General features: G+C 41.1%; 5 protein-coding genes across 6 annotated transcripts; 2 read left to right on the top strand and 3 right to left on the bottom strand.

The window, feature by feature from the left end:
• Nucleotides 1–1,007: 1,007 nt before the first annotated feature.
• C3H6orf163 (chromosome 3 C6orf163 homolog) lies at nt 1,008–11,173 on the bottom strand. The gene is made up of 5 exons (XM_009504114.2): nt 9,726–11,173; nt 7,502–7,596; nt 6,817–6,924; nt 4,432–4,634; nt 1,008–3,089 (listed from the first exon to the last, which is right to left on the bottom strand). The coding sequence occupies exons 1-5, from the start codon at nt 9,871–9,873 to the stop codon at nt 2,591–2,593; spliced, it is 1,053 nt and encodes a 350-aa protein (XP_009502409.2). The 5' UTR covers nt 9,874–11,173; the 3' UTR covers nt 1,008–2,590.
• A 1,834-nt stretch (nt 11,174–13,007) lies between these two features.
• On the bottom strand, nt 13,008–16,218 carry SMIM8 (small integral membrane protein 8). Of its 2 annotated transcripts, none has more exons than XM_064447670.1 (3): nt 16,112–16,218; nt 14,275–14,416; nt 13,008–13,348 (listed from the first exon to the last, which is right to left on the bottom strand). In XM_064447670.1, the coding sequence occupies exons 2-3, from the start codon at nt 14,392–14,394 to the stop codon at nt 13,190–13,192; spliced, it is 279 nt and encodes a 92-aa protein (XP_064303740.1). In that variant the 5' UTR covers nt 14,395–14,416; nt 16,112–16,218; the 3' UTR covers nt 13,008–13,189. The 2 variants fall into 2 exon arrangements, with proteins under 2 accessions (XP_064303740.1, XP_064303741.1); XM_064447671.1 differs by lacking the exon at nt 16,112–16,218 and adding an exon at nt 15,639–16,065.
• A 15,303-nt stretch (nt 16,219–31,521) lies between these two features.
• Nucleotides 31,522–37,770, top strand: GJB7 (gap junction protein beta 7). Its single transcript, XM_009505417.2, has 2 exons — nt 31,522–32,229; nt 37,571–37,770. The coding sequence occupies exons 1-2, from the start codon at nt 31,522–31,524 to the stop codon at nt 37,691–37,693; spliced, it is 831 nt and encodes a 276-aa protein (XP_009503712.2). The 3' UTR covers nt 37,694–37,770.
• Nucleotides 37,771–37,874: 104 nt separating this feature from the next.
• On the bottom strand, nt 37,875–93,134 carry ZNF292 (zinc finger protein 292). The gene is made up of 8 exons (XM_064447672.1): nt 92,947–93,134; nt 63,274–63,428; nt 62,659–62,737; nt 61,161–61,296; nt 51,839–52,041; nt 48,903–49,039; nt 47,726–47,867; nt 37,875–45,991 (listed from the first exon to the last, which is right to left on the bottom strand). Exons 1-8 carry the CDS (start codon nt 93,106–93,108, stop codon nt 38,804–38,806), a joined length of 8,202 nt encoding a protein of 2,733 aa, XP_064303742.1. The 5' UTR covers nt 93,109–93,134; the 3' UTR covers nt 37,875–38,803.
• Nucleotides 93,135–118,092: 24,958 nt separating this feature from the next.
• CGA (glycoprotein hormones, alpha polypeptide) lies at nt 118,093–121,127 on the top strand. Its single transcript, XM_009510983.2, has 3 exons — nt 118,093–118,192; nt 119,152–119,336; nt 120,811–121,127. Exons 1-3 carry the CDS (start codon nt 118,093–118,095, stop codon nt 120,886–120,888), a joined length of 363 nt encoding a protein of 120 aa, XP_009509278.1. The 3' UTR covers nt 120,889–121,127.
• The last annotated feature ends 23,052 nt before the right edge of the window (nt 121,128–144,179 follow it).

The following is a 144,179-nucleotide window of genomic DNA, read 5'->3' on the forward strand; positions in this document are numbered from 1 at the left end:
TACCCAGGACTAAGGTCCGCTATAGAGAACACTTACCCCTGTAGACAGCCACAGTCTGTATCAGTCACTGCCACTGTATTCCAGATAAAAAGTGGGCTAATCCTGTAAGACAGGGTGACTTCTTTTTTTCTGAAACACATGCTGACAGTAAGGCATTGCAGAGGTATATGATGATTACATTATACCCTTTGCAGTAGAGAAGAACAAAAAACCTCTACTTATCTATCACCGCAAGAAAACTTGAACGGTTTGCTCAAGAGGAGTCGAAGCACTACTTCATCACCTTGGTTTTCTGACACGCAAGATGCAGCATTGCCCCTCAGGTTGCCTCATGCACAGACACATGCATGCAAACAACATGTCTGGTAGCTGATCCAGACTTACGACCTTACCAGCAGCCAACTCTCAGACATCACAACCTCTCCAGTAACTGGCTTTGAACACCTGGTACCTCAAGTAGCGAAACCTGAGACACACTGGTCTCTCCAGTATCTTAGCTTTATGGCCACTCTGTCACTTGGCTCCCAGGCCTCTTACCCTGTTTGTCATCTATCCTGTCTTGATGTTTGCTAATGTTTACACACTGACATATGTACCACACAATATGCACTCCAGTCCCTCCAATTGCTGACACCCTGAGCCCACGGCCTGTCATCTGTGGTCCAACTCCAGCTGCCAGCAGGTACACCTCCATCCATACACATGCACAGAGAGAAAGCCCTGAACCCAAGAAAAGTTAGAAATGGAGTTCAATGAGAAGACAGGACAGACTGCACTGGCCAGGTACAGGGCATGGTCAGCTATGACCAGCCCCTGTTTACAGGTAACCAGCCTCTTTTATCCCCTTTATCCCTCTCTTGTCCCATGCTTTTTCTTCTCCAAACCACTCTGATCCTCCTTTCCCCACCTTTGGTTCTTCCCCTAAACATCCCATAATAAGCCTTTGTACAATCCCAAGATGCTCTTCCCTGCATCCCATAAGGAATACCATACCTCCAGGCTGTATCCACCCTCAGTCTGCAAGGTGCTCCAGAAAGCCTCACTGGTTGAGTCATGATGATGGGTCTCACTCAGAGTCAGTGGGGCTGACGCCCTCCTGGGATGCCCCAGGAGGGGCTGGATTGGAGGCTTGTTCCTTGCACTGGGTTGTTGGGATTCCCCGAGCTGCTGCTGCACCTCTGTGCTCTATGGTGTGCGCTGAGGTGAGCCTTTAGTCAGCTAACCCAACCAAAAGCATTCACCAGCTTTAGGTATTTCATGAAGCAGCTGCTAGTACTTTACTTCCAGGGTTTTACTCATGTAGTTTCAAAACACTTTTATGTTTAAAGCACATGTAAATATTTTCTTTAAAAATGGTTTATAGAGCTTATGGAGTATTTCAAACTGCTGAAGAACTTTTAAGATGTAAACACAAGTGTTATCTTGGGCTCTGTGCAGTTTATGCATCTGATTAGACAACAGTGAACATGAAGTTTGGCTTCTTTTCATTGGGAGCGTAAGAGGGGAAATGAACAGGGAGAATCAGCTCTCCACAGAAAGAGCTTCCACAATTCAGTAAGGTAAGGTTTTACAGGCATTTAGGCCAGAAATAGTGCCAGAGCATGCCAAATATCTGTTCGAAGTATATTTTATATGAATTAAACTGTTCCATGAGAAACCAGTGACTTTACTTGTCTTCACTTCTTAGTTTGGTAGAGTGATGGATATTCTGTTCTTTTGTTTTCTGGAGTTGTTTTTGAGCATGTGGAAAAGAAGGCTGCAGATTCCTCTCTCAAAAGTTCTCTTAAACAAGATGCCAATGGAGAGTTTCCTTCCCCAGATTATGCTTTCCATCACCTACAGTAAAGACCAGCTCCTTTACATTCCTCAGCTCACACTCAAGGTGCTATACAGTGTTTTCAGATTAATGGGTAACAAATGAGATAGACACAAAGCTTTAGTGAATATTAAGCGAATGCTGTCAGGAGTCTTATTACACAGTGAAGACAAATGAAATGTTTAGGCAGGCTGAATTTCAGACCCAATCAATGTATTGAGGCTGGCCTGAAGCCACACAGGCCTCAAGCATGTGTGAATAGATAAACTTGAGTACTCCCACAGGAAAGTTATTTTGCCTGCCCACTGGCACACACTTCTCGCCCAAAAGCTGTCTCTCAAGCCAGGTGAGTTTTCAAATCACGTAACCACTCACTCGCAAGTACTCTACATAGACATACACACTGTTACACAAAATAACCGCCCTGTAAATCTCAGAACCCAGGCTGCAGGCGTTTGAAGCTTGTGTGTCTTACTCCACACCTGAGAATTCAGGGGCAGAGCCAACAGCCCTCCCAGTCCAAGCACTGATGCTTAACTAAGCGATAGATTTTCTCATCAGATTTTTCCCTTCTCAAGAAGAACTCAGAGGGAAGCTCCTCAAGTACTGCATGTTCCAACCTCTGCCCTAGCATTTATGAAACAAAACTTAATGCATAATTTCTAAGCATGGCTCAGCAGTTCATTATTTAATATAGTGGTGGTTATTTTTCTCTGTATCCTTCTAACCACACTCATAAAATTCAGTGAACAGAGATGAATTTATTTTTCAGCATCACCTATTTGTAGTTCTGTTTACCCGTGGCTGTGAATCTAATCTAATGCTAGTTCTCTTGCATTCTTTGTCACTGCCCTCTGCTTCTTCCAGGGCGTCCTTCTGCTCAAATGCTTTTCTGAATGGCAGAATAAAATCTGCTTGTCCGGGGGACAGGTTAGGAAATGTGGCATCAATATACTTTTGAAAAGCTTGCCTCGTTGCTTGTATTTCAGTTTCCAGGCTGTCCTTCCAATCTGTCATCTTCTCCAGTTTTTGTGTGAGAGTCTTCACCTGTTCTTCTGCTGCTTTCAGTGTAACCATCACTTTTTCCAGCTTGTCAAGATGTAGGGTCTCTGCTTCTTTGAGCAGTTTCTCAGTCTCAATCTGATTCTCTTTTCGTGTGATACTCAGGGCAATATTTACCTCATGACGCTTTTCTTTGTTCAGTTGCTCTATACTCTTATGATGTAGTTCCTCAGCTAACCTACTTTCTTCTTTGAGTTGCTCTAAGTGCTTTCTATTTAAGAAAGAAAAAGAAGAAAAGATTTGTAGGGAATACCTGTTATTGAAGATTATTTAAAAACAATTTAAGTCTATGCAGGTTGTTGTAAAACCTCTCTTATTCAACTATAAATATAGCTGAAATCAGAACTTGGTAAAAGAAGGCCACTGATGACACAAAGGCAGCTGCAGAAGATTATATTTCTGCATGTGTCGCATCCAGTGATAATTTAATGATGCTTGCTTCCAAATGAAAAATACAAAGGATTACTATTTCACTCTCCCTCAGGTCTCTCTGACATACCACTTAAGTACACACTGATTTTCAAATAGACTTTGAACAATTCTGCCCTCAAGCAAAAATGCTGCCTTGAAGTGAGATCTAAGAACTGATTTCTAGAATACAGATTCATCTGTAATGTTGTTTAGGTGGTACTGAGAACATCTTTGTGCTAGCACATCGGTAATAGAACATAAAATTTATATTATGTAGTCAAACCATTATAGGTGCTATACACCAGAGTTGGCTCAGGGACATGTAATGGTGCATCAGGCATCCATTAAGGTTACTGAGCCAAATATTTCAGTGTAGAGAAAAGAATTTCTTCTCTCTGTTATTGCTCTGTCCACTTTGCTGGAGATACTGTCACAGAACTCTACTGACATGAGAAGTTAAAGAGACCAGCTAAGTTTATGCGGAATGTGGTTTATCTTTGTCAGAAGGGGCATGTTTTAACAGTGAAAATTAAGGTATTAAATGATGGAACAAAACTTAAGTGTGACTCTGTTCAGGAAAAAAAAGCATCTTACAAAGGAATGCTCCTGAACTGATCTTTTCATTGTGAGAGGATTGTATTATTTTGTTGTTTGTGCTGTCAGAAAATGAAATGTATTTTACTCCTAAGAGAGAGGGCTGTGTTATTATTTTGACATCAAAGCTGTTTAATTCACAACACTTAATCTATATGGGTAGAATCTCCTGCGCCCTGCCCATCTCCATATGAACACATCTCTTCCAGTTTTGTGTAGATGTCATGAATGGCACAATACGCCCCTGAGATCTTTATTTCTGATGACACTAAACCAACCATCAAAAGTGAACCTTCTGGATCCTTGGTTGGCTTTGTGATACTTACTTTTAGGAACAAAATATGTTTTATTCTACATCGGGCATCAGCAAGAGAGAGTGAGCCTGCAACTCTTGCTGGTTACCTGACATTTCCAAATACATTTTTTTTTCTAAAGTGTCTCTCAATCTTTTCTACAAGACCCGCATCTGAGCAATGCTGATGCAATTCCGGTCATTTTCTTTAGCACAGCATGTTTGCCAGCCAAGTCAGGAGAAACAGTAAGAGCACCTGTGCTGCCCAGCTGCTTCCTTCAGGGCTGCCTCCCTCTCCTGTTTCCTGGCTTTGGCCACCGCTTGCATCTTCTCCTGAGCACACTCCATGAGGGCACGCTGAAGTCTGTGAGCCATGCGCTCCTCTGCAGCTTCAACCTCTCTCTTCCGCTCGTCCTCCATGTACTGCTGCACCTCTGCCTTTGCCTTCCTCACCTCTTCCTTAAGCAAAGTTGAAAGTACATGTAAGTAGTGACAACAGCTTACTGCTCAGTTTTCTTTAAACAATCCCCAGCAAAGCCCAGCAGGAAAACATTACGGGGCAATTACAGTGACGTTGTAGCATCATTCCACATCATGCGTATTTTTCTACATAAGGCACAAAAAGTTCTCCAGTGTGTTTTCTTCACAAGCTCACATGGCCAGTGGCATGGTTTTAGAGTGAGAGCCTGGTCTTTGGTACGCTTGTCAGCAAGATATTGCTTGGGCTGATACATAAAGGTATGACAACACTAATCTTAGGTTGTCTGGATGGACATGCACACATCTGGAATGTCAGACAACTCAATATATACCAATATACCTCTGTTGCCGTTATAGGCCTTGCCACACCTGACTGCCCAGTAAAGCAATCCAACCTGCCTAACTCACTGCCCAGTCATCTACGCTGCTTTGCCACCAGTCACGGTTCTTTCAAAGACCCCTGACAAGTGCATCCTCTGTGGAAGTGGCAAGACACTATTGAGAAAGCTCTGGTTGCTTAGATCTTGGTGTATTTTCTAATACAGGATGAGCAGAGTTACGTGAGGTCTACCATAAATCTCTTGCACACCCATGCACAAGCTCTGTATTCTGTGTATTCCCATGGACACTGGTTGCTTGTCTACTGCTGGCAGGTGGAGTGACAAATAACAGGACCTGCCTACAAGAAGTCTAACTGAAACTATTTGACCATTAGTGGTGGTGGAACAGCTACATCAGCACTGCTGCAAAAAGCCATTCCTGAGGCTATCAGCTGAAAGCAGTTGTCTTTGACCTATCCTACATGTAAAAACCCACTTCACTCACTCATTCTTGGCTGCCACTGTTTGCTTAGAGAGATGCTGAGTAATTTTTCTGCCACCACCTCTCCAAGCTAGCTGCCAGTGAGCAGTTAGCTCACTGTTAACACATCTCTTAAAACGAACTGCAAGAAATACAAAGCACCAAATCTAAAATGTCTTGCAATTAATATAGGTATATCTGCTGCTTCTTTTGTTTCAGCTATAGAAGTCTGTTTCTGTTCCCTAGTCCTTAGTCACTGGAGCCCCTGTTATCAGGACAAATGGTACATGTTCAAATCCTGAGCACTCAGGTCTATGAAAGATATGTAATAGGCTTATGGCAAGTAATTGAGTGGTTAAACACGAGGAACTGAGCTTCTGCCAACTATTGTCAGCAGATGCTATGACTGCAAAAGACAGGGCTCCCTTGGAAAACAGCTCCATAAAATGGAATGAACTCTGCTGGAAGCTTACGACCACTGTAAACCTCCCTGCTTTTCTTCTTGAGATGCCAAGCACAGTGATTTGACTGCCTGCAGTATAAACAGATAGCTATTTAGAAACTTGTATAAAACAAAATTCCAAAGCGAAACACTCCAGCTAGTCTCTGTGTGCCCTTCATCTGCCAGTGGGAGGCTGCAAAACTAAGGATGACAGGTGTTAGACGGACTGCATAAAGCCTGACTGAGGAGTGCTCAGATGCTCTAGCAGTAAAAAGCCCTGTGAAGCAGTGCAGGAAGCAGAAGGGCTCAGATCCAGAAAGCAGTTGCCTTTCTTTCTCTTTGTATATCTCTGAGGTTTTTCTCAGATATCCAAACAGCCATATAAAGCACGTGCTAAGCATATATAGAAACACAAAGCTACAGCTGGTGTGCTTCATTTAGGAATATACATATGCTGGCAGTTTTCCTTCTCCTCCATCCTACTTAGGGTCCAGGTTCAGCAAATCAGTTAAACACCTTTCTAGCTTCTATGAAGATAAAACTTCAGGACAGGTTTAAAGTTAAGCCTGTATTTAACTGCCCTTAACAAAGGCACTTAATCAGGTTCAGTGGCTGGCTGAATCAAGGCCTGACAAGGAATTTGCAACAAAGTCCACAAACTTCATTCAATAAAAAAAATAAAATGTGAAATGTGATGAAAGTGAATTAAAAATCCAGCTAGCTCAAGCTCACATCTCATCTAGCACAAAGACAAAGCCAGTCATCTTTCAGGCCATGTACTTCTGGCACGGGAGTTCAAATCTCAGATGAATGAGGGTCCTTTTTTTTTTTTAATGTAGAATGACATTCTTGGTTGTCAAGCACATGGTTCTGTCATGCTGGCCATTTCCACAGTAATGAAAGCAAACAGGTTCATACCCTTAACTCCTTTCCAAGTTTTTGTTTAAGGTCTTGTACAAATGCACTGTGGTTAACGGCCGCTTCTTTGAGAGCTTTATCCACTGCATCTTCCTTGTGCATTTCAGCCTTTAAAACAAGTTATTATTTAAGTATAATTGCTCACATTCTATTAACATCCTATTAAGATGAAGCAGAGGTTACATAATCAATAGTTCTGTATTTTCTATTTAAGAAATCAGAGCAAGGTAAATTTAAAGCTAGATAGCAAAATACATTTTGGCCCATTTGCAATTTTATTGCAGTGATTCCTGTTAAAATGTGACCACACAATAGCATTGAGCCACCACAGTTGTAACCACTATACACACAGATATATATAACATAAAGGGCAGTTTCAGCATCTTGCATCGCGCTGTGGGGAACAGCTTTAAGAACCAATAACTTCTGTGTGCTTTGGAGGCCATTTTCAGGCCAGATGTAAAATTTGTTACTAATTCAAAGTATACTTTGTTGTGATCAGAAACTGGAGAAATACGTGCACACAGAAATCTGTGAACAAAGGAGGAGCTGAAATTAATGACAGCTCTGTAGCAGTGACCTCAAAATTCTTTATTAACTGTCTTAACGCTACAGCAATCATTCCAAAGAATAATAATTTAAATGAGAAGAGTGCAATATATATTTATATATTATATATAAATACCTGAGACCAAAGTTCAGCTTTCATTTTTCCTATGCGCTCTTGTATCTCTGCCTCCTTCTTTTCATGTTGTTCTCGTTGAATGTCTGCTCCAATCTCTGCATGATAAAAACAAGCAGGTCATACACAGCAACCAACCAGAGTGCAGAAACCTGCGCCTCTCTCCTGACCCCTTCTGCTTGGCTCCGCAGCTGAATTAAAAATCAAGAGGCTAAAAAACACACACCCTCATTTTGCATACAGGAAAACACAATTATTATTGCTTGTGCAGTTCCATAAGTGTAATAGGAAGGTGCTGAACCCAACTCTCACCTTCTAGGCAAGGCTGCACAACATGAGAGCATCGCGGGTGTCCCTCCTGACTCCTTGTCCTGACGGCCATCCACATGGCAAAATCAATAGGTCAGTCCTCAGCATTCTTGGGAATGATTCACCCATTTCTGTCTGCGACCGAACCTCATGGCAACTCAGGGCATAGCTTTGCTCCCTTTAGATGCTATGAGTGAGGCTGTGCCCTCTGTGGTTCCCTGTGCCCTCAGAGTCCTCCAAGGCTTTCAGTGAGGTCTCTTGCCCTAGGATGCCCTCGGATACCTTCCTGCCACTCTTGGGGCACACAATAAATATTCTGAGCGTGATATGGCAGAATATTTCAGGTGTTTGGAACAGAGCACGCACATACAAAGCAATCTCTCTGTCTCTAGGGCTGCAGTGTCTGTCCAGGGCCCAAGCAGCGCCAGTGCTGCAGGAGCACAGCTAATCCCCTCTAGAAAGGGGGAGGGAAGCAGCATGGAGGTGAGCCATGCTGCCTCACAGGGCCTAAGCCAGGGATGTTCCCTTCAGCAGCATGGATGGAGAATAAGACAGACTTTAGTATCACCATCTCCTCCTGTGGGCATGCTGTGAAAGCAAACAGGTAGCCCTGCTAACTCATTTGAAAGGCTGGTCCTCAGCACCAAGGATTGCCCCCAGGAGAAGCCGCTGCAGAGGGAGGTGGATAAAGATGCCTTTCTGCAACCCAAAACTCCCCCCACAAGAGCAGGATTTCAGATCGTTCCCCTCTGCCTTTCCTACTCAGTGCCAAGCCTGGGCATTGCTTTGGATCCTATTCTCTGTGCTTGACCAGGGCCAAAGAGCCACATTTCCCTGGGTTATTTTAAAGGAATATGAAGAAGGAATAGAGCCATAGGAGATCTAGCTTTCACACAGCCACTGGAGGATTAAGTCTCCCTCTTTTCACTCCAGTCTGCTTCCCCACTCCACATGGGTGGGCAGAGTCCTCTCATGGAGCTAACACAAAGTACAAGGAAAACAGTAGCAAGATGGGACAAAGGGGTCAACTGATCTAAATCAGCAAAATAGAAGTCCAACAGTGCACAGATCTTAGCAAGAAGCATGTTGTGCTCTGACTGCACAGCTTCTCCCACTCCATTCTATTAAGCAGTAAAGAGAAAATAATTTAAAAAGAGACTGTCTCTGGCCCTCTGGACGGGTTTTACACTGTGCGTGTTGACGCAGGGCTGAAGCCTCGTGTTCTGAGACATGCACGGCACTCACCCTGCTGCCGGGGCTCTCAGTACACTGATAATCTCTTCATATTGTTTAAAATAGAAACCAAGCACACTCCTCTTCACAACACACGTTAATTAAAATGCACGTGATTTCTACAAAACTTTACACTGCTGATCAGAAATCTCTATGACAATTAGGCGTAGCATATAAAGATATTTCAGATTCTTGCTAGATCCTCAAACATATGAATGCTACCATATGCTTTCCTTCATCGTTGAGGTTATGATTGCAGTATGCCAGAAAAAAAAAACCTCAGGAGGCTCTACAGAGCCTCAGCCAGACCTTAGAGCCAGAATCAGGTATAAAGGATAAAACATCCAGGCTGTGTCCTGTTGAAGGAGGAGAGGATGATCTTTACAAATGTTAAGTCATGCATAGCTCTTCCCAAACTACTTCAGCCTTAGAAAACATTTGCTAATAGTCTTACAGCCAATTCTCTTTTGCACTTCATGATGCCCAAGTCTCAATGCCTTCATGCACCACAGGACGGCTGACCCTGCCCACCCTCTGAACATGCAGGATTTATTAATATTCAGAAGGTAAGTGCAGCTCTTTCTCACCAAGATGTGAAATGCCTTCAGGACTGTCAAGAACAGATGGATATAACAGTTTTCCTAAATCTCAGATTGCAAGGAAAGGATTTCGGAAACAAACTTACCCAGTATGTCACGATGAGTGTAATACCGTGTTCTGAAAGGCTTATACTCCCGAATCCGATCAAAAGTAGCGGTGGAAGGTGGTGGTGGTATTATTTTTGAACATACAGCACAACAAACAAAGGAGTCCAGATTGGGACTTCTAATCATTGTGGTATTCTAGTATTTCTCTGTAATACAGTTACTAAAATGGCAGAGCTCTGTCCCTGATAGATCCCTTGCTTGCAGGCATGAACGCTTGCCGTTGCTACAGAAAACATGCAAGCCAATGCAGAGAGAAAACCCATCGATCATTACTTTTTACCAAGTAAGCTGAAACGCTTGCCTTCAGATAAGGATTCACACATGCTGACAGCTCAGTAACATGCCGTGGGCAGACTATGAGGGAGGGTTGTATGATGTGACCCCTTCCAGCCGTAACACAGCTCCCTCCATAGCAACTGTCACTAGGCAGGGCTAGCTTTGCTCACAAAGAACTAACTTTCCCTGATAACAGCTAAGCAGTGTCACAGCAGGATTTGGCTTTTTAATGCATTTTTTTGTTGTTGAATGTCCACATTTCCTATTCAAACCACATTGTCTAAGGAGATTTTAGCAGTACAATAGCTACTGTTTCAGGTACTTGAATCATAGCATTTTGTTGCTGTTCTTGGTGAAGATGTGAAAGCCGGCACAGACAATAAGGAATTGCCAAAAACCTGAAAGAGCTTCTGCCTGGGAAATCATTTTGACTCACAGTTCCTGTCAAGCCAGCTCTCACCCACTGTAGATAATTATTACTCTATTGAGGATGAAATTGAGGAAAGCAGAACAAATGAAACTATATTGGTGCTGTTTGCTTATCCTCCAGATGCATAGGGGGAGCAGTGCTTTCAGAGCTGAGCGAACAAATTTTGTTTGTGTGGGATTTTTTTTTTCCCTTTAATTCCTCTACACGCATAGATTTTATGATATAAACCAGGTACTTGAAACAGCAAATGCCATCGTTGATACTATTCATAACACATTAATTTACTACATTCTTCTGTGCATTTGCAGCTGCTGTACAGGTAACTCTTAATGCTACAAAAATCATATATGAATATGGAGAAGCTCTTCAATAATAAGGACAAGTCTAAATACTCACTCTTCCTTCAGCCTGGGCAGTTCTACGTTAACCTGCTTAACAGGACTTTACTCCACCCAACACATAAGAAGCCCCAACTCAGGACAGCTTTTCTGTGAAGTGCCACTGGCGCACACATGGCCTAGACCCTCCCCAAGTCAGTCCCACACCCTTCTTTTGCACCACCTGCCCCCTCCTTTTCCCTCAGTAACTTCCAGATCCATATTCACTTCACAAAACAGAATTCCAAATTTTGAGAACCCAAATCCTGCATATTTCCCAAATATGTGAAAATGAGAGACTGGGCTTTCTCACTTTGAATCTTCTGCAGGTATAAGGATCACAGCTTGTATTGTAAAAGCCTGCAGAAAAACAGGATGAAATGCTTACTGTAGCACTGTTTTTGGAATACTTTAGTTAAATTCATGCAAACATACAAGACTCATGCATTTTTATGAACTGAAGAGAGCTGAAATCCTGTGTGATCCTCTTTGAAAGAACAGATTAATTCTAAAGATCCATCACATCCTACCAAACAAAACATATTCACGTGATAGTTCTGAATATTTGATCGATTCACCTGGAAATTCCTTCAGCAATCAGAAGGCAAGTAGTTTCCTCACTGGCAAGCTTTTGGATTTGCCCAAGACCTTGCTGTTGCAAGGCAGCTAGGTCACAGAGGGGAACATGCTTTTAAAGGCTATAAAAATGCTTTTTCTTTAAAGCTTTAGCAAAGGCAGAGCTCACTTCCCTTCTCAGGAAGGAGGTAGCCAAACCAAGGCCCAGCTGAACTTAGGATACAGGTAACTATAAAGCATGGATAGGAGGAAAACCACAGGTTCAAAGGGAAGGATTTAGAGGGAGATACAGAGAATTCCCATAGGGCAACTGCTGTCCCTCAAGGCAGTCTTGCACCTTTTTTATCTTTGGTAACAAAATCTTTCAATAACAAAACCCAAAGCAATTCCCAGTGTGGCAAAGCTGATGTCCCTGCATGTTCTTTCTTCTTTGGCCTGACGGAAACCACCTTGGTCAGGAGAGGGTTAACAAGGAGGTCTCTTAGCTTCTTGGGAGCCCTTGATGGGGCTGTAAATACAAGGTCCTGAATGGAAAAATGCAACCAGAACAATAATAAGGGTCCGTGGTGGAAAAGGGCATGGCCTGGTATGTGCTCTCCCACCACGTGTTCTGGAGTTTGGTTAATAGGATACCAGCTAGGAAATGTCAGGCATGCAGAAGGAGCTGAGGGGCTCACAGGAGAAGGCCTCAGTGCTGAAACAGGGAAGTACCAACCGGTACAGTTTCCTCGAGGCAATGGCTCACAGGGACAGCCTCACGAAACACCTCAGCACCCACCCGCCCTCCAGCCATGCTCCCAGTAGCACCAGTCAGCATGCTGCCGCTGCCGAGGGTCACCTACAGCCCACGCGCGGGGCTGCTCAGCAAGATCAGGCTTATTTAGGTTGATACACAGTCATCTCTGCATCTGTAAGAACCTGTTGATTTTAGACTTTCCATTCCTTAATTTGAGTTCAGTAACCTATAATAAAATTAATGTTATATAATGTGCTTTGCAATACAGAGAAAGTTAATTTTTGAATGCAGCTTAAATGAACTAGTCCTGCTGACGAGTCATGAACACCCCACAAGTGCTGGCTAACCTGGAGTGGTACATGTTAATTGTCGAGCTGATCCGCTGCCTGATGACAAGCAGGAGAGGTAATGGCTGAGTTCCTCCTGCCTTTCTCTTGGCAGAAGCACTCATTTCACTTTTTCTCCTCTATCTAGCTAGGGTTTTGTTTTTTCATTTGTAAGGAAGAGTGTATTAGCATCCAAGGATTATTTTGGCCAGTATTTTATAAATTCCTTTGTTAAATAAAACCCTTCAATGACTGCTTTATCAGATCTTTCTTGCCTTAAAATTATTTTACTTGCACCAATGTTAATTATCAACTTCCAACAGACCAAGAGATCAGCCTTCTTTTCACACACAATACATTATGCCTTCTGTTTAAAAAACAAAAGACAAACCCCTGTTTTCACTTAATCAAAGCAAAGAGGGAAGTGAGCTGAACTATCATGTAAATTTCTAAGGCCTTCACCTGTCCTGACTGCACAACTGAGTTAACTGCATGTCTTCTGACATTCTGTGGAGATCACAGACAATTCTAAAAATCACTTTTATGTTCACATATACCTTAATTGCAATTTATTTGTACAGGCACAGCATTTTACAAAGGAACTTAAATTACATTAAAAGGCAAGAGAGATATTTATCCATTATTTCAATGGACAGAGAAAAAAACAGTAGTTGCCTTGAAAAATTTTGTGACTGATTTGCTGATTTCCTTCCTTACGCTGTCAGTCCCACTTGGATGTTTTCCTCCTCATGTACCTGGACCCCTCACTGTCGATGGCTTCATAAAGGTCCTTTTTATTCTCTACCGTTGCATGCAAATAACCAAGGTAGGCCACACAGAGGGTAACTGCTACAAGTCCAAATGCCATCACAGGTTTGTTCTGACAAAAAAAAAAAAAATTAGTACATTTTTAGCCAAACCATTTTTCATTCATCACAAGCATTCTTCAATCTTAGCTTAGAAAGCGAACAGTAAACTGCTGAGACATCTGCAAAAATCATCACTGTTGCCTTGCAGACTGACCCAAATAACTTTAATAAGCTGCAAGAAGGGACACCTGACTTTCTGATAGCAAAAGGAATGCCCTGTGAAAATGACGACTCTTGTGGCATTGCCCAGTGCTCTGTCTTTTGCTGGTCACAAATGCTGCTTGAGCATGAATGAACAGGCCAAACCGAATTACTAAAGGTAATTATTACAAACTTCTAATGCAGTTCATCTGCATATACTATGGAGACAATGTACCCTGCTCCTGCCGCCAAGCAACCTCGATTATATTCCTCTAAAACAGATCATGTATTACCAGCACAATATCTACTGTTATTATATGCACAAAATTTAATCCAGCCTTGTGGGGTTCTGCTAGTGTAAATAAAACCTATCATCAACTTAATTACAAAAGAAAAATCTAAAATACTGAAAAGCTACCAAAAATCTCCTCCTTTCATATCAAAAAGCTTGCATTTTATGACTGGTTTCCTTTTAAATATTAAAGAGGACTCCTATTACTTAACCTGTCAAATTACATGGGTGATATGCCTGTAAACAGTCTTTCTGAAAGCAACTTGGCACAGTATGAAAGAGTCAGACAATCTAACAGTGAAGTAAAAGCTGGAACAAATAATGCAATGTGCTGGGCTCTTAATAATCAGAGTGGGAAAAAAAGTAAAAATATTTTTAGTTACATTAGTGAGTGGTTTGCATAACAAGAGGTGGTTATATAATGCACACAGAACTGCAATGATTATTTTAAAGCAACCGTGTCTCTCCAAGAGTATTTAGCTTCTCTCAGAATGAACCTCTTACAGGTTTAATAAAAAGCTCTGGGTTCACAGCTCGGAAGAGCATAGTTGTTTGAACATTCCTCAGTCCTGGTTTTCTCTCTTTGGCTGTTTCATTTTCATTTGGAGGTTTGGTAGAAGACATTTTAATTAATGATGAATGCTTCCTAAAAACAGAATGAAAAATTATTAAATAAAAAATTATTACAAACCTGAAAGAACTACATTCACTGAGTATGAGTTCACACCCCACTTTTCTTCTTACAGCATGAATTTCTGTGTATATATTAAACAACCTAATATTCCCAGCCTAAGCACACTGACTTTCAATCTTGTCAGTTTTCTGCATCCTAAAATTAACTTGTGGAGATGCATGTCTTTATACAGCAAATGTAAGTCCCCTGATAATGGGATTGGGGTTTCTTTACTTGCCTTTGGCTAATGCTTCAGATACCATCTTTTTAGTCTGCAGGTATCAGGGCACATTCTGTTGTTGTTGGTTTTTTTTTTAAATAACCTTATGTGTGACAGGACAGCCTGCACCCTGTTGTAGTATGGTCTCTATTCCCACCCACCCCAGAGGCCCTTGAGTCTCATTTTCACATACAAGGGGCAGCTCACCTGCAAGATGCCACCTGAGCAAAGGTGAACAAAACATGCCCTTGGTTAACCCTGCATACTGGGGGGCACAGGAGACATGGTGCTAAGGACACCCCTGTCCCCTAATTTACATGGGTGGAACACAGCTGGTGACTCTGGGTCAGGACTCACAAATCATAGAATAGAATCATTAAGGCTGGAAAAGACCTCTAAGATCATGAAATCCCACCATCAACCCAACACCACCAGGCCTCCTGAACCATGCCCTGAAGTGCCACATCTACATGTTTTTTTAACACCTCCAGGGATGGTGACTCCACCACCTCCCTGGGCAGCCTGTTCCAATGCGTGACCACTCTTTCAGTAAAGAAATTTTTCCTAATACCCAGTCTAAACCTCCCCTGGCACAACTTGAGGCCACTTCCTCTCATCCTATCACTCATTACTTGGGAGAAGAGACCAACACCCACCTCACTACAACCTCCTTTCAGGTAATTGTAGAGAGCAATAAGGTCTCCCCTCAGCCTCCTCTTCTCCAGGCTAAACAACCCCAGTTCCCTCAGCTGCTCCTCTTAAGACTTGTTCTCCAGATCCTTCACCAGCTTCATTGCCCTTCTTTGGACACACTCCAGCACCTCAATGTCTGTCTTATAGTGAGGGGCCCAAAACTGAACACAATATTTGAGGTGCGGCCTCACCAGTGCTGAGTACAGGGGCACGATCACTTCCCTGCTCCTGCTGGCCACACTATTTCTGATAAGCCAGGATGCTGTTGGCCTTCTTGCCTACCTAGGCACACTGCTCGCTCATGTTAAGCCGGCTGTCGACAAACACCCTCAGGTCCTCTCCGCCGGGCAGCTTTCCACCCCAACCCAGCAGTCGCCCCGGGCCCCCTCCCGCAAGGCCCCAGACGCAGCAGCGACACCAGGGCAGCGTGGAGGTCGGCCAAAGGCAGGCACAGGGCGGGCACAGCGCCGGCCCGTACGCCGCGCCCAGCCGTCAGCAGCTCAGCCCGACTCTCCCGCACCGGCCCCCGGCCAGCACCAAACTTCCCCCCAGGGCGGCGAGGCCGCTCCTGACGCCGCCACCGGCGTTAGGCTGGGGACGAAGGGAGCAGTTTCCCAGAGGAGAAGCCCGGCGGGGACGCATGGGGCACAACGAGCGAAGCCAGACCGTCGCTGTACTCCAGCGACGCCTCAGGGGGCGGTGGCGACGGTTAGTGACGGTTGGCACCGCACGTCCCCTCACCCGCCCCTACTCACCCCGCGCCGCGAGCGCGCTCTCCCGCGCCGAGGAGGCGGGGCCGGCCCGCACCTACGCACTTGCGCCCCCTCCCGGGCGGAGGCCGCCGGCGCGGCCTAGGAGGCGGCCGGGCCGGGCCCCGCCCCGCCCGCCCCCCAGGCGGGGCGGCGGGAGTAAGGCAGCCTTCTCGGCGGGGGCGGTGGGTCTCCTTCCGCACGCACGGCTCCGGGGATTAGCGGGGAGGCGAGGGAGGGAGCGGGGTCGGTCGGAGGAGACGCATTTCACTGCTGAGCCGCTCCTCAGAGCCCGGGCGAGCGCCCTCCCCGCCACACCCCGGCCCGGGAGCAGGCGTTGGATGGCTGTTGGACCCTGGTAACGGCCGGCCCGCGGTAACCCTCTGCAAACTCCTCGAGAGCTGCACAGGGTTCGTCCGGACGGTGTAAATCTTGGTACTCAGGCTAGCAGCAATTATATTTTCATGCGGGAAACACAAAAAAGAGAAGCTGTGAGACTGCCCCGTCTCCTGATCCCCAGTGCCAGGATCGGGAAGGGGTGTTTCATGCAGAGATGTGTCTCTGGAAGTGCAGTTGTTTGAGCAGAAAAATAACACTGCGATTTAAGCATCTGGTATTTAGATCTGAATTCGATTTCAGGCATCTGGAAGCTCCGGGTTACATAAATGCCGAGTGCTTTGCTTTCTATTATTTGTAAACAATAAAATTAACAAGATTACCTGGAGTCTAGAGGAAATGAAGCCTATGGGATCTCATCTGCCTGCTTGTGCCTCCCTTTCTGTCTCTACTGACTTCAATGCCATTGCACAATTTAAGCCACCTTAGAAAGAAGGGTAGAAACTTCAAACTTTGGAAAAACCAATACCTGGAGCGTGGGGAGAGACACAGGTTAGTGTTCCCCTTGGTAACAGGCAGGCAGAACTGAGATGTGGTGGATAATATTACAGAGATTTAGCTGTATCCAGCTGGTGGATTAGTACATTGTAGTTCTGGACTCACCAGCCCCAGCTCACGCTTTTCTGCATAGAATCATAGCATGGTTTGGGTTGGAAGGGACCTTTAGAGGTCATCTAGTCCAACCCCCCTGCAGTGAGCAGGGACATCTTCAACTAGATCAGATTGCTCAGAGCCCCATCCAACCTGACCTTGAATGTTCCTAGGGATGGCGCCTCCACAACCTTTCTCAAAACCTGTTCCAGCTCTTCACCACCCTTGTTGTAAAAAATTTCTTCCTTATATCTAGTCTAAATATACCCTCCTTTAGTTTATAACCATCACCCCTTGTCCTGTCACAACCAGCCTTGCTAAAGTGGTCATCCCCATCTTTCCTATAGTCCCCCTTTAAGTACTGAAAGGCTGCAATAAGGTCTCCCCACAGCCTTCTCTTCTCCAGGCTGAACAACCCCAACTCTCTCAGCCTGTGCTCACAGGAGAGGGGCTCCAGCCCTCGCATCATTTTTGTGGCCCTCCTCTAGACCCGCTCCAACAGGTCCATGTCCTTCTTGGGCTCAGGGCTCCAGAGCTGGACACAGGACTCCAGGTGGGGCAGAATCACCTCCATCGACCTGCTGGCCATGCTGCTTTTGATGCAGCCCAGGATACGGTTGGCCTTCTGGGCTGCAAGTGCACATTGTTGGCTCATGTCCAGCTTTTCCTTCACCAGTACCCCCGAGTCCTTCCCTGCAGGGCTGCTCTCAATCCCTTCATCCCCCAGCCTGTACTGTTACTGGGGGTTGCCCCAACCCTGGTGCAGGACCTTGCACTTGGCCTTGTTGAACCTCATGAGGTTCTCATAGTCCCACCTCTCCAGCTTGTCCAAGTCCCTTTGGATGACATCCTGTCCTTCTGGTGTGTCAACTGCACTTCTCAGCTTGGTGTCGTCTGCAAACTTGCTGAGAGTGCACTTGATCCCACTGTCTGTGTCATTGATGAGGATATCAAACAGTACTGGTCCCATATGGACCCCCAAGGGACACCACTCGTCACCGGTTTCCATCTGGACATCGAGCCATTGACCACTACCCTCTGGATGCGACCATTCAACCAATTTCTCATCAGTCCACCCATCAAATCTGTATCTCCCCAATTTAGAGAGAAGGATGCTGTGGGGGACTGTGTGAATGGCCTTACAGAAGTCCAGGTAGATGACATCTGTTGCTTTTCCCCTGTCCACTGATGTATCTGGAGGGTGTGTGAGAGGACTTTGGTGGAGCACCTTGTTATTGCAGTCATGGAGGTTGGGGGGGACAAACATAAATGTAGAGGTATCCAGGCTCTGAGAGACATTTGCTTCAGGTGTTCTTTTTCAGTAATCAATCTGCATTTTATTTTGAAAGACGGCAGAGTAATAGGATATTGCAGGTTAATTTATCCCTTCTAAATCCAGCTGGAGTATCTAAAGCATTTCTCTGCTGTGTATAAATATCATGAGGTGAGAAAAATAGTAGGGAAATAAGTTTTGGTGTGGAGGGAGAATTGAGCAGTATGTCTGGATTTTGTGTCAACATTTAATTCACAACATACCATCTGCTGATCTGGTAGCTATTGTTTTGGCAGCATATGCCACACAGCTGATTTTCTTTGGAAACCATTGAGTAGAAATTAAGTCACTTCTGAGCGAAGTTTCCTGCTCTTGTTTTGATGTTTGTGTAATTGAAAGAAGCCGATATAAGGGTTTTGCACGAGCCTTGGTTTCTGGGGAGGTAACTTGGTTTTCCTGAGGGAAGGGGGAGTTTTTACAGTACTGCAGGAGATGTTCTGCATACAGCTCCCAAGTAACTGACACGTATATGGGAACACAAAACATTTACCTCGCTGCACTGAGAAGTGCACTCGCTTATGGGCACGTACACCTCTTCTCAGCAGTGACTGTCATTAACTGACCCCATCCACGCAGATAGATCTCCTGACCCAAGGTCAGCCAGGGTCATAACAGTATTTTCCAGGTCGTGGTAGGGTGGGTTTATGCCAGAACACATTTGCCTGATAATGGTGGCAAGGACTGTTAGACTGCGGCTGGTTCTCTAGTACTTCCCTTCTTTCTTCTAAAGCACAGGTAAGTCCCAGACATCATTGATGGGGGAAGAAATTGCACCCAGTACAAAAAGCACCATCAGCTAGAGTGAAAATTTTCACTATACAAAGAGTTGTGGGATAAGGCTTTATGCGCAGAAAGAGAAGTGGCAGAGAGGGGCTTAGCAGCAAGACTAGATTTTGATGTGAGTGCTGGTACTTGGCATGTGCTGAGCTGGTGCTGACTAACCAGATTAACTCTGCAGTGAGGAAAAGCTTGGACTGCTTGCTGCTCCTAGGTTTGCTTTATGACTGTGGGAAAGCATCTTGTTTTATCTTTAATGTGAATATTATGTTGCTATCATCTGACCCAACAGGATGTTGAAATGCTCAGTCCATCAAGGCTTATGAAGTTGTCTGGCATCTTTTTAAAGAAGAGACTCTGTGAAGGGTAGAACTGTAAACATTTGTGGTATTTCTGAGTCACTTATCCTCTTAATATCTGTGTATCTCTCCTGAAAAGTAACCACACAAACCCCCCTTCCTTTTCCAAAGCAAAGGCTGTTATTGAGATTTATTTTCCCTTTAAATGAATTCCTTTGGGATTCTGTATTGGGTATTGTGCTGTATGCCGCGGCCGTTCAGAATTTAATAGCAGTTTCTGTGTTTCTTGAGACTTGCATCCTCTTATCGTTTGAGCTGCAGAAGAGCCTCTGCAGGGAACAGAGCAAATCTGATGTCTCTGTCCCACAGACATTGTTAGGATGCGATAGCCAGCCTAATGCAGTCCGGGGAGCAACAGCATGCCTCCGCATCTTTGCTGATTCACCTCACAGCTCCTGCTTATTTCAAGTACCACACAGGAACCGAGCTTCACATTGTCTTCAAAATAGAGATAGGATGCTTCGAGATAAACTTACCCCTACTTTAGAGACACACAGTTACAGACAGAAAAATTCTTTTTGCATCAACATTGGGACTTCAGCATTGGTATGACTTGTAGTGAGAGAGGCAACTTCCATCATGTGTTTGTTAGGGTTTTCATATGTGAATGTCTAGTGCGTATTTGCATTCCTGTTTTGCCTGATTTTTACAATGTTTTATACACTGTGAGTTTCACAATATTTTAATTGGACACTTGGGACTTTTTTTTTTTGTCCTGAACAAGTCTGGAGAAGAAAGGAAAGCAAAAATTAGTAATCACAAGTACTTCCTCTGTCTTACTCGCAGCTAACGGTGAGGGGAACAATTATTGCGCATGTGAAACAGAATTGCCATATTAAGGACATAAATGCAGAAAAAGAAACAAACAGATCTCCAGCTAGACAGAGGTGGCATTGAGAGCTTTCTGTGTGGTTGTTGCTCAGCTCATGTCAGTCTCAAGAGCCCTTATGCTGCTTTTCAGCTGCTATCAGTCGTTTGTATTGTTTCCATTGAAAGAAAGCAGAGTTTTCAGACAGCAGCATGCAGTGGTTGGGACCCTACCACTGGCAATCCAAACCAGTTTTAGGGCAATATGCATTTTAAAAACAAAAATCTGTTAGAATGAATCTTCTGTGTTTCATAACATTATGTGTAGGTCTTGTGTAACGCTTGTTAACCAGCTGTGTCTCTCAGAGACAAACAAATCACCCAGCTGTGCCTTCCAGCAAAGATTAAAGCAATTGTTATTCTTCAAATACTGATCAAGCTTATAAATCTTTTTAACTGAATTCAACGTGGAAGGGAAAAGGTGCTTTGTTAGGTTTTACTTTCATTAATGAGTGTGCATTTCCAGCTGGGAACAGATTCATATCAAAACCCAAAGCATACCCTCTGGAAAGAAAAAGCTAGTTTCTACTGAAAAGGAAGAGCAGAGAAACAAGTGCAGCACTGAATTTGCTCACTGCAACAGTACACAGCCAGATACCTGAGAGTGGGGTTTAAAGACAAACTTGAGTTAATTTAAGGCTGCACCTCCTAAATGGAAGGGGCAAGGGGAGACCTGTTTTCACCTGTGGTCACTGTGGCCTTCCTTGCATGAGGACTCAGGACTGCTCAGCCTTGGAGTACGCTGATTTTACTCCTTGGTCCAGCTGAAAACTAACATCGCAAAAAAACCCCAAAATTTATTTTTTCACTTGGATGGGTGAGACAGTCTGATGTAAACAGGGCAACACAGCTGGGAAGGCGGTTGGCAGTGGGGGCATGGACCAGGACTAACCTCTGCCTGCAGCACAGGGGTTCCCAATCAGCTTGAGCTGTGACGCATTAATAACCTTCGGCTAGTGCCCTCTCTGATCTAGATACCTTTCAGATCTCAGGCAGGGAGCACAGCTCCTAGGAAGACTCTGGAGGGTAAGAAATTTCGCAGGTTTAAGAGAGTAAAGTCTGTAATAAGGGACTCTGACACTTTATAATCTGGAGGTCTTCCAATTTTCTGCACTTCACAGTTGTCTTCTAGTATATAAATACCACCACGTAACAAAAGATGAGAGTGGCAGTGCACAACGATTATATACTAGATACAATGGGGATATAACTGTGGGTGTCATAAAGATGCTTAAACTTAGCTTTGACATTTCAGTGATGGGATTGTAACCCTGCAGTTCCAATTACTAAAAAAATGGACTGCTGGGACTTTTTTCAGTTTTCTTTTCTGTAGCTGTAGGACAGTTACAATTGCTCAGATTACTCTAATGCCATAATAAAGCTTAGATTTAAAGGTAAATTTTAGCTTTCTCAATACTACATGTAACTACAATATTCCTACAGTGATTTTGGCCTTTGAATTACTGATGTGAACTGAACCTTATTCAACTGGCCATTACTTTTGTTGGGCATTCAGCAGCGGTAGCAGGAGGAAGGCGCTCGCCTGGCAGGCAGCTCTCTCCAGCAGGCAGCTGGGAGGCTCTGCATTACCTGCAGCCCTGCTCCAACCTGTGGCACCTTCCGTCACCCTCTGGAGGCATTAGCTTCTCTGGGGACAGTACCAAGGCCTTGATTCAGGCACATGTGTTATGCTATGTGATACCCTCCTCTCTGGAGAACTATTGAACATTCCTGTGTAATTCCCAGATAAAAGCCACAGTAAGTTTAAGCTAAATAAATTATACTGTGAAGAATTCATTTAACTGGCAAGGAGTTCAGGCTTTCTGCTTTTTTTGTAATGTTACTCAGCGCATAGCCACAACCCAGGTAAAAATGACCATCAAAGCATTGATGCTTGGTATGATGCATTAGGCAGGACAGAAACACTTATTCCATTGCTTAGTTATTAAAAATAAAGTTATGGGCTTTCTCATGGGAAGTAGCTCAGCTGACTAGTACAATGCAGGAATTGGTTAGCAATTACAGTAACCAAAATACATTTTATTAATAAAAACCAGACTTCAGTTACTTGAGAAAATCACTGTAATTTAAAATTTTAATGGAAACACCTGTCTGAACATTCGTGTATTGCTCAGAGCAACACGTGCCTAAAAGAATATTTGTCTTTAGCGGACAATTCATTTGCCCAAGAGAACCCAAAATACAAACCTGACATAAAATGTCAAAGAGCACTCAGGGTGGGAGTCAAGGCTCTTAGGTCAGTTGTATGATTTCAGAAGGTTACTGTGTGTGATTCTATACAGAGGTTTCAAGTTTTTCACATGGACAAAGTTCTGAAAAAAATTAATAAGCTGCACTAATTGCTAAGAGTTAAGAAGTATTTCATGAAGGCCTTTCTTGCTATTTTGATATGACAGTAAAGTTAATATTGGAGAGAGCGTAAGTTGGATGAGACAAAAGCTAGCAATGAAGCAGCATCTGAAATGGGGAGCTAGCTGGATCCTCCAGGTCATTCCTGCAGGAACAGCATGTGAAAGGCAGGCTATTTGCAGAGAGTCTTCTGCACGTGTTCCTGCAAGACTGATGTACTCAAGTGACTTCGTTGCTTGCGAGTGCACAGGCTACACGTGGGTCGCAGACTGCCACTGCTCATCGCCCGCTGCTTTGGATGCCCCAGCGCGCGCGTCTTCAGGTTGTGCTGCTGCTAATGTGAAAGCAAAAAGTGTGCAGCATTAGGGCTGGTGCCGATGAGTGCTGAGAAGATGCAGATAAAGTCTGCGATTTTAAACAAATGCCGTAGTTTCCTTGTACCTTTCTGAAGATAGGAGACACGTTATGGTTCTCCTTTGAACAGCGGGCCAGGAGAGGTGATCAGGTTTCACTTGTTTAGTTTATATTACCTAGGAGACGAGCAGTTTCCATCCAAGGCTTAAAGCAATACTCCCTTTCTCGGAAAAGAGTTGTTGATTGTTAATGCCACTAGAAACCTGGGATCCAGCTGTAATTGTTCACTGGGACGCAGGTAAGTTAGAGTTTCTTGTTATAAAATATAGTTTTACCAAATCAAACAGGCTTGATAATAGTGAGGGTGTCCCATCAGCCAGCATAAAGTACAGATATAATCCTCTTTTCATTGCACTGTTGCAGTACTTTGTAACTACTAAAGAGTTACAAACTGTAGCGTAGCCACTGGCATTCGCTCTTTCGATTGGAAATCTTTTGACTTTGTCAATTCATTTTTTTATGAGTTGACTACAGCTTTACAGCAGTAGTGTTACAACAGTCGCAAGAATGAAGCAGTAATACTAATGTTGAAGATAATTTGCTGCAGAGGGAGTTTTTGTTTATAGCAGGAGAGCATAGGAGATATGGGTTATCTATCTGGCACGAAAGTGATGAGAAATGCGGCAGTAGTTATGTAGGCAAAATATAGACATCACGACTTCAAAACAAAAAGTCATTTTGGCTACTTCTGAGTTTATTTTTTTTGTTTTAATTACACAGTTTACCAAAGTAACAAAGAAAACAGTGAACTGTGTCTGCCTTTTCTCAAAATCCATTCATTGCTGTGGAGGAGAGACCACAGCAATTAGCAGCTGGCAAAGCATCAGACTCAGCAGCTGCTGGGTTATTAAGTGGTGTTTGCGGTTTCCCTAAATACAATTTTGCCACCACTGGCTATAAAAAAGAATGCCAAGTGTGCTTAAAGTTACGAAGCCTGCTGAAGATGTGTTTTGTAAGTGATATTTTCAGAGAAATGAATGTTGGGCAGCCAAGGTCCTGAAGCCCAGAGAGGAAGGAGATTTGTCCCAAGCCACTCAGGAAAGCAATATGAAAGTCTCATGTAAAAGCCAAACTGACCAGCTCTGGTCTGCTACTACGTGACCAGATGAGCCGAGCCCTCTTCCATCCAGTCTTTTCCTTCCTGTAGCCAGTGGCAAATAAATATCGAGGCTGATGTTTTTACACACCATTTGTCCATTTTAAGCAGTATTTAATTGTTTATGGAATTCTACTTTTAGTACCGCTTATCACAGTACCCAGAGGTTTATCTCCCAACATACAAAAGGGCATATTTCTTGCTCTGAGGAGTTAGAAGTTAATAAAAGGCATGAAGTAGTGAGAGGGTAGAATCAGTAAGCTAAAGAGGATGAAAGCAAGGGACTGTGCTACGAGAAACCACAGCTCTTTTCTTAGCTCTGTCTCTGATGTACTGGGTGATGCTGGATAAACCATGTCAACTCTCTGGTGGATGGCACATTTTCTCTGTCTAGATTATTGATGTTTTGAGGAGGGGGCTCAATTTTTTATTACATGTTAATGAAGTTCAATCTAAAGTGTTTGTAGATTATTTTTTTGATGATCTGTGAGAGGAGAACAAGCTATTGCTAGTACATTTACCTCTGCCATTCAGGGGCCTCCACTTCCACTGGAAGTGTCTGAAGGATGAAAGAAGTGGGAAACCTCTGGCTCCAGTCAGCCTAAGAACCACGGACTCTGCTGCACTACTGCTAGCAGCGGTTGTGGCAGAAGCGAACAGCTTGGCCAGTGTGCAGACCAGGAGGGCTGTGTTTGCTCATGGGTTGTCAAACGTTACCTGGCTTGTTTCTGAAGAGCCTTAAAAAGCAATGAGTATCAATATGATGTTAATGTTACAGCTTTACTTATTTGATGATAAGAGACAGGTTGTCTGAACAAGAAAAGGCTAATGTTTATGATTTCTCTGTTTTCTCTTGTTGGCTTTGTCACAAGGACCTGGAAATCACCTTACATTGGCACTCTCACTGCTGAACAAGAAACAAAGGCATTACAAGGTTAGTGACTTGTAGCAACAGTTTTTCAGGTCCTATCACAGATGTGCAACAGCTGGAATAGCTGGCGCACGTGCAGCTTGGTGGGGTGGCTTTGAAGAGAGTTATGCTGTACCTTGGTGTTCCAAGGAGATTTGCTGCTCCCTCTTCTTCTGTAGCAAAGCACTGGAATAGATACACCACAATGGGGTGGGGTGGCTAGTGGGGCTTCCATCAGTTTAAGAGGGGACTGAACAAACATCTGTCAGGAGCACTGTATGCACAACGAAGCCTTCTTAGGGCCAGAGAATGAAGAAATCAGTGTTTCTCAACCTGTGGACCTTACACCTCTGGTAGTCGGTAAGGAAGCAGTGGGTAGTCCATGAAACAAGCACAAAGGCTCAGCAACCGTAAAATGGATGCACACTTCCTTATACCAGCAAACAAAGAAAATAAGGGGGAAATGCAGTTACTAAATTAACGTCTGAAGTTAAGCTTCATTATTTGTTTGGCTTTTTATGGAAAACATTATGCCAATGCTTTTTTTTTTTCTTTTCCTCATAACACTTTCATGATCCTTGGTGTTTTTTTTAAAAAAAGTACTGTAATGATGTTTTGATTAAATTGTAAAAAAAAATTGAGATGAACTCTCAAGATTGTTACCAGCTCTGCTTTTTTGTGATTCTCTACTTCTGCTCTCTGCTTTATCTTTGCTGCTATTTACAGTTTTCTTTCTTTCAGTCCAAAAAAAAAAAGTAAAAACAAAGTAAGCTGGAGGTGCAGCAAAATACTCCCATTAGTAATGTTTATATCAGAAAAAGAAAGTCTTTTCCCATCTCTCAGCCTGCGAGGAAAGTTCAGCTTGCTTGTACAGAATTCACAGATCTACCATTCCCAGGCTCGTGTTCCTTATGTTATTTCTCAACGTTCCACCTCCATTTCCCGTAATACTGCACCTTCTTCCTGTAATTTCCCTGCCCTCTGAGCTCTGACCTGCCTGCCCTCTTTGTGCCCCTAACGCTTTGGATGCTTTCCCCAGTTTCTCTCTACTTAGTTTGTTATTGCATTTTCTTACTCCCCCACTCCCCCCCCGCCCCATTTTCCTTTGCACAAAGATAGCTTTTCTGCTTTTAAAGTAATTAAATTAGCAGAGCTGATTGAAATCTAGGTGAACTAGTTCTCTGAGCAGCTATGCTTTTCGAGGGATGCATTACTCAATGCACATTAGCCAACCTTCTGTAGACCTCATTGAATGACAAAAATGATTTTTTGATGAATGTATTCAACAACAATAGCATTATTCAAACATTTCACTCAATAAATTACATTTAGCACACTCAGAAGTTAATGATGCATTCAGGTTGCTCTGTGTGCTCAGCAGAGCATGTGTGCAGCCTTAGGGGGGATCCAAGCCACTGGTATGTTTGAGGAAAGCAGGGGGTGTGGGGGTCTTCTGGTCACTTGTGTCTCTAGTGAACAAGACAAGGTGCGAGTGTGTTGCGGGGGGCAATGTTTAAGTCACATTTAGGTATAAACGATGTATGTGAGGAGGAAGAGAGATTACCTGCTCCATTGCCTGGCTGGTAGCAGAGGCAGCCCAGGGACATGTTTTCATGCTCATCCCTGGTACTTCAGCTAGAAGAAAGTACAACAGATGAACGTAACTTTAAGCTTCAGCTTTTGTCCAAGTTGGGGTGTGCGTGTGTGTATGTATGGAGCACAGGGTTCAAGTAAATCTAACCTCAAATTCCTACTCTTCACTTCTTGCTCCATTCACCTTTTCTCTTGAGCGCTTGGAGCCAATAATTTTTCTTTTACTGTTTAAGATTCTCTGGTGTCTTCTTTGTAATTTCCAATAGAGGCTAAGTCTTTTTGTGGGCTTTATTTCCACGGTGCCAAATAGATCCTCTTTTGACCCTTTTGTTGTTTTTTTAAAACCTTTGAGTCATTTCATTGTCAGCCTCAATGCTGGACATCACCTTGATGCAAATTGATGTAATCTACATTTTCCGTAATCTACTCAATTTCTTCAGCTAGTTCCCTTCTTGACTCTTTTTATTCATTTTGCACAAAATGAACCTCCTCTGAATGCTAAGGTTGAAATCACTCTTTGGCTACAAGGATCTGGATCCCATTTTTGCCCCTCTCATCCTTACATTAGCCAGAATATAATTTTGCTAAAGCGTCGTGCCCTGACATTACTCTTGGCATCTGTTTCCACACGTACTGCCACTTCTAGAAGTGTCACAAAACTTCATACCACTGTCATCTTTTTCCTGCTGCTCAATTGTGTGCTTACTTGAAGATTTCTCTTCTTTTTGTTGTCTGAATCCTCACCTTTCTCTGAACTTCATACAGCCCATATAATGTCTTTGTCTTCTCTAGCCTCAGCTAACTTAACCTCTCCCCAGTCTGTGCCTGTGCTGTTCCATGAAATCTATTATCTCTTGTTCACCTGCAGAGTAACTCCTTAGCTTTGAAGTCCATTTTATTTTTCTGATCCACATGTTCTTTGCAGCACTTCAGTGAATTAATTGTGTGTTCGAAGTATAAAAAAGCATCAGTTAAGGTTTACGATCTTCTATAGCAACAGTGCAAAAAGCAAACATAACCTTTTAAAGGCACATTTGCAGCTCCTTTGAACAGAGGAGTTGTGCTGGTTACAACTTGAACAGTATGTACTGGGGCTGAGCCCATCAGCAATGGTGGTAGCACCTCTGGGATAATGTATTTAAGAAGGGGTTGGGGGGGGAGAAATGCTGCATAACAGCAGCCAGAGAGAGGAGTGAGAATATGTGAGAGAAACAACCCTGCAGACACCAAGGTCAGTGAAGGAGGGGAGGAGGTGCTCCAGGCGCCGGAGCACAGATTCCCCTGCAGCTCATGGAGGTCCATGGTGGAGCAGATATCCACCTGGAACCCATGGAGGACCCCATGCCAGAGCAGGTGGATGTCCAAAGGAGGCTGGGACCCTGTGGGAAGCCTGTGCTGGAGGAGTTCTGCTGGCAGGACCTGTGGACCCATGGGGGAAACCATGCTGGAGCAGTCTGTTCCTAAAGGACTGCATCCTGTGGGAGTAACCCATGCTGGAGCAGTTTGTGAAGAACTTCAGCCTGTAGAAAGGACCCGTATTGGAGAAGTTCATGGAACACTGTCTCCCATGGGAGGGACCCAACAGTGGAGCAGGGGACAAGCGTGAGGAGTCCTCCCCCTAAGGAGGAAGGAGCAGCAAAGACGTGTGATGAACAGACCGTAACCCCCATTCCCTGTGCTGCTGGAGGGGAGAAGGGAGAGAAAATTGGGAGTAAAGTTAAGCCCAGGAAGAAGGGAGGGGTGGGGGAAGGTGTTTTAAGATTTGGTTTCGATTCTCATTACCTTACTCTGATTTGACTGTTACTAAATTAAGCTAATTTCCCCAAGTTGAGTCAATTTGCCCGTAACGGTAATTGGTGCGTGATCTCTCCCTGTCCTTATCTTGACCTACAAGTCTTTCTTTATATTTCTCTCCCCTGCCCAGCTGAGGAGGGGAGTGATAGAGTGGCTTTGGTGGGCACTCGACATCCAGCCAGGGTCAACCACCACACAATACCATGAAAGAGGCTCTGTGGCCTTTTAGGCTTGTGGTTGAATGTTGTCCTATACAACCACTTCTCAACATCGAGTGGAGGCTGCAAGTGGAAAAACATAACCAATGCTCTGCAGACTTCTGGCTGCAGAAACGCCGCTGGCCACAAGACCTGCCCTGCAGTCCTTTAATACATTTCAGTTTATCATCAACAGAGCACACAGACCAGGAGCCATCTTTAGTTCTGTGAAAAGGCCTCCTGCCTCACTGCCAGACTTCTGGGTACCAGAACGTGTTGCTGTCTTTCAAAATACCTTTCAGAAATGTCATTCATCCTATTTTCTGGCTGGCTAGAATTTGATCATCTCTCTGCTGGAGATTTTAGTCAAATCCTTAATCCTCCATTTTCTCTGGGCAGGACTTTCTTTTCCCCTTCACATCCTTCTCCTCAGGGTGGGATTGGCAAAAGCAGATGTAAAGTTGCTCTTTACTAATCCCTCTTGCTGCTCAGGTAAGGAAGTAGCAGCTCAGCTTTGGGAAAAGACGCCTCAAGGTAAATTGCTCAGTCTGTATTTAGGTATCTCCACGGCCTGATTTCCACCAGTGTTGGTTCCCACTGATTTTTGTGCCTTTCTGGTGACCCAGTGTATCTTTAATTTCTGTCCCGACTTGTTCAGCTGGATGCTTAGAGTTGGTGTAACTCCAGTCATGGATTGATAGGTGACATTAGGCTTTTTACATTAGAAAGGGGTAGTCCAGTTCTTATGATCATTAGCAAAAGCCCACTCTCAGCCATACTCGTTTTCCATGGAATAACAAAATTCAGACTCCCCTTCTATAGTGCTTGTGCACATCTTAAATTCCTAGTAAAGGCCCCTTGAGGTTTTCCTTCAAATCTGCTCCAGAGGAGAGATCATCCACAAGATGTGTTCACACATGTTAATATTCATGCTTGCTCACATGAATATTTTGTTTTGTTGCCTGTGATTTATTACATTATAGTATCTTCATGCTTTGCTATTCATAGAATCATAGAATGTCCTGAGTTGGAAGGGGCCCACAAGGATCATCAAGTCCAACTCTCGTCCCTGTACAGGACAACCCCAAATTTACACCATATTAAGCTCCTTTGAGACTGGTGTATTTACTGTGTATTACTTATCTAGAAAGCATTAAAGCCCTAGTGCTGTCCAGAGGAGCTCAATTTAAATTTCTGCTTAAGCTCTAATTGCAGACATGGAGGACAGAAACAGCTCTTTAATGACCAAGTCACCACCCTGCCAAACATATTTAAAAGCACATATGTCTGATAGGATATAAGCCAACTGATATTCCTGTTATTCTTTTTTACCTGCAGCATAAAGGTGTAGCTTGGTAACCATTCTTTGTGAGAACATCTTTTTTCAACATTCTTCCCAGTATTAATCAGCAATATATTCATTTCCTCAGCTCCTCAGGTAAGTCACCAGCTCACCAGCTCTAATGGTAGCAATGTAGGAATACCCAAATAGGCAAATAGCCTTGTCTTCCAGCAGAAACCTGGCCACAGGCAGATGTGATGATGGGCTGCAGAATCAAGGGACAGCAAAAGTAGTACGAGTTTTTCACCTGTGTTGAGCTTTGTGATGCTGTGACCCGATTACTATTTGTATTCAAACTTGCCAGTTGATGAACTTGCTCATACATCGGCACTAACTGCAGCCATGGCAGAGGTGGCAGAATTTGTATGTGCCACTGCAGCCACAGAGAGGCACATCTCTCCTGCCAGGCAGAGCTTGCAGGAACAGTCAACGGGATGAGGACATTAAAACACACAGATCTGGAAACTTCTCAGCTTTCCCTCCTCGTGTCTCCCAGCCATTCTGTGTCCTGGGAATACATCTGCTTTTTGCTCTTACAAAACAAAGGAGCTTGCTATCCTCGAAGACCCATGCAGACCTCAGAGTTTGGGCCAGGTGGGAAGGTGACTGTACGCTCTTGGTGGTTATCTCAGGTCTTCTTTTGACTTTGAGGAGAGTCTGGCTGCCAATGGCTCCTTAGGCAGCTCTTCCAAAAGGAGTGTTCCAGAGTTAGGACAGGGGAAGACTTGTGTGGAAAAGAAACTACGAAATAAAAACATTTTTGGAGTAAAGTTTAGCACATTTCTTAAATGATAAGAAATACAACAAGGAAAATCCAGTGAAGCAGGACAGGGTTTAAAATATTACACTAGTTTACTGAGAAGTTAAACCACAGACAAAAAGAAAACAATTTGCATTTTGGTCATCAACTTATTATGGGACACATATACATACATTTGAAAGTGAAATCTGATTTGACTGTGCTTAGTATTTTCATAACTGACAGGGCTAAGTTGAGCGTGCCTCAGTGGCAGAGCACTAGGCTGAACTTGTCAGCGAAAGCTCTACCTGAGGCTCAGGAGGTCCTTGGGAAGAACAGGCACATTTGCTTGCACAGGACAGTTTAACAGAATGATTAGGCTTCAGCCTAGTTGACAAAATCTATTTTAACAGCAAATGAATTTTATGTAATAGCCTCAGAAGGTACAAATTATCAGAACTGAAAGCACTTTGTTGTTGTTGTTTTCCTTTTAAAATGCTTAAGAATTTTTAATTGCTTCAGCTACTGGTTATATTTCACCTTGAATGAATGTTTTGTTTTTCTTCACCCAGGTGGAAGCATCTCTCTGCTCTCGTGTTTTTTTGATACAGGATTTCCTTCCTTCCTGGAGGAAAAAAATGAACTGGGGATTCCTATGCAATCTACTGAGCGGAGTGAATAAATATTCAACAGGAATTGGAAGAATTTGGGTAGCGGTTGTGTTCATGTTCCGCTTACTGGTTTACATTGTGGCTGCAGAAAGCATCTGGAAGTATGAGCACGATGAATTTGAATGCAATATCAAGCAGCCTGGTTGTGAAAATGTCTGCTTTGACCATTTCTTCCCTGTCTCCCACATCAGACTTTGGGCTTTGCAATTAATCATGGTCTCCACCCCTTCACTCTTGGTTGTTTTTCATGTTGCTTACCGAGACAACAGAGAGAAACACCACAACCAGAAGCCTTATAAAAGTCCAGGAGAGATAGATGGTGGATTGCTGTGCACTTACCTTACCAGCCTTATTTTAAAAACAGGATTTGAAATAGTTTTTCTTGTTCTGTTTTATAAATTGTACAATGGTTTCAAAGTACCACGTCTTGTGAAATGTGACATAAGACCATGTCCCAATACCGTAGACTGCTATATTTCCAAACCCACAGAGAAGATGATTTTCCTCTATTTTCTGGTGGCAACTTCATGTCTGTGCATTGTATTAAATCTAAGTGAATTGAGTTACCTCATTTTCAAATACTCCATAAAACGTTATCTGAAGAGGTACATCAAGAAACATCAAGGCTCAGAAAATTATTGCCACAAACCAGAAATCATCGATCACAACAGACTGGCAGCTGCAGGATGGTTCCACAACAGCTCCCCGTCCGCATGTCTGAATATACAAGACAAATATGGAAAAAAAAGCTCCCTGTTGACGTGAAAGAAGGTCAGAGACCACCTTCCCATTATGCAAGCTGTCATTGACGAACTGCTTTTCAAATCAGTGCTTTACAGAACTGATAGTTACGTAGGAAATATTCTTCCTCTATTAGTTCCCCCTTACTTGAGTGGATAAATTCAGCTGCATTATGTATAAGAATCGCCTAGATCTGTTCATGCTGAAACAAGAGATGTAGAAGCCTGAAAATTCCATGAAGTTGTAATACAAACACAGATGCTTATGATAAATCATGCTGAAACAATTGCTTAGTTGTGTTTTGAATATTGCACAGAACTACTTTGGTACAAGCAAAAAGAGGCTTTGTACATGCAGACTTGGAAGAACCTGGGATTAAGGTGCTGAATGGGAGGGGGATGTACAGCATTTGCCAAGCGGGTGGATCCGATAGCTGTTGAAACAGCAATCGGAAAGCGCTGGCATACAGTGGCTGCTGGCGTCTTGAGGAGAGCTGGATGGTCACAAGCCCATTCCACCAGACTACAGTAAAACATCTCGAAGAAAAAGAAAATAAGAGCTAGGCACATCTAGTTTAGCCCATGGTGATAAAGACAGACCTGGTTATTTAACTATTTGTGGAGCTCCTCTTTCTGGAGGCATTTTAAGCCCTTAACGGTTTTTAGGATATTTATCATCACAACGCATCCCATAAGAAAAGGTGCTCGCTCAAACTTGTGCAGGCAGCATATACCAGAGTACAGCGCTAACTCCTGGTCACTGCACTGAGCAGCTCCAGTCATTAGACTTTTCCTAGGATCAGAATAGAGGAATGTAGACCACACAATATGGCAAAACAGTAGCCAGCAGTCCCAGTATTCCAGGACCTGGAAGGTGGTCCCTTTAGTAAGGGTGAAAATACTGCTATTCCTTCAGTAGATTTCCCTGCCATAAAAGAACATGTCAAATCTAAAAATACAAAAAGCCTCCAGTAGAAACAAAGTAAAAAGGAACTACCCACCCCCAAATTTCAGAGTATCTCTTAAACCACCACACATCTCTGCTCCATTACATGCGACATTTAGTCTAACAGGGAAGGGACAGAAACTAGCCAAGACGTGTCTCCTGTTGAACCTAGACTTCCGAGATGATAGGAATTAACTACCTAAAAAGACTTATCTCTGCGTAGTGTTGTTGCCTTTCTGTTGCTGGGATGAAAGGCCTTCGACACACATCAATACTGAGCCTGCTCAAAACACCCTTCAGAGAAAAACACCGCCTGCAGTGAGTGGAGCTGCCTGAACGTTGAACTGACTTTATTGTTCACGCCAGGGTAAAGAGGAGGAACCAGTAGCAAAAACATGTGAGCTGTTTTTTCACTCCAAAGAAAACCCCAGCTTTGGTTATGCAGTATTACTTGTACGAGCACTGGGGTAGCAGTTACAGAACTCACTTTAAGAACAAATAAACTATGTGTTTTTAGCTGTGAGTTTCAAGCTTTTTTGCTAAAATAAACGTGCTTTTATAAAAAAAGGTGAGAATACGTTTGCTGCTGTTGAACTTACCAGTGATGGCAGTCTCTCAGACACTAGCTTGCCAGCTTGTGGCCAGTTAAAGTTCTACATCTCAAGAGACGCATGTATCCGGAGACAACAGGCTTTACACAATTCAGAACATTTTCTGTTAAATCTCTACGTACTCAGGACGTGGCTCATGAGAGAAACGCACTTAGAAACTTTTTTGCAGCTACTGGACAAAACCCTGGAGTGCGTGAAGGAAACCGCTGCCCGTCAGCCCTGTGTAACTGTGCCTGCCACAGCCTGCGTAACCGGGAACAAAAGCCAGCATCATCTTCGCCCTTTTTAAACCCTAATGCATCATTTTTTTAAGACAACAACGCCATCAAAATAATAATAAAAAAAGCTTCTAAAATGCCTTTTTAAATTATTGAGGACAGATTTTAAGACAGCACATTAACAAAACAAGTATTTGTTAATTTTTTTTAAAAGCAAGGTTTATTTGAGAGAAGACGAAGAGAAGCAAACAGTTTAGCCAACACAGGTTTCTGATTAAATTTGTGCATTAGCTGCTGTCTAATAGAAAAATTATGTTAAGTCAGGGCTTGAAGGGTTTTAGAGCAACCCCTAAAGCTCTGTGGCTGGTCAGAGCTTCCCACTTAGACCAAAAATTTTCCTGCAAAACAAGAACTTTAATTCTTTGGAATGTATATTCAAGATTTTATTTCTAATTCCTATCTTCAACAGACATGAAATGATAAATAAATTCCAAAATCAACAGGTTTCAAGTCTCAGAGGACACTTCAGTTTTGACAAAGCCTTATGTAAGAAATATTCTGAACAATTGCTATGGACAACTCCGTGTAACCCCCAACTCACTCTCAGCAAACAGCCAGGTGGCTTTTACACCATGTGCTGCAAAATTAGAGTGTTTGGCAAAGTCGTTAATGAAAAGGAAATGAGCATCACACACAGCAGCTGTCAGATTTTGCTTAACCTGAGAGAACAAACTCATCCACCTTCTGAACCCCTGCTCTTGGCCAGCGTGCAGTCCTTTTACTGGCTCCTTCACTTCCACAGCCTTTCCCCCACCTTTGTGCTCCAGTTTAAGTTTCACTCACCATCCATCCCTCCCTCCCTGAAGTCATTTGCTCTTACATTTTTGGTTCAAATGAATTTGTAGGCTTGGTCCCTAAAGGTTTAAGGGCTTTTTTTGTGTATTCAACTTCCAATTCACACAGACAAAATTAAAAAAAAAAAAAACCCAAACCAAATCCAAGTGCTATGCTTTTATTCTTTTTAAAATGTTTTTACGTACAGCCTCCTCAATCACATAGCAATTGGTAGGAAACTGACCTGAGCCCACATTGTAATGGAAAAATAACACGATCACTCCATGCACATCCATACAAAAATACTTACCTCATTCATATTTCAAAACATCTCTGCAAACATTAAAAGAGCCAAACCTTAGATAGATCCTCATTTTCTTTAAAACCCAAGTAATGTCCTTGACAGTGACAAAGTTTTGGGGGAAAAAAAGTCACAGAAAAAAGCAGGGCACAAGCAGGAGCTGCTGCCCCAACTCCTGCTTCAGTGAGCTCCTCTAGCCCCGGTGGCTCAACCTCAGGGTAGCGTGACCGTGCAGGCCTGCGGGAGCCCCAACCGTACTACTACTTTGGCACAGAAACTAATTGCAAGAATATAGCCAGCTGCTTTTCCTCACCTGAGCCAATGGCTACTTCCAGTGTTAATTTTAAAAGCATCGCTCCATCACTATCTAACAGGTGTAGACAGGACGTACCAGAACACCCCAGGACCAACAATCCCCCCCATCCCGTTGAGAACCACCCCAAAACGTGAGGACAAACCCACTACTCTTATTTACACTGAATTAGGGCTCATACAATATAAGACTTCTTTATAAACATAGTTAACCGCAAGAGAGGCTGACTGCTGGTTTAAAGCTGTCTTTCAGTCACAAAACTGTCTGTACTCTGCATCCAAGCTCCTCCATTTGATTGCTTCCCCATCAACAACTGCTGCTTTAGTCAGCATGTTCTTCATGGTGACAAGGGGTTTAAAAGAAAGATTCTTTGCTCAAATGCCCCACAGTTCATGGGTGACATGTCTGGAAGACAGAGGAGGAAGGAGAAAAAGAGAGGGGAGAAGTCAGAGAGGGACTGGGCAGCAGGGCAGGGGCCGGCAGCACCCATGGGTGTCGGGGCACCTCGCAGGCTGAGGCGGTGCTGGCGGAGCCGGACTCAGCCACCCTGGAGCCCCATCCCGCCCGGCAGCCCAAGGGCAGGGGCACGGCTCCAGGCGAGCCGTCAGTTCAGGCAAGCTGCCACAGCTATAGCAGGAGGTATTACACATCACTCAAGGTAAAATACCTAAATGCAAATACCAAATCTACTTCCTCAGGAACTTTTGTAGCGCCCTCTGCAGCCCATGACATCTGAAGTCAGACCCTGCCTTCAGTCCCCCGCTTTAAGTTTACAATACTTTTTAAAAAGGGAAAAAAGAACACCATAGTTGCTCACCTGTTGGACAGGCTGCCAGTACCCGCGTAAAACGGCATGTGCCATGGAGGGCACTGACTAGACTGGTAACAGCACCCACTTAATTGGATTAACTGGGATAAGAATTAAAATATTAAAGATTTCATTCTCAGAAATTCAGACCCTACATTCAGATCCAAACCAGAAATTATCTCCTGGATATTTACGACATTGGGATTCAGCGCCACCCCACCCCACCCGTTTTTTTTTTTTTATATGGCATTCTAGCATAGCTCTGCATACCTAAATAGTTGTACTCAGTTCTTAGTCTAAAATCTGCAAATGATGCAGTACCTATCACCAGAAATCTCAATGTTGAAACTATTTAACTTGCACAACACAAAAAGGTATCTTCTACGATCGCCGTGGCTCACATCCAACAGCGACTCCATCTAGTGAGACCATGCGGCCTCTGGTAGGTAGAACATGGCATCGTGTGCTTATAACGATTACAATCATCTCTCCTGGACTTAAAATGCAAGGATCTGTTTTGGTTTTATCATTCTCAGACCGCACCTTTGATTTACTAACTTGGCAGAATAATCAGTTTAGTCACTCGGGAGGGATCAAAAGCAAGAGGAGCGAACAGGCTCTGTTCAAATGGAAGCACGGGCTTTCTGAGAAGATATGTGATTTAGCACCAGGCAGCATCCCAAGGGCTATGCCCACGCTGAAATGCGGTTGCCTTTTTCATACATAATCCTCACTCTCACAAGTCACTTCATTTGGTTGTAGGAATGTGCCCTCTGCATTGACATTCAGGTAAGCTGTCAAAGATTCCAGGTGAATAGCTTAAGAGCAATCAAGTGTAGCATTTAATGCAAAGCTTTACATGGCAAGACAAGTTCATAGGAGGAAAAAAAAAAAACAACGCAAGCCAATCTCTCCCAAGATAAAGACTATTTTATATTACTGAAGGTAGGTCACATCCAGTAACGAGAATAGTCCCAGAAAAATATTTGGTACCACACAATCCAGCTGGCTCGTCCCATCCAAGTTAAGCACAATCACACATGAAAACCAACATCCGAGATTCCTGGGTACCGACAGCTCCCACCAACACATTCAGGCTTTTGGTTACTCAACAAACTGGACACCTGTTGTTTCGGTTAGCAGCATACAGAGAAATCGCTCCGATCCCGGGCACTACCAGCGGCACCGCTTCTGGGAAGGAGAGAGGTGGCGAGGGTGCTGCCAGGCACGGCCAGCCAGAGGCAGAAGAGCGCGGAGGGAGCCCATGCCATCAATAGAGCACAAGCACCGAGTTTGTCTGTAAGATCACAATCTCACTTCCCTTTCAGAAAGTGCCTTGTTTATTCAGTTTTTAACGGTATGGCATAAGGACTCACGTATTTTATAGATAGATACCAAATTGGTATTATCAAAATAAACCATCTGTTTTATAAACCCACTATTTACAAAAACGGTTTCTGAAGTTTTTTTGTTTTGTTTTTTTAACAAAAATTAAACTATACACCAGTCTAAGTTACAGAAACAAAAATAACCTTTATAAGATCACATGTATAAAACAAGAAATGAAATGTGATTTTATTTAAGGCAATACTGGGCTACTTCACAAATCACCACCTCAAATATATACACTGCTCCACACTACTAATTTTCTATCACATTCACAACGGATTCTTTAATACCAAATATTGTTTTAAATCTCCAATGTAGCAAACTATTTTTATTCACATTTCCATTTTTATTATGGAATCATAAATGCTTTGTATCCAATTAAAAGCAATGAAAAATGTAGCTATAAGAAAACTATTATATTTATGAGTTAACTACATATGAGTATCATCCATAGATACTGGATGTTAAAATTTACAAAAATGAGAGCGTGTCAGTACGTTTAACCTATGAAATGTGATCTTATCCAGCTCCTCTCCTGTAAATAAATGCTTTACGCAAAATAAACTGGATATGGCAGACTTAGCTAGTTTTAGTTCAAAAGTTCTTAATTTAAAATGAATAAAGGACAGTTTTAAAAACTTGCTCACTTAGTTACAAATTAAAATTCCGAATATAAATGTGTCATTTAATAGTTTAGACTTACAGACTGCTGGTGGCAGCAAATGATTTACAATAATAAATATATACAAAAAAAAAAACCGTATCTACAAATAAAGAGTACTGTTATACATGAGCAGTGACCTGGTGAAAGATACCAATCACAGACAACTCACAAAGATTTAGGTCATGGAAAGGACAATCTGATAGAAAGTTGAGGTTTTGATCGAGTATTTACAAAACTGAAGCAATTACTCTGTTCTTCAAGTCCCATAGGGATAAAAACAAATAAGAAATTTACATGACTCAGGTCATGTTTTTTGCTAGATTAAATCACCTCAAAATAAAAGAGCTCCACAGTTACTAGCATGCTTGATGGCTTCCTATTCAAAATACATTTTATTACAGGTCACGGTTAAACACACCAGGTCTTCAGTATTTTGACTCCACTTCCTCGGTACCCATAACAATTACTTTTGCAGCTGTAACCTCTGGATCATCCTCCCAACGTTCTTCGAGCTTTCTCAAACTGACTATAGGTTTCATTTCCTGAAGTTGCTTCAACACACGCTCAGTGCAGTCTTTAAAAGCCTTGTCTAAAACTATCTTTACATTATCACCACACGGAAGCCGTGATGGGTTGGCAAACGGTACAAGGGTTTCAGTTTCAGAACCTGACCAAGTGACATTATTACTTGCTACAGAGGTCTTCTCGTTGGATTTTCGCGAGTTTGAATAGGATCCTTTTTTGGTTCCGCTGCTATGGTAGTCTCGTTCGGTGTTTTTCTTTTGCTTCACAGCAGACTCTTCAAGGAACTTGAGGAATGACACTTCAAAACCCATTGGCTTAAATGAGCTCCAGTCGAAAGCTGCAGGTTGCTCTTCGGCCGTTTGAATGGCGACAGCAGTCTCTTCCTCCTTGTGCGTGCTATTCACGTCAACAGGCAGTACTTCCTCAGCTTTTTCGGCTCTCCTCCTCTTATTCTGAGACACATTTTTTTCTTTGTTTGTTCTTTTTAAGTTGTTTGATTTTTGCTTGTCTGAGGGGCAGGAGCTGCTCTCCTGCAAGTCACTATTTACACTGGAAGAGATTTTTGCTTGATTTTCAGCACTTGAACAATCCTCGTTAATCAGTTTAGTAATGAATAGTTCTGTCAGTTCATCCACCTCATCCTTCTCACCTTTTTCAGTTTCCTTTTGTGGTAGCGTAGGTGTGCTTGAATCATTATTGCTCGCTATCAAACTCGGTTCAGGCTCTTTCACATCACTTTTTTTATCAGTCTCCTCTTGCTCACAAGAGGCTTCCTTTACTTCTGAGACAGAGTGCTTTTTAGACACAATAAGAAGATTTCTGTGTTGGGAGGTAAATGCTTTGGACAGCTTGTGACATTTATAATGCCTGATTATGTTACTTTCGCTCGTAACGACGGATGAACATCCCTTTATCATACACGGATACTGAGTTATGAACCTGCTCGTGCATTCTGATAAGGCGTCGTTTCTAGCCTTTATTGAATACACGTGCTTGCCGCGTTTCAGTGAATAAGCCTTATTTTCTTGAACTTGCATTCCTTTGGAGTTTTTGTTTTCCAAGGTCACGTTTTTCTTTCGTTTTGTTTTCACTGACAGCCTGTTACCTTCTTTTCCCGATCTGTTTTTTAGTCCTCTCTGTTTGGACTTCAATGGTTTCTCCTGATTTGCTTTGCTTGAAATGTTTTCCTGACCTGGTGTCAGTCTCCTGGGTCTTATTAGATGATCTTTATGCTTGTCATTATGTTTGTTAAAAATATGCCTCAAGAGGTTAGACCTAGTAGCATAAATACGGTCACAGCCTTCACAGTCACACTTGAATACGCCATCATCTTCTACTTTGTTTGGCCTTATCTTAATACCGTGATCTGCCTCAAGATGTACAATGTAGTTAAGATACGCTGTAAACGAAGACTTACATTGAGACTGATCACAAGAAAACCTTCCCGCCTCTGGAGACGGTTTCATGTTTCCAATTTGCTCTGGGGTCATGTCATGAAGCTTCATATAATGTTGTATCAAGCTGGTAACTTCCTGGAAGATGCGAGAACAGTCACTCACCTCACACCTGAACTCTCTGACGACGGCTTTGGTTTCGACCTCATCGCGTTCCTCTTTGCCTGGATCATTCTCCTCCTCCACTTCACCAGAGAAGGCAGGGAGGTCAGATTTGTGCACAGCTTGGTAATGAAGGATTAGGTTTTGCTGTATTGTAAAAGCCGCGAAGCAGCCCTGATGGACGCAGCGGTATGGTCTGTAAGGGCTGTATCTAGTGGGAAACTCCAGAGATTTTGTTACAGGCTTCCTACGTTTTCTCTCCTCTTTTTCCTTCCTGTACCTCCTAGCCTTGCGGACTTTGGGTTGTGGCTGTGTACCACTAAGAGAGGCTGAATTATGTTGCTCCGGTGGAACAGAAACCACTTGGGGAGGTTTTTCCAGTCTTTCAGGAATATTATTTTCTGGTAGAAGTTTTTCCAAGACTTTTACAGGCTCTACAACTTCCTTTATCTGAGTTTCTTTGACCAATGGAGCTGCAGTTTTGTTTTCTATTATTAGTGTCTGCAAAGGTTTTACTTCAACAGGTCGCAGGGCTGTGTTTATAGTTTCGTTTTGAGATCTTCTGCCATAAGGCCTTTTAATTTTTAATTTTACCATCTCTTCTGTCGTAAAATGATGTACAAGCTGGCAGTGTGCTCGGAGATTAGAGTTCCTCGTGAATGTTTTTGGACAGGTAGCTACAACACATTTGAACGGGGCATACTTCAGTTGATGTTTCTTAATTTCTAGTATCATTTCTGCAGTGTACTGGTGAATCTTGCCATAGTGTTTAAATAATGCGTCTTTTGTCATAGCACTGTAATTGCAGCCTGGATCCTGACATACAAAAGGCTTATTAACTTTATCACTAAACTGAATGTTACTTGCCTCTGAAGATATCTGGACGAGGGGCTTATTTTCAGTCAATACAACAGGAACCGCTGGTGCTAGCGTATCTGCTGGAGGACACTGGGAAACAGTCTCAGAGACCTGAACGGGTGAATCATTTTCTAGTTTCAGTTTTTGCAAGCCCTCCAAAATTTCCAATATTTGAGTATCATCCTTTTGAGATGTCTCAGACTGAGCAGAGCTACTCTTTGCAGCAGTGACATTCCCTGCGTGCACAGCAAGCTGTGTGGGAGTGGGTAGTTTTACACTAAGTGCAGAATTTCCCAAAGAAGCCTGTGCATTATTTACTTGTGAGTTCTGCCCTGAAGCAGCGACAGGATCCTGAATTTCAGTTTTCACCTCAAGTATCTGTGAATTCATAGCAGTTTTAATTATTTCCAGGGTTTTTTCAAAGTTCTGCATAACATTGTCTTCTGAAATCTGTTCCTCTGAATTTGCTTGCACACAAGAATTTACAGCCATCATTTGGGAATCCCCATTTTCAGTTTTTACTGTTAGAGGGGGTAATGTTGTATGGGTCTCCAGATTTGTTTTGAAGTTCTCTTTGATACTGGCCATGAATAACTGATTGTCAACATTGTTGAGTTTCTGCGTGAGATTTTCCACCACCACTTGAGAGCCACAATTTGCCAGCAAGTTGGACTGAAAACTTTCTCCCTGTATTTGCACATTTCCTTCAGTGCTTTTGGTTGGAAGTCCCATCGTTGTTGTATTGTTTACTGCTACTTTTTGTGACGTACTGGGCGCAAGCACGGGCGTAGTTGCTTTTCTCTTCCTCTTTGAAGCACTGGTTCCCTTCTTATTCACGTTGTTTGATTCTGAATTCTTGGGGCTACTTATAACTGAAACTCGTGAACTGTTCCCTGCAAAGTTTTGCGCTGCTGCAACAGTATTAGAAAACGAGCTAGGACATAAGCCATTTTCAATAGTCTTTAACATTAAGTCCTCTGTTGCAAAACCAGGCAAACTCTTGCATTCATTTATTGGAGGAATTTTGGCATTGAGGTCCCTGTTTTGGTCTGTTAGCAAGGTACTGGGGTTACAGACTGTCTGCAGCAGAGGGGATGCAGCTGAGTTGGGGAGAACAGCTGCATTTATCTGAGTCGTACCAGTGACACAACTTGTTGTAACTACGTGTGGAAGTACTTCTGTGTTATCAAAGGTACTTGGGATTCCTGCAGTTTCCAAGGCTTGTTTTATAATTTGATTTCCTTCCTCATTCCCACTGGTATTAAAGTTAGTCACACTGGCTCGTGGAAACATACTCTGCAGTAAGACTGTGGAACGATTTTCAGCTGCAAGTAACTGGAGGAATGACGGATCTTTAAAACATGTCTCTGGATTGAAGGCAGACTCCTGGGGTTGCTGCAAGTTTAATGAATTTGAGGAAATAATCATACTAGCAAGCAAAGACTGTCCATTAGCCTGCAGAGCTTCTGGAGAAATTTCTGATCCTTCAAGAGGCTTACAGTAAGACCTCTTAGATAAGTGACCACCAAGTGATCTAGGGTTAGTGAAAACTCTGAAACACCGGCTACAGATAAATTTGCCATCCCTAATTATTGCTGGCCACTTTGCTCGCTTGTTATGTTTTGGCTTCCTTTCTTTCCCATTTGGGCACCGGCCACGATCTTTTTTCACCTTCTCTGAAGCTGGATGTTGAGAACTAGTTTCACTGAAGTTATTGTCATTACTCAGTCGTGAGGGAAATATTTGATCCACAGTTTCCTCTTTTGGGAAAGCAGAACTAGTGTTTCCTTCTAGTTGCGATGAAAAGTTATTTGTGTTATTTTCCAGTTGTGAAAAGACTGAATTTGGGGGATTCTCTGCTGATGAAGGAAAGAGAGACATTGGACCGTTTTCTGCAGGCAAAGGGAGAAAAGGATCTGAACCGCCATCAATGTTGAGAGGCATAACTGTTTTTGCCAGATCGTCTAGCTGGGAAGGTAAGGTTGCACCAGACAAATTTTCCATATGTGAACATAAAACACTCTCAGGCTCACTTTTAATACGAGTAGACAAACTTGGATTTATGACACTTTCCGCTATAGGCAACATAGGATTGGCCAAATTCTCTAGGTGGGCTGGGAAAAGTGTACTTGAGACATGTTGCACTTGACTGGAACAGCTGGGATTCAAATTAGGTTTGTTCTGTGCAGTAAAAGCAGCACCACTGGGATTTCCCACTTGTGATGGCATAAGATATACAATCTTCCCATCGTTGGGCACATTTTGCACATTGCTGGATTTTCTCGGCTTCTTATTTTTACGCTGCATTTTAAAAGCAGCATATTGGTCAGGGTGTGCTGCCTTCATATGTTTGCCAATGCTCTGTGACGAGTTGTATGTTCGAGTACACCCCTCAACCTGACAATTAAATTTCTGAATTGGGGCTGCTGGTGACACAGCCGGAACTAAAGAGCTATTTATGTTAGGCTGTGAAGGAATAAACGTAATACTTTCTAAAGTTTTTAAAGGCAGGTTATATAGATTAGCTGCAGCCTTAATACTGTCTTCAATTTCAAGTTTGGAAATGGATACACTGTTTCGATATCCTGCCTGATTCTGCACACTGAATGGATTTACAGCACTCACTTGTCTTTCTAAGCTTTTTGATTCAAGGGCTTCTGTTTTTAGTGTGTCTGAGGTCACAGAAATATTTTGACTATTCTGAGTCTGACTGAGACAGTCTTCTTCCTTTCTCTCTTGGAAAACTGGAAGACAAGAGTCAACTGATGAGCACAACTGCTGGGCACCAGGTTTAGTGGTATCTACTTTGCTGGCAGTAGCAGCCAATTTACCTCTTTTTACAAAGTTCTCTCGGATCTTCTGGTTAACAGCAGGCAAGTTAACACTGCTTTCTGGAATTGCCACTTCTATCTTCACTGAACCTGTAGGAGACTGCTCCGAACCAGCGTTAGGCAAGGAATCGCTTTGCTGCAATATACTCGCTGATGCATTTACACTTTCATTCCCTACTGGTTCTGCTTTGATTTGATTCCAGATGACATTTTCTCCTTCGGTAAAACTACTTTGGTTGTCAGCTGGAGGAGACGTCAATTCCTCTTTAACAGCAACTTCATCGGTATTTTCATTAGCTTTAGAAGGTTGACTAAGATCAGGCTGAGTAGTCTGGCTTTCAGGCTGTTGCGCATTTTCAGGCTCATTGGTGTGATCCTCAACATGCTTTTCCAGTTCGTTCTGAGAACGGTATACCTTTCCGCACCCTGTAACCTTGCAGGTATAGGTATTATAGTGTTGTGCTTCGTGATCATAGAGTAAATAGGCTTCGGAAAAAATTCTGCCACATTTAGGAAACATACACTTTGCTCTGAAGACTTGATGCTCTTTCCGATGCGTCAGCAGCTCAGCGTAACTGTTAAAACCAGCCTTACATTTCATCTGTATGCAGATATAAGGCTTGCTGCCACAGTGCATTTGTAAATGATCATTCAGGTGAGTAACACTTACGAAATGTCGTCTACAGTACTGGCAAATCACTTTTTTGCTTTGCATTTCAAGAAAACGTTTAGCTTCTTCATTATCTTTATGCCCCTTTGCGTGTGCTATTAGATTTTTAAAATATTTAAAGCCTTTTTTACAAAACGTTACAGGGCAGGTGAATTCATTAACAGGTAGCGGCTTTTGAACTGGCACCACCTCTGGTACGTAAGGTTTATCTTTGTCATCGTTTTCATCATCTGAGCCATCGTTATCATTAAACACAATGAAGTCTGTTGAATAGAGACTGTTCTTCTTAATGGGTCGCTGCTCCTGTTTGGATACAGAATCAGTTTTCTGATTCTCATTGGCAGTTGCTATTTTAGGAGGTCTTCCCAGTCTTCTCAGTGGTTTCATAGCAGCCAATCTCTCTTTGCTGGATTTTTTAACATGCAGAGTTACATGGGGAACAAAGTTTTCTTTAGAATTAAAATTTTGGGCACAAATAGGGCAACTGTAAATTCCATCTTTATAATGTTTTTGTGCATGCCTAACTATTCTATGACCTAGGAATTCTTTGTCACATAAAACACAATACTGCATATAAGCTTGCCAGTTCCTAAATCTAGCTGATATGAACCCCCTCTCTCTAAGCTTTTTAATTTCTCTCTTTTTCTGCTTTTCATCTCTGATACCCTTAAGAAGGCTTGTAGCTTCATCAAAAGTGCCAGCAAGCCCATTCACAGAAGTTTCTTTAGTCTCTTCTTGGCAATCCTCAACCTTCTCATAAACTTCACTATCGTTTAGTTCATCTATTGATGACACGATGGACGCCTCCTCCCCCATCAGTGCCAGACACTGACGCTTCAGAGTTTTCCAGTCCCAGAATTCTGGATCAAAAGGCCACTGAGTTTTCAGTACAAGTAAGAGCTCACAGCGCAAAGAATTTGGTATTGGAAGATTCTCTTCATCGTACTTCTGGTCAGGCTGATTATATAGCATTTCAACAGCATAATACGCATCCACAGTGGGTTCAAGAAGAAATTCACTCAGCTGACAAGCACGTTTAACCTCCAAATCATCTGGAAGCAAGCAGGAGATAGTTTTGCAAATAGATATCTTGACGTCTGTATTTTCACTGGATTCCAAGCGCAACGCTTTCACACACAGTTCAATGCAGGTTGCAAGTCCAGCACCATCGATCTGTAAAGCAAGACTAATTTTAGTAAGTCAGCTTATCACAACCCTTTCTGTATTTGTAAATAAGAGATACCATTATTCAACTCTAAGTGTCAGAAAAAAATTGCACCTGGAGTTTGTAATAATACTGTTTATGTTAAGAAGCACAGTGGTTTGTCTTTAGATGCTGTTCCTTCAGTTGCATAATTTGTTTTCATGCTACTAAAAAGATGTTCACATACAACTAAACCACAAATTAATTGTATGTTCTGTCTAGTTTGAGGACTTTAGGACTGTATTTAGAGGTATTAGGTTTATATTATAGCAATATTGAGCCTTTTCCACAAAATAAAGCCTGTCAGTTATTTGAGATGAGCTTCTATGGAACACGAAGTTAACACTGGGTAGCATTCAAATGGTAAAAAGTGCTACAGTAAGAGAAGCATGTGATCTTGAAAAAGATCTATAATTTGGAAATCACTTAAGGTACAAAGGTTTCTTTTTATTTTTAAAGATTATGCGACTTAAAAGCCAAGTGACCTCACTCAACACACGACTTCATTCCAACTGAAAGTAGTTACATATAGTTAAACGTTCCATCATTTTTTAAGTTCCAAAGGTCATGTGGTCTTTTCACATTTATATCCTCAGGCATCATAAGTTACATTTATGTTCACTTTACAGTCCCTTCATGCTGCCAAGGATGCACAGAGAGGCTGTGGTATACGTGAGAATAAAGTCCAGTGAATTTATGAATGCACAAGTCTACTACCCACATGGTCTCCCAACTTCTGCCATCAATTAAATGATCCACAGCTCACTAGAGAAAAATCAGTATTGCATGGAGCAGACAGAGCTCTTAATATCACAAGCCTCTGTGAAAGTTATTTTCCTCCCCTCTGTAACACCACTTTAGTTCAGATCTTTGGAAAAATAATCTTTAAGATCAGAAGCCCACGAGACTAGCCATACCAGAACACTGCAAAAGGAAAAAAGGAATTTTTATTCTTGGAATTAATATACTGAATTACAGAACTCTCCCAAGTAAAATCTTTTGGAAGAGCTCAATTTAGTGATAAACATTAAATAGTGCAACTACTAATGAGAGGAAACTAGGAAAATTAGATGACAAGGTTAGCTGAGACAGATGAACAGAGTTTTTAAAGAATGTTGGATCTAAGTCCAAAAAAGGCAAGTATTTAATTTTTCGAAACAAATGGCATTCTTAGGTGGCAATTCAAAAGGGTTTTTTTGTGGTGGTTTTTCTTTTTTATTATTTTTTTAACTTCCTGTAATTTCCTTATGTATTAATATACAGCTTTCATTTCTTCTCCTCATAAGCTTTTCCTTTACATTTTCTTTAATATTTGAAATATGGAAAACAATGAGGAGGAATGTTAGGACCTGCTAACAGAAAATAACTAATTTAGAGGAGGACATGGACAACTGAAGAGGCTACAACCTCATCTTTGGTTTTTCCTTCATCTCAGTTGTGGCATCCAGCTCTTCTGTTTATCTCCCCCCCCCCCCCCCTTTTTTTTTTTCTCCAAAGGAACAAAGAAGTTGTAATGATTCAAAATGAACCAATGTATAGTTTACCTGCAGAAGGAAGTTGCTACTGCCGTCCCTAAAACCAATGAGGATTACCCCAAAGCTAATGCTACACAAAGAGACAGGACGCCTAAGCAGCTTTCATAAATTTTCCTGATTACAGTTCCATTAGAAGTGCCAAAAATATTCTTTCAGGAGTATCCTTACCTCTGAATTAATTACTTTAATCAGGAAGAAAATGTGATAAACAGTCTTAGTTAACACAGAAAGTTGACGACATCTCTCTAGATACACTTGAATAGAAGGCTCTACCCTTTGCTGCAGTTTACTCCAGAAAAGAGTCAGTTCCCTAGAGAACAAGAGAACAATATTTCAGGGCCAGCAACGCAACCACTAATCTGATCACATGAAATGCAAGGTTCAGAACAGTTTCTATGTTGTCTTTGGGAAAGGAAAATCTGAATTTATTCACACTTTATCTTACAGAGAAAAGCTTTTATTAATACACCCACATTATTAGTATGTAATTTTCAAAATTATTACAGTGACTCAATTCCAGAAGGACAGATCAGAATAAAACCACAATTCATGTTACACAATTTACAGACTCATCATGTGGCCTTGAAAAAAAGTCTTGCAAACTAGTTTATTCTTCACTCCAAAGACTGGAATTTTACACTTCTGAATTCTTAGTAATTACTGACAGCAACAGGAAGATGGCTTTTCTCTGCGGTAGATACATTTTTCTTGAGCTGCTCTGCTTTAAGAGCCAAATCTAACTGTGATTTAGTGAGAAATTAGCCCCCGAAGCCAAACAGTATTACTGTATCTATATTAACTCACTAATTTATTCCTCCTTAGGTGCAAATAGCCAAGAGTATTTAGAACCTCGTGGAATAGTGTAACCCCCAAAACTTTAGCAGAATCTGTTAAGGCAAAATCCTGGTTATAGTAGTAAAGAGCTCCTTTTTTTCTAGAAGTTTGTTAGAGAAAGAAATACTGTGTTATGAAATAAGGACAGATGGGAATGGTACTTATGCATTAAATGTTGACATAATGCTGACTAGCTGCCTGCAGATATTAAATTCCTTATTTCTACAGTGTAAGAATATTGTCAAGAAAAATTATTAACCAGCTACTGGTATTTGTAAGTGCCTCATTATACATGCAGCCTTCAAATTCCCATAATGGAAGCTAATCTTGTCAAATACTTTTTTTTTCCTCCTCCTTTTCTGTTTTAGCTTTCCGAGAGCCTTATCTCCTTCCTGTTTAGCCAAAAGATTTTATCAGATAAAGAAAAAGTTAACTTACGGTTTATGCATCAGCTCTATCTTCCCAAAACTAATTTTTGTTCCACTAGACAGAAAACAATATTCCAACTCACCAGGCACAGTACATTTCTCCTTGCTGCAGCTGGCGAGATAAAAAAGCTGCACATAAAATTAGAGCACTTTTCTCATCTCCATCAGATTCTAGGTTACAGATCATTTCTAGAGCATCTTTGCAATCTACTTCTGCAATCTAGAAGGGAGGAAAGGAAACAAGACCAAGACTAAGTGGTTTCATTTTCAGACATGCAGTCATCTGATCCTTTGCAAAAAGAGAGTAATTTAGAACTCAGCGAATATTTAACTCTATCAGATAGAGAGAAGCTTGAAAGCAAATCAGTGCCAAAGTGTCAAAACTGCTTACGCCCCCCAGAAAAACTGTTTTAAAGTAAATATAAACTTGTTTCTCAGACATAAGACTTATTTGTATCTGCTGTCCCAGTCACCTAAAAATTTTAACATGCAACATAATTATTTATATATAGTACATACATACGATAATTGTAATAAGCAGATTTATAACTTTAAATTGCAGCCTAACATAAAAAGATTACCTGAAATTCTAACCCAGTTTACTAGACACTAATGTTACTACTGCTTTAATACAATAGCTGAGCAGTTAATGAATCTGAAGTTTAACATGAACATTCCAGTATCTTTTAAAAAATCAAAGATGAAAAGAAAAGGGAAGCTGTACAGTAACATGCAGGCCAACTGAATGCTTTTATGGAAACACATTACAGTCTCTGAAATGTAACTTATTTGTTCAAGCAACAATGGAAGTACTTAGTTTTGTAGCAAAACACAGGAAAAACCACAGTAGTACTAGACAATTGTATCACTACTGAATCAGTGCGCTTGTTATAACAACTACTGTCTAATTTGATTCTCAGCAGACTGGTTTGATTACATCAATTAGTGCATCTGGCAGTACATGCTGGTATTTATTCTTTGACATTGGCAATTGAAGAATAACTTGACCATTGCAACAGCGCTGCTGGAAGTCTCTCCTGAGAAATCACAAGACCACCCAAAGCAAGAAACAGAAGGACCCACCCAAACACCCGGTTGGTCTGGTACTTTGGCTAAGGTGGCAGCACAGCTTGGCTGGGCACAGTGGTATCCAGCTATTGGTCCAGCAATCAAATTACAATTTTGAAGAGTACAGCAACTAATTTTTTCCTCTAAATTGACACCTTGTAAATATACTATTAATCCTTCACTGAACATCATTTGAGGTTTAATAACCTCAAAGTCGTCTTCTAAAGAAAACTGCATTTCTTAAGACCTCAGAGAGGATTAACCTAACTGTAATACCAATTTAGACTGAAGGTCTGCCTCACTCAGTGCCCCATCTCAGACAGGGACCATCAGTTAAAAGCTTAGGGAAGAATATGGGAAACTGAACTTAAAATAAAGTTAATTTTTTCTGAAATGTTTTTCCAGCCTCTCAGAGTTCCTAAGGGACCCAGCTTCCAGCAATGGTCTATACAGGTCCAGCCATCAAGTCTGTCAGTCTAGCATTTCACACACTGCAGATTTGAATACTTCATATTGTTGAAGCTATTAGACTTATCCAAGCTGAAAATGAGCTCAAATACTACTTTTCTGCCTATTCTGAATGGATATAAAATTTTCCATACCACTGAAGAGTGAGCTGTACTTCTTCACAGTTTACCTTTCTTCCCCCCTCCATTTTCTTACTGTTCTCACACTAAGAAATGACTGTCAGTTCAGAAGTCCACCTTGACATGCTAATAGCAGATCTGCCTTCTCTTGATTATACATGAACTTTCATGAATGGTTAGTAATACTGCAAATTGTGCTGCAGCTGAAGCTGCAAAGCTAAGCAACCCAGGCAATCCAACGTCTGGAAATCTTTGAACTAGTTTCTCTGGTGATAACCCAGTTTGAACTTATCTGCGTGTTATGGCATCCTAAGAAACAAATTCCTTTTGTCCACGGGATTCAGGGTTCATTCACTGACGAAGCCCATTCTGCTTTGGGAGTGCAGCGGGGCTGAGTAATGAAGGAAGCGTGTTTGCAGGGTCACAAATTCCAAGTTCCATCAAGGGTCTTCAGCAAACAAACACGAGATTGCACAGCCCTGTCGCAGCTCCTCCTCAGCCTGTTCTGGCATCGCCTACAGCAGCCAGAGCTGGGACGGTAAGACCAATCTAATCCTACTGAGCGTCAGAAGAACGTGCCCAGTGAGAAACTGTCACCTTAGAATTTAGTCTATATCTAGGGTAGGAAACTTTTCCAACTCTACTCACTGCATAGTTTTCATCCCTTTAAGGTCAATTTCAACATCCTCAATACTTATTATTAAAATAAAAAGATGAGAGAGACAAAAAGACAGCAGAGAGATGCAGACAGTCAAGAAAACTGACAATCGCAGTTGGCTCAGATAAAACTTTGGGGTAGGGTGGGAAATGAAGATGTCATCTGAAAGAATGTGGAAGAGCAAAGCTGTCATCTCTTCTTTGAAATATAAAATCCGTCTTATTTAAATGCAAAAGTCAAACCAGATCAAATATCTGATTTCACCTTCAATTTCATCCAGGAATTTGGGTCAAAAAAAGGTTACATTCATTCTCTGAACTGAAAGTAGCATTTAAAGGGCCCCATTCCATATCCCAAGTAGTACACAAAAAGATATAGTCAAAATAGTACGAGCGGGAAAATCATTACCTTCACCTTACTAGCAAGATCTGAGGCGCAGTTTTAAAATACTTCAAGCAAACTCGAAGTTGTGGCAGAGCCAGAAAATACCTACTAGTGACCTAATACCACACTTCCATAAATGTTTTAATCAAGTAATTACTAGTCAGTTTAAAAGTGACTTAAATGAAAGAACAAGATACCAAAAATATTTTAGGTCATATTTTAAAGGAAAAAAAACCTCTTCTACAGACAAATAGCCTATGATTAGTGGTGTTATTATCATTAAAGAGGTAAGTCTAAAAAAAGTTCTTAATTTTTTACTTACTTCTTCCATTAGCTTTTCATTTGGTGATCCTGAACAAAGACAGACCAGGTAGGTTTGCTTGAAATTGCCTTTTGCACTGATTTCTGGATGGTCAGAGCACAGTTTTGCCAGGGCAGTAGCTTGCGTCAATTGCTTTGTTTTCATTAGGTGCTTAATACGCATATCCAGCAAGATGGGGCCTTCAAACACTAAAAATTCATTCACTTCAAAGAAAAACAAGCCAAAATATTACACATACATTTCACAGCAGGTTACAGAGTTAACAGACAGCATTTACTCGTTCATGGCTAACCCCTCAAATATATATAAATCAAAAAAAGGTACAAAATGTATGAAACCTAGACAAGAAAAAGCATCCTTGAGAACTGTACTTGTTTATTAGAAGGATTCCCTGCTACAGACGACCTTTTATCTACCTGCAGGTTTTAATTCATTCTAATTTCTTGGCAAAATAGCTGCACACAAAACAGATTTAGAAAGCAAGCAAATATTAAAATATTTAGATACCATTTAATTATAACTCTACAGTAAGATGAATGACACAAAACCACTTCTCTCACATCCTTCTTTATGTGTTTGTGCTATGCTTTTGCTAATAGTTGCCTTTTAAAGACCTTCCTATGGAAGGATGAAAGTGACATGTGTAGAAGCATCTGAGGTTCTTCGTATTAGTGTTGAATATTTTGTATTACACATCCATACAATGCAGTCAAACTCCTTTAAAAGCCTTTCAGCCAAATAAGTTTCCTACAAAAAAAGAGGCTTGTCTTGTGTACACTTGACTGTATAGTTTAAAACTCAGACACAGGAATGCCTACGTTTTATTCAACTATATTCCGTAGACACGCTGCTACCAGAGTTAAACTCTTCTGTCTATGCTAACAGCCCAACTCTAGGTGCTTCAGTGGAAGGTGTGAGAATCCTACAGAAAAGGGGAGCACAGGGTAATCTTCCTACTCTTATGTATACATCTCAGGTCTCATCCAGATCTTCAAGATCAAAATTACTTCAGCTTTGAAGCACGAGGTTTAGTACTACCTCCAAAATATTTATAGTTATTAAAACTAGATAGACAGAGACAAGCAATTTTGTTTAATTCTTTTGACACAAACCCCTCCCTTAGACAACTGTTTTCACAAGTTAGTCACATACTGCATGAAAAGTCTTTTTGATTTTCAATTACCCACATCTTAATTTTATGACACATTCCCTCATCTTTTAAAAGCAGAATTCTCTACTGGTTTTTGTTTCCATTCTTTCCTGAAAAACAGCAGATTCATTATATTCTTTCAATGTTAGGGTATAATCTTTCTCTAAATGAGATTTTTTGATCAACCCTCCCTGAAACCTTCTGGGCATTTGCAGCACTCACTTTCTGACACATCTTGGTAGAAACATTCATTATATTCCTCATAATTTACTTGCTTTGAATTTCACTTGAATCATGTTTCCTGTTCACCTAATTTATATTTCCTTGAATGTCAAAGTCCTGTTTGGTCTTGATGAAATAATTAATTTCAGCATCTGCAAAATTAACTACCTCTCTAGTATTTGGAGTGTTAGTACACCAAACATGAGGTTTACTGAAAAGAAAAAAGATCATCCTGCTTTATTCTTTGCTTCTCCCCATCCTAGTTAGTTTTTGATTCATGACTCTCTCATTTTATCTCACAATTTCTCCTTCTTTTAGCCACTTACACAGGATATTACTAAAAGCCCATCTTGCAATCAAAATGAGGTCAACCGTTTTCTTTTTTGCTGTTTTAGTGCACAGAATTTTATGGCAGAAAATACTGCCTTTTGCAGAAATCAGGCCTGTTAGACCCCATCATTATCTTCCATGCATTTTCAGATTTATGGTTGAATTATCATTTCAATCAAGTTGTTATTTGTTCACGATCTTTGTGCACTATTACAAATGATCAGCGATGGCTCACTGATGTGTAAGAACATTCAGCCAAATATGAGTTCTTTCTTTCTCTTTCCATGTCAACAAAGATATGACTAGATTTTTATTCATGTAGGAACAAAGGAAAACTGGAGTGCACTAACATACAAATGGCAGATGGTACCTATTTTTGTGTTTATTAGAGGACATTTGCCTTTTAAGCAGCAGAATAAATGTTCCTTTAATGTCATTACCAATGCCTTATAAAAACGTTCATACTCTTGTCAACCCACAAATGACCCAGTGATTAATTATGTTCAACAGTGCTAGCCTTGCTCTTCCTCCTACCAGCTACCAGTAATCCTTTCACCCACAGAGCTTACCCCAGCTAGTCGGAGTAACACTGGAACATTTTGCCTTATTTCTGTAACAAGATACAGGAAGACCTTAGACTTCAAGCTATATTGGTAACCCAAGACATTTCACTGTGGTTTATTATTATAATTACTGCATTCAATATTTCAGAGGCTGTGTTCTATCTGCTAGTCCTCAGTAATCCCCTTCCTTTAGTGTTTACTGCTTCAGACAGCCTACCCTGCATAAGCATCAGAACATTTTCTGTTATCTTGTCAACAAGATATACGAAGACCTCAGGGCTAAAGCTACATATTAGCTCTTACGGCTTTTTTTCTAATCCAAGTGATTATAATTATTACAGTTAACATTTGAAAGCTCGTTCAAAACACAAGTTTTAATTACATTTATTTTGTAACTGAACTATGTACGACATTGAGACAAAAAGTGGTGCCAAGGTTGCAGGAGCAAGTCTATGGTGGGGAAGTGTCTTAAGGATAAGATTTGGGTGTTGGGTTTGTTTTTTTTTGGGGGGGGTTTTTTTTTTTTACATTTTATAAGCATATTTTATAGTGCAAGGTCGATTTCAGAGGTTATTGTAGACAAACTGTTAGTTTACCATAACAAATATAACTTCATTAAAAATGGTTTGATGCACAAGTCAGTTAACCTCTATGCGCACAAAACCTGAAGTATTTAATGAGAATGATATAGTTCATCAATAGAATGATTCTTGGGAGAATTACTAAGTGTCATTTTTGTGCAATGTTCCACCATTCATTAAAATTAACAAACTTATCCTTGTGCAAGGCATGTGCAGAATTCATGTAAAATTACAGAACTAACATGAGAGAAAAGAAGACAAGTAGGTGACATCTGACAGACGGTACTATGATCTACTAACTCTGGCAAATAAACTTGGAGATACTGAAATCTAGCCTTCTAGACAGTTTCCCTGTTATTCCCTTAAATCCCATAGCTGGCATCTCAGGTCATACTACCAAATGATTCTACGTCAAGTCCGCAAGAACTACTATGAACTTCTATTACAGGTAATGCTTATACCATACTCAAATTAAGAAAAAGAAAAGATAATCCATAGATTAGTAGCACACAAGAGCATGAATAAGCCGCGAGCACAGTTCTGTAGTAGTAAGTTCTCTACAGTGGACAGTCCACATGTATGTCATGTTTTAGCTGACTGGAGGACTTGTAGAGCTCAAAGCATAGAATTTTTGCCTTACTGAAAGCTCTCATAAGCCTACTAAACTCTACCCTTCGCCAATTCTTGGGTAGGTATAGATTAATCTACCACAGACCTTTTTTTCTTCTCAGCCTTGCTTCTGGCTGAGGAAGATGAAGGCAGGAGGTGAATGTACATGTGGACTATCCATCTCAAAGAACTCCAGTTACTAGTCAGTAACCTCTTCAGTCATCTTCAAGTGTTAGTCCACATGTGCGTTCACACTGTGGGTGACTCTGAACTGAACTCAATGCTTTCATATTTACCTGGAGCTGGGTTTCAGAATCCTTCATGCAAACAACATCTCAGCACAATTCTGCTGAATGCAACACCAATCCTGGATGCTTCTATGATGGCATATTGTCTGGTGAAAGGGTAAAAGAAGTTCCAGGTGGCTGCTTCAGATATACCCAGGACGCAAATACTTTTTTTCTCTCTTTTTTTTTTTTTTTTTTTAAAAAAGTGACGCTGCTGGTATCATTTGACTTCTGGTGGCAGATGCTCTGATCACTGAGAATAGTTCCAAGCTGGCTGTTTAAATCTATCCTGCCTGTTATCCACCTTGGTAACCTCTGAATAGCGATGGTTGTATCCTTGAACCTCTCTTCAGTGGGACATACTTCAGAAGTTTGCCTACCACATGTTTAAACTTCTTGACATCCCGGTTTAAAATCTCTAAGGATAACCAGAATCAGATTTTAAAAAGCAGCAGCAGCAGCCTGGCTTTTTGTTGGGTTATCTCAGATCCTTTTCCTCTAGACAGTTCCTCCACCCACCCTCAGTGTCAGCTGAGGAAATACCAATGACAGCTTTGAAGGATTTCGCCATCACTACAAGAAAACAACAATCTTGAAGATGGAAAAATAAGTTCATGCTGAAGAACACAAGCCACACTGACAGAAACTGAAGGTGGAAGTGCAGTAGTAGAGTGTTTTGCCATTGCTTAGGCTACCACATAACCCAAACCATTCAGGCATACTTCAGCTTTCAGTCTTTGGTACACCAAACAATAAGGCCAACCAGATTAGCCACACAACTTCAAGAAACATGAATTCAGATCATCTTCAATTCAAGATCAAATCAGTCCTGATTTCAAATTAAGCTATCTGGTAGCTCAGGAGGAGGCCAATAAGACAAAAGACCCACTATCAAGTGAAGAATTAAGACTATCTTATTAAGGTTTCCATCCCTAACCAATTAATGAAGCAGGGAAACACTGAAAATTCCTCTCTCCAAACACAATTGCTTCTTATTCACCATATGTAATCTCAAGAAAAAAGTACCCATGCAGCTGAAACCTGAAGTAGTATCAGGTCCAGTCAACACACAAATGTAATGCAATGTCTAATAGCAATACAAAAACAGTTGCTGAGTGTTAAAGCAGGTGAATCATTTACTTTCAGACTAGTCAGTGATCACAGCTAATACTGCCATCTTGAATTTAATGATGTGGATAAGACTATTTTATTTTCACATCTAGGATATCTTTCCAAATTTCTTTCTTTCTTTGGTACTGAGACTAGTTGTTCCCACTATTTGAGGTTGACTGAAACTGGCTGAACAGTGCTTCACAGCAGAGAGTGTTACCAACGTGCTCATAAGGGATCTCTGAAATATTATTTGAGAGATTGGTACTTTGCTATCCTCATGACCTGATGGGATCATGTAACTTTGGATGATCTGTTATGGCTAAAGTGTCCATGGTACTACATAGCCAAAAGTAAAAGTTTGACAGACATTCTTTAAAGACACAGAGGACAGGTTTAGGTGGGAAAAGAGTAAAATTCACAGAAACAAGCAAGTAGTTTCCAGCTCCTGAGCTCACTTTTAAGAGATAATACTATTGAGAAACCAGAATTTGAATCAAGAAGTTGCAGGCCTAGTCGCATAATTGTGGGTCCTCTTGGGTAAAGACATAGGCAAGGGACAGAAGCAAGAAATAATAAGGTATGTGGAACTGGGGGAATGATCCCGACTTTTTGGCACCAAACTGCTCTGAGGGAGTGAAAGATTGCCTGGGCATTCTTCAAATTGACTATAGATTGATTCATGACAATACCAAACAGATTCAGGACACTCAGTAGGAGTTTATCTCAGGAAATCCTTCAGATGGCGGCCATGAGTAGTGCTACCAACTCCAGGTGTCCACTTAGTGGGCCCACAAATGACATCCAAAGACCCTGCTGACAATTCAGTTTCTGCAAATAAATTCTTTTTGGAGTCATCAGTCAATAATAAGAAAAAAAATATTCCTCAGCTCATTAGGAATCCAAATTCCCATTTCCAGGCTAGTCCTCCACATAAAACAGACTAGCACTGTGGCCAGAACCGCAGCTCCAAATGACAATGATGTTCCACTTGCAGAGGGAGAGAGATAAATTTTCTTCAGAAACAACTCAAATGGGGTATCAGGATTACAAGAGTCCCCAAGAGGAGATTCTCTTGTTTGGTGACCTCTATTCCACAGAATCTGGTAACTTAAGAAAGGTTTCCCAACACTTGTGGTCAGAGATGGGCTAAAATTCCAGGGCAATGCCAATGTTTGCCACCCAAGCAGGAGACAAATCAAGTGGCTGGAAAAGGTTTCCAGTGTTAAAAGATTTTCATATGTTCACACACACACAAATCTGTATCTACTCTATGTATATAGTTCCTGCAGTACCGTTCAAGACTGATTTTACTATTTTATAGTATGTATTTTATGAACAACTTGTAGTAATGCAGTAATACCCATCAGCATCAAAGCAACCAGTGACAGGCATGCTGTTCTTGTCAGCACTTTGAACAACTGGGTATCCATCGTCTACTTGCTTTGAGCTCCTTAGTGCATGAATCCTTACAGACATACATTCATCAGAAAACTGAACTGTACCCAAGGCCGTCAGGAGTAAAGCAATTATTTAATGACATGGCACTCAGAGAACAGTCTCCCTAACATCTTAGGAAGTGAGTACTTCCTGCTCATATTTAGATGGAACTCATGCAACAGTCCATTCCCAAAGCTAGGAGAGCAAGCGAGTAGTCCAGTTCAGACAAGCTTGCATTTGCTTGGCTGTAATCAGAACAAGCCAGCTGCGCTGTGCGGTCAGAGAAAATGAACTTGTCTCTCACATTATGTCCTGAGTTTGTACAACTTGAAAACAGAAAAATTCAAAAGGATCTGACTCTGAGATGAAACAGGCACCTAGTTGTGCTTCTACAGGAGATGCAAAAAGGCAAACCAACCTTCAGTAGTCAATAACAGAGGCCTTCAAGAAGAGATAATCACTGACCTAAAATTCAGCAGATATCTGGTTACATCAAAGATTCTGAATAGGTTATAATTATCCTGAATAGGTCATAAGTGAGACTACCAAGACCGAAATAAAAGAAAATAAACATGAACAATCAATTGAAACTAATACAACCACAGAAACTTAAGATGATGATATTAGGAAAAACATCTCCAGTCTCAACTAGTTGTTTCACCACCAACAGATAAATGTTTACACTAACCATTACTCAAAGGCTGAGTTGATCAAATCTGCCAAATTATAACATCCCAGTGTAACAAGAAGACTACTTAAATACTTGGGAACTTCTGAAATAGCAAATAGTAAAGGCTACATTAAGAACAAACCCAAAATCCTGTAAGCAAATTTTACAGATATTCCACAGACTGTTATACTGGAGTTACGGCTGAAGACTGCTGACAGACAGTTGTCCGCTGGAAGAGTAAGCAGTAGCCAGCTTTCTGGGCAATGGAGTTTTGGTATTACTAAAATATCCCTCAAATTACTAAAATATCCTTCAAATTAGCAAGAAGATGACACAAAGCAATGCAGTATTACAGAGGATGACAACAGCTAGAGAACAGTTTGTCAAGTGGGTTAACAAAAATATTGATACATAGTATGACAATTTGCCACTAATACAAGTAGTAACTGTAAAAGAAGTCAGCCAGTTAAGTCCAAGGCTGAAGCATCTTTGAGTAAACAGCACTCAGGAGTAAACAGAATCCTGAAACATCCATAAAAAAATTCGCAGGAAGACTCTGATAAAACGAATAGTCATCAAAAACAGATTCATAATGGAGTTAGTAAAAAAACTCAAATATAAGGCAAGTAAAATATTAATTAAACCTCTCTCAAAGTACCTTACTGTTAAGAGGACTAAAAAGGTGGTTAATACGAAGCTACTAAAAGAGTGCTCTGGGGGACTCTGAGAACTGCATACCAATACAAAATCTGTATTAGAAGCATAATAAATTATTAAAAGAAGTGGCAAAATGTAAATCTTGTGGAAGAGTAAGCACAACTTTTGTAAAAAAATAATAAATCACATTATACATTTACTGGACTTATCTGAGGGAGTTGTGATAATATGAATAAAAGCGATCCAACTAATTTTCTAAAGCATTACAAGAAATCCCTCAAAACCCCTAAAGATACCCACCTATTTTGGTAATAAAAAGAAGATCCTTACACAGATAAATTATCAGTTAAAAGAAAAAAAGGAAAAAAAAAAAAAGAAAACAAACTCTCAATGGGTTCCCTGAGGATCTGTACCAGGACCTCTGCTGTCCAGCATTTTTATAAATATTTGGAAAAGATGGGTAGAGAACAAGGCAACAAAGCATGCTGATAAAAACAGGGTAGTAAAAACATGCCAACAGTAAAAGAGTGAATAGGACTGCACTCCATGTGGCATAACAGACAAAATTAAAACATTGCTAAAAACCCCAAAGTGATTTTCATTGGAAAAAATGCAATCCTAACTGTACATACAGAAAAACAGGCTGTGAATTAGGTGAAAATCCTGACACTGAAACAGGTACTACTCCTCAAGAGAGAAATCTGGACTAAACCAAGCAGTTTTAAGAAAACACTGGTTCAATGCTCAATCGAGAAGCTAGTCTAATGTTAGGAAATATTACGAAACAAATGCAGAATGAAGCAGAAAATCAGTTCATCTATATGTTGACTGCTGAATAAACCTTTGGTCCCCCCATATGAGGAATGGGACAGTAAAGCTAAAAGACAGTATGGAACAGACACTACAGAAGAGAGATGGGATATGACAGCAGTCTAACGAATCATGTCTTATGATGCATTCATTAAAAGACATGAGAATAGTTTACTTTTTAATAAATACAGGATATCACAGGAAATAAGCACGCATCCAGCTAACAGGAGACAAACAATAAAAGAAACTACTTGATGTGAGAACTGTGTAACTCTGCCACAGATACTTAGGTGTGACAGTTCATACAGATTGTAAAACCAATTAGGCAAAGTATAAAAAAAACAGCTGAGACTTATTAACACAAGGATACTGGTTCTGAATTGCAAATCATTAACAACAGAAAGGACACATCAGGAAAATATCATTGTAAGCCTCTGTTGATCATATACTCTTCCCTATGCAAATGCTGTTAGCCATTCTCAGAACTCTGGTCTAAATGAATCTTTGCTAATGGCCCTCTTTGCATTTCATAACTGAGTAAATGCCATTCTCATTAAAAAAGTATTTTTTTTTCTTTTTCATTTTATGTCAAATAACTTTTGTATACCAGTACTGAACTTACCGCACTGTAAAATAGCCTGTATGTAATCTCCCTTCACATAGCTAATAAAGAAAACGGCAAGAGATGTCCAGGTACGATCACGTTTTATACAAAATACCAACATTAAATTCTTTGTATATTGCTAGGAACATACTGTCTTAATAATTCAGACAATGCCACAAGACAGCTTATAAACTATATTCAGTGAAAGACTTCCATACATCAGAATAATATTTCAATGTATTATAAAAATGAGGCATATTTTATCCCAATAATAATTTTAAAATTTTACCTTTATCTGGATCTAACTGTTCCTGGGAAAGAATACCACACAACACTGGATTCTTCCACACTCCCTTCTCTTGTGTAAGTGTCGTTAAAATATGCAGTTCCCGGCTGCCATTTTCCATCAAGTTTTTATGAGCCACCTGAAGAATATATTTTACAAAACAAAATATTGTTTAAAAAGATATTACAAGTATGTGCCTTTTATACTCCTTTACATCTTATATCACAAAAAACCTCTTACCAGATAAAGAGTTAAAAGCGTAAGAAAACAATCTTAATATTCATCCTATATAGGTTTTACTTCTACCTCTGTTCCCTAAGATTTAGGCTGAGAAACCAAAATGACTGAGTGCCCCAAACTCACCTTGATATTTCACATGGCTACTACTTAAATTTCTAAAACTAAATTTTGAAATAGGCCTCCCTTTTAAAAATGGATGAGCAAATTCTCTGGTCCACATATTGGTCTGGCACCAGCTGCCTAAACTTACTCTTTTCAGACTCTTCAGCAGCCCAATTTTTATGCACTGGAGACACTGAAATATTTTTGTAAAGGCGACATACTTAAGCTGCAAGACTTCACTGCACGGTTCTACGCAAATATGATAAAGGCAGGGTGGAGTCTTAATAATCAATCAAAATAGCTTCTACTGCATTTAGATACTACGATAAATTCTGGAAGCAGACGTATGCCTAGGAGCAAACTAAATACCTGCAAAAATCGGTGGCTTAAGTAGCAATGCACAACTAACACTGGTCCTTTAAAATATAAAACCAAAGGGCTCCTCTTTCTTCACTTTTCTTTTACTTTTCCACCTGCTCTGAAGGCTGTGAAACCTCCCGGCACCAAGCACGCATCTTCAGAATTGATTTACATCAGGCAGTTGCTAGTCAAAATTCACTCTAAAAATCAGCCTTGCATCTTCCTATGTTATTTAGGCTGAGAATCCTGAGGTAACCATATCTGGTCTTTTTCACAAATATTCTTTCCTTCTCCCTAACCCCCACTTTTTTTTAAACTGTAGGCAGGACCCTCTACTACATATTTCTGATAAATACTGAGGAGCTGAACTTGTTTCAACATCCTCCTTTTAAAGCAGAGCTCTAATCAGCTAGTGCCCTGTGGGGTATCTAACAATCCTGCAGTATTGATATAGTTCTCATTCATACGTCTCAAATGTACAACCATAAATAGTAAAGAATGACTTATATGTTATTTCATTTCTAACAGTGTTAACAGACAAGTATCTTTTAAGACGTGAGCTTTCTTTCAAGTTTCTGAAAACATTTTTTTTTCCTCCACAGCTTCTACATGAACTATGACAGACACATTATATGACCGCGAGCAATTACTGCAGAGTACATAGCATTTCCAGCTGAAGGCCTTGATCTTTACCAGCCACCAGAAAACAAGTCTCCAGACATGCTATACACTTAATATCCCTAGGTTTCCAAACCCTTCTTAAAAGATATTAAGTCTTCATTTCATGACTCAAACTTACCTGTACAAAAGCCTGAAATTCTTCCCACTTATTTTCAGGTAAATCAAGAGGCAGACACAGTAGAAGTTCAATACAGCTTCTAGAAATCAAATGGGAACATTATTTCAGGCAAATTTTGGCCTTCAAAACATATTATCAAAAATTCTTTATTCTAGTATCCAAATAGTTATTTCTTTGAAATGACAAATTCACAAACCAGTTTGCTTTCTTTGAATATATAAAGAAAAGTCGGTCACGGACATTGCTCTTACAGTTTCTGCAAGAGCAAACTCTCTAAAAGACACTGATTTTTTTAAAAATTGGATTTATCCTTGAAGTCCAACCCTGTAACAGCCTGTATAAACTGATGCACTTTCAGATTGCACACAGATCGATAGTAGCAAAGTGCTTCAAGCCAGGGATGTTGGCTTGTACTAGATCAGGAGTCCTCAAGACTGCCCCATTTCCAACAACCAAAGATACTCTCTCTCACATACAGCATTTACCATGAGGAAGGAAGGGGATTGCCAACCTATTCAGAATTTCTATAGATTGTGACCTGGATTAGGAAAGCATTTAGGCAGTGAAAAGTTAATACCATGCAGGTTGGTTTTAGTAACTGCAAAACATACTCACAGTGCTAAACGTTCAAGCACAAAGGCTACATTTTCACACTCAGAGGTAAGATAAGGTCGTGCTTTAACATAACTTCGGATAGCCACTGTATACACCTCTAACAGGGGCAGAGGGTCTTCTGAGGTTTTCCACTTTTCTGCATATTCCAGCAAAGTCTGTTTAGGAAAAGGAAAAAAAACAAACCCAAAATTGAGGAACAAATGTAAGTTTTTAGTTTCATATTCCTCACTAGTAGACTACCTTTCTTAATGGTTACAACTACCTCCTTAATATGAATTACATGTTCTCAAAGCATGCCTTTTTCCTTAAAATTTATAGTTTCATTACAACTGGAACTTAAACTCCATATACAATCATTCTCTGATCATATATATATGTTATGAGTGACACTTCCCCCTATGTTATCACCATACGATTCATTTTACATTCATAGTTTCCAAATATAGAAGAAGCCTGAAGAGCGTATCTGGGAACACACGTAACTTTTTTTTTTTCAGAAATTCATAATTAAAGGACTAAAAACTACTTTTTAGACATTCACTTCTACAGTTCAGCTTCTAAAGCAAGTAAATTTGAAAGTATTAACCTTTATTTTAACTTCTCTACTTTCAGGAACAGTTTTACATTTCCTCCCTCTTGCCACCTTGCCAATACAGGTATCTTCAGGATATTGCTTTTTAGATGGTCCTGGATGTATATGATATGCAATGTCATATTTTCAAAATATTGTATCTTTCAAAAGAAAATACGAACTATGCATTTTAAATACACCATTTACAAAACAAAAACTCATTAGTCAGAAAGTTGTTCTCCTATTTGCCCCATGAATACCTAGAAACAGTGATTTTGAAATAAAACTCATGAGGATGACGGAATAACCACCACCACCCAAAGTAAAAAAGGCTTCTGTTCATTTCAGTTTGGGCCAGCGGACTCACACACACAAAGGTGGAATAGCTAGGAAGGTTCTCTACCAGCATCCAAACCATGTCCCCTTGGATCTCTGGTCTCAAGCCTGAGGCAGCTTAACGGACTGCAAACCAAACTGCTGCAGGTTTCAGCCTGCCATACTAAGATGATGAGTTCTGCTGTTTAGTTCTTTGGGTTATAACAGGCAGAAGCTCAGAGTAACAGATAGCAGTTTTGGTTGTCTGACACCCTGCTCAAAGGCATTAGAATAAGTTGTTCAAAGTAATGTCCAATGGAGCTGTGAATAACCTGAAGGACAGAGACCCCACAGTCTTTGCGGGCAACTTGTTTCTGTGTTTGACTGCCATTTATTGTGATTTCTGCTCCATCCCATTTCCCTCCCCCTCCCAGTACCTAGTACAGTACCTAGTACCACAGGTATTGAATAAAGGGGTTAATCTCCCTCAACCTGCTGGCCACACTCCTGCTAGCACAGCTGAGGGTGTAGCTGGCGCTCTGCTGCAAGGGCACACTGCTGGCTGTTCAGAAGGACAACTGGGCTGCTCCCCAGCCTCTACTGGTCCATGGGGCTACTCCCTCCCGCACAAAGGGCTCTGTGCTCACCTTAGCTGAACTACGTGTCGGCACATTCCCCCAGGCTGTTGAGGTCCCTCTCAACAGCCTCCCTGACCTCCCCTGTACTGACTGCTCCCATCAATTCGGTATAATCTGCAAATGTGCTGAGGATGCACTGTCCCCTCATCCAGTTCACCAATAAAGAAGTTAGAGAGTACTTGCTCCAGTGTCAAGCCTTGACAGGATGTCGCAAGTAGCCAGCTGCCATCTGCACATTGTACTACTAAGCACAAGCACAGTTCAGCCACCTTATTATATTGCCTGGATAAGCAGACTATTTAATGAATTTGTTTATAAGGATACTATGGGAGACAAGTCCAAGGCCTTGTTCACATCAGGCAGAAAAACATCTGTTGCTATGCCCTCATCTGAAGAACCAGCTATTTCATCACAGAAGGAAATCAGGTTTGTCAGTGTGAAAGCATTTTACATAGCTCATCCTGTCAAGACCATTTAGCAAACATCACAGTTCCCCTTTTTATTAACATCAGCTGTTAATTTTGACAATATTGGTTCAGAGCCCTCTGAGCAATAAGATTTGGCTACAGAATCCACCACATACCTCAACTAAAAAGAGGAAAACGTGGTTCTCAACTTATTTTAACATGCAAATACTAAAATTTTGTTTAACTTTTAACATGCAAATGTAAAAATCTTAATGAACTTGTTACGTCTGGGATATAACGCGGCTCAAATTACAAAATCAGATTTTGACGAAGCTGTCTCTGGCTTTATAATGCATTAGAAAATAAGAAAAAACGAACATTAATTCTTCAGGAAGGGCAAGTCAGTCACATTAAAAGACAAGACAAAACAAAACCAGGTTTATTCCTGTCTTCAGCTCTAAGTTTAGCGTAAGTTAAATTCAGCATTGCCCTATGTTAGATACCTGTACTGATTTAGCCAGAGGTACCATTAAGAATGTACTTAAATTCTCATATTTGGCAGCATCCAAAATAAACCCTCTCAATAAAGAAACGTCAACTATATTAAACTGAATCAGAAAACTGTTTAATGTGGTTATTCACAGTCACAATACCTCTGCCAGGTTATAGCACAGACCAAAGGTATCCCAGTCAAGGACATAACAGGTAAGAAATACGCAGTTTTTGGCAAACTGTTGCATTAAAACCTGTTTTGGTTTTAGAGGCAGGTTTGATACACAGTCATCTTAAAAGTAGTTACATATTCTACCTTTCTGCTGCAGCAGCAGATGCTTCTGCAGCATCTAGTGCTCCCTACTGGAACCTTGAACCTGACTGGAATATTGTCTGTTTTACTGTAACACCCAATATGATGCCCTCCTAACGGCAGCAAAAAAGCACCACAAGTCATTCATGGCAGAGAAATCAACGAAGAGCAAAATACAGCAGAGGCATGAAAGAAGCAATAAAGGAGGACTGGATAAACAAGCTAACTATGTTAGCAAACATCTATTTCAGTACCATTTGTCAATTTTGATCAATGCACTAGAATAATCAGATCAGAACAAAGGAGTTGGCTTCAAAGAATCTTGAAAGAAACTCTAGTAAAGAGTCTCCCCCTGCCCGAATACTCACATAACCAGATGTACTATGATTTCAGTTATTGGTTTTTCATAGATGCCATGTTTAAAACTGCAAAGCTGAAGAAAAAGCAGCATTTACATCTTTCACTCTTTGGGTCTTGAAGCAATATTTTGGGTGGAACAGGCAGTGATTCCTTCTCTTCATCCAGCCAATACAAGTATTCACATTAAAAGAACAAATGGGACAAGCTTCACATTTACATGAATGCCATAGACTTGCAGAAGAAACCCCTTTCTACTTGATGTTGTTTCTTGCCACAGCACATTGCACAGTATAGAACTATAGAAAATTTAAGATCAAAAGCATGCTTGTATAATCCTTTTTCCTTAAGGAATAAACTTTTCCTTCTTTTACGTGCTTGGGTGTGAATTTTTTTTGCAGTGGAGAAAACAACACACAACTGCTTTTATTAAAATTAATATTACCGCATAACCAACTTTACACTTGCTTTAAAATTCTCCCTGCAAAGGGGAGATGTGAAAACAAGTTGCCGGTAATATGAAGAGGGACGAGCATGGTAATAAAACATTTAACATAGCTTACTGTTCATATGGTTCTTCAAATATGCTGGGAAAATTCTGTGTGTGAGCTCAGAATGCTACCTAGCTCAAACAGGGAGTCAGCTTTGTAATCAGAGTTAAAGCTAATGTTGTCATCACAAATTACCTTCCTTTCCTAGGCTGAAACAACATATTTCTCCTTTTAGATTAAGTATTTTTTAAAAAAACACCCCACACACAAACAAGTGGTAGCTAACATATCAGACCAAGGCAGTAACAGGTTGCATAAACTGCCATTCAGTTTTACCCAGCTGATTGTCCAAACTTGCTAGAGCTGGCCTGGCCATCATAAATCTGCCACACAGCTTCAGCCAGTAATATAAGTTTATATTTAAGAAGTTGATATACGAAGTCATGAATCCTGTGTAATACCTAAAACACTAGGTTTACCTGTTAAACGTTTGATCTAAATCTAATTTTGAATGTGTGGCCCACCTACCTTTACTAATGCCCTCTTCAGATATCTACAAAAAGATTAATGCAAGGTTTGACAAGTGAAGGATATTTCAAAGTTGACTACCAAGCCAGGAAAACATAACCTGAAAGTCTGAAAGTGTTGAGTTGAGCAGGTGAGGGAAGAAAAAGGCAAGTGAAGAAAAAGAAGGAAGTGGGGAGATGTAACTAAGCAATTGGACATCTGAGAAGTGTGACTTAAAAATTATCAAGGGGACAGTCACCACACATTGCAAAGACAGACAGCAACACCTAGAACCTAAAAAAGAAACTGTCTCTGTAGAAAGAGACCAATTAATAAAGCAAGCTATGACAAGTGACCATGGAGACCTATAACAACCAGATCAGAAGATCTCAAGTTTCATGGGGCAGGGAAGGAGAGACTTTATAGGTAGTCAGCATGCTAACAACCCTCTAGCTAGGCAGTATCGCCACCTGGTCTGCACAAGAGAGGACACTGAAGATCACAGGCCCATTATGACTGAACCCAGCTGGAAGTCTCCCAGACAATTAAAAGCTTTACAGAAATATGATGTAGTCGTCAATATCAGAAAATCAGATGGGGAAGAACTACAAAAAGCACTTGCAGAACCTATGAAAGACCAACCAACACTACTCCACCACCATGCTCAGATTAATACGGATAAATTGAAGCAAGTAAAATTTAGTTTTGAAAAGATGAAGTTTAGTAGCAGTTAACCAAAACCAAAATAGAAGTAGATACAATCAACACATTGGCAAATTCTCAGAATCCACCACCTAACAAAAAACATTTGGTACCTTGGTGAACTGTTACTACCAACGTTGTCCTTTAAAACTGGCATGTACAGATGCAAACACACCATGTACATCAAGCAGAGAAGTTTGCACTGTAACATAGTGGCACTATTTTCAGCATTAAATAGTGCTATTTTTATCTCATATATACAGATCTGCCACTTCCAAGCCTTTACATGAACTATATTAAGCACTTACACCCGCCACGCCCTTCAAAAGTATTCGTGAGTATTACAGATTTCCTTGTCTGGATGTCCCCAGACTATACAACACTGCCACTGTACAAAGAAAATCAAATTCATTCTGCTTTGCTTAATGAATCACTGTTGTGCTCTGCTTACAACCATAAAAAGAAAGAATTTTACCCCTAGCCCTGGGCCTCATTAAGTTATTTATCTCCCTAGTCAGAACATGCTTGTTAATCAAGCCAAGTACTGTATTCAGAGCACAGCAGCAAAGTTTTGCTCCTATGTGAGACTGAAACAGGCATTTTACTTCAGCAGCAGCTTGTGCAGTCAAGAATGCTCAAAAAAACCAAAGAGAATAATTTCAATTTGTACAATAAAAATCAGTAAGTATTATATCTGTGATTTAAACTGTGGAAAATACTTCGCCATAGGTAATATTTAAACAGCACATTTTATCTTTTTCAATCTTTATCAGAACACTTATATGAATGTTGTGGTAGCAATGCACCCACCAGAGGATGCTTTTCTACCTTCAAAAATTATACTGAGCAACCTTCTTTGCCAAAACTGGCCCTGCAATATCAAAGCTGTGTTAAAAATATGTTTCATACTAAAAGAAGGCGTTATTTACTGTTAACCAGAGTTTCACATGTACAGTCTACACCTACATGTTTCTTCAGCTCTTAAGACCAGATTCTTACCCCTTAGGTATCAGGATAAGGACAAGTTAACTTGAATACATTAGAGAGTACCTGGGACTGCAATTTCCATTCCCTGCTAAGCCCAAGGAACTAAGAGGCAGGGGAAGTGACAGGCAGTGGTCACACAGGTAAGCTGCAGCTCTGAAGTCACTCCACTACCTAGCAAAACCTCTATTTCACTGACTTTCCTCAAGCACATCCACATAGGGTATGAGTCCAAGCAACAAACACAATACAATCAAGTTATCTGAAGATGAGCCTTTAGCAGCTGCACACAAGAAGTGGCTGCAAGAATGTCCTCCATGCAGTCAACTTCCACAGCAGCAGAGGTAGCTAAGTGATGAATGACTGAGTTCCACACCAATAGCCAGGTTCAGAAGTAATAGCACTTCTCACTGAGATCACTCAGCCGCTTCATGTTCCCGTGGAGCGCATTCCCACAAAGGCAGGGCTCCCCTTCAGTTGGCACAACCCCACTACCCTCCAGTACCTGTGAATGAATGACTGATTGAGAAGAGCAGCTGTTTTCACAGGAACCATCAAAGGGTCTGGCTCAAGAAAACAGGGCAGGCTTTATTCAAAGGTGGCAAAAAAATGGCTACAATTCTGTTAGCACCAACAGAAATTTCAAAAGAAAGTGAAGGCTACAGTCAAGAAAGAGCATAACCTAAGAAAATCAGTGAAACAGGTCTTCCATATCAACCATACACAAGATATAAGAACCTTTTTCTTGGCTTAAGATTCTTCCCTGTGAAGAAGGCAGGTATGCTTTAATGACCAGAGCCATTCACAGCTTGTACGATTAGATGGATCATGAGCAAATGAAAATGAACTGGGGATCCTGAGTTTGGTATCATCATATAGAGGAAGATGCAGAGAGACACTGTACCTCCTAATGAGCCTGAGACCGCAACTACTTGAGTCAAATCAGGTTCCACTGACTACTCTGGACTGGTTTAGAGTTGGATGCTTAGGATTGAAGAGACTGAAGGTAAGAAGACATATACCATAACTTGATCCAGAACAAAGACATCCTAAAGACAAGATCAGGAGGAAAGAAGCTGAAATTGCTTAAACTCTGCTAAGTGCCTTGGAATGTCAACAACCCCACAATATGGACTGCAGTATGGTAGATTAACTCTATCACAGTAACGTGTTTAATACACTATGCCAGGAATAATGTGTAGCCATACTGGATCTGTATGGAGATTGGAAGGGATCGTTCAGAATAGAAACATTTTGAACAGCAGGCTACCTGCAAACTGAAGGCAGTCAGCCACGAGACTCATACAAAGAGCACCTATATCAAACAGGTATTCAAGAACAGCTTACGTACAGTGTCACCAGGCAGCATGCTGCAACTATGAGTGTGCGGTCAAGGTCCGTTAGATTCCACCCCTGGGTAGAAAGCCCATCTACACATGGCTTGTTAGTGGATAATACCAAGAACTGAATATCAACAAAGATTGCTAGTAGTGATGATGGAGGATGTAGCAGTCTGAGCAAAGGAACTAAGGTGTTGCAGCAATGCCTCTGGAACACCTTGTCTTGCCAAATCTCCTAGGAAAAACAAGACTAGGTGAAGTCTCCTTCACATACCCAAATACTCAACTGGATGGGGCAGGGGCATAACCTCTATCAACACTTGAGGGATAAAGAGTTTCTCTGTCTTAAAAAAATATACATGTAATTCACAGATGTGCAAATACATATAGAAGCTATTGTATTAAGACAAATTTCCTTTCAGTTACATTTTTCTTGCTTTGGGAGTATGATAATTTTGTTGTTCACAAAGCAAACCTTTTTTTTTGTTACCTGAAAAAACAAACAGGAAAAATAAGCTGCATAGCTGAAGGGTGTAAGTAAATTTAAGAAATTAACACTGTTTCAGAGAGAGCAGCCTTAAGTGGGCTATCTCTGAAGTACTTCTGTAGCAACTCAAAAAGATTTACTTGAGTCTATGGTTCCTCAGTGAGAAAACTACTACTTTTCTAAATTCCACATTATCAATTACTCTAAAAACCAGACAACCACATTGGCTAACATACATGGTGAACATTTTTGGCTAGCATACCATGTGAGTAAAGTTCAAAACTCAGCTTCATGGCATCTGAAAAAGTTATACAGCAAAATGTGTAGTCTACAGTGTATAAGAAGTTTAAGTTCAGCAGCACTGGAATAAGCCAGACCAAACAGGGAATAATTTATATAATCTGAAAAAGGAGATGATTTGAGATATTTATTGATGGTGGGTATAGAAAGAATAAAGCATTTACAATAGCATGAGAGGATTTACGAGTTATAGCCTCTCTCATGGACTGCTATCAAATCTGGTATGTTCTGGAGTCATGCGACATAGTATGCATGGGAATTATCACACCGTTACACGAATGCAAACAGAACATTGCTTCATATTAGAGTAGCTACGCCAATGTTCCTTCTTTCTCAGATAAGACTGTTTTGTTTCCCCTCAGTGAGACAGAAAGCAAGGTAATTTAAATCCCCCCCCCCCCAAAAAAGAGGCAAGACACTGCATTTATTTTGTGTAAACCCATAGACACCAACCGCAGAATATGATGGTTAACGCCGATACTCTTCAACAACAAACCCATCAAATCCATATATTATCTAAATAGCTAAGGTAAATAATATTACATAATTATAAAAATAGTTATCGAGGAGGGTGTGACACTCCAGGGTGTTCAGCAACACATTATATTTACATTGTCTTTATTCCCATCCAAACACAGTTAAATACTGAGTATCAGTGAAGCACCTAAGCTAGGCTCACAACCTTTCACTTCAAACTGCCTGGAATCAAAACTCATCTGTAGTTTTTAAATTAAAAAAACCCTGACATTTTTCCATCTGTCAATGTGACCAGCTCCAGTTCAGTACAGGAATAGCTCTTCCAGGTTTAATAAGTACTAGCACCAACAAAGTTAAAGGACTTTTGATTATTTACATCATACTGCTGGTAACTGCACGAACGTAAGGTAGACAGTTTAAAATGTGAATATTTAGTATTCAACTTGTGATCTCATAACATTTCACACTTGAACAAAAAATTTTGCTTGATTCTCTAAATCAAAAGCCACCCAGACTTTTGGTATCCTGAAAAATTTCAAACTTAATGTAAAATCTATAATCATAGCACTTATATTTTATTATAAAACACTCTGTGATTTAAGAATTAGCAGATTGTGAAAATATTTATTTTCTTCCTGCTTGTATTTTCTTGAGAATCTAGACTTGAAATAAAGGCTTATGATTATGTAAAAAACATACTATCTCAGAAAGAGGAACTTATCAGAACACCGGTATCAGTTAGTAGAACAGAGCTAATTTTGTGCTGAAGATGACACCAACATCCTCCTGTGTATGCATGTGCACAAAAACTTATGCAAAGCCAGGTCCCAATACACTGATCCAGGCCAGAAAATTGACCCTGGCGCCTGATACACAGGCCTACAGCCCACAGAAGTCTTGGCTTTCATTTAAAAGAAAACCATTTCCAGATCTTAGATATTTTTTTTCCCCCCTGATGTTAGCTGATAGGATGGTAGATATTCAACTCTTCAAGTGGCATACAACCTGCCCTTCCCCACAAAACACCATTTCTGATCAAGATCAGGCAGTACTGTGAATTCAGTGACTTCATTGCCCCTCTCTTGTTATGAGGTGTCCTGGCGATTTCAAAACAGAAAACCTGAGAAGTAGCTAGAAGGAACAGCCCAGTACATAGATCGTTTAAATCAGTAATTCTAGTTTCTTGCATAGGCAAACATCACAGTCTTTATTTCTTACAATCTCCAACACTCGGGGGGAAAAAAACCCCAAACCTAAAACCACTGCCGGCTCCCACAACAGACCAAGATACACAGGGCACAGATGACACTGACTCTCTGCCCTGTCTTTCTGTCTCCTCCCATTCAAGGGTACGGCAACATCTTCATTCTCTTATTGTTCCATATGCAACTCCATGGTGGAAAGAATAGCTTTACACAGATTTACACAAACCGAGAACAGCTTTTGCAATTTCTCTCTGCAGTGCAAGTTTTTACTATGCTTTAAAGAAAAAGGACTGAAAGTAAAGTGAACATTGTTTTATCCAGTACTTCCAGTAAGGAAAATGGCTTATACCACTCCTATTGGTACAGTAGTCCAAAATACTGAATTACACCTTCATCAATAAAAAAAATCTAAATTAAACTCCCATAAAGAGTGTAGTTAATATTTTTTTCAGCATTACTGGCACTACTGGCAGTTTAAAGAAGTTGTGATTATGTGCTTACTAGTAGCTTCACTTGTACTCTGCACAGCCATTTTCCTAATGTTTGTTCTTTATAATCTTTTAACATTTATGCAGTAAGGACTATTAGGACCTTGAGAAAATCCACGTCCAGGACTAATCCTTAATCAGCAAGAAACAAGCTTTATTTCGTATCAGCTCCCCAAACACGTTCACTGTGTAGACTGAAGTGCTTGTGCCAGCACAAAGCAAAGAAAGCAGAACTATTTATTTTCAGGAAAATGTTGTCTTAAGACTCAAACTACTGCATGAAATCAGTAGAACAACATGAGCAGGTTTATGTGACTTTTTCTTTGAACAACACTAATAGTAACTAACAAGTAGTAACTTTCACAATAATTGCCTTGCAGGACATTTGCACTGCTTCTATGTTCCCTAATTTTATCTTCTATATGATAATACTTGTAAAGCATGCAACACAGATCCATTTTGTCTAATGCACTTTTTTTGAAATGAGCAATTAGAATTTCCTCTAAAACAACATGAAAATTAAGAACTGGACACAGATGTTTCAGATACATTCAATTCATACTTTATAAACCAAATATGACTAATAGTTAAACTACCAAGAACTTCACTGATCATAAAGCTAAAATTCTCCCTTTGCTTTCTTAAGTGTCTTCTGAGTTAACTTTCTAATTCACTTCAATATCCTTCTGCAACCTCAGTCTGTTACTAACCAGCACAGCTGAAGACAACTGACAGTTGCTTGGTCTCTTGCAGCAACTGCACCCTATCTGGAGCAACTCACTCGGGCATCATTTACAAAGCAGCAAGGCTAGATACAAGCCCCAAAGAATTACTCTCCTTGCACTAGACAGGCCCCTTTTCTGGTTTTGTACAGTCTGTACCTGCATTATGTCTCAATTTTCAAATACTGTTACTTTCAAACAGTCCTGATAGATTTTATGTATTGTCTCATTAAGTTGAGAATAATGAAAATTTATCTGTGGTATTTTTTTCCTCCCTAGAAGATCATAGCCTAGGGAAGAGAAATTAAAAAGCACAGGAAGAGATCTATCCATGATTTTTTTTCCTGTATTTAAATGCCTAAAGTTTGTCTGTTTAAGAATGAGTTTTCTAGACTGCTATGGGAAAAAGTCTCAAATAATTATTCTTGCCAAAGAGGCAGTTAATGTTTTTTGAACTAACAACATCTTTATTTTTCTTTTTCTAAAAAAGTACATTAAAAGATGTTTCTTGTCAAAATCCTATGTAATTTTTCAGACACTGGGAAAAGCAGATAATTCTCTTAATTTAGCTTGGAATGCCAGACACATACATGTCAGAAATAACTTAAAAGGTCAGTCGGTATCCCGAAAGACAGTTGTGGTTTGGTTTTTTTCCTTTTTTTTTTTTAATTTGAAGAATTAAATCACCTTACTGTGGCAATACTATTATCTGACAATAAGACAAGGAGAGTGAGATATGCAGATTGAGATAATTTGAATAGGTGTTCTTTGGAAACAGCTGTCTTTCATTATTGCCTTGTTACAAACTCAGATTCATTGCCAGACATTGCCTTTCAAAAACATACAACAAAAGCGAAAGGGAGTAGAATTTGTAGTACCACAGTTTCCTCCACATAAGTATCCTCAAGTGCTACTCTTCACCTGTGCAGTTTTCTTTTTCCACGCAAACTGGAGAAACAAGGCCATATATGTTTATTTCCTTCAGGTCATGAAACATATTGCCTGCGGTCAACTAATGAATGGTGCAAAAGAGAGTGGTAACTTTAATACTCTGACCTTTAAAAGCTCCATGTTACTCTCTGCTTGCAATTATTTCAGCTCTCACTTCCTCAAATTTCTTGTGTACTATTCCAGATGAGCAAGAACTACCTTTCAAATATAAACAACTGTATTTTAAGAATGGAATGCTCAATAATAAACGAAGATACTTCCTGCTTGTCAATGTCCAAGTTACTAAAGCATGCAACGATGAGCCAAGCAACCCTAGCTAAGCCAGACACAGCAGCCCTAAGGATATGAAAATGCTTATTGCGCCTGTTGAGAGAGTCTTCCTATGCTAACTGATGGCTGCTGAGTGTGAACACTGACAATGCAGCCATACTGACCTGTGAAGAAAACAGATGCCTCCGAACTTTGTAGTACCAGCACAATCCTCTGTTTTGTAATATGAAATTGAAATGTAGTCCTGAAGTAAGCTATAAGACTCTTACCAAAACTACAACTGAAATTAAAATGGAAATGTCAGCCACTGTACCTCACCATCCAGTACCCTACACCTTTCCTGTTCTTGGATTAATGTCTTTCTGCTTTTGACACTTCAAAAAGTAATTTCACTGAAGCTCAGACAAGTGAGATTTACTCTATCTCTTGTAAAAAATATATTTTCCCGTTCATGAGTCTGTATTTCATTTGCTGCCTTTATTATTTATCTCCATACCTTGCAGATAATCACTAACTGAACATAAAGATTTAGAAGTCTGACTAGCAGGCCAAGACCATTTCTCTGCTGTATTCCTTTTCCAACAATGGAGCTGTCTACTATTCAGTTACAAATATAGCCCAATTACTAAGATTAAAGACACACAACCCCCAATACTAACTCCAAGGGTCTGTAATCTTAAGTCAGTTTTCACGTCCAAAACTGAAACCTGCTTCTCCCGAAACAGTATTTTCCATGCACGTGCTTCACATTGTTGACCTTTTAGGTACAGGAGTCATGAGTTGCAAGAAATTTCTTATGTTTAACTATTACTAAATAGAAAACAGAACAACATTTGAAGTTGCTGTTAACTTTCCTTTCCCAGAGGACTTAAAACCACTATGAAATATTTGTTAAACCAGTAAAGTTCTTGCAGTATCCATAATTCTGCAAGAGGTATTGTCCATCAGTACCTTACATCTACACAGTAAATATGCTCATTGAAAGCTCTTGCATTTGGGGCCAGTATCTTAAAGGAGAAACATTGAGGCATCTCAGATGTGCAGCACTCCAAAACAGAAGCATGCATAGCAACTGTGCACAAGCACAGTTCTTCTTGACACATGCACACTAAGGGTGTGTACAGATCCTGATACTAGGGACACCAAAGTATTTTGAGATCTCAGTATAATTTTGGCAACTAGGCCATCAGATACAGAAGTTTCAGAAAACCATTTCATGAATACACAGGTTTATACAGTAGCTTTGAGATACCCGAGATAAACACATTTCTTTAAAAAATGAATACATTGGTACTTTTTAATACTGATAGATTCACTAGTGAGATATATACAGGAGATAAATATATACAAAAAGTATTTCACAGATCAGTGGGTTAGACTATCTGAAACTCTGACACGAAAATAAAGCTATTATACATAAACCCATTCCTCCGATCAGGGACAGAACAATATGGTGAGAAATAGAACACCTTCATCAAAGGAGTCAAAAAACATTGAATTTCCACTGTTCAAGACACTGCTTTCCAGGAATAAAGGTAACAGGATGAAATGCTCTCTCTTCTTTTTAGGACTGGCAAGAAGGAATTTCTCAGCTGGCACACACAGGTCACAAGCCCCTGAACAGCAACAGAGCATGGGTACTAGGGAATAATCAAGTGCTACAAATTTCAAGACAGCTTAGCTCATGGCAAAGCCCCTGAATCCTAAGAGATGAAACATCAAGAACATTATGACTTGACTTGATCTGTATCCTCAATCAAGTAACTCGGTATATAGTCATGATGTTGATGACGCCTTCTCACTTAACAGCAGGGGAATAAAAAGGGGTTGTTTTTTTTCTGGGAAACACAGCTAATATGCTGATTCTTGGGCTGGAGCTAGACACTCATCTCATTCAGATGAAGTTCATTTTTGATGGTTGTGTTTTTCAGAGTACAATTCTGTAAGCCTGAAGCATAATCGCACTGGCTGCTACAACCATTAAAGAAATGAGCATGTGATGAAAAAAGCATCGTTCAAATTCCTGGAAAGGTGATAACAGTCTACTTTGAAGGTACAATTTATGATAGTTTACAGACTTAGCTGGACTTCTGGCCTCAACTCTTCTGTGCAACTCCAGCCCTGTGCCAGTATCATTACAGAATCAAATGAAAAGTTAGTCATGGAACTGAACTGGTAAAATAAAAACATACCTGTAAGTAAGCCAACAGATCTCTCCTTTTGATGTGGAGCATTAGTCCTGGTTTGCAATGCTGAAATCATCCCTGCCCCAGGAACCCACTGTAAATTACAAGTTGACTAGGATGATAGTAGGCATGACTGACGAGCAGAACAAGAGGCACTGGGCAGTCATGTCATGCCCTCAAAGCCCCACAGCATCTAAAAAGGAGTTGGTTCAAGACGCATTTCCAGGCCAACATTGCCTGTGATGCCTCTCTTCTGTACCATGAGGAAAACGGACTGACTGGTTGGGAATAGCATTATAACGTTTGCTTTTTAATGAAGTAGTAGGGATATTATAAATATATTAGATCTCCTAGTTTAGACATCTCTGAAATCAAGAGGCTTTGGTACCAATGCATCAGTACCAGATGATCTCTTTGTGAAGTCCCACAGCAAAGTTACATCCTAAAGGGACACGAAAACAATCTTTACAGGTGTTGAAATACCACTATCCTCAGCCTCAATGATCTGCAGCTCCTAGAAATGAAGACTGCCTCTTTTTTTTGTGTGTGTGTGATTTGCTTTCTCTTCTTGTTGTTCAGTGTTTTACCAGAAGATGGAGAACAAGCCTTTCATCACATCAAAAGCAGGAGTCTTTTGATAACTGCTGTAACTTTTTAAAAAATAAGTTGTTAGGTTAAGGTTCCCATGAAAGGCACTTTAATTGGAGGAGGTTAGAGGCAGCTAAGGAGCAGCTGGGATGCAACCAGTGTTTATGCCCACATTGTATGAAGACAGATTAAAGATGTTAACTGAATAGAATATTCAAATAAAAACTTGAATAGTTCTTGAACTAGTTCTGCATTTTAAAAAGTCCTTACTAATACAATACCTAATTTAAACCAAGTCTATCTCAGATTTCTGATGAAACTTCACTATTTACAGCATTAGAAATACTGTGACATTTTTTTAAAGCATTTAAGAGTAAGCTAAATGTTTACACACAGTATAAACACCATTATACCTCCTGCCCATTTTAAAAAGCACAGGGGAAAAAGAAAAGATGAATATCTATTCCTTTCTCTGTGGTATGACAACCCTCTGATTGAGGCATTTCTTCCTATCACCATAATTATAATCCATCTTTATTTCCCTTTCACCTTTGCCTCCAACAGTGAACCTCAAACATAAATGACCTGGGGGTTTGTTTGGTTGGTTTTTTTAGCCTGGATGCTCTACAGGCAAACGGATTTTTAGACTAGAACAAAACTTATATTGAAAAGCATGGATTTTTCAAATCTGTTCACAAAAAGCAGACAGAGGAGCACCATCTGAAATACTGCTGCCCTCACAGATATGCCAAAATAAAGAATCAGGTCATATCAATATAAGTCAACAAAATCAGTTTCTATTTATTTAGACCTGTGCATGGAGAGCTCATTTTACAGCAAGTCAACACAGCACTGTACTTCTAATTAATTTCTAAAGCAATTTAATTATGTAAATTAAAACTGGTACAAGCTAACTGACTCAGTATTTCTTTACCAAGGCTCAGCACTGTTACCCTGATTTTTAGCTACGTAAGTGCTGTGAGAGTATTAGCTCTTACATGCTTGTTGTTATAATGCAACACAAATCCAGAATTGAACAGCAAAACTTCAGCAAGTACAGAATGTGAAATTGCATTTACAAAACTAAGGATGAAGTAATCAAATATTATCTTTTCTAGAGTACAAGTACTAGTTAAATTATGGTTATGATCAAAGAACATCAATCCCAGTTCTTACTCAGACTTTAAAACGTTTCACGATTTTAACTTGTTGATATGCTATTTTTACTTGGAATGGGCTCTCTCAATTGTTTCACAAAGAAGTTGTTAAGCAAAGTGTAGCTCTAGAAAGCCACAATGCCTTTGGCTGAAGAGTCAGCTGATGTTGCTTTAATTCTAACAGAGATATTGACTTATGCCCAGAAGAGAGGACCGAAGCCAGATTCTTAATTCCATCACTTACTACAAGATTGTATTCAAGCAATTGTTTTCATTCTTAATTTCTGCAGGCATGGTGCAGAGCTATCCAATTTTTTCTTCCCCATTACTACTCCTCTTCTCCACTGATAGGCTGCAGCTCCAATCTTCTTCACTGTTTTTTCCTTTTCCTTAAAACAGAACTCCAGCTGTTTTTACACTTTACACCCCCATCCTAACACCATTGGTTTCTCTATCCTGCAGTTGAAAGCAAAGTCAAGTGAAGATTAGTCAGTAGTGAATTAGCGAGTCCAAGAAATACAAAGTCAAGACAGACTCATTCAGAGATGGAGTTCAAAACCTTAATTTGAGTTTGCAATTAAGTGCTGGTCACAAAAAGCTCACAATGACTATAGTACTTCAGTGCAATGGACTGCTTAAGGAGTGGATCCATGCAGCAGAAAAGCTGCTGCTGAGGACTCAAGACCCTAGTGTATCCACCACAGATGATCTGATTTCAGACTAGCTTTCAGCTGGTTCCATTAACTGGATACCTATTAGTGGCTGAAGCAGATTGCCTGCCATTGCTTCTGAAGTGCAGCTTGTGGTTTAGCTTCACCCAAAATACACTCAATTTCCATGCTGTAAAGGTACTCCACAATGTAAAACCAAGTGTGGTAAGATCACTTTCAAAGTTAGCTTCTTGTCTGACCAGAGTGGTACTGTATAGGCACCCACTATTTTGGTTCACGTGTATCTTCTGTGGATACGTTATGTTATCTGAAAACTGTTCTTTCAACCACTCACTTTCTGATTCATCTACTGAAGAGAGATATTCAGAGCAATAAAAGTCGTTTTGTTATAGTGTATGAGCATGTACGTCTTTATACTCTTGCTTCTATTACAGTGTTTCTCCTTCCAAGGGAAAAAAAGATCCCATGCTCTGTTCTATATTTAGACTGAAGTACCACCTACACGATGGCATTGATTTTTATTATTGGTATCTTCAGTACTCAGGTACATGTGTGTGCAACTCTCTAGTACAGATAACCATCACTTATTAAGAACTGATGCATTTAGGTGTTACCTAAACAAAAAACCACTAGCTCAAATACTTTCAAGTACTAGTTTCCTGAACAACTTTAAAGGTAATCTGCAAAACAGTGCTGCAAAATTCTACTCAACTACAAGCCTCATATTTTTTTAAACAAGCATTCTCCTCTCACCATCCTCTTCATTTTTATTCAGTCTGAGTTTTCGTAACAACTATGTAAATCCAAAATGCCATCAATCAAACCAGAACACAAAGAATAAACTGAATTATAACTGCACAATTTTCTTGCGGCAAAACGGCAAAAATATTAAGATACAGATCTAAGTTTTATGCTCAAGCCTCACCAGAAAGGGAGAAGGAGGTGCACAGAAACAGCAAGAAATCAGGTCTTATACATTTATCTTGCAGTAACTCATGCATATATTCATACTGAAGGAAAGCTATCCTCCTGCAGATTTTCCGAGACAAGAGTAAATAAGTTCAGAGAAATACACACACGGAAAAGGTAATTGTTAACACACTGATACTAACTTCCAATTAATTTTTATTTCATAGAAAGAATTAGAATACTTTTGAAATCCACTGAAAGTGATCAACTACCCTGCATTGAAAGATTCGTTTTCTCAGTTTTTTCAATCCCTACACATTCATACATCTATACGGTAGTGTATATATTTTTGCTATATGTAGTTTATTAGGCAAAATAAGTTTCTTGATTATCATTCCATGAAAATTACAAAACATAAAAGTTGAGGACAGATAGAAATTTAGTAAGAATTAGCTACTTTTTTACTCTTGCCAAAAAAGATTCTCCCCAAATAACCACATCTACTTAGGTCTCCTTCAAGGATATTTTATAGTTATGTTTTTTAAATAAATCCCACTGCAGCTTTAGTTACCATGAACATGTAATAACTAAACAGATTTCAATGCTTCTGAAAATGCAAGAGTACAGTGATTATTTGAACTCTCCCCTCCCTTCTCTACATTTACATCACCTAAGGTGTTAATGACCTTGATGGTTCTTCACAACTACGTGCCTGTAACTCTCACTCTCATGGTTGTATATCTCTGGTAAAAAGAGTCAAGACTAACTGCAGGAAGAATCCATGTAACGACCATCGACAACATAAACTCACCCTGAAGATTAACTTTTTGAAGATTTAAGTATTGTTACAATTCAATTTGTAAGGACATTAGTGTCCCAAGCCTTCAGCACACAAGCATAAGAAGTTGACCATGCCTCTTATCCAACTATTTCTACTTCATTAGGCAGATAAAGTAACAACAACAGAAAAATCCAGGTTTGTCTTCTAGTGCATGTAACTTTGACCAGTGGGGAAGTACCACTGCCTCACATTTACAGATAGAAAACCAAAACAGATGTAAGTATGCTGTCGAAAAATACATTTCTAAAGCAGAGTCTACATTGGAGGAAGGTTTGAAAAGAAGCAACTTAGCAGATGCAGAATCAGAAATAGAAGAAAAGCTTGTGGGGCTCTGCTACAGCTCTTAGCACAGCAATTGTGTCATCCACCATCACCATGAAAATATCACAAAAAAAACCACAGCAAGGAAGAGACACAGCTGACTCTGGGAAGTTAATTACCAAACATAGACCCTCCTGTTAACTGACAGAGAGATGCTTCTCTCCCCAGATGTAAGTCAAAAGGCACAAGCAATTTGTATGTTTTTCACCTGGGCATGCTGAACATACTGCATGAGCTCAGATTGCTAATTATTAAATTGAAAGAGGCAAAACAAAAGAGAAATTATCTTGTTGCTATTCCTCCCATTATTTGTTAGTCACTGTTTAGCTTAAGATTCAAAACCCAGCTAGTTTTAGAAAATGAACTAGAAAAACCTAGAGAATCAATGGACAGTCTCTGCTTACATACATAAACTGATGTCAAACAAGTAAATTATTTAAAATACCAGGAAATATCTTCATTAAGCACCATGCTTTGTCATACACAGTAGTAGAAATTATCCTTCTTTAGGCTTGCCTTTAATCTTTCAACATTTTGCGTTCAATATACTCCTTCTGATCTTGTCAGTAGTATCTGATTTCTCTCTTGCATCCTTACATAAGGAGCGAACTTGTCATCCCAACCTTCATATTTTAGTCTGCTTAGTTAAAAACAATATTCAGCAGTTGGCTATTAAACAGGCATTTCAGGAATGTGGTGGGATGTTCATTACAGTAAACTTTTATCCACTGCCAGGAAATCTAAATCACCTATTCTTTTAATTACGAGACAGGCATATGGGCAGATTAAAAATAGGAATATAGCCAGAAATAACTGTGTCTAATCTGAAAATACATGCATTTCCTGCAATATAGGTGACTTGAACCTGCTCTCTCAGTCAAGTGAAATGACATTACAAGTATTTCTGTAGTTCACCTACGTTATATTTTCATATTAGTTGTCTTTATCAGCTGAACTCAACTTCTCCCACAGCTACTTAAAATCTTTTTAATTCTGATGAGAACTTAATTGATGATCATCTTCCTCAGCAGAAAGGTTACTTAATTGCCATTTTAAGCTTGTCTATTCAGCGCAGTCAAATTGGCATCCCAAAAGATGCCTCCATTCATTTCTTGTGAAAGAACATGGCAACATCTACCCAGTTCACTCAGAGTCTAATAACTGTGTCCTTATACCAGTGTCAAGGTACTGCCACTGTGTCCATGTGTGAGGAAGGAGACGAGCCAAGACTGTACTTCCTCCTGAGTATGTTAGCAATCCTGAGCAGAACTTGGAGGTCCTGCCATCACACTGATGTTGTTCATGAATTCTGGCTGGGTATCCAAAAGAAGGGTCCAACTGCCATGCGAGTTTCAACTAGAACATTATGCAAGTTCCAGGTCTGTAGAATCGGGATATTTAAGTTTTACCATCCTCACTATTATGGATTTGTAATCAGAAGTTACTCTTTATCCCAGCTATTTTCTTCATAAGACCTACCCTCCAATGATTAAAGTAAAAATCAAGTTCAGATTGTCTTTTGTGATTCTGAACATTTAATCTCTTCTTGTCCTCATCTTTGTGTTCATTCTGTTATAAAACAGTGTATTATCACAAGCTTCTGAGGCAAGTAAGAATCACAAGACTGAGGAACCCCTTACTCATAATTTGATTTAATGCCTGATCACTGAATACATCAAAACTGTATTCAGTGTACTAGATACATAAATATCAAACAGGATTTATCTATTCACCAGAATAAATTTTCTCCATCATTTTGAATAACAGAAGACAGAAGGAGTTCTACCGAATTCTGGACTTTATGATATACAGAAGACTGAGAAAGCAACACCACACTTGCTATCAGATCAAATTAAAACTCTTAAGATAACTACTATATTCAACACAAAAGACAACAGAGTTGCAAAATAAAGACTGGTCTTTACCCTAAAGAAATCCTAAAGAATTTTACCCCAGAGAGCTAAGTTTCTCAAAGCAACAAATGCTTCTGTCCAGCAGTTAAGAGACAATGCACGCTACGAAAGTCAGTATCTGAAGCTGCATGGAGCGTTGGCAGAAGTTGTCCATGTTACATGAGTCCCTGTAAGGACAAAGAATTGTGTGACTAGCTCAGAATTATTAACAAAATAGCCAAGTAAGAACTACAGTAGTTAGCACAGGATTTTCCTGATTCTCTGATGAAAGATTAATTTACTTTAGCTTCTTACAGGGAATGATGAAGCCAGAAATATCACACACCGGAGGACTGTACAACAGTTGCGGAAGAGAAGATGGAGAAGAAATTTGATCAAATTATTCTTACCAAAAACTGCAGGCACATGTTTTGCAAGTTTAGTCCAATTTCCTATTGGATCAGGCCTATTTTTAGAGAATTTCATAAAGCTCCATTGCCTTTTGGTGTTACATATACCTTCTTTCTGAATGTCTCTGTTCTGCCAAGTACAGGTGCTATCAGATTAACTCTTCCCAAATGAAAGCAGTGCATTAGAGATGAAAGATCCCAGAAATAATACCGTGGAGTTCTCTTTAATGCATATTTGGAAAGATAAATAGAAAAAAATAATACTCCACACCTTCAAAAAACCACCTGCACACTTAAAATGTGAGACGTTCAGTTCTTAACATATGCGAAAGCACAGACCTAATAAAATGGGGAATACTATTTCAAAAGATAGTTTCAAGTTGTAATTTACCTGCTATTTAAACTTAAATTTCCAAGCTGTTGTACATCATCATCTTAAAGAAGCTGATGGCATAAGAATGTTATGCTAGTTTCCTTCATGAAAACTAAAGAATTATATACACTTTACTGTAACTGCTCAAGGATTTACTCAGAGGCCTTTAAAAACAACACTAACAAAAATTTTTTTATATAAATCAATGCCTGGAGCATGATTTCTTGAAGATATGCTCCATACATATATGAATTTGAAACAGTTTATTTGGCTTGTGTGTCAGTTTAGGTGATACATCACACTGAAGAAACAACATGTTGATGTCTCCTAATGGTTTCAGTTTGTTCCCTAAATTAGGGAAGTCTTATGTAGAAACCACCTACAATACATAATATGTCTGCATAAAGCCCAGAGTAAAAAGAAAAAAAAATATTATGACATTTAAATGGCAGAGTAAACTGAAAAGGCCAGATGAAATTCCCTGATTCTTAATCACAATGGAAGCAAAGATACTCTAGAAGAGCACTCTGGTTTTTGCTGCCTTCCCTCAAGATCTATGGTTTATGAGGTATTCATCCTCTAACAAAATAATAAAAAAAAATATTGAGAGATAGAAAATGGACTGAACATTCAAATAGATATCTACCATCCTTATCAAGAAACTGAGACACAATGTGGATATTTTGATAAAATGAGATGCCTTACTGAACATTAATATTAACATATGTATTTCTGCACAGTCCTGCAAATTAAGGAACATGTTTTCCATAGTCAATATTTCAAGGTTTTTAAACAGTGAACCTTCAATAATCGTGGTTTTAGAAAACACCCTAGACATTGATACACACTCTTCAGAAGTGGGGAAAAATTTTGGACTTGTGTAAATGCAGGAATATATGTGCCAGTACAGAAAGTACCTAATACATTTAGTTATACTAGCACAGATGTGCAGCTATTGTTTACGGCCAACTACTATGGGTAAATTGAAGTCTACAGTAAGGTCTTCAGAATTTTTTTTTGAATGGCAGAAAGATTATATAAAGCAGAATGCCTCATAGTCTTTGAATGGGCAATAAGAATCAGTGGAGGAAAACTAACTCTAACCACACTTCATACCCTGTAAGTATTAATTTTTGTCTAAAAGTATTTCTTAGAGAAATGGTAGTTTGCTGATAGGAAGCGGTTTCTTAATAACTTCAGTAAAAGCATCAACTAACTTTGACCTAGCAAAAGTTGTGCACCAGAGTAACTAGTTATCTATTTGCCGAACTGAAAGCTTTTTTTCTTTCCCACAGTAACTAAGTAGAACGTTTGATTTTAGTATCATATGCAGCACCTTAAAAGTGAGCTTTTGCCACCTTCTTAACCACCTTAATTTGTTATGCTTTTTGATAACTGTCATTCTTCTTTGGACTACTTGAACTTGGAAGGATAGACAGTATGTTTTACAGGAAAACTACTTAAATCTTAAGTCTTATATGGGTTGTCACCTTCTTCCGAATTCTTACTAGATTGTTACCGTCCCTTCAGGTAAGTACTTCAAAACCACACAGATTCCAAGGATATAGTAAAAAAGCAAAAAGGAAAGGGGGGGGGGGGGGGGGGAAGAGGAAACATTTAAAATCAAGGACTGCAAGAACTCTGTTCTGAACAGTGAAAACTGGAGAAAGACTGAAAATAGACTTGAAAATCTTAGAGGTACTTTCAACAGAAAAGGAATACACTGCTTGCCACGTGTATATGGGATAGGATAAATCACAGTAGTCTTAAATTGCAACAGGAGATCAGAGATCAAGTTAAGACTGGGAGAAAAAACCCCAAACAAAACAAAACCCAACATTTGAAGGCAAACATAGCTGAATGAAAAGGTTATTATCCAAGGAATTTTCTTGCAACATTCCTTACTGGAAATTTCTGAGAACAGGTTAAACAAGCATTTGTAGCTATGGCTTACCAATAATTAATCCTGCTTCAGAATCATGCTCTAGCTGACAGATGTCTTCCAGATACATGTTCTGTATGGGGAAAATACTGGCAAACCCAGATAGCTCAAAGAGAATTTTTCAAAACTAAACCACAATGTTGTTATGACTATTCTTTCCAAACCATCTACCTGTATTTAAGAAGTTTTTAATACAGAAGAAAGAATTTATTCAAAAATCAAGAACACAAATGATTCCTTTTACACTGATGGCAATCTACAAAAATTAAAATACTTTATTTGTATTACAGCAGATCTTTAACTCAAAACTCCCTGTAGTTTAAGTTAACGAATCAGGGGGTATCATTTCCACCCCATCCCAACCCAGGCAATAAGGTAATATGACTGTTTGACATGGCAGTTCTTATAGTAATGGAGGAGCACAAAAACGCCTAGGACAGCTCAAAGTTTGCATAGGATGACACAGTGGTGAGAGTTGTTTTTCTCCACACACTTGGGAATCTGTACTGTGCTTGTGATGTACTACAGTTTAGCAGATTCCTCCTGATTTCTGGCAGCTATACATCCCTCCCTGAATAGCGGATCATCTGGAGGTCACAGGTACAAAAACAAAATGGAAAAGTATACGATAGAACGGAAATCTTATACTCGTGGTAACATACATGGAAAAAAACTACCAACTGTGAGACCAGGAAGAAATGCAGTGTGGTAGAGGCAAACATGCAAAGATGGAAACATCAGAAGAGAAGCTTTTAAGGGTTAGCTCAGTGTAGAAATCACTCACTGGACTCAAAAGGAAAACACTTTTTACTTAAAGAAGCAGAAGCTGTAGAATTTGTGCATACTCACAAGAAGAGAGAGAGACCTGGTCACAGAGGAAATCATTAGACTGAAAGCTCAAAAAAAGCAACTGTATAAACATTCAGATTATAACTTTATTACACAAAGATCAGTATTAGCTGTTGAGCCAAACAAAATCAAGCATGGATGCCTACCTACACACTCAATGAAGAGTTCAATTAATGTTGTCTGGAGTAAGAGACCAGAGACCAGGTGTGATACTAAGAAAAAGAGGAAATGTCTTCTACTTGTATTAAAAGGGGACCTGACATCTTGCTGATGGTATTTTTCACTGTCATTAGATACCAATCTTACAGTCACATCAGGAAGAAGGACACCACAACTGCAGGTGCTTGATGAAACAGCAAATACGCCCTTCAAAGACTGTTGAGGTTTTTATATACAGAAAGACTCTTGGCAAGGGATCATACTCTAACTCCTACAGGAAAAAATGAGGAAGCCTACTGAAACACTTCTTTGTCATTGGATTAAGACAGACTGGGTTTAGATAAATCCAGCAGTTGCAGCTAAAAGGTTTAAGAAAGGCTTTATTTCAAATTCTATGGACAGAACCAAAGATTGTTTCTGTCATCTTGAGTCTGAAGGAGGCAGAGAATACAGAGACTAAAGGGGAAGACATGACAACAGTAAAGAGGGTGACAGCACCAGAAACTTGTGAAGTCTGTGAGGTGTAAAGACTGAAAGCCAACTGCAGTAAGGTGTAAGAGAAGAATATAAGACTAACCTCTAACGGAAACAAATCATTAGTGAAAACTTTATAACTTTATTGTATATTGATTACAAGTATGTACTTAAAAAAACCAACTTTTTAATGTAGAGCAATGTTTATTTGCTTTTAGGAGGGATATCTTATACTTGGATTAGTACAGTATATATTCCCCAACATTACCAAGATCTACTCTTAGTGTGTCAGTACAAAGAAAAAGAACAAAAAAAAAAGGTAGGACCTTAAGGTATTAAGGTAGGACTAATATGCACATGTTCCCAACTAACACTTCACTAGTACCTCAACACACAATAAACATTAGTTTAAAACAGTAGGAACAAATGCTTTGCAGTCACATCAGTTAAAAACAAGCTTTTTTAAAAAGACGTTATGGTTGGGGTTTTTTAAGTAGCTAAGAACCATTGCCCCCTCGCATTTTCCCATCAGCATTACACTTCCGCTGCTAGTGTTAAGATCCTAGTTTAGTAAACTGTCTACACTAGAAGGATATTAACGTGTCTACTGATGGCTAAGCACACTTGTTAACATATCTTAACACAGGATTTTCTCATAACAGGCAGAGCTGACAAGACAACCAACAGATGAGACAAAAAGGACAGGCAAAATTCTTGAGGAAGGATAGCACAGCAGTCCAAATATTTTGGACTCGCGATATGTTGACAACTTGTTTGGAGGTCACTATACACTGACAACTTGCATGTTAGTACAACAACCCTGGCCACCTTATAGTTTTAGCGAATTTGTACCTCAAATTACAGCAAGAGGAAAAAAAAGGGGGGGGGGGAAACAAACTCAGAAGCAGATTCAGAAGAGAGACGAAATGCCAAAAACAACAACAGAGGGAAGACTAATAAGCTCAAAGATGAAACATGTCAACTACAGAGAAATAGTCAGGATAATCAGAGGTACCTCAAAAATTTCAAAACTAACCAGCTACAAAAGAAAATTTGTTACCAGCCTGCAATTTGGTATTTAAGAAAATAAAGGTTACATTGGGTAACGACCAACTGGAAGGGAACATAGCCCACAGTGAAGAGCTCTGATATACCCATCAGCATCACATTCACCTAGCTCTCAGAGAAAAAACCCAAATATTTTGGTCTTCTCTAACTGAATACAACCAAAAGATCACCTTTAAGAGCAAAGTTTGAAAATAATCTAATCAGCCACCACATGGTGACAACAGCAGCAATCTTTCTTTGGACCATTCTGAATTCTTGCAAAATTCACACTTTCAATTTCTAGTCACTACAGCTGAAGATAGTTGTTTTGTCTGCTCCAGTCTGCACACATATTGTTTGTGACAACATAACCGTTTGTCACGGATTTGCTAATTACCAGATTGCAACAGAAGAACATGAATCACAATTAAAAAGTCATTTTACATATATCTGTATGGATGTGAATTTCACTTGGTAACAATTAAAAATAATGCTCTCTATTGCGTGCTGACAATGGCGAACACAACTACATTCACACAGATATGGTACAGGATTAAGATCCAGTTTATTAATCCCCTTAAAATTTAAGAATAATTGTATCATTTCACAATGCTATCAGCAGCAAAACACAAACATATTTATACCTAATGAAATGCTGCATATAAAATACATCAAAGTAAACTTTATTCTTACAAGAGAAGAAAACAGTTCTACAATATTATTTTCTGTCAAGGTACAAGGGGTCTTGTTTTTCCGTGCTTCTAACAGTTGTACCACAGTGTTGGGTTATAAACATTGTAATAGTTCAAACTGAGATTTTTCAAAACCAGATAAGGGATTTGGGCATACAACTTCCACTTCATTTAATGAGAGTAGATTTCTTAAATCCCTTACCCACCTTTGAACCTAAGGATCTTTCACTGCTCTACTGCACACTCCTTAGCTTCCTTCAGTATGAAAATACACTTATTCCTCAGACATTATGCTACCCACTTAATTTAAAAAACAAACAAACAAGAACAAACAAAACCCCAAACCACTTAAAAGTTGATTTATGGCAACAAGCTATGCGGTGGTTGTGCTCCAGGGTCACTACCTGGCAAAATAAAATAAGGACACAAGACTTCAAGTTCTGTGTAGCTATTTCATGCCTAGAAACCATGTATTAAAAAAAAACACAACCACAATCATAGAGAGATAAACGTTAAAATATTTTTTCAGCACTGCACTTCAGACTTCATATAAGACTGAGTTTTATATATATGGCCAGTCAAATTATTCTTTCATGCATATATATTCAAAGACTTTATTCTAGAAATCATGGTAGATGCCTTTAAACTGTTATTTAAGAGAGATTTCTGAGACGGCTTTTACTATTACATGAATTTTCTATAACCTCTGTCATGCAGTGCAAGCTAAGTAGCTAGGCCTGCTATTTGAATCATGAATACTATTTTGTGTTAGCCCCATTAAAGGATTAAAACTGTAGAAGAGGCCGAATAAGCATTTTGGCACCACCAGCACAGGTGAACAGATTTAAAAAAAAAAATCTCTGTTGAACCCATATAAAAAATATCCGCCCAACAGCAACACTATTTAATACATTAAGCATCTGTTTAGACCTCGGTTTAAAATTTGAAAAGCAGGATCTTTCAATATTGAATGGTATGTCTCAACTCTCAGTGTCACACATCAGTCTTCAGCCTGCAAAAACAGATATAGCCTTCCTACAAGCCTTGGTATAGAAGGGACAGTAACTCATTTCAACACTGCATGGACTTTTATCTAAGTCAGTTTCTACACAATTGTTTTGTTCAGTGAGACTTGTTTTTAAAAGGTGCATGTTTAAGAAAACTAGTAAACTTGGGCTTTACAATGGACTTTTGCAACAGCCATTCAAATAAATATTAATTCTTGCTAAACTTTAAATCAATCAACTACTGAAGCTACTTGCTAAGCACATGCAACCATAATTTCAGTGATAAATCTGCTTTAGATGCCAGTAATCTACTCTGTACGTGTCAAGGATGGTGTCTTCATTGCCACCTACTACCCAACTACTTCAGTTCAATGAACAGCTCATTCACAAATTAGAAGTCAAGCTGGAGCCAGGAAAGCCAGATTTCCACTTCCCAGCGTATGTATTTAAGAAAGTAGGCACAAAGATCAAGTAGACTGAGAACACAGTGATCAGAACCAACCTAACCTAATCTTGTTTCCATGTGTCTACACGGACATTCTACCCAAATACAAAACAATAAATGTTGACAGGAGAAAAAGAACCTGAAATACAACTCCTGTATATATGAAATAAAATACGAGAAAGGAGTATGCTTAAAATATTCAGCAGTGAATCTCCCTGGTTAGCGAAAAGTAGGGCCCAATTTAATCCAGAAGTGACAAACATGTAAATTAACATGCTACAATGGCTACCACCAAGAGTCAACCCTTTAAGAAAACACATACAAAACCACAAATAAAACACAATTCAAACCGACCATGTGAATTCACTTTTATCCATTCCAGCTTTTAACTATTTGCCCGCATTCCGTGAACGGGTGATAGTAATGGGTAAACAAATATTATCGCTTTCATCATATAGGCTATTAAACCCATAGTAAAGCTAGACAAGCAGTGGTTTCCATTAATTTCTGTGGCCTAAAATATTTAAGAAATTGTTTTATACATTGTGTCATACCTAAAGCTAGCTGAGAAATGGCATCTAAGAGAAATCAGGGCAACGTATAGACACATACGTGACTAAAATGGGGTGGTTTGTTTTAAGTGTAGAGCTAGCACCGCAAAGTTTGTTTAGAAAGGGATACTCGGCAGGGTCACCGGTTCAGAAGGAACACCTGCAAATACCCCTGCTCCGGGGCCAGCCCAAGCCCCCGGGAAGCAGGCCTTTTCCCGACGGCAGTCACGGCCAGCATAGTTACACACAATGGTGCTTCAAACAGTGCCGGCGCAGGAGCCCTCTCCTGAGGTAGGGCTGCGCTCCCCTGACAGGGCGAGACAACGGCGAGCAGCACCACCGACCCGCCACCATCACCGGAGACTTAGTTTAGTCCGCCGCCTTCTCTTTCCCAGGATGGCAAGAACTCCGCTAACCCTCCGGGCTAGGAGATAGGGAAGGGCGAGGGGAGGCGGGGGGTACTCCGGCACAGAGCAGGAGCCCCCTGCGGAGGAGGGGAGTCGGGATGGACTTTCAGCTCCTCCCCAGCCCCTCGGCGGAGAAGCGGAGCCCCCATCTCCGGGACCACCGCCTCCCGCGCTGCGCCTCCGGGGGAGGAGGGGTGCCGGGGGGACGGGGAGAGAGGGAGGGAGGGGGGACGGGGGCCCTCGGTCCGCCACCGCCAGGAACAAAGGGCCCTTCGATAAGCCGAGCCGCAGAGCACAACAAAGGGGCCTAGAGACCGCGAGAACCGGGGCGGCCGCCGGGGAGCGGTGGCGGGGGGGGGGGGGGAGGCGGGGGATGGGGATTACAGGCCCGGCCGGAGCGGCTCCCGGCGCAGGGGGGCGGGCCGCCTCACCGCACCCCACAATGAGTACCGGGCGGCGACGATCGCGCCCGGCCCGGCCCGGAGCACTAACTCCCGGCGCCCCCTTCCCCCCCGCCCCCGCCCGGTCCAACCGCCGCACCGGGCCGTTGGCTGCGGCTCCCCTCCGGGCGTCCCGGCGGGGGCGGCGCTGCCGCCGCCCGCCCTCCCGCTCACCCGAGCACAGACACACAGACACAGAGACACACACACACACACACCCCGCGGGGGAGGGAGGGAGGGAGAGCGCGGGCGGGGGCAGGGAAGGGGAGGAAGGGAAGCAGAGAGGCGGCCTGACCTGGCAGAGCTGCTTGCAGTACTCGGTAGCCGCCTGCACCGCCGGCTCGGGGCTCTCCCGCAGCCCCCTCTCTAGCTCCAGCAGCCGCTCCCGCAGGCGCCGCAGCTCCAGGAGGTCGCCACCTAGGCTACCGCTCTCCTGCTCGGCCTCCTCGTCCGCCATCTTCGCACCCCGCTCCGTCGCGTACGCAGCCCCCCCCACCCCCCTCCCCGCGTCGGCCTCCCGGCCCCCCCCGCTCCGTTTCCAGGTCACGTGATTACACAATGCCACGTTCCGGGGAGGGGTCACGTGCCGGAGGAGACGGGGGCGCGCGCGCGCGCTCGCTCTCCCCCCCCGTCCCCCGCGGCGCGGCGCAGGACTGGGGCGGGGAGGGGCGAGAGCGGGAAGGGGGCGCGCCCCTGCGCGTCACGTGACGCGACGCCACGCGCCCGGCGGCCATGTGACGGCTCTCACCGCCCTCCCGCCGACGGGTTTTGGCGGCAAACGGCAGCAAATGGCGGCGGCTCGGCCTCGGCGGGGGGTGGCCTTGCCTCCCGGGGCTGCTGTGGAGGGGCCTCCCTCGGGCTGCCCTTGCTGCTGGCCCTCGAGCTCTGAAAGCAGCAACGGTTGAGGCATGGCCTGGCAGACCCTGAGGTGTGGCCCCTTCACCAGCTGTCATCGTTTCACAGAGCGAGGCTGTGGCTCTCCCTAGGGGCCTGAATGGATTATTTCCTCCCCACTCCTGCCTGAGAGTGCTGTGTGGCACCAACTGCTGCTGGAGTTTTGTCCTGTGTTTCTCCCTCATCTTTCTTCCTCTGCAGGCCATAACAGGGCGTGCTAGTGTCAAGAATGCCACTGGGTTGTCTTCTTCATTCCTAGATTCTCCTGTTTTTATTATAATTGGAAGTGAGAAGTATGGCTTTGCACTTCAAATGAAGTAATTGAGATCTGTAAGGGTTTGTTGTCTATGTGATCCTGGTGCTGGGCCAAGATCACTCTCACACACTGGTGATATCCTCAGAACAGTGGAAAGGTCCAGTAATGGGCATTAACCTCCTCTGCATCTGTGCAAGAAGCTGACAAGACTCTTTCATCTGTCACAAGTTTTGGAAGTACTGGAGATTGGTCTGAGGCATTGTATCTGAGGAGGAGGACCTGATGGGCATTGAGTTGGCGTGGATACATGTTTGCAGTCTTCTAGGCTGTATAGGTTGACAGCTTCACACTCTTCATGTTGCCAATGTTCATCAAGGAAGTGAGGAGGAAATGTGTTATTGCAGTGAGAGCACTGTCTGTCGGGACTGGATCATTTCTCTTAGCCAGCCAGCAGTAAGAGAAGGTGCACTGTGTTACAGTGGGCATTTCACATTTGGAAAACAAGGAACACTCTGGTATTTTACACTAACTTAAATCAGGTGTAACACTTTTTTTTTTGGCTGGAAGAGAATGTACCTGCAGACTCCTTGGTATGTCAGTCAGTTTTGCTTGGACCCAGGTTTAATACAATATCTTACACCCGCTAACTTATCTTGTATGACCATTGAGCTGATTTGATGATTATGTTCTCTTTTTTTGTCACAGAGGAAAAGTGGTGCTACCTACTGCTTGCATACCATTGAAAGCTGAGGCATATGATGGAATGAGTGCTAAATCAGAGTTGGAACAAAAAGTTCCTCCAAGACTGCAGAAACATTAGTCTGCAAATGTAGACATTCACAGTGATAGTACTGAATATGCAACACTGGAGACAGGCCTGGGGGTCTGGCCCAAAAATGACTGCATTTCGGGTCATAGCCGTTATCCCAAAGTGGTGTGTTTCTAGTTTCCCATACAAGTAAACACACAGATATCTTGTTTGCCATTGTAAGCCTGAACCCTTTTAAGTTTCTGATTTTTACTGTACATGAAACCCATTCTCTTCCAAGCAGAAGAATAGAAAACTTTCAGCTTTCCCATTTAAGGCTTAATTTAGTACCAGAAAAATCTGACTGGGTTGCATGTATTCCTCACCACCAAACTGCCTAAAACACCAGTACTAATGAGTGATGCAAATAATAGAAACAACTGCATAAAGACCTACTTATTCTTTCTCAATCACTTAATTTATCAGCAGGAGCTAAAAAATTTATCCTCTGGATAACTCTTTCAGTCCTATATTGTGCTGTTTGTAATTATTTTCACTTAAGGGTAAAACCACAATAGCCAAATTCATATTCATAGTTTGTCCTTGTTTTAGCTTGCTGTCTTGTTTCCTCATTTCCCAGAGGGTTTTCTGAGCTGAGCCCAGGCCAGAAAGGAAGGAGAAATGTGGAGCATGAGTTTCTTGCTCATGCAAAAGGTTAGCACTTTGAGATGGTAGAATAAGGGTGGTTTGTTTTGTTCTCATCAGGGTCAAGCAGGAGGGAGCCTGTCCTTCAGCTGACCTACCCTGAAGAGGACTTGCACTTAGGCCTCTAGGGGCCTTGTGCAAGGGAGGATTCCTACCTTTACTCTCAGTTCACAGGCAGTTAATTGCTAAACTTACACCTAGGAGACCAAGGGAGGAATTAGTAAGTAAAAGGAATGACCACAAACAGCGGTGAATAAGGGAGGGGTTCTTTTTTTTCTTGTTTGACTACAGTGAGAATATGACAGCTACTGAGGCAACTGTGCCAGTGGCCTGAAGAAGAGGAAGAAAATGCTGGGCATAACCAGATGCAAAGCTGTGGTATTTGTCCTGTCTTTTAATCCTGACAAACTACATCGTGGTCAATAGAGCTCATGGAAGAGAAGAGCTGGTGCCTGACGGTGACAGGAGAGAAAGAGATTGCACGGAGAACACAGTCTTTTCAGATACCTGTTTTCTCCATGGACTTGTGGGGCGGACTATGTGACAGTGAAAGAATGTGAATATAAGAGAGAGAAGGCTCACTGTTGCAGGGGAAGTATAGTCAAGGAAGGCATTTGCTGTGCTGGAAAATATAGAGAAGAAGGAAGCAGATGAGGAAAATGTCCGTATGGGAAAGGACAAACCCAACCAAAACAGTCCAAGGAATAAAAAGAAGGTGGAGATTGTGAGAAAGAACAGAAAAAGGATGGAAGACTGGAAGGGGAAGAACCTGAGTTTTACACCAGTACAAAGATGGAATTTCTTGTTAAGAGGAATTGACAGGCTTATTACTAGGGTGTGCTAGAAATAAAGATTTAAGATAAGGGCTTGTGGCAGTAAAGATTCCTCATCATCAAAAATTCCTTTGGGATTCAGATACGCTCTTCCCTGCTCTCTTACTCTTGCCACTTCTTTGACTGACTCAGTATTTCCACGGTGTGGTATTTTCCTAGCTCCACACTTCAATTCTCGTGTCTCAAATAAACCTGTCATTAAGAGGAGGCATATCTTATGGCTCTTCGGATTCTCTGATGATATGTTTTGGGATGCTGAGCCTGGCTAGAAACATATATGAGAAAAAAGAGTCTTCATGATCTAAGCTCCCCTGTGTATAGGTTATTTACCTATCAGTTGTTTGAAATAGCTTTAAAAAAAGAAACAATCTATGTGATGTCCCAGTACTGGTTTTAAGATGCTGGAAGAGGAAAATCAAGTGAATAGCAAGAGGAGTACCAGAGGTTAGGATGACAGACAGCAAGGAGAAAGGGTTGGAATAGTGATGAGAGTGTTGCTTAGACCATATGTAGCTGATGGTTGGAAGGAGGACTATTAACTCTTCCAGGGAGAATGTTGTGTTAGCAAGAAACAACTGTGATGATTGTGTATCATTGGAGCCCCGGCAACAAAACTGGATTTTTTTAGGGATAACAGAAGATATGACAGAATAGAAATTAGGACAGGAACACACAAATATTAAAACACTCATGGTGTTCAAGAGGCAAAGGGGATTGGTGGAGGATTAGAATTTGCGGTGTGTTAGATATTAAAGAAACAGCAATAGGAAAGGTAAAATTGAACTTGTTTGAGCCAGTGTAGGGGAAATGCAGCAAAGAGCTTCTGTTAGAGAGCATGAAGACGTGCTAGAGATGTTTATGTTCAAGGTTGGAGATAAATAGTTTTTCTAAGATTATTAGGAAAAATACTGCTTGGAGGAAAAGTAGGTTGGTAACTAAGGTTCTTAATTTCAAAAGTCAAACTTTGAGAAATGAAGGGAATGAGTTGGTGATGACAACTGTGTCTAGGTGGTTGAGGACTTGCATGTGGAGAAGGCTTGGCACCGCACCTGTCAAGTCTATCTGCAAAAAAGTAACTGGAATTCATATCTCAGACAAGGGGGACGGTCGGTCCCAGCTGGCTAAATAGCCACTTCAGAAGGATTATTTGGAACAATCAAAAGCTTGAAAGGAATGGAAAAAATGATTGCTTGAAAAATATTAAGAAGGGTAAGAATAAAGTAAGAATTATCAGAAGCCTAGCTGAGTTTCCTTACAAAGGAAATTAAAGCAGCAGCTAATGAGAAAGAAGTTATGAAAACAAATGTTTCCACATTTGAGATGAAAGCAAAAAACCTATCACATACCCATCTGAAACATCAGAAGATCTTTATTCAGCCAAAAATTTCCATTAAAGATGTAGGTACAAAAATATGAGCTGTAATAATGAAATGTGGTGATGACACAAAATAGTAAGATGCTTTCAATATGAGAAGGATCAAGACTAGATGGCCTCAAGAACCTAAATAATAGAATGGATTAATTTTAATAGTGCAACATGCAAGGAGACCAATAGCAGTTCTTTCTGCTAAGGAGGTATCTCATTAGTTGGAAGTGACAGCAGCTACCAAGTGCTCATTGTATTAGTTGATGATGACCAAGTCATAGATATGATCCAGCTGCAAAAAAAGGTTACTAAAATCACACGACATGCCAGGTCAGCTGTTTCCATTGGATACTGCAGAGAAAAACATCGGTCTCATCTCATCTGAAACAATTTGTCCAATTCTGGTCACTATTATTCAGAAAAGATGAGCTCGCACTGCAGGAGGTGCAGAGAAGGACCCAAAGGATGATGAGTAAAATGGAGAATCTGTTTTATGAGAGGAGAATAAAAATGGTTCATTTAGCTTAGTGAAACAAAAGGTGAAAAGAAGTATAATTTCAGTCTAGAAACACTAAAAGTAAGCATCGGTTGCGACAAAAGCTTTTCAAGCTAAAGGATGGTAGTGTGTGACGGAAAACTGGTGTTAGCTGCTGAATATGTTGGAACAGACGTAGCTATCATGTTAGAAAATAAATTGTGCTATTTCTAAGGCATTTATGTATTCCTCCACAACATTACAAAAGAAACTTCATGAAAAGAGTAAAATGGTAGATTTGTGCAAGGGCATCTGATCGTGAAAATTCATTGCAAATGAAATATGAAGTCCAAAAGGGGGAAGAAAATTAATCTTATGTAGTCACATTTTTCTTAATGGTACTTCTGGCTTCTGTCAAGGCTGAGGCTATTTTCACCTGTGTTCAAAATCACTGATGTAGATCTCTATATTACTCAGTACTCAAAGTGGTCTAAACGTCTGTCAGCAAGAAAAAAATGCCACTCTGTAGAGTATGGTCTGTAGGTTGTCTTCTGCATGAGCCGGGAGAAGGAAAAGAGAAAGTTTTTGCAACATCCATTTTCAGATTACAGAGAGAATCTTTCTATTCCAGAGGGAACAAATTAATGATGAGGGAGGACAGCACATTTGAAAATACAGCCTGGGTCATGGCTTGAGCTGTTTTCTCAAAAGGGAATCTTGCAAAATAGTTTCAGAGCTATCTTAAAAGCAAGGGAGTGGTTGTGTTCTCATTTTACATAATTTAATACAAACCACAGTACTATTACCTGTAATTAATGGTGCCTTTCTACCTTTCCAACTGTCTTTTCTGTTTATCATTTTCCTTTGTTCACTTCCCAGTGCACACTGCCTGAATCCTCAATAGTTTTATTCTCATTGAGAGAATTTAACAGAGTTCTAGCTGTGCTTTAAAAAATTGTTAAACGAAAGAAAGGATGTCCTGGAGATGAATATGTTTTCCCATCATTGCACTCTTTTCTTCATTCCTTTCCCCATTTGACAAGATTGGCATTTAAATTAGGAGGATTCCACAGAAACAGGGGTTTTTTTGTTTTTAATTTAGTATCTAAGAACTGGATCTTTTTCATGAACACGGGAAAAAAGGGATTGGGTGTCACGATAGGGCAGTTCTTGTGAATAACTTGGGGAGGGTGGGGAGAGAGTTTATTTAAAATAGCAACTGTGAATATGCTGCTAAGAGGGAAAGGAAGAATTTGATGGTAGGTGTGAGGTCAATCAAAAGATTTTGTTTTTCATGTTAATCTGCGTTCTGTATTCCTGACTGTGATTTAGCTATTTTATAATCAGTTTATTACTTAGTAGTGGCACACAGCTCTTCGCTGTGATAAAGCATAAAAATGCTTCTCAAGAGTATGTTTTACAGCAACAAATTTATTTCAAAAAAGAATATTTCGTTGTATTTTTTCAGCAAATTAATACTGAAAACCTTTGGTGTAGTACAGGTCCCAGTGTCAATAGAAGGGAAAAAAATGTACAGCCTGCAAAGCGCAGGAGGAGAAGGTAGAGGGATGGATTTTAAGCATGGGTAGTATAAATGCTCTGTAATCCCTTACCATTCTCTGACTGATGATGAACTACATGTACTGCCTGTTACAGCGATATTGATTGCAATCAGGTGATAAAATCATTGCACAGAGAAAGAAACCACTGCAGTGAAAATGTGAAGATGGAAATGTAACGAATTCTTGATTCAAAAATGATTTCTTGGAATAAAATGAAAAACTCATTCTTATAGCTGAGGGCTAGTCAAGGGAATAACAAAATGCTGAAAAAATATAACCATTTTAAATAAAATTCATTTCAAATTATGTATTTATCTTCAACAGCCATCCCACACTTTTCATCAACATTCTTTATGCTGCAAATTTTCCTCACTCACAGCTTTAGCTTTACTTACAATTAATCCACTGGTATTATAGTGATGGAGATTCTTGCTGGAATGCATTAACTTCCTCTGTTAAATCCCCCCTCAGGCAAACCACTTGAAAAATATTTCCTTTGTCTAGGACACACAGTTTAGTAGCTCTTTTCTTACAGTGAGATAGCAGTTCTTTTGCAGTGATTTATGCATACTATCCAAATACAAAAACTGCAGTAAATTGTGTTACATTAAAAGATCTGAGACGCGCATTCCATTACTTAGGCACTGTTGTGTAAGGAAAAATGTAGGTCTGATCCTGTTGCTGTTCAAGCCCATACTTACAGAAACACTGAATCACTGCGATGTGGAGTTGCAATGATGCAGAGCTATTAGGAGTTGAGTAAGTTGGCTTACAGAGGCCAAACAGACCTTTCAAAATCACTGATGACCACATACACCATTAGTATTTTTATTAACAATCTGAACAAAGTTGCTATGTGCTATTTCAAAAGGAGTAGGATCAGGGCTTCTGGAGGGAAGATTTCACAGCCTCTGAAATAGCCCGTTCCAGTGCTTTGCAATCCTAACTGTTTGAATGGATTCATAATACCCGACTTAAATCTCTGTTGCAAATTCGCCTGATCTTTGTCCTTCTTGTAGTTGTCATGGTGGAACAATAGCCGCCAAATCTTTTATGGCAGCTTCCCACATTCTGGAGTGCTGCCATAATGTTCCATCTTGATCTCTCTTAGTTTCTCAATTTACTGCTCTATTTCTAAGATACATAAACCCCGTTCCTTCAGCTTTCCTCACAGCTGGTATTTCCTAAACTCTCCTTGCTGTCGTACGTCCTCCCTGGTGGATTGGCATTATCTTTCTAGGAGTACAGTGACCAATGCCGTACCCAGTACTACACTTGCTGGGACTTTGCTAGAGCTCAGTTAAGTGGCATAATTACAGTTTGTGTCATCTGTTACATTGTTGACTCCTTAGTTTGTGATCTCCCACATTGTTTTGTGCCTACACAGTCGTTTTCTTTTCTATATTTAACTTTCTGCCCTCATTAGATTTCTCTTTCCAAAGGATTGTCTGGTTTGTATTTTGTTTGGTTGATTTTAGGCTGCTTTTTCAGTTTTCGAGGCCTGTTTTTAGTGCTATTTCCACTCTTCAAAGCACTTTGCCACTTTTCCCAAGCTGGTGTCACTGCCAAACTGTGACAGCACACCCGTGTGCCATCACCCAGGCTGTTAGTGGATGTGTGGAATACAACAGGCCCCAGGACAAAGTCCTGTGACTCTCATCTGGGCAAACCTTCCCAGATTGACAGCAAACCATCAATTACTGCACTTTGAGAACAGTTTTTCAAATGTTGTGCACCTACTGCGTTGCTAATTACCTCTGGAATGCACTGTCGTGGCTCACTTAGGAAGATGCTGTGTGGGACAGTGTCAAAATCTTGTCATTGTCAAGATGCATCATATCTGCTATTTGCACTTATTTGCTAGAGCAATTATCCTGTCAGAGGAGATGATTAACATCAATTGATATGATTCTTTTCATGACAAACCCATTTTGACTGTTTTGTAGTAATTATCATCACCTTCCAGGTATTTACAAATTTTTTATTTAATAATTTGTTCAATTTCAAGGGATAAAAGTTAGGTTGACAGGTAGAAAATGCTCTAAGTCCTGTATCCGCTCTTTTAAAAGTAAGTATTGCATGTATACTTTTCTAGGGTTTGAACCTTCCTTGCTTGCTGTTATTTCTTGAAAATGGTCACCAATGATTCAAACATTACCTCAGCTAGTTCTCTGAACATTCATGGTGAATTTTGTCACAGCCCACTAACTTAAACACCTCTAATATTTTTTTTCCTAAGTACCATGGGATCAAGGGCTGAGCTCTCTAAGCTTGTACTTGACAATCCCGATACCATTCTTCAGTGTGCATGCTTAGTATCAAAAAATTGTTGTAATCAGCAAAGCATGTGTGCTTATAGAATCATAGAATTGTTTAGGTTGGAAAAGATCATTGAGTCCAACTGTTAACCTAGCACTGCCAGCTCCACTGCTAAACCATGTCCCTGAGAACCACATCTACATGTCTTTTAAATACCTCTAGGGATGGTGACTCAACCACTTCCCTGGGCAGCCTGTTCCAATGATTGACAACCCCTGCTCAGCCGACATGCGAGTACATGATTAAATGCCTCTGAAATCACTGGGTCTTGCTACATTACCAGAGTTAATGAGACTTCACACCAGTGGCTGCCCTGCAAACAACCACAGTCGGCTCAGTCAGGGACCTGGTGTGGTACCCTGCCCTAAATTGTATTTGAATGTCTACCTGCTGTTGGAAGTTATATCTCTCTCTCTCTGTATACTGGGAAAGAAGGAGAGAGTGCATTGGTGGGGAAGGTGAGCAGAGGTGAGCGTAGTCACCTCTGGGTGTGAGCGGGTTGCATGCCGAGGTGTTAAACTAGGGTGTGTGCCAGCCTAGCCACCTAGGGAAGTGGTTGAGTCACCATCCCTGGAGGTATTTAAAGACATGTAGATGTGGTGCTTAGGGACATGGTTTAGTGGTGGAGCGTGCAGTGCTAAGTTAACAGTTGGAGTCAATGATCAAAGGTCTTTTCCAACCTAAATGGTTCTGTGATTCTAAGCACTGAGTCTTCTCTTTGGCCTTGGGCAGATTGATCAGGTGAGCTCCATGCCGAGCAGGGAAGCATGTGCAGAGGCACCTAAGCTGTGCTGATCCTGGGTACAGGAGCAATGGAGTTGCCCTGGGATATCTCTGTGACTCTGGTGACAAGCCTTCGTTCTCACCCGAACATAGTAATTCAGATGTGGCAGCACGCTGCTGTGTCTCTACCTCTTTTGTGACCAAGCTGGTGTGTTTGTACAGGTGGATGTCGTGATGCCATTCAGTGCCTGCAGAATGCCTCTAGATCCTATGCTGGTACCTTCCTTGGCTTTTTTTAACCTGCTTTCAGAACCTCAGTATCTGTAGCAATGCTCTGAGAAAAGCTGTAGTGGTTGAAATAGGGAATAGTAATTTTAGGCAGGCTGCTAAAAAGTGAGGTTTTGGTTTTTAGGGGCTTGCCGTGAGCTTTATCTGGCCATATGTAAGAATCTGAAGTGCAGCAGTAGATGCCTATGTCTGAGCTGGTTGTCTAGGAGAGTGGTCAGTTTATCTTGTCCTGAGATAGTTGCCAATAATAGGTCTAAAAATGTTTTTTTTTTTTCTCTTGATTCTGAAGGAATCTAGACATTCAGCTCAGGTGCCTATAAGGCATTGCTGTTGCCTGCATTTGATCAGACAAATCTCAGGCTTGTTCAGGTAAATTTTGCAGAATATGTGTAGCCATAACCTCAAAGACACATACCAAACCTGGTAAATAATGAAAGTTCATATCCATGCCTGCTTTTTTTCTCATTTCTCTTCCTCACTTTTTCATCTGCATTCAATTTTATTTTGTTAGACTTTAATTTGCTAGACTGATGAATCACTTTCTCCGTGGTTAGTGCTTGCTCATTCCTCATTTGTAGATGGTACTGATTGCAACTTTCCGTGTAGGATTTGGTTGAGTGGGAGGGGAAGCATGTGCATGGGGTTTAAACTTCTTCTTGCAAACATTTGCTAGACCACCACCCAGATATCTTGTGACCCAGCAGTAGTTCGCAGACAGCAGGATGAGTAACTGACATAAATCGAAGGTAGGCACAGAGGACTCTTTTGTACACCCCAGGAAATTGAACCCATCACTACATTCCCTGTCCTGCCTGTTTGCACAGAGCAATTCTGTTAGTTGTGCTCTGAGTACTACTGATCATCTGTCTATGAGTCCTAATTCATTATTTGCTTAATATAGCTTTTTAAAGCAAACTACTACAGGCATTAGGGCTGAAGAAGTTCCCAAGGACATTGCTTCCTCTGTTCCACTGCACATTAAAGCAACATTGGTGGAAGAGCTAAAGCAGACAGCCAGGAAACTGTTAAAACACAAAGACACTGGCACTGAGCTTTACTTTTCCTTGTCAGAGTGAGCTGATCTCACACACACGACCCTTTAAACCAATAAATCAATGGCAAACTTGTGACCTTATTTGCTGTAATGAATCAGTTGTATTGCCATGTTCTGCAGCGTATCAAACAGCAGCAAATGTGGTTGCACTGGCCAGTGTGCTCTGCCTGCTTCAGTGCTGCAGTGAAGCTCAGTTTAAAATAAAAAATGCGTGTTTCAGCTTGCTAAGGCATATCAAACATTAACATTTGTTACCTAGTCATACTTCACTTGGTAGTATTTGGTACTAGCCAATAGAAGTAGTAAAGTTGTGCTATCTCTGAATTTCCCATCTAACGCTTAGGTATAGCATTTTAAATGTTTAAAAAATACCAAAACATCTCTAAAGGATAAAATCAGTCAATTAATGAATGGTGTCATTGAAATGTTTTTATTAGCTAGCTAGCCAAAAGCTCTGGCTGCCTCCTTAGAGTAGTGTGTAGTGCACTCCTGAAAAAGGCATCAACGTCCTGAAGTTGGAGCTGAGGGTTTGCTTGTAGGTTCTTGTGTGGTACTTACCAGCATAGTTTTTCACCAGTCTGTGAGTATCTGCCTGTACCAAAGACCCTAAAAGCTGAAGGAGCTCAATATGTATTTCTGTGAAATAAAAACAAGTACTGTTAAATGCATTTTCTGTTAGTCTGTGGGCTTCTCTATGCCCATCAGGCTCTAGGTCTCTGTGAAGTTGTCCCTACCTGGGAATAGCTCTGGGAAGGTGATTATGTTTCTGAAAGTCTGCTTACTGTCATCATACTAGCTGTACTTGTAGCATCATCCTTTGAAAGGACGCAGTGCATTCCCTTCTTGGTATCAATCAAGCAGAGTGGTGGTCTGTAATAGTTATACTGTCTGGGAGCCCTCGTCATGGATAAATATAGTTTGACTAAAAGGATAGCTTTTGCTTCAGAGGCTTTTCAAACTAAATGCCAAATAAGACAGGGGATGACAAATGAGCACAGACAAAGGGAAAGAATCTAGGAAGCAATTAAGAGATAAGATCAATTCTCACCTTCCTCTCCTTCCTAGCCTCCTGGATGGGCTGTAGGAAGTTACAGACAACTTGGGAAACAGCACGGACCTTAGATTGTCTAAGTGTAAAAAAAAAAAAGTGCTTCATTGTACAGTATCTGTTCCTGGTATGTTAGCCACAACATGAAAGATGCTTTGGGCTGGATTCATCTGGTCAAGTACAAATATCTTAAAAAATGGATATGACTTTCTAAGCCAGTTTTCTTGACCACCTGTAACCAGTGGAGGGAAAAGAGCAATAATAGGGCATCACCCCTTTCATTCAAAGGAAAGTGCTAAAACAGATTAGATGAACTGCACCCTGAAAATGCCTGTGTCTTCTCATTGACTGTAGAAGTAGCTAGAGCAACCAGCTTGGACATTGGCCATCAGTACGACAGATGTCTAAAGCTGGGGGGAATTGAATACAACTGTGGCATCTTTTCTCCTTCTTTGCACTTGTGCAAGGGAAAATATCAATAATCTATACTTTCTTATGGCTTATTATTGAAGTGCACACAGAAGTTTGCATAAAAAAAAAAAATTCCTGAGTGTTGAAGCAGGGAGTGATCTCCTGAAGCATTTCCTACTTTGTTTCTGGTATCTGGAAAGAGGACACGTGCACCATCTAGACCATTGGAACTAGAAGATTTTATTTAGTCCTTTTTCAGCTCTTTCTTTTTATAACCTAAGCTTAGCTTAAGAAACAGCCTGGACCACAAAATTATATAAAATAAAATATTTTAAATTTTTACTGGTTTTTGGACCTCCTTCCCTGCCCTCGCCCTCCCCCGAAATTTACAGCTTAGACCTATACTCTCTACTTAGATAGACGTTTAGCTTAAATTTGAGACATTGCTATGACTCATTGCTGGCCCTCTGAGGACAGCCATGTAATGTTGCTGGCAGCAAATGGCTACGGTTCTGCCTCTTGAGAGTGGCTACATTTCAATGACGTGGGAAATCAAGTCTCAATATCCAGCCTTCAAAGTACCATAAAATCTATGTTGAAGTGTTACTATGTGAACGTAAGCCCTTTTTATTTCTGAAAGGTAACTGTATGGAGGTGGGCAGCACTGGCCTGCTTTACTTTCCAATATGGTATTAATTGTACCGCACTAGCTCATTTCCCGTGCGCTGAGTCTCACTGATAACCAAATACCATGTATAATTCCCTTCATTTGTTGCTCTGAAAGTGTCTCACAAATATGAAACATATGCTGTGCACTGTTCCTTCAGAGAAGCAGGTGCCTGTGTGAAGGGATTGCTTAGATGTGTGATCAGAAGAGACCACTGTGAGGGTGGGAACTGACCTGCTGCGCCATGTAGATCTAGAACCTCATGTGGAAATTTTGGTGAAGCCCAGAACATCAGTTTGAGATCTGATGTCTTCAGAAAAATACCCAGGTGGGTGGAACAGGAGGAGTTCGGAAGAATTACTTCACTCCTCTGAGGCTGGTGTGAGATGATGAGCTGTCCGGGGCAGGGGACCATCTCTGCTTGGTCTTGGTGTGGGTGTCTTAGGTGCTACTGCAATACAGATCATCAGTATGGTGAGGTTTTTATTCAGCTGAATGACCAGGCAGCAGTGACAGTAGAGACGGTAACAGCAACCTGGTAACCAGCCTCGTGGTAGTGTGATAGAAATAAGTTTTCTTCAGAATCTCTTTCCAGCTACATTTCTATGTCAGTGCATATTTTTTTTATTATGAGCACTGTAGGCTACTTCTTGCTTGCTGTGATTTGATCAGAATTTGATGAACTTACACATTTTTTCTGCTTCCATTTGCAAAAAACAAGCAATAAAGTTCTATGAAATGTGAAAGCAACTCATAATAGTAATCTCTACAAACAGAAGAGGTGATACAGTGAGCATATGAAAGTGTTCAGATTTGGGGTTAGAGAAAAATAATAGCTAATTATCTGAACAATTATTTCTGTATTAGATAATGAGAGCTGCTGAAATTGCTAGTTGTATAAATGAGACATCCTGCATTATTGATCAGGCTTCTTTGTTTTAGCTGCACTTGAAGTATACATTTCACTTCTGTGTGGCTGTTTATCAGATCTAAACCTGACATGCAATGATCCATTCATATTGTAATTAATTTTTTTTCATTAAAAAAAAGCTAAATACTGAAATATATTTAAAGTAAGGCTGCATTATCTCTCTCTCATGCTCTGCCCTTATGGTGCAGGAACATGTTCACTGACATCAGTTTGATCAGTAGTCTATCTAGTCTAGTGTTCTACTTCTCTCTGATAATAAGCACTTAATGTTTCAGGAGTCTAACAAACCTAGTTACTTCAACTGAGCAGTATTATATGTAACAGGAAGAGTCCTTCCTGGCCTTGTGAGCTAGTTTAGTCTTTAGATGAGGTGTAGTTACTTTTATTAATTAAAAGTAGAGAAAAAGAATATTGACATAAAATCTCTAAAGCCCTTCAGGTCAAACCTACATGTTAGTGACATTTTGTTTGCTGTTCCACAATGCTGTGACAGTTGTAATATTATCTATTCTAATTTTGCTCAAAGGAATTGGATTTCAAATAAGCCTATTCCAAAAAGAAGCATGAAAACAGAGCTAAACAGAAGCCATCATCCTGTTAGTACCATAAGTTGCCTATAACATGCCATGATTAAACATTTTGACCTTGGCAAGTTACAGTAAAAAAGGGGGAAAAGTATATGTATTCCTTATAATATTTTTCTTCAGAGGCACAATTCTTACTTGGCTTTGGTGAAATAATGATTATTGTACATATTTCTGAAGTGCCATTGTCTGTAATATTAATTCTTTTAAAATAAAAAACAAAACAAACTTATGTATTAGTTAACCCTCTTTACACTATGGCTTTAGAATAGGAGAGGCTTTGCAGTCAATTATTTATGTGCAATAAGTACTGAAAGCCTTATTATCTCAGAATAATCAATGTTTGGCTGAAGCTTGAGAACACTAATAGCTAATCTTAAAAGTCCTGATCCAGTGTCATTTGAAATAATGGCAGAACGCCAATTGATTTTAGGCGAAGGAGGATGAGGCCAAAGAGTGTTGCTTTGAGAGATAATTTTAGATAATCAGTTGAAAATAATAGAAAACTTGACTTTCACTCTCTGCATAATATGGTATGAAGTATTTTGGCAGACAGGAGCCCTTTGTTTCTGAACGGTGTTTATCTGTGTTTTCCATTGTCCTGGGGAGTCTTGTTTAAGTGTATATCTACTGAGTTGGTGTTACTGTCCCTGAGAGTAGACAGATGGCAACTGGAAAAGTTACAAGCAAACTGGGAAGAAGTTGGGAGACTCCGTAAAATAATGGAATACCTGTGAATCTTTTTGTTTAACGCTCAGGTTGCTTCTTTTTTCCTTGAATCCCCAGCAAATATTGCTGTCAGTCATTCTGGTGGGACCTTTCATTGTTACCTCTCTTCAGCAACTCTGATAATTTGCCTGCGTCAGTGCAGAGCAGCCTGTGGTGTGTGGGAGCCTCTCTGCTCCTGGGACACTTGGAGGATAACACAAGAAATTAAGTAAGTGACACCCAAAATGCAAAAGATAATACCAGGGCTTCAGGATGCCTTCTGGTGCAGGCTCGGACTTGTGAGTGCTGCATCTGCTTGTAGGGCAGGGCTGGAGGAAAAAGCCAAGGAGGTATTCGAAGGTCACAAGGGCGAAGGGAAGAGGAGTTTCTGGTGTTCCATGGGCGTGTGTGATAGCTACCATTCTCAGAAGGGGGGCTGCTGTTTTCGGAGTTTGCCCAAATGATGAAGGGTGCCTTTTGGCTGCATTTGCAGGACATTCTTTAATAATAATTAGTTAAATTTAATATAATTTTTTAAAAAATCCTCTGGAATTCAACTTGCTTGTCCATCCAAGCCAAAGATGCTATCAGAACTTAATTTTAAAGGTTGTTGCTTCTCATTTGCTTATTTACAAATAGGAAAATCAAGAAAGAAGACAGGATTGGTCCTGAAGAATGCAGCAATGGTAAATAAACAAGTGTAGGTGTGCTCTGTACTGTCCTTTCTGCTGGTATATAGTATAGCAAACCTTGTATTACCCCTATTAAAAGTAGGTAAATTCTGTTTAATAGTGTTAATCTGTGACCATGCTTTTGGGGTGGTGATGGTGTGCGGTGTCTCTTTATTGATAAAGCGGAGTTGTTATTTTTGAACAAAAGAGTTTATTTTCTGAAGCGGAGCCCTTTCCCATTTGTTTACTGACAGTGCTGGGGGATGCCCTGCAATTCTAGTGAGCGGCAAAGTAGAAAAGCTTTCCTCTAGCAAGGAAGAGGCAGCATCAGGAAGCAGCATGTAGATAAGCAGATATTGCTAAGTAGGGAAGTAGGACAGATACCCTGAGACAGCATCTGTCAGCAGGGGAAGAGACATGATCCCTCCTTTCCAGAGAAAGCCAAAGAAGGAGCTGTAGGATCACAGCTCCTAGAGAAGAGCCAAAAGTTCTGAAACTCCATAATACTTACGTGCTGAGCACACACTGATTTCAGTCTTTTAAAAAATGCTATATTTTGTTTAACTTATGCTACTTAAAAGACCCCCAGTCCAATTTAGGAACACAGCAGCCTCAAATAAACTTGAAAATTTTAGCAGCTTATTGCTTTTTCCCCTTCAGAATGACTTTTTCTGCTCCTACAAATAGAAGACAAAATACTGATCTTGGCAAAGTATTTTCGATGGTCTGGTTTGGCATATATGTTTACCTATCTTTTAATTCATATGCTTACATAGACCATCAAATCATAATATCAGTGTAGCAAAAACACTGTAAGAGTATTGCTAAATGTTTTAAGAATACCTTGTTTAATAAACTAGAAGGTTTTTTTCCCCCCTTGAAAACAGTGAGCTGCATTCTCTCATTTCTCATTCAGTCACACATTAAGACAGATTTGACCAAGTATTTTTAGTTGGAGATTTGGAGCGGCTAAAGTAAGAAATCCTCTTAATAAAAATAGGAGCTTTTTTTAAACTATCTTTTATACCAGTGTAATTCCATTGACTTCACAAGATTTATTCCTAATACATTATGATAGGAAAAGAGTGCCAGGTTGTGGGCACTTTTATTTTTCTTTTGTGCTGTCGGGGTAGCACTGTCACTGTGCTTGAGTCCTTCTAATGAAAGAGCTATTTTGTATAGCATTTCCTTTTTACTGGTTGATGACATGCTGCAATACATAGGTAAATAAGTACCACGTATGAATATACAATACAATCATTACTTGTTTTATTGATGAGGAAGATAATTTTCTGGTTTTTGTGAAGCATCACAAATCATCCTGGGTTTCCCATGGGGCTGCAAGCTGGGGTGAGTCTGAAATGGGCAGGACAGAGCGAAGTCAGAGCCACTCTATAAAATCCAGCCTTTTTCATCAATTTTGCTTTGAATTACAAGAAATATTAAGCTTCTGCCTTCCAGGGTAATATTTCTCAGTAAACTATGTTTACCAACAGCTTTCAAATTTCAGCCTTATGCATGTGTTATTAAATGGAGCAAGATCACAGGGAGAGAGACTTTTTTGTATTTATTAGACCAGCTCATATTGTTGGATAAAAACCAGACAAGATTCCAGTTGCAGAAATCCATCTTCAGTTTTGAAATAGAAGCCAATTTCAAGCCAAGTGTAGGCTGGGGACAACAGTTTTGTGTTTAACGTTGTTATAGTGGTCAGCTGAATAAACAGAATAATAAAAGGTGTCCAACACCTTGAAGCAGGTGAGGATGTTAGTGAAGACAGAGGTGATAAGGGTGCAATAAATGTTTCTGAAAAAACTAACAGAGTTCAAGGGTGCTGCTGTTATTAAAAAGGGAGTTGAGGCAAGGAATAAGAAAAATGAACAGCAGAAATCTGGACAGCTGCAAGTCACCAAATCCAACTATACAATAAACATTTGGAAGAGACTGATTGAATTGTGAATCAAAGTCTCATTTTCATAGGAACACAGGGAAGCTATAGGGGTCTCTTTCAATATCGCATCTCCAGTGTCACTCCAGTGAGTGACAAAAAGTGGGTGTGTAAAAAGTAATTTTAAGCCTTTGGATGTTTAGGAGTTTCTTAAAGCTATAAAATATTTGTAAAGCTCTAAGGGTAGGACAGTGACCAGTCCAAGCTAGTTACCCTGGGCCCTCAATAGTGAAAAATAGGTTCATTGGAAAAATTACTTAATCTTGTATGGAAATAGATGTTTAGGGCTATTTCTCTCCATTGACTATAAAGGCAGCCCAGAGTGAGTAACTCAGGTTTAGGCAGTTAACTTATGAAGTGAGCTTCTGACACCTGAAGTGAATGTCCCTCAAGTCTCCAGGACTTGAAAACAAAATAAGGTTGCAGGAAAGGCCTTGAGCACCACCCAGGACTGTCTGCATTACCAGGGGCTGTTCTCAATAGGTGTTTGGATGTCTGCCTCCCCTTTGGGAAGGGGAAGGGGAGAACTGAGTGGATGCAAGCCCCAATGTGTTGCTTGGCCTCAGTGCCAGAAGGCAGCATGGCACCTGTCTTATTTAGCAAGCACTGACACAGACTCTGTCACATGAAATTGAGGAATTGTGAGCCCCTAAGCCTTAAAAATCTGCTCCCCGGTGCATTTTTTTGAATTGCCTTCATTTTATTAGTTTTACTCTAAAAACAAGATTATATCTTGCTAGAAATCTTATCTTTATAAAGGCAATCCTTCTAAATTTATCCATGCTTTCATTCTCTGGGCATTAAATTAAAATGGAGATTATTCTTTTAAATGTTTGTATAGATCTCTGCTGCTCTTTATTTTGTTATTCTTTGCTAAAACAATGCCATTGCTGTAGAAGTGTTCTATGCTTTTTTTTTTTTAAATAATATTATCCAGTTTAATAAGAAGTGTTAGGAAATCTTAGTAACTCTTCCTTTTTTAAAATGAGATTCTGTTCCCTGCAAACTGCAGCAAATGACTGGATGCTCGATATTTGAGTTCCCCAGGAAACTCATGCAGCACTGAGTTTGTGCTCGCAAGCTGACCTTTCTTTCATTATATAAGAAAAAAAAAAATCTTTATGAAATTCAAGTCGAAGATAAGATCAGCATGGTGGGCTGGTAATTACATAAAGTGATGTTCAGTCATTAGATAAAATGTACAGTTGATCCTATGGCTTAGATGTGGGCGAGGAATATGATCTAGCTTTACTGGTATAAAAGAAACATGCAGCTTTTTCAACATCAGTTTTGGGAACGTACATCCAAGCATCAGGGACAGCTCACCTTGAGACACCATCCTGCAGTTTCTCAGCTGTCTGACTTATTCTTGTTGAACAAGGGAGGTAATATATTTAAAAATTTTTGTTACTCTTAAAGAGGAACAATTACATTTTTTTAATATTCTCTTTTCCTTGTCTCCAAAAGTTTTCTTCTCCTTCCATTCTGTCAAAGTTTTTACATTGAATATTAGCTTAAAGGTTGCTTTGGGACTAAAACATCAGTGCTTGGGGTTAAACTACCTTTGTAAGTAAGAGAAAATGAGATTCTAGAATTGTATTGCAGATAAATGTTGATGATTTGTCATTTCTGATCGGGTCTGGTAGTTCTTCATGAGTAACTTTGTGCTTTTCTCCTAGTCAACAGTGTTGCTGTTGAATGTCAAATGTTACACAACCTGTAGTACTAACACATCTTTTAGAGTCTTTAAACTGATAGTCATGATTAAATATGTTAAGGGAAGGGAAAAAAAAGTGTTAGTGAAGATTTCTCAGTCTTCAGTAGTTTGCTGATGGATTACTCTCTACATGACACTGGGTTTGCTAACAGGTTACGGTGTACATGACACTGGGCTGCAAATGAAGTGCTGGCATTTGTGGTTCATTGCTGCTGTGACACAGCCCTACCTCATGGCCAAGTGTCCCAGAAAGAGATGAACACAATGTGCAAAGTGTTTAACTACTGTTGGATATGACAGCACCACCCTATGGAAAAGTATAGAGGGATGTCCCAAGTTTATGCTGAAAACATTACGTTATTTTGTACAATCAGTACAAAGGATGATGCCTATTGAACAGAGCCTGCTGGCATTCTGTGATAGGACATGGACCACAGAGTTAGATGAGGGATTCTGATCCAGTGGAGCTTGACATGAATGTAAGGGCATCCAGAGTCCCACTCGTACCTGAACAGAAGACCTGTTTGCAAATACAGATGATCGTCTGTCTTTATGATGGTAACTGATAATTGGTAATTTATTTACAGAAAAAGACAAGATATTGTAAACAATGAGGGGAGATTTTAACTGCTGGGAAGACTTAAAATTACCGTCTTTCCAAAGAGCTGCTGAAATTTGTGCATTATATAATATTCCAATAGCTCAAGAAAGATATTTAATAGAGTGAAGTAAAAACTTCCTTTGATTTGATGGTGAGATGAAATGAGTGGTGTAGACATTAACTGGGTTAGCAGTGTGAGCACAGTCAGAAAACCAAGTAAGACCATCAGGCAAAATGGCTGTCACATTGAAAGAGTAGAGGAGATCACGTCTGGGGTTTATTGACAGGTATCTCTGATGTTTTTGGCATGAGCCTGACAGTTTGACTCAATAGAGGAAGTGCAAAACTGCAATTTCAATTCCCCTTTTGGTTAATGTAATTTAAACAACTTCCCTCTGGGATTGCCTCAAACCTTTACGATGTACCAAATCATAGCATTATGTGTTCTTAGAAAAACTAGGATGGAGAATGCCACTGTGCCTTCAATAAAGAGCATGAAATCACAGAATAACTAGTCAAGGGTTACGGTGTTATTCTTGTGGCTGGCATCTTATTGGAACCGTTGGAGCATCTGGCTATCAAAAGGCTCAGGATGATGTTGAAACAGGTTGTTTGGAAAAGGCTGTCTGTCTTCTCCTGCTGGTGCATGAGCCCCTACAGCCAGCTCCTTGCACTCTGGGCAATGTCCCCTTGGATGGAGCAGGACTTGACATTAAACTGTGGGATCGTGTCCCAGTGCAGGCGTGTCTGCCAGCAGTCACACCCCCTCTAACAGCCTGGAAAAAGCATATACAGTAAATAACCTTTAAAAAAAGCCTTATTTGCTGTAGGGGGGGATTCAGCCTATTTATTCAGTGTGACTCCATAGATGCGGCTGAGGTCAGTTCAGTTCCCAAAATGTTTGGCAGGACCACAGGAGGCTGTGGATCTAAATGGTGTGAAGGACCACCTTTTTCCTGCGTCCCCAGGCTACTCTTGTCATGAGAACAGGACGCAGAGAGCTGGCAGCTGCTTCTCAGGATCACGAGAGCCATGTTTAATGCTTCTATAAGACTACCGTATTAAAGGCATTGCCCGTTTCCTTTGCCACCTGTTGACTAACACCAGAATACTATTTCTTGTACTTGGAGGGGTTTTTGGTTTTCACCCAAGCAAAGATGAGTAACTACAGATTGCATTCATCCTGCATGCATACATACATACATTGAATGGCCTTTTTGATACCTCTTTCAAATGCTTCTTTCCAGTGCTTCCACAATTGCTGCCAATGGTTTTTCTTCCTGTTCATTATCAGCTACTTTTAACTCCTTTATCCTCTTTTTTTCTGCCAGCATGGATTGACTTGCTAGGCAGGTGGGAGTGAGGAGGCAAAGTTACTTGTACCCAGCACCCAACCCCTGCCACTCGTTAATTGCAACCTCATTGACCTTGTAGCCATTCAGTTTAGCTGGGCTTTAGATCAGTCTCTTACCTCTAGTTTTTGCTGTCTTAATTAGAAAGAGGCTTGTTTCAGCTTTTGTGCCTTCATTCATTGTGCTGGAGGGCATTGCACATCAGTCTTGCTCATAAACTTTCTTTCTTTCCACTTTGCTAACCCCAGTGAGGCAAGGGCTGTGTTCTTGTCATCCTGCCTTTGGTGTCAGCCTCATCTACCTGGGTATGATCTTTTTCTGATTGCTACAAGGATGGAGCTCTCTTTGATTTTATTTCCATCATTGTCCTGATTTCAAAGCTACCTTGTAGGGACTGTGCTCTGCTGCAACCTGAACTGCCACCTTTGATGACTGCGTTGTATGTCTGTTTGATCAATGAGCCAGACCTGCTGGCCTGTGCATAGCAACCTCGTCCCCATATATCTTTGGGAATTTGTGCAGTGGTGGAATGTCCCTCTGCTAATCAATACTCTCTTTGCTCATCCCAGTGCTCCAGGTTCACTCTCAGATAATCATACCAGGCAAGTAGCTTCACTCCTTGGAGGACCTCAAGTTTGCCTGTCCTTGCAGATGTGAGCAGGCATTATTTGAACATTTGCATCATTGTGGCAGTCGTTGCAGGGATTCTGCTGGGTAGGTGCAATATCTGAAAAAAAATATGTTTCCATTATGAGAAAGCTATTTTTTTTTTAATTGTACCTTCCCCTCTTGATTTTCTACCATCTTTCCTGGTTAGGGTTGTGAGGGCCTTCTCTGGTCAGTATAGCATGCTTGAATAACCTCTACACCAAATCTCAAGATCAATTTCTTTGTTGCTGGCATTATTGTCCTTCTCACTGCCACCTCATTTTTAGAAATATTTGGTGCCACACTTTGATCTGTCTCTGGAAAGTATTTATCACGGAATAGCAGCATTGACTGGTGTATTTGTAAGAAGAGAAGCTCTTAAGTAGTTAAGGATTGAATGCTCTTTTTTTGGTTGTTTTTTGCTTGCTAAGCACAGTAGCGTTCAGTTTCTAAAATGTATATATCAGTGATATCAGCCTGGGGCCTTATCCCACACATCAGGCATTAGCACATCATGCTCCTGTGTGACATTTTCAGTTTTTTAAAGTCAAGCGATCAGGTGGCCTATGCAGGGACAGAAGGAACTGTTCAAAAGATCCAGTTGCAAGAGTCTGGAGATGCTGTCAGCGCTGCCATTCAGACACAGCCCAAACAGGCTGTTGGCTAGCTCCAGGCATAGCCTGGGAAGGTGATTGCAGAGGTGGAGAGATCTGCATGACCAGATAACGTTTCTGAGAAGGCTGGTTAAAGAGTTCGGTGATTAGGAGCTGTGGGCTTGGGATGCTGCCTGGGGGTGCTTGTCTGAAGCCAGTCAGGGACACTGGGGCTGGTGAACGAGGCACTGCTGCACAGCCACAGCCAAGGACCATCTCTTCAGGGTGAAGGTGAGCAGTGCTCAGCCCAGAATCCCTCACAGGTAATCTTCAAGGGCAGGGAAAGTCCCCCTGTTGAAATGTGCTCTGTGTCTCAGCAGCAAACAGACCCTGAAACTCAGTCCTCCAAGGCAAGGCTGTCCCCAGCCAGCCAAGTTGGGCAAAGGAGGGCTGCTCTCTCTGTCACCTGCACAGGCTGCTCCGGTTCGCTAATTTAATACTTCAGCATCATTTGTATGACTCTGTTCTCCATGGACCTAATTACTTCACCATGGGATATGAGTGATTCCTGTTCATTTCTAAAGGAAGGGCTCAGGTCTATGCTTTGGAAGAAAATAAATTTTAAGGGGGAAATTCTGTTTTCTAAGTGAGAAACTGGGCCAAAATGGTCTTTGACTGAGCACAATGAAATTGTCTGTACAATACGGAGGCTTAGTGCTTGAGAAGGAAGATTACAAACTTCATCCCTAAAATATTACATTTTAATACTGACAAGGGCAGAAGTGAGGTTCAGTATTTTGTTTTATGTGTTTGTAGGTCAGATGAATCAAAGGCTTTTAAATGTAGCATTCATTGACCGAATGTTTATAACATGATGATCCAAAAATGCATGTGGCATCTTTAACCTAACTCAGATCCTGCCTGACTTTCCAGTAAGGGAGGTCCTCCCAGGCCATGCCAGGCACATAGGAGTTCTCTGGCTCGAAAGAAACATCAGTTTCTTATGACCAGTTTTTTGTCTCTGACCAGGCTGGTACATAATGCTTCAGAAAAATTTTAAAGGTCTTGTGGTAATTAGCAAAAAGCATCCTGCTGATCTGCATGTAGCCCTTACTTAGTACATCTGATGTTTAGATATGGAGAGAACTGAGGTTTCTTGTGTGTGTTGTCCCGTGCTCTGCGCCCCTCCCCCCCCCCCAAGAAATATTACTGTGAATAATAATGAAAAAAAAAAAGTAAATTCATTTTTAAAAAATCAAACAGAGAATTTGGGATGATATTCATACAGTTGCAAATTATATATTCTGCATCTTTAATGTTACGGTTCCCCCAGTTACTCATATCAGAGATAAGTGTTACTCTGTGGTATAGATTTGAACTGGATCAGATATCGCCACACAACTGCATTTCTGTTGAATTACCCAGAGAACATGCGATATGCTATTTACGGCCACTTCATCTCAGGCACTAGCCATAGAAAGACTGATGTGCAGTGCTGCATGTAGCCTTCTTGCACAAAATTAATCTATTGAAAACATTTTTTAAAGTTTGAACTGACTGGGGTGTGTTTATACCAGAACCCAACAGTCAATTTGCTGCATCAGTAAAATGAAGCCTAAAAGAAATCTTGGTCCAGAAGGTTGCAGCGATGCTGAACCCCCTGGGACCACCCTGTCTCTAAGCTGCCTTGACAAGGCCTCCCGCCGCGCGATGCAGGTGGCCCCAGAGCTGTTTCAAGCCCTTCTGAGCACTCTCTTGGCACTGCGTCTCCTTGGGCGCTCTGGAGCACAGCATATAGTGCCTGTCTAATTACAATGGTTGGAGGAGCTTTCTAGCACTGAGGGACAGGACTGTGAAAATCTGTTTATGGGGACTTTGGCGCTAAAGAGATCGGTGTGTGGACAAATAATCTGACTCTTGGTTCAGGAAATTGTGTCCTGATGTGAAATTATTTCCCCTGAAATTGGTTCATGGCCCAGATTTTGCAGATTCTTTCATCCTCTCCATAAGCATTTGCTCATTTGCTGGCTTTATCCAGTCTACCATAAATATTAGGCAGTTAGGACATTTGAATTTTATGTGCAGTGGTTTATGTTAATATTCAGAAGAAAACTGTTAAGGCCAGAAATAATGGCACAATTTCGTTATGGTGATGAAACCAATTTTCTGAGCCTATAAAATGCACATCAGTACACTGCATTTTCAGTTTCTGATCTTTGTTCTAAATTGTCTTGTTACTTGCACTGAATGCAGTATTAGGGTGTAGCCTAGATGCTGGTACTGTACCCAGTGTGAAACCATCCCTTAGAAATATATTTATTTGCATTTCCAGAAAAATCATGGATTGCTACGGGAAGTATGCAGCTGTCACTTTGGCCATTTTGTCTGTATTTCTGCATTTTCTTCATGCTTTCCCAGATGGAGAGTTCCTCATGCAGGGTAAGCTGCTTTCAGCATTCAGAAATAGGGCAATTGTTTGTAAAGAGTATTAATTAAACTTTCACATGTTTTTTATGGTAATAAATCTTATAATTTTGTTACATTTATTGACACTGAGATATGAAGGTATAATAAATGAAGATAATTTTGCTATGAGTGTACTTCCTGTTTCTTCTCTAAACTTGATTTCTCCAGGTCAAGAGCCTCCCAGATGACCGTGTCCTCATGTTGACGTGGGTGATCTTAATCCCTGAAACATTATCAAGTAGAAACGTTTTGGTTTCTTGTACTCCAGAGATCTAAATGGCAACATAACATCAGGAACAGCAGAACTGTAGCTTCCCCTCATAATATGCAGAATATTTTTCCTCTGTAGATCCCAGAAAATGGGATGTTGGTGGTGTAGCATTCTACGAAAGAGGCATGTTAGGAAGATTTTAGGGGTGTTTTGGAGGTTGAGGGGTTTTTTATTCAGCCTTGAACTGAATACAGAAAAATGCGAGCTACAAAAATCTTGGGATCACTGGCCATTTTTAAAACCCTTGATAATAGAGTCTTGCCTGAAAATGGGCAATGTTTAAGAAGCACCACAAATCTTGCTGGTTCTGTTTAACTTTCCGTAGCTAGTAGAAAGTCTTCTAGGTACAGCTAGTGTAGTAGACATACAAAAAAGTCCTCCACAACCGTCGACAAAATTAAGTTAGAAAACCAGAAAAGATACAATGATTTTTGTGCCTTACCTAGAAAGCCACACTCTAGTTTTGCAGACAGTGAGCATTGCAGAGTTGAAGGACCGTAAAGATGAGAGCTTTGCTGTCTGTGCTTTTCTGTTCTGCAGACGTCAAGCAGCAAAATGCAGCCGGTGCTTCCTCTTACCGCCCACACTTTCCCTTTCTTTACGAAAATGAAAATACATCTGGAGACCAAGTAAAAGTCTCTTCCTTATATTTTTATGGCAGGTTGTCCGGAGTGCAAGCTAGGGGAGAACAGATTCTTTTCCAAGCCAGGAGCACCTATTTACCAGTGCACTGGGTGCTGTTTCTCCCGGGCCTATCCCACTCCGATGAGGTCCAAGAAGACCATGCTTGTTCCAAAGAACATTACATCAGAAGCAACGTGCTGTGTAGCAAAGGCTTTTACCAAGGTGAGGCTGTGAATGAGACCCATTTAAGCTTGTTTTAAGATGCAATGTTTAGCCGCACCTGTGAATAGAAAAGAATACGTTTTTGCTGGAGGACACTGGAGAACTATTTGAGGGAAACATCCTTGGCATTTATATCCTTTGCTTTTGGGTTCTTTCTTTTTATTAAAGATGAAATTAAAATGTCAGCCAGTACAGAGTCTGATGTTCAGTCAGGACAGAGAAATTAGTGCAGTTTCACCAACTTCAGTGAAACTACTTTGACTCCTGACACCTGAAGTTCCGGTGGTGGACTTGCAGTCCCCTTGTTTTTAGCTCTTCTGGATATGCACCCTCCCCTTAAATGCTATGCAGTGTGTATTTGGTTTTAATTAGTAATTTTCCTTGTGTCTTTCCTGCAAAGACAGTAGTTCTCTGGGAAGGTGGCTGGTCAATGCTATCAATTATATATATCGGAATGAAGGACCAAAATAATCTGTGCTTGTTAGATTCATTGAGATTTTGTTTACTTTTAATAGTATAACCAAGAGGGAACTGTAAACATGTGCAACTACTTTAAGCATTTAACACTTTCATCTGGAAGGTTCTCTTAAGGAGAGAGTCTGCTAAGGCTGATTATTTTGGGAGTGATTCAGCTCCAGGTGAAGAAACCTTAAATTTTATTGAATAAATGCTAAGCTAGTTGAAACAAGCTAGTGTGTATGTTCTGTGGTGATCTGAATCAGGCTTATTAAGTGTGTTGACTGGAGGCTCATTTCAGTTACACGCTCACAGATTTGGTGCCATTTGAAATTCCCTGGTGTACTCAAGACATCTCTATATGGCTGTCAAACCCAGGACCCATAAAAGACTTTCTGGAGTGACCACTGGAGGCTTGGTGGGATTCCCTCTGACATCTCAAATGGCAGTCAATGGCTCTGTGTGTGCAGCTGAAGAGAGCACTGGGTCTCCAGTGGCTGTGATGAGATCCCAGATACCTGACTTACCTGTAGACACCTACAGCTGAACCTGGCTGAATCCTGGCTCTTCATCTGAGTAGAGCACAGCTTTTTTTCTAGGTGACATTACACTTGCACTGAGGCAGCCACAAGAATTTGGTTGAGATTAAAAATAAAAATGACTCGTGTTTGTGATCTCGGTTTTGATAATCCCCATGTGGAAAATTCTGAGGACATTTCCTGATTTTTCATAGATTGGTTACTTGACACATTTTGAAAACTAGACACTTTAAAAAGTGCCAAATTAAGAACACCAAACTATGTCACTATTGAAAACTTTCTTTTTATGTCTCTGAAAGCCAGTGATGATGCAGCTTCATAGGGCGGCATTCAGAGGCCATTCTAATACATGTACCCCAAAGCTCCTGGGTACCTTGTGGTTAAGAAAAAGGCTTCAGACATTTTTACCTGAGAATGCTGGTTTTACACTCTTGCTAATGCTAATTATTTCTTATATGTGTGTGTTTTCTTTTTTTAAGATTACCCTTAAGGACAATGTGAAGATAGAAAACCATACAGATTGTCACTGCAGTACCTGCTACTATCATAAATCCTAAAGCCTGTCCCTTTGTTAATGATCAAGGACAACGGTGAATGGAATATTTGTTTTTCAACTTTTATAGCACTGCCGTGTAAAATCTTATGTTTTCTGGTCAAGACATTGGGTAGACCTTTGAATAAGATGGATGGCTGTTTTATTTCCTCTTTGCTTCTTCATGCATTTAAATTTAATTATTTCCATTAGGGATAAAATACAGCGCTTGCATGACAACTGAAGGCTTGATCTATTTTTAAAATAAACTGTCAGTTAAATCATCAATGTTTCTTGAGGAAAAATGATGATTTAATAGCTTAAAACAAAAGATTCTGCTGCAGTTAATTTCTAGATTTTTTTTGTGGGAGAGGGAGGGAAGGAGGAAGGGAGGGATGGGAAAGTGGATAGAAAAAGAAGCAATAATTTCCTCTATTCATTTAGTGATTAGAATTTTTTGAAGACTCAACATTTTGTTTCTTCTGTTTCTCTTTCATTTTTTCTTTACCTTGTGGGAAGAAAGTTTAACAGTGTATGATCTATGCACAGTGCTCTGTCATTCTGTGCCATCTTTTATTTTTCTTTGAACTTAATCTCCTCTCATATAGATAGAAAAATGGATACAGAAGCAGACATTATAAAGGACTGTACAGTTTGTTGTAGCAATGGTAGAATAGAGGAGTGCTACAACAGTATTAGTTGTTTAAGGTGTGCCTTAGCAGCATAGTATATGACTTTAGTTCCCAAATGCAACGTGCTGGACAAATGGGAAAGGTAGGTAGTATGTTAGGTGAGAAATGGAGCACAGAGTATGTATACAGAACACATGACCTTAATATCATAAACCGGGATTTTAGATGTAGCACTTTTTCAGTTGTAGTGGGTCAGATCAGGGTCTCTGGAGGAACTGTTTGCAGGTCTGGAGCCCACTTGTGGGAACTGAAGTTAAGGAGTTCCCCTGCTTTTCACCCTAATATCTGTGATGAGATTATCAGCCTTGAATGTGGTGTCTCAAAAAGCCTCAGATATATTTTTGGGCATTTCCCTGCAGCAGATGCTGTGAAAGCACCAGTACGAGCTTCTAATACGGACAGGGAAGGTTGCCTGTCATCAGGCTGTGAGGGTGGCTGGTCTGTCCTGGGGCATGGCCATGGCTGATGTCTTTGTCAGTGACAAATTTACTCAAGTAGTTTAGACAGGCCTCTAGGGCTAAGCTGTGATGGGGCACTTGAGCAGCCCAAGACCTGCAGGATCTAATGATGGTTTAAATCCGCTATTCATCCACTCTTTTGTCTATTGGAGTGCAAATTCAGTGCTATTTTCTAAGAATACAATCATGGGGCTTTGTGGAGAAGAAAAGACTTCTTGTAGATAGGGAAGATGTGGTTCTTAGAGAGGCGTAATTCAGCGTATGTCCAGTAAACCTTATTAGCCTGATCCCCATGCCTTAACTGCCTGATTCAGTCTCTCCTCCCTGGGAACCATTGGGCCGGTCTAGTCCCATGTCCTAGTGCAGAATCAGCTGCACCTTGCCATTCCTGGGGGATGTTTTACCTGACTTGCTCTTGAAAAAAACCTCCAGAATCTTCCAAGGAGACTGATCTTGTCACTTTACTATGCTTACTATGCTATTTCAGTCTTCTGGAAAGTTTTTCCCTAATGTTTTATCTATATCTCATTTGCTTCGACATTACTTTTGGTCAAAGGGGAGGTAGTCCAGTAGCATGGTCTTTAGGTAATGTCAGCAGCTCAGCTTAACACAATGAGATGTCTAATTTCTCATTCTGGATCATCACTGAAGACACTACGGGAATACACGTCAAGCAGCCGCTATAGCTGACTCACAATTCCAAGTTGTTGTACGATTTTATTAAACCTGATTGATGCGAGTACTTTTGCAGGAGAGCCAGGTTCTGCCTGGGATTTCTGGGCAACAAGAGAAGAGTGATATGAAGCTGCAAGATGATTGCCTTTGGTAATAGTATTGCATTTGCATATAACTTTGACAAGACTGAAAGGGAGAGCAGCGAAACACATTATCTGAAGATCACTTGCAGGGGAGATGTGCCTTTTCGTCTTGCCAGACTTCTTGGGTGACCTCTTACTCAAGTGAGCTCCTCTGGCAATATCAAGCACTTGCTTATCTATCTATGCCTGTACTGCCCCCAACAGCAGGTTGGTGACATGCTAAACTTCTGTTTGCATCTCCTGAATCAGCTTCCATATTTTGCATTGTAAAACCACGGAAATATTGAAACCCAGTAACCAGTTAGAGAGAAACCCATGTTTGAAAGAAGACATAGGATGTTGTAGCCCTGTGCCATTCTAGGATGCCTGGTCTCTTTCTCGATTTTCCCTCTGTCTTGTACAAAGCCATTGAGTGATGAACTTCTCAACTCATGGATCCCTCTCCCCCCTAAGGCGACCTCAGGCACCAAGAGCTTGCATAGTGTGTATTGTGAGGGTATGTGGAATGCGGGAGCATCTGCCTCATTATCCGGCTCAAACTGTTGGGTTTAGAAGAAATAACACATATCAAGGAAAGTGATAAAATAAACACGCAGATACACAAACCTAGCAGCAGGGGATGAGGGAGAGAATAAGAAAGACCAGACCTCTTCAGCCGCTGAACCGATGGGCCGTTAGGGATGGCCCTCAGGCAGGCTGAGCTCGCTAACTGACGGGAAGGGAGAACAAGGCTGCCCTCAGTGCCATGGGGTGTGCGAGGGAGGCATGGGGGACTGTGCAGAACTCGGGGTATAGGACATCAGAAAGGGCTCGTGGGACTGTGCAAAACTTATTATAGGTTGTTTAGAGGAAGGGTCAAAGGTGGAGAGAGGTGGTGGTGGGGATCAGGGTGGACTGGGGAGGAGGAAGTGTGGGAAAACAGGGGAGAGGGGTATTAAAGGGGCCAGTCATGTGTGCACGCTGCCAGTTAATATGCTTGTCTGACTGAGCCCTCTGCTTGACGACTCAGTCTGCCCTATCTTCTTATTAAATCCTTTACTGAACTTTTTTTTTTTTTCTCTGTGTAATCTCACTTGCTATCCTATGTGGAAGTGCTGCAAGGTCTAAGTGCTAACAACTGGAGAACGAACCCATAGGTTTTGGTGCCAGCAATTAGAGAGACCAATATGCAAGAGAGGTGTGGGTGGTAGCAACTGGAGGGACTGTGGGCCGCAAGGCTCGTAGGTGTAAGCAACCAGAGGGACGAGGGTTTATGTTTATATGGGAAATGTATAAATAGCAGCGCCTGTAGCAGCACCTACAAATACCGAAGTGTGTTTCTTTTCCCCCAGTGAAACATCCTGTGTGCACGTGCATGTGTAATTTGCTAGCAAAATTCAAACTGGACTTAGCTGGTGAGCAGGAGGCAGCCTGCATCTTGAAGGACTCAAGGTCAGAGCCTGTGCTGGGTAAGGGGTCTGGGCATGGGTGGACTGAGAAGCTGCTTTAATATTCAAGTGATCTGTGATTGTGGGGGCACTTGTGAGACAAGTATGTAGCGCACGCCTGTGCTTACTAGCAAACTTCAAGCTGGAGTGGCTGGCAAGTAGAAGGAGACATGCTTACCAGGTAAGGGAGCCTGGGCATGGGTATTACAGGCTGGGCTGGTGTTCAGTGATCTGTGAATGTGAGTGTGGTTTTGAATCTAGAAAGTGAGGGCACGTATGTTTTCATAGAGGACTTCAATCCTGATCAGCCAGAGAAGAAGAACAGGACTAGGCTTACTTATCTTTGAGTGTTGTTGGTTTTTATGTGAGTACAGCTAAAGGCAGTGGTCTGTCAGGTAGTCTGTGTGTCTAGTGCCTTGGTGGCCCCTGTGTGTACATGTGTGTGCTTGCCTGTCTGGGACAGACACTCAGCTTCACTGCTCCTAAACTTGCACACAGGGATAGGAATTGTGTCCATCAGCCTGGGATGGAGAGACCTCCTGAGTCCCTGTGTGTCCTCAGCTGGGCTGCAGCAGTCAGCAAGGAGGGATCCCTGCATCCTGGAGTCCGTGGGATTCAGCAGCCAGCCTTTACATCCTTAACGTATATTATCCAAATACACTTTTTGACCTTGTAACTGTTAGAATCAGGTCAGAATTTAATTGTTTTTTTTGAAGGTGAGTGTAAAAACCAAGGCTGTAGTCAGAAGAGTGGTGGTAGTAGGTCGGTGAGTCTATACACGGAGCTAGGAAAAACAATGCTACATGTTGTTAGAAAGCTAATACAATTGACCATAATAGAGAATAAATGGGATATGAATGGAAATATATACTGGAAGGCAATCTAGATTTATATCTGTAGGGATTAAATACCAGATTTCCAGTAGGAATGGAAAACAGAAAAAAAAGTACATTATAATTTCCTTACATTAGAAAATGGCTGAGATGATAGATAGAAGCTAAATGAGTAATATATATTTGAGAGGGCACAGAGAGACAATGTCACAAAATCAGAAGAGAGACTAATCTCTTGTTTACAGTGATAGCCAACGTGTATCTTCTATATTTTAGGAACAGGGTATTTGTGCATGGAGATAAAATTAAGTCCTTGACAGTGTGGTTTATAAGTAGTAGTAAATCAGTCAGGCTGATACTGTGCATTTCAAGCAAGCTGAAGATAAAAATGGTATGTTTTTACTGTCACAGTGACCTATATAAACCTACATCACCATAGCCCTAACAACAAATTCATTCTGTGAGCAGAGGGACTAATGAAGCTTGATTTCCTGACAGTTTGTGCCCTGCCTCGCCAAAGCCCCGTTTTGTCTTGTCCTCAGCAAATCCCTCTCCCTCCTCCTGGGGCAGCCCCATGAGATGCCCTCCCAAGCTGGTGCAGAGCTGTCAGCCAGTGCCAGGGCTATACCACTGTCCATCGGCATGTTTTCTCAGAGCTGGGAATAGGCTGCTACCGACTTCTTTTCAGTCAGACCCCAATTTTTATATTTTGTAATTAGCAGGTGTTGATTTTCCCCAAACTGACAAGACCTTCCAAGGCCTGAGGTCATTACCCATCACCTGAAAATGCTCAAAACCAAGCAAAGGATTAAACAGCTGCTGAGGAGTGACTGCTAGACAGCTGTGTGGATAGACAGGCAGCTTGAGTGCCTCACTGTTGCAAGATGCCAGGCTAAAAATCCTTCTTATGATTCAGAGGTATTGCGATTTCCAGTCCACAGCTGGTGAGTACAGGATGGGTGTCTTAGCAGAAGGCTAAGGCTCTCAAGCTGTGGGGATTTTAACAAACTGAAATTTCAGACCAGACTTCTTACTCGTAGCAAGCCTGAGAAGCTCCAAGTGAGCAGTAGCCTTCCTTTTCTTTCCCTGTCACCCTGCCTAAACAATGATTTTAAACAGTGGTGAGGGGGAAAGAGAAGGTTATCCCAGGACTTTTGTTGGCATAGTGCAGGCTATATGTCTCCCCCTTTACAGCTGGGTGAAAGCTCCTTACTAATTTGGAAGTCACCTAAGTATATTAATGTATAGCAGGAGCCTCTCGCGGTGGAGGGAAAGCTGTTTGGCTGTGTCAAAGAGGATTGCCATGGAAGCATGGAAACACATTTGGTGATGGAATAAAACTAACAGTTAATCACTTCATTAGTGTCTGGAGGATTTCCTCACTTAAGGGGTTTCCCTGTTGCTCCACAGTTTCCCATGTCTCAGCACTTGGTCTGTGGTCAGGATGCAATAAGATGCCATCTTATTGTATGCACATGTGTAAGCAGTAAATCTAACAGTTACTGTCCTGCCAAACCATTCAGGTTGTTGAGATATGAGATAAACAGTATTCTTTTGGTTGAGGGAAACAAAAAAGCCAGCAAATTGACTTTGGGAGAGGATTTCAGCTCAAAGTAATATCTTGTGAATTTGTTTTTTATTTAGTTGATCGTTTGCTTTGAAAACATCTGTCTCTTTACATAATTAGGTTGTTCTAAAAGCATAAGAAATGCCTTTCTGGTCAAAGCAATGATCCTTCTAGCCCAAGTACTCTGTTTCTTACTCTGGCAATATCAGATGCTGTTTAGGGGAGCACATGAGTCTGGCCACTTCTTGCAGTTGGTTCCCCTTGTACCACCCCAAGTACCCACATTTGTTTATTGGGCAGTATTAGAGGGTGCTTTGCCTTGTCCTTTTTGTATCTACCCATGCACTTATTTTCTATTAATTTATCCAGTCTGGTTTGAACCTGCTGATATTACCTGCCTCTATAACCTCCTGTCACAATAAGTTAGAGGAATATAAAAAATACTTACTTTAATCTGTTTTAAACTACTCTCCTAGATATTGCCTTCACTATCTTGTAATGCTCAACTGTTCCTCTTAGTGTTTTCCTCTCTGTCACAAAGAACCCAGCATTTTCAGGTTCTCCCTTGTTAGGCAGCTGCTTGATCATTTTGGTTGGTTTTCTCTGTATCTGCTTTAACTCTACTGCATCCTCCCTGAGATTCAGAGAGCAGTCCATGAACTGTATTCAGTGTGGTTACACCAAAGTTATATGTAGCAGCAAAATGAGGCCACCTGTCTTGTTCTTGGTACCCTTTTTCATGATACTGCTTTGGGTTTTACTGATGACCAGAGAATTGTCAGTGATGACTCTTAAGATCTTTTTTTTCTGACATGCCACTGTCAGTTCTGTATTCAGCAGCATGTAGGTGTGGTTTGGCTTATTTTTTCCTAGATGCGTTAACTTACATTTATCTACTCTGAAGCTTATCTGACACCTGCTTGCCTCTTAGTTTTGTGTGGTCTTTCTGGGGCCCTTCACCATCAGCATAAGATTTGGCCGGCTGAAAGAGTTTAGTGCAATCTGTGAATCTGGCCCAGTGGCTGCTAAGACTGCCTTTACCCTGCCGCTGGGTTTGGATTCAGGTGTCCTCACAGCTGAGTCAGTTTTCCTTTCTTGAAAATTTCATAAGGATACTTTCTTTTGGAACAAGCCTAGCTATAGTTAGGCTCAAAGAAAGCAAGGCTTGAGTTTCTTGGCTGCATCACCACTTCTTACACCTCCACATGGAGAGAGCCTGGAGAAGAATCCATCCAGAAATAAAACCACCACTCTGACCACAGCTCCTATCCCTGTTTTTCCCTCTTCCAGAAATGATTATAGTAAGTTACTGCTAGCCTATATCAACACAATAACTTTTACCACATGGTCACAGCTACGCTAACCAGTGTTTAAAGAGAAAGAGCCTTGTCATGGTTTCAGCTGGGATAGAGTTAATTTTCTTCACTATAACTGGCACAGTGCTGTGCTTTGGACTTAGTATGAAAACAATGTTGGTAACACAGCGATGTTTTAGTTGTTGGGTAGTGTTTATACTAGTCAAGGACTTTTCCAGCTTCCCAAGCTCTGCCAGGTGCACAAGGAGCCGGGAGGGGAGGGGGCACAGCTAAGAGCAGATTCAAACTGGCCAAAGGGATATTCCGTATCATGTGATGTCATGCCCAGTATGTTACCTGGGAGGGGCTGGCCGGGGGAGGGAGACAGGAATCACAGCTCAGGGACTAGCAGCATTGGTTGGTGGGTGGTGAGCAGTTGTACCATTTGTGTTTCTGTTTTTTCCCCTTTTTCCCTTTTCCTTTTTATTATATGATCATTATTGTTATTATCATAACCATTATTATAATTACTATTTTATTTTAATTATTAAACTGTTCTTATCTTGGCCCACAAGATTTTTTTTTTTTTGCTTTTGCTCTTCCGATTCTCTCCCCCATCCCACAGGGGTGGGGGGAGTGAGCGAGTGGCTGCGTGGTGTTTAGTTGCTGACTGGGGCTGAACCACGACAGGCCTACATGCTCTTTTTCTTGCCTTTTTTTTCTTTCCTTTTCCCCCCCCCCTTCATCTTCCTCTGCCCATCTTCTCCATAGTGATACTCGAGTGACCGCAGAGGTCCATCAGTTCTCATCCTCAGTAGACAGGGATAAAGGATGTTCTTCCTTGCTCTCACTCTTTAACATGAGAGTATACCCTTTAATTTGCCAAGTAAGGTAAGGCCAGATGAGGGCGTGAAGGGAGAATTATTTTTTTCCCCTGCAAGTTTTTGAGTTAGCTTGATTTGGAATAGCTATGTTTTTACATGTGTTTGTCATTTCACTTGTTTTATGTCTTTATACTAAGCAGTTCATAATGTTCCTTTCATGCAAATATGCTCCCAGAGGAGGGTACAACAGCAAAGCAATTCTGAAAAGTCACCAAAGAAATTAAAGCACTACACTAAACATTGAACCATGTAATCTTGAAAAGAAATAAGGGACGAGCAGTTGCCTGGGAGCCTGGGGCAAGGAGTTCCAGCTGATGAGGCCTCCAAGCACAGGGCTGGAGGTAAGAGTCTGAAACAGCTCTAATTTAACGTTTAAAAGAGATGCATAATTGCATGGCCATTATTAACAGTTGCAGCTAAGAATGCAAAGATAAGGGCAAGCATCAACAAATCCAGGCTTTAAGAAGTAAACTGGCCCTACAGGCATTAGGAACAATGTTTTTCTTCATTGTGTTTTGGTCAGATCAAATACTTGTTTGAGAGGTTTTCTTTATTTTTATTTCTTTAGTTTTCCTTACGTGTTAGGTATTAACCGTTGCTGGGGGCTGTTAGACAGGGGTTCCTAGTGAGACAGGATTCCTAAGAAGGATCCTTTCTAGTTTCTTAGTATTACTGAATATTTTCTGTCCCAAGTAGAAGAGAAAATACGATCTTGGTCTAGATGTGTTGTCAGGCAGTGGGGAGGCTAAAAAACAGCAGAGTGCTTGGAATGACAAAGCAGCCCATGGAGGCAGTGTAAAGCTATTTACTATAACAACTAGCCTTTCTGAACTCTGCAGTTTCCCCATTCTTGGGCAACATCAGCCTTTTGGCTTTTTGTTGGTGTCATGGATGCAGTAGATTCCTGTGAAGTGCTTGGGAAGAGAGAAAGGGCGGTGTTGTTGCGGATCAGTCCAGTGGTTGCATTGTAGACTGGCTCAGGAAGAAGTTGTAGTTCCAGATTGTTGAACTAGATGTTAGGGCTCTACAGGCAGAAGCTGATGACTGTGGAATGACATTTCTTATTAGCTGATGGGATTCTAGGTGTCCATGTGGCCATGAGTGTAGTGCAGGTACTGACAATTTTTTTTACTTTTGAGCATGTGACTAGAGAGTAGCTAAGGAGCAAAGATAATGCTGGAAATCTTAAGTGAGGAATGTATTAAAACATAATGCCTTTGTGGTATACATAATCTCTGTTGAGAAACGATCATATATTTGAACTGTGCTTTGTAGTTTTTAAAACCCAATTTGCAGTCACTGCTTTGAGACTTATAATTAAAAATCTGTCCTTAATGTTTCCTATTTCTTCTGTTTTATATTACACTGTAGTATAAAGTGTCAGGTAAAATTGTTACTGTTTTCTTCCAGGAAAAAAAAAAGTGTGTTTTTCTGCTTTTGTTATTTTAAAACCTCATTTCAATGCGCTGGACAGAAAATCTTGCCCATGGTAGATAGATAGTAGTTTAAGACTGGAAACCACAGTACTGACTTCCATTTCTTCAGGTAATATAAAAACAGGCCTTACAGGGAACAGGGTTTGGACAAGATCTCTATCTGATAAGGAGTCCCCTGAGCAGATGGTGTAAAAGAAGATCAGAGATTGCTTCCTGAGAGTCTCTCCCTGCCCTGAAGTCCTGATATGAACAGCGCACAGCCTGGGGGAACAAGGTTGTACGTGCAGGACTGTTTTAACTCCATCATCTTCTTTCTAGGCCTTATAACCTATACCAGAGAGATAATTACAAGTTATATATCAGACCCAGAGACCAACATAATACTCTCCAGAAAACCAGCAGCCAAACACCCTTAAAAGCTGTGTGTAGCTGTGTTTTAAGATACCACCAGCCTGTTGTGAGGAGAGCAACCCACGAGCCGCTGGGGATCTCTGAACAAAGGACACATCTCCAGGGACACAAACATGTATATATATATATGTATAAAATGAACTACCTGAACACCACATACACATTACTACAGTAGGAGGATGAAGCACCATCAACTGTACACTTCTCTTTGTTGCAAAATGCCATCTATAGTAACTGGAGAAGATCACATATAACTTAGGTTATTCTCAGATCCCCCCTTCTACCCTCAGGCATCTAACCCCTGAGCCATGGCAAAATCCTCTCCAGAAGCAAATATATCCTGTAGCCATCATACCCCAAATGGAACTAAACTGAGTCCTGAGCCCATCTCTAGAAACAGCATGACAAGTACCCCAGGCAGTACAGCCTGAGAAATGCAGCTCACCAAACACCTTTGGGTGAGTGAGACCAGACCACCACCACCAATCATACTCTCAGCAAGTGGCAGGAACAGTGGTTTCCCAAGGCAGACTTACAATAGTTAAACAGGGAGCTAAAAGTCATAGCTAGGCTTTGTAGCAAAAATTACAGACCTGGCAGGACACTGATTTCCTAGAATACTGCATCTTTTCCTGGTGAGTCTTTTGCTGCTCTACCCCATCTTTACACTGCAGAGGCTGTGGCTCTGTCACCTCTCCTCTCCCAAACCTCTTTTTGTACCACAGAGGTACAAACTCTCCTTTTCTTTCAAGTCCTTTAATTGGCAAAACCCAGCAAATATTGCCAGCCTGAAGCTTACTGTGTTCTTTCAGACCTGAGGAGATGCTCATCTGTTCCAGAGCTCACCCCTCTTTCACAGGTGTATCAGCTGGTATGTAAAAGCAGTTGCCTCTCTGCAAACCTGACCCTACTCAAACTCCCAGACCTTTACAGCTACACCCCCGCAAATACCATTGCAGCTGTGGGGTGCTCTTCTTATCTGTAAAAAACCCTTAATCTGTATATTCTTAATGAGGCTGTGAAAGCGCAGGGTAGTTCAGGTGAGAAAGGACCCCAGGAGGTCTCCAGCCCGGCCTCCTGCTCACAGCTGGCTCAGCTGTGAGATCAGGTGGCTTTTAATGATGCTGCCTGGCAGTAGGACAGGTCTGAGCTTTAAAGAAGGAAGACAAAAGCAGAACTGCTTTAATGAGCTTTTTGTGTGTGGAGGTGTCACACAACCAGGGTGTCATGTCTGTGTAAACCCAAGGTCGAGTTACTACATCTCACCTTTTCTCTCCCTGTTGGGTCCATATCTGGAAGGAAAAACAAAAGTTCCATTGAGTTGTCCCCTGCCAAGCTGTATTAATGCTGATGGAGGCTGGGTATGACTGTTGGATTCTTCTAATTGAAATACTGCTTTCAGATCTCCTGTCCCATGTCCTACATGCATATTCAGTTGCATCTCAGAGGAAAGCTCCTTTCTGCTCAAAAATTATTTTTCATTTTTCCCGATTTATTTCCTTGGAACTTAGAAAACATTACTATATTACGAAGTATTACCAAGAATCCAAAGGCTTTGGATGCTTTGTATTTTAATTTTCCAAGAGGCATTTTCTTTTGCTGCAGTTCCTGGTGTATTTATGGCCCTTGAATGCCATCCAGTGGTGGAAAGGCAGGGCATCTCCCAACCTGCTGATAAATTGCCTTCAGCCACAGCAAGTTCACATGTAAAATTATTTTTACATTAACGGAATATCATTCTTGTGCCCTATTTGTAATGGAATCAGAAATCATAAAAATATATATTATATGGCAGGTCACAGCAACAGAAAAGCCATCTGGTGTTTCACAGTTCTTTAAAATGTGAGATAGAAACGTACCCTATTTATAATTTGAATTCATCTAGCTTTAAAGCTCAAGCTTTAAACAACTTTAAGCTTTAGACAACTGCAAGGGCTGATTTTTTAATCTTCATGATTTTTTTTTTGGCAGAATTTTCCCTTGGCATTTGCTAGATTGGGAGAGGTAAAATGTGAGCTCATGTAGAGAGAGACTGATTTATTAACCATTTTCCATGCAAGGATTTGGAATGACTGGGTATTTCAGAAACCCAGCAAGCAGAGATTGCAAAATATGCCTTGTTGAGAGCATGTTGTCACTTAAGTAAAAGTACTTCCTGACTTTCCTATGATGTGGATTTAATAAGGATTTAATTCTATGCAATTACAAAAACAGAGGCTGCAGGTAACAGCAAACTCTGTCAGTTCAACCTGTCTAATTAATAGGAGATTTGTTTGGAAGTTAAAAATACATAGTTTTTTGAAAAGTTTGGTTTTAATAAAAAAAGCTAAGCAACCATCGTACAGAATAAGCACAGTTCTTCACACAGTTATTGTTGCTCTGTTCTTAAACTACAATTTAAAAAGTCAGGTTTTCACTGTTTTCTGTCCTCACCCAGTTTCTGCTTTTCCCCATCCCTACCATGTAATGATGGCAATATAGAACAAGCAGAGGTAAATGGCCAGAAAACAGAGACAATTAAAACAAAAATCTTATTTTGTTATTTCTTCTTACAAAGAACACCATCTTTTTTATATCTCTGCAAAACTTTGTTTTTCAGTCTTTTAAAACTCATGTCATTTGGGGCAAATTTTCCTATTTAAAATACTTTGTGCCCAGTCACCTCTTCTTTTCAGTGAGATGCATGTCAAACTATGCTTTCTTGCCCTCCAGCACGATTTGCCTCTCAGACCCTGAGCTGGGACCACTTATGCTGCCCTGTGCTAGACCACCAATTTGACAACAAGGGTCAGCCCTTGTCCTGAAGCCTCAGGCTCCTATGTGGACCCTTCCTCACCAATTGCCTTGCAAAGATTTAGAGCGCAGAAATGAACAGATACTCATGCTGTCTCTACCAAACAGTTCTCTTCTTCCTGGCTACTATCAGACCTGGTCATTCATACTGGTGACCTGTTAGCATGCTCCATGACACTGTGTTGGTTTATGCCGTCCTGCACAAATCCCAGAACTGGTTCAAGAGTGAACACCAGTGATTATTCCAGTATGTCCTCAGTTTTGGAGGACAAGTTTGGAGAAGGACAGACCATGCCAGCTGGCCCCAGGAGCAGGAAGCAAGGACTTGTGGTGTTAGATGGCTGAGTGTACCTTTTGTGCACAAGTCCTGAGCAGAATATAGTACTTAAATAAATCCTGAATCCCAGGCAGTGTATATGGTTATGTTTGGCATTGGCATTAATGGCTACTCAGTCCTTAGCTGTTGTGGTACCTACTCCTGTTTTCATTTAATCCTGAGCATTTAAACAATTGCATGTTTGGGAGTACTGCTATGAGATGTGGACTATAGGTTCAGCAATGCCACTGATCTCCCCAGGCATAATTTTCAGGGAAGCTAATTGCAGCAACAGTGGCATACATTTTGGGATTAACGCTCCAAGTCTGCCCATCTCTGAATACTAATCCCAGGAAAGAGGTATCACTCAGTTCTGTTGGTGTTATTTTTCTTTACCCTTCACTTTGATGGACATGTTCCCAATGCCCTTTTCATGAAGATCCTGCATACGCTTCTCTGGATGAGGCAAATCACATCTCTCTCTTATCTGCTGCATCTCTCAAAGAACAAAGTGCTCTTAGAAACCAGGATTTGTAACAGTTCTCCAAGTGCTGAAAAATAAACACAGATGAAGACTCAAAAATTAAGAGCCTAGCATAAAAGTAATGAATTTATTGGCAGCAATAGACAATAAATTTATTTGCCTGCTGGTTTTACAGCCTTTAGCAGTACCATATTTTCGAATTTGTCTGCCTTACTTGTACCCCTACCTCTTGGAGGAAGGCACCTATGTGGAGAGAGACAGGCAGAGGCAGGGAGGGCTGCCTGCGGTCCAGGGTGCCTGGTCCTTCCAGCATCTGCCTCTGCTCCCAGCTTCTGACTGTCCTCTTCAGGTTGCCCAGGAGGTTCAGCGCCTCCCTCCATTTTTGGTGTTAGCCACTAATTCCTGGTAGAGAGATAGAGGGAGCTGATTCAAGAAGCAGAGGGGGAATGTGCCTTCTACACTGAGTTAATCCTGACAGCAGAGGGGCATAGGTTCTGTTTGCCTGGGTGTGTGTTTGTGTCTGCCTGCATGGTACCCTGCAGTCATTGCCATGTATCCTGCTGGTGCTCAGCATGGCAGTGACACCAGCAGGCAGCACAGATCTCTGGTCCCAGCAAAGCTTGCCCCAGTTTGTGCTGTATACCCACTTTTCTGTCAGTCCTGCACAATCAGAGGCTGTGGCTCTCATGTCTGAAGAAGCTGATGGGTACATTGTGCAGCCACGTTAAGACCCGTGCTGTCCTAGTGCCACAGAGGCATGTTTTCTGCCTTGCAACAGAACTTCTGCCTGGAGCCTCTCCTAGCATTTCTGAGTCTGGATCGTGTTGCACTGTTTGATGTGTTCCTCTCTATTTGCACAAAGTGTAGTTAAAGTATTGTTTCTAGCAGCACAGGAACAAGTTTGGATGCTGGGTAGAGATAATTTCTTCATTAAACATCCCCATTTTCACCAGGACCTGTCCTTACAGTCTGTCAGTTTTCTATCATGAGGGTGCAGATGTTCCTGCTGATGGTTTCTGTCTGTCTGCTGGAACCTTTCTACTTCACAGCGGCATATCCCATGTCTGCCAGCAGATGCCATCGAAACTAATCAAACGCAAGAAGTTACAGGTTCATGAGGGGAGGACAGCCCTGCTTCTTTTCCGCTTTCTCCTCTCCTCTCCACAACAAGGCCAGAAAGGGGAAGGAGTGATTAAAGAATAGACTAAAAATAATTCAAAGAACAGGTTAAAGAACATATGTTTGATGTCTTCAGGCTGACCGCATCTGATTAAACAAGTATGGAGAGAACTAGTCAAAGCCACCTCTGTGTAATTAGCAGCTATCACAGAGAATTAAAGGAGTGTGGGGAGGCTTAATGTGCCTGCATTTAGAAAAGTGCAAATAGGGCTTGAATAATATCAATCCTAAAAAAGAAAAACCTTCTACAGGCTCAGCCAGACTAACTCTTGACACCTGAGAAAATATAGGACACTCTTTTAAGCAATCAATCTGTATACACCTCCTCAAGTAAAAAGAAATAGAATAGATTTGTTGAAAATAAATTGTGTCCAAGAAAACTAGTTTCATTCTTTGACAGGATAATGGCCTACTTGATAAGGGGAAGCGAGATATGTAATTTACCTTGCATTTAAGACAAACTTCTGGTACAGCTATTGGATATATTATTTTCAAATTATGTCTGGGTCTAGAGAAAATTTTCATTCCTAGATGAGTGCACAACTAGCTGAAAAACTGTGCTTATAAATAATTTTAAAGGATTCACTGTCAAAGAAGGAGGACTTTGCAAATGCAGTCCTGTGGGACAAGACCTGAGGGCAGCTCTAATCATTATTTTTATTGATGACTTGGATGACAAACTACATGGGATATTTGCAAAGTTTGCAGATGACATTAAATGATCAGTGGTTTTATGTACTTTGGAGGAGAAGAATTCACACTGATTTTGATAAATTGGGCAAATGTTCCAAAATAAAGGAAATGAAGTAAGAACAAAGAAGGAAATGAAGTAAGAACAAAGGCAAGGGAAAGTGCAACACTGAGGAAGTCTATTGCAAAGCACATATTTAAAAATAATTACCTATATAAAAGCACTGCAGCAACAGAATTGAACTCTCTTGCCACAAGCTGCACAGAGTAACACTGGCGTCGCTAACTCAAAAAAAAAAAAAAAAAAAAAAAAAAAGGCCAAATGACACCTTGTACTGAATTAGCTGGACAGGAGTCTATAAGAGAAAAAGGCATTTACTTGGCTCTGTGGCATTTGTGGGCAGACTGTGTCTCATCAAGGGTGCAGCACACAGGAGCTGTGAAGGAAAGCCAGAGGATGTGGGCTTGTTTAGCCCAGGAAAGAGAGGACTGGAGGGAGCTTAATGTCCCCTAGCAGACAGAAAATCCTTACATAGACATCAGTAGAAAGGGTAGTGGGATGGGACAGGGAAAAAAATCAGCTTAATGTACAATGAAGAAGATTTAGGTAAAAAAGTCAGGGAGAAAACTTTGCAGGTATGAAGGCAGCTGGAGCAAGCTGCTTCTGTCATCACTGAGGGGAAGAGGCCAAGCATCCCCCTGCCAGCAGCCAAGGGGTGCTTGGGGCAGCAGCTGTGCTGGGTAGAGGAGATCCTCTCTCATCTGAGAGCCACACAGCCCTGTCCCACCTGTGTTCCCAGAAGTGATTACTGAATTCATTGAGTTTCCTTCAGTTGCACTTGAGTTTTATTTATGTCCTGTTCATGTGAACCCAACCTGAAGTCAGCTGAAGAGGTTTTGTTGCTCTTCTGTGGACTGACTTTTTCCATCATTGAGGCAATGCAACTCTGCTGTTCTCCTGAGGACTTGTTGTAGTGAATTACCTGAGTACATGGCTGGAGCAGATGGATAGCAAATAAAAATCTTGGACTGCAATGTAATCCCAAACCATCAGGAAAGAGAAGTCTGACTCCAGCCAGTGCAGAGCTGAGGCTCTACCCCAGTGGTTTGGGAATGCTCTTGGGAAACAGAAGATTTAAATGTCAGTAGGCTAAAGGGAGTCAGCATCGGAGGCCCCAAGGACCAGGGGGATTTGAACTTAAACAACCCCACAGGACAATAAGCCAAATCAGATTGCACTCTGGAAGGGTCTTTCCCCTTGTAGAGGACGGCCACACCATTTTTCACTTAGTTTCTTTGTCAAGAGAATTCCAGGGCTGAAACATCTTCCCTGTAGAAGATGAGTTTGGCAGAGTTCAGTCCATCAAGGATGGATGAGATAACTTGCATAAGAAGTTACTGTTTTGTGCCTGCCTGCTAAATTTTTAACTAGGAAAATTTTCCTGCTGCCTTACCGGACAGTGAGTGCATCAATACTCTTGACTAGAAATCATCAGCAGAGTTTCTCCAACAAATGCTGCCTGTTAATGCTCAACTGCAATGCAGATGAATGGAAACTTTGGGTGACACTTCATGAAGTCATTTGCTTTCCTGTTGTTCTACATCCACAGATAAAGCCTGGACTTTGATTTTCTAGGGGCTATGCCACTTCTGGAAACACATTTTCACAGTGTTTCTACTACTTGTTTCGTGGAAACTCTTTTCAAGGAATTGTTAAGATCTGACAAATAAACATTAGTGATTTAACACTGAGGTTAATTGGGAAGATTGCTATTTCAAGATGCCCAAAGCATGAGTGGCTGATGGCCATACTGCTGGTTTGTATTGAAAATCTCCTGAAATAGATTCTTTTGTCTAATTTTTCTCCAAGGGAGGAATCAAATATTTGAAAATAGACTTTGGGAAATATGGTTGTTCTAGTCTGTCTTTGATGTCCTTTTAGATTCCCAGTGGTTGCAGCTGCCACTGCACTGTGCAGCCATGTAGGAGGAAGAGTTGCATTAATGCTATGTTACATACGTTGTTAAATCACTGAACTGTAAACTGCTCAAGAGGAGACATTTGGCCTCTTAAGCCATCCCTGCATCAGAAATGGTAACCTGGGGAAGAGAGGTGGGGAGCACACGTAGAAGCTACAGCTGTGCCAGCTGAACTCACTATCTAAAATCAGTCAGTGAACTCTGGTAAGAAGTTTAGATGAGGGGCCTGGTTTCTGCAGGCTGAGATTGTGATTGTCACAGTGGTATCTTATAACAGAGTTAAAAGATGAGGAGAAGTTCAAATTCTATGTCCAAATTGTAAGTTCAGGTGAGAAGGATGGGCATGTCCATATTTATGTATTTCAGCTGAAATACTGTAGTTATTATCATAGAATTGAGCTAAAATACACACCGAGGTATGCACAGGATGTTTTCATTAAACAGCACATTTAGGACAACTCAAGAAATCTTAGCATGCCTTACTAATTCTGTGCCATTGCTTGTTACGGTTGAATCTGCTACCAGTAATAAGCAAATGGGGAGGGTGCTGTATTGAAAAGCAATAAATGTCATTCCCTGCCCCATGATCTGGAAAGGAAACTAGAGCTTTTCTCTTCATGTGATTCATAGCCAAAAGAAAAAACAAATTACTTTTTCAGAATGGTCTGAGGCCCCAAACATGGTTGATGACTACATTCAGAAAGCTCAATACACTGGGGATTGAGAGGGGATTTACTGCTGGTCTCTGCAGCGGGAAGTGGGGTGGGTGCAGAAGGAAGAAGTGGGACATTGTTTACACAGAAATCGTAGTCAGTCAGGTTAGACTCAGAGTATTTTGAAGTCTGTTCTAATTTAAGTGTTGATCACTACAAGACAAAGCTTATGTCGGGCATATGGGGGGATAAATTCTTTCTTTTCTGCAAAGAGAGGGAACCTGAAGGCTGTGACTCTTTGCTGCCATGTGTGCTGTGATTTCATTTATACATTTGCAGAAAGGCTCAGTAAAGTGACAAAACTGGAACTTTCCTCTGAATTGCTGGTGAATGGACCTGAGTTTTCTCCCCATGTCAGTTCTGCAACTCAGGGATGGGGAGAGACAAACATAGGTCTTTTCCATTTTCATGTATATACATGACAGAACCTCAGCATCCCTTGGGAGAGAGGTAGGAGAGAGGTCCTTGGGGTATGTCAACACAATGCAGTAGAAGTCATGGTGTGCTGGTATCATGCAGCAGTCGTTACAGTTGCCTTGATTTGTACCTGGGCTGGAAGGAAGAAGTGGCTGCCCAGTGTAATGGTAAGGGTATGATGCTTTGGAAGAATGGTGTCTTCATGTGCCTGACTACCAACATCTGGGAGCTGATTTGGGGGAACTGTCCCAAATTTCTTGGTAGAAGAAGGATGTGTCATGGACAGCTCAGTCCCCCAGCTTTCCCAGAGGCATTGTGTAGACATATGCCCTCTGAGGCTTGATAGCCCAGGCTGTTTAAGCAAGCACTGCTGTGCTCGGAGCCCCTGTAAGAACTAGAAACTGAATAGCAAACTGTTCCATTTGTCCATTCAGCAATGTTTTGATAGATCGGAAATTAATAATGTAAAGGTGAGCCCTGATCCATAATGCCACCAGATGGCTGCTGAGGAGCAGCCCCATCCCAGTGCATGGGTTGAAGAGCACTGTGCTTCAAGGTCCCACCAGCTCTCACCGTCAGATCAGTGGGATTTTGGAAGAAACTCCTGTTCTGAGGTGGGCAAAGAAATAGGGAAACTAGACTAAGGTAGAGTGTGGTCTGTTTGTAAAAGAGACGGTATGACACAGCATTTGCGGGACATCAGGGCAGAGACACAGACATCTCATCCAGTCCTAGGTGTGTGGATATGCTTTCTCGGACCTCAGACTGGCTCTGCTACCCAGTGTATGTGGAGCAAGGAGGGGGACAGACTCAAGTGAGAAGGGCAGGCACTGTTGTACAAGTTGGCCCTAGACCTGCTAGATACCTGGATTGCAATCCCATCTGCTAGCTGAGCAGGGAATCATTTGTGCTTTCCTTCCCTAGTCAGTGCCTGCCAGGGATATTTGAGAATGCCACCTGAGGATAAATTGTTATTTTATATACGGGGCTTATGTACTTCAATGCAAAGCAACTTTTTTCATGCATATATGTGAGGCATATGAAAAGTAATTGGCTGTAAAGCCTGGAGCTCAGAGATATGCACAAGAGATTTCTCTTGCTGCTAAAGGTCATTTCTTTTTCTGGTAAACACATGCTTGTTTAAGTGGTGTGCTTCCTGAAATACTTCTCTCCTGAGATAAGAGTTGCTGAAGAGTATTCTGATATTAAATGTACGCTGTATGGGGCATTTCATACTTCTAAGTACTTCTTGTAATAGGCACTCAGCTGAAGAGGAATAAAAAGAAAGTGTGTCATTCTGAACTGCTTATTGAATGTAGGCTAGTTTCTTCTACTCCTGTTGACCTGAGGGGAAGTTGCTGTCTTTTTCACTTAGAACTTATGGGTCTCAGGCTCCTTGTGCACTGAAATCTGAAGAAAAACAAGCATCTTAAGGAAAGGTAATTGTCTGTGCAGTGAGGCTTTGATACAGACCTTGACCTTTTTATTATTAGGTATGAGATAGTAATATTTTGTTAAAACTCTGGTCCTTGTTCAAGTTTTGTTGGAAACCATGTGAAAACCAATGGCTTTGGCATTGATGATGGAAACGATTTCTCTTCACTAGGAGCAGAATTTGTTAAATTGCCTAGGTACTAGGGCTACCTCTATAACCAGTGGAGAGAGACGCATCCATGTTGCGTAGTAAAGACGACTACATGAGTAGCTCAGGTGCCTCATTTCTGGGTGGCCAAAACTTGGTGAAACGAATCCCACCTGAGTGTTTCCTACAGCACCAGTCACTAACCACAAAGGCTGCCATCACTATACATCGTGGTGGTAGAGCAGCATCTACCCTGCTGAGCTGTGCTGAGCTTGCTAATTTGGGCTCTGCAGTGGCTCTGCTGGGGCCCGAGGCAGAAAGGAGGACACTGAGGAAGAAGAGGTGATTGGTGGTGCCTCAAGGGTGAGGCTGATGGGTCAGGAGACACAAAGCACTGAGGATCCCAGAAGGCAGACCCTCAGCAAGAGTGCAGGTAGGAGGTGACGGTGAAGACTAGTGTTAAATATCTTCTTTTGCAGTGTGTGGTTTCCTGCATTGAGCACCAAATGAGTGCCTACAGCGAAAATTTTTTGGCTCATTTGGCTCCCATATATTTTTGTGCAGCCAGGGTTTACTCAGCAAATATTAATATTAAGCAAATTTGAAATTTGCTGTCAGCAAACACTCTCAGCAGAAGGTGGAGTGTAAGTATTAGTGCCTTATTCCACAGCTGAACTGAGCAGGAGAGGTCTCAGGGGGTCTGTGAAGCAGTTGCAGCGAAGGAGCAGTCTTCAGATCAGAAGCCTTAAAAACACATGACATTTTGAGGGAAACTTTTCCGACCATAGTGTCTGAATAGCTGCAATCTGTTTATGGGCAAGACATAAGCAGGATAGGAAGGAAGATTTGTCAGGTGATAAGTGTTCAGGGGCTGCAGCAAAGAACAGTGCATTTTTTTCCCTCTTTGTCTGTGGTAGATGGGATGAAAAGCAACATACCTCAACTGCAGCGAGGGAGATTCAGGTTAGATAGTGAATAAAGCTTTCTGTTGCTGAAGGAAATGAAGCAGGGAAATAGGCTGCCTGAGGAAGACGAGGCATCTCCATCACTGGAGGACTTTAAGAACAAATTGAACAAACATTTGTCAGAAGTGACATGGCTGTAGGTGACCCTGCCTTGAGTCTAGGGAATGGATGATGCCCTTCCAGCCTTATGATCTGCTGTCTGTCTGAGATGGATTATCTACGATGGATGTCTGTTGGCATCAACACCACAACAATGTGTTTGTCAGACTGTTAGACCACTGCCAGTAAGCCTAGCAGGCACGAGTTTAATGCTTCATGTTTAATTGAGGTTAATTTCCTAAAATGAAGTGGGGGATTGGGGAATCTCTTTAGGAAGCCTATTTTAAAAGGTCTGAGTGTAACAAACACTTGCTGCTTCTAATATTGCAGACTTGGTCATACAGCACCACGCTGTCTAAAGAACTGGGCGGGGTGTTATTAGTTATTTTTGAAGTGTGAGTTATTCTTGATTCAGGTAGGACCTGAGTGGTGTAAGACAGACCTGTGTGAATTACAGCATCTTCCTGACACTGTCCTGTGCATGGTGCCCCTTCCTTGTGTGCTCCCTGTGCTTCCCTTCCTGGCTTTCCCTCTCTCCCTGGGCTTTTGAACGGAGCCCCAGGTTACATGATATATGTCCCTTACAGGAGCCAACTGGACCAAAGCTGCATCCAAAGTGGTCAGCTGGCTAGGCAAGGGCCCTTCACAGTCTCCAGCTTCTTCCCACTCAGCATCTGCTTCCCACCATTTCCCCACTGTGTGTGAAATGCACCGTTTGGTCATGGTGATAGAGGCAGCCCCCTCAGCTCTGGCTGGTTTTGTAACTAGTACCAGCTGGCCTTTGGCCATAAAAATCTGCTTTACAGCATCCAGTGGAAAATGACAATGCAGTTGGTCTCCCAGTGACCACTGTGATTGCTTGGATGGCAGAATGGTGGTAAAAGCGTTGGTGAAATCAGCGTCATCATCATTACACCCTAGGTGTCAGTATAGGTACATATCTTAGAGAAAAACCAGGGCTCCAGAGTATGCCAGCATCGTATTTGCAAATGATGTTGATGTGTGTGAATTGTGGCAGTGACTGGTGGAGCCTCAGTGTATGAAGAAATTTCTCCTTGTGTGATTGCAATAACCACTACTACACTTTGAGGGGTACTGGGTGGGATATAGGTGTTCAGTCAACAGCTCCAAAGTAATTGTGCATACTGCTTGCATGGGAGGGGGTGGCGAGGCCTGGGTTGGGACAGGGGGGAAATGAGCTGGGGATGCAGTATATCACAGTATGACTTGTAGGTTTCCATGATAAGGATGGCCACCATGAACTTGCTGATGGCTAGCTTCTAATATGGGTCGGGAGGATAGGAAATGTATGTGACCAGCTTTCAGAAGAGAGCAATTACCCACATCTGTATGGGGTTTGGGGGCTGGAGGTTGGTGAGCTGCCACTACAAAGCTGGTGGCTTCTCTGGGCCCAGGACCATGAAGATCCATACCCTAAAATTAGTGGCTCAGCACTCTCCCAGATCAGAAGTGTAGGGTAGTCCCAACAGGGTGCTTGTGACGTGTCCGTAACAGTCAAGATATAGTAGGTCTGCAAGTCATGGCAACAGCTCCTGGCAATGGGCCATGCTTTTGGTGTGTGAAAGACTGGCTGTTGCTGGTGTCGGTGCTGGGGCTCCAGCTCCTAATATAACCCTGGGACATCTGCAGTACAGATGACAGAGAGCATTGTGGCATGACCCCATGTGCCTGGAGTGTGCAAGGATCACCTGCTGCTTTTCTCTCCCTTCTTGAGCAGGTGGGGGAGGCTGGCATAGCAAGATCAGGAGCCTGTGGGTGTGCAGGAGCCTCCAGATGGAGATAAGACGAGGATGGGAACCTAGTTGGAGTGTTAAAACTGCCTGTGGTATAGCTGCTGTGACTGGTATTAGCCTGTCTGTTCAGCAGTGTCAATGTGGTCATGACAACCTGACAGAGCAGCGAAGCCATAGTCCTGGATACTAATCCCCTAACCATGCTGCTCCTCAAGGTGCTGGTGCTTCTCTCTTGTGCAGCCGTGCAAACCAGGCTGTCCTGGAGGGCAGCTGTATGAGGCTGCCGCTGACACACGGATTCATGGCTATTGCCAAGGCAAGGAGTTTGCACCATGTTTGCATTTCCTTTCTCTGCCTATAGACTAAAGGATGTTTTTAGACAGTCCATGAGCAAATATTTCAACAACACAGATGCACTAGCAGTTAAAAAAGAAAAAATGACCTCAAGAAAAATTAATAGAGCCACATGTAGTGCATGAGCTTGTGAGCAGAGAAACTGTACTGCCTTGGTGCAACAATTATTT

Source organism: Phalacrocorax carbo, chromosome 3, assembly GCF_963921805.1.
Source record: "Phalacrocorax carbo chromosome 3, bPhaCar2.1, whole genome shotgun sequence".
NCBI lineage: Eukaryota > Metazoa > Chordata > Aves > Suliformes > Phalacrocoracidae > Phalacrocorax > Phalacrocorax carbo.

Excerpts from the sequence above, each read along its gene's own strand:
- C3H6orf163 (XM_009504114.2), bottom strand. The coding sequence starts at position 9,873 with ATGATTAGAAGTCCCAATCTGGACTCCTTTGTTTGTTGTGCTGTATGT. Across the intron at positions 7,597-9,725 it reads CACTCATCGTGACATACTGG|AGATTGGAGCAGACATTCAA; the intron begins GTAAGTTTGTTT and ends TTTATCATGCAG. Across the intron at positions 3,090-4,431 it reads GAAGCAGCTGGGCAGCACAG|AAAGCACTTAGAGCAACTCA; the intron begins GTGCTCTTACTG and ends TTTCTTAAATAG.
- SMIM8 (XM_064447670.1), bottom strand. The coding sequence starts at position 14,394 with ATGTCTTCTACCAAACCTCCAAATGAAAATGAAACAGCCAAAGAGAGA. Across the intron at positions 13,349-14,274 it reads CAGAGCTTTTTATTAAACCT|AACAAACCTGTGATGGCATT; the intron begins GTAAGAGGTTCA and ends TTTTTTTGTCAG.
- GJB7 (XM_009505417.2), top strand. The coding sequence starts at position 31,522 with ATGAACTGGGGATTCCTATGCAATCTACTGAGCGGAGTGAATAAATAT. Across the intron at positions 32,230-37,570 it reads TCATCGATCACAACAGACTG|AAGAGCGCGGAGGGAGCCCA; the intron begins GCAGCTGCAGGA and ends AGCCAGAGGCAG.
- ZNF292 (XM_064447672.1), bottom strand. The coding sequence starts at position 93,108 with ATGGCGGACGAGGAGGCCGAGCAGGAGAGCGGTAGCCTAGGTGGCGAC. Across the intron at positions 61,297-62,658 it reads AATTTCAGGCTTTTGTACAG|GTGGCTCATAAAAACTTGAT; the intron begins GTAAGTTTGAGT and ends TATATTCTTCAG. Across the intron at positions 49,040-51,838 it reads ATGAAAAGCTAATGGAAGAA|ATTGCAGAAGTAGATTGCAA; the intron begins GTAAGTAAAAAA and ends CCTCCCTTCTAG.
- CGA (XM_009510983.2), top strand. The coding sequence starts at position 118,093 with ATGGATTGCTACGGGAAGTATGCAGCTGTCACTTTGGCCATTTTGTCT. Across the intron at positions 118,193-119,151 it reads TGGAGAGTTCCTCATGCAGG|GTTGTCCGGAGTGCAAGCTA; the intron begins GTAAGCTGCTTT and ends TTTTTATGGCAG. Across the intron at positions 119,337-120,810 it reads TAGCAAAGGCTTTTACCAAG|ATTACCCTTAAGGACAATGT; the intron begins GTGAGGCTGTGA and ends TCTTTTTTTAAG.